The 137451-nt window shown below is 51.8% G+C and overlaps 6 protein-coding genes across 10 annotated transcripts; 3 read left to right on the top strand and 3 right to left on the bottom strand.

The window, feature by feature from the left end:
* Window positions 1-2574: 2574 nt before the first annotated feature.
* ZNF114 (zinc finger protein 114) lies at window positions 2575-12969 on the bottom strand. The gene is made up of 3 exons (XM_036311546.1): window positions 12834-12969; window positions 5672-5798; window positions 2575-3938 (listed from the first exon to the last, which is right to left on the bottom strand). Exons 1-3 carry the CDS (start codon window positions 12873-12875, stop codon window positions 2971-2973), a joined length of 1137 nt encoding a protein of 378 aa, XP_036167439.1. The 5' UTR covers window positions 12876-12969; the 3' UTR covers window positions 2575-2970.
* An 8230-nt stretch (window positions 12970-21199) lies between these two features.
* Window positions 21200-34696, bottom strand: ZSWIM9 (zinc finger SWIM-type containing 9). 3 transcript variants are annotated; one of them, XM_036311552.1, is made up of 4 exons: window positions 34446-34696; window positions 33117-33401; window positions 30776-31088; window positions 21200-24053 (listed from the first exon to the last, which is right to left on the bottom strand). In XM_036311552.1, exons 2-4 carry the CDS (start codon window positions 33389-33391, stop codon window positions 21924-21926), a joined length of 2718 nt encoding a protein of 905 aa, XP_036167445.1. In that variant the 5' UTR covers window positions 33392-33401; window positions 34446-34696; the 3' UTR covers window positions 21200-21923. The 3 variants fall into 3 exon arrangements, with proteins under 3 accessions (XP_036167445.1, XP_036167444.1, XP_036167446.1); XM_036311551.1 differs by having other exon boundaries at window positions 34442-34696; XM_036311553.1 differs by lacking the exon at window positions 34446-34696 and having other exon boundaries at window positions 33117-34150.
* Window positions 34697-34769: 73 nt separating this feature from the next.
* Window positions 34770-70634, top strand: LIG1 (DNA ligase 1). Of its 3 annotated transcripts, none has more exons than XM_036311547.1 (29): window positions 34770-34903; window positions 36163-36235; window positions 37404-37490; window positions 41167-41308; window positions 44533-44662; window positions 46673-46768; window positions 48473-48580; window positions 49643-49762; window positions 49987-50062; window positions 52902-52928; window positions 53070-53150; window positions 53422-53478; window positions 53560-53732; window positions 55847-56013; window positions 56417-56493; window positions 57326-57417; window positions 57637-57736; window positions 58562-58647; window positions 59245-59360; window positions 60232-60327; window positions 60583-60693; window positions 61244-61315; window positions 64277-64421; window positions 64561-64643; window positions 66069-66221; window positions 68077-68130; window positions 68783-68926; window positions 70201-70293; window positions 70419-70634. In XM_036311547.1, exons 2-29 carry the CDS (start codon window positions 36219-36221, stop codon window positions 70506-70508), a joined length of 2793 nt encoding a protein of 930 aa, XP_036167440.1. In that variant the 5' UTR covers window positions 34770-34903; window positions 36163-36218; the 3' UTR covers window positions 70509-70634. The 3 variants fall into 3 exon arrangements, with proteins under 3 accessions (XP_036167440.1, XP_036167443.1, XP_036167442.1); XM_036311549.1 differs by lacking the exon at window positions 34770-34903 and adding an exon at window positions 34904-34989; XM_036311550.1 differs by lacking the exon at window positions 49643-49762 and having other exon boundaries at window positions 34771-34903; window positions 70419-70633.
* Window positions 70635-75730: 5096 nt separating this feature from the next.
* On the top strand, window positions 75731-84915 carry CABP5 (calcium binding protein 5). Its single transcript, XM_036311564.1, has 6 exons — window positions 75731-75793; window positions 77668-77698; window positions 78200-78343; window positions 79812-79921; window positions 81248-81395; window positions 84890-84915. The coding sequence occupies exons 1-6, from the start codon at window positions 75731-75733 to the stop codon at window positions 84913-84915; spliced, it is 522 nt and encodes a 173-aa protein (XP_036167457.1).
* Window positions 84916-91173: 6258 nt separating this feature from the next.
* ELSPBP1 (epididymal sperm binding protein 1) lies at window positions 91174-101531 on the bottom strand. The gene is made up of 5 exons (XM_036311515.1): window positions 101458-101531; window positions 95845-95978; window positions 95270-95416; window positions 92633-92791; window positions 91174-91331 (listed from the first exon to the last, which is right to left on the bottom strand). The coding sequence occupies exons 1-5, from the start codon at window positions 101529-101531 to the stop codon at window positions 91174-91176; spliced, it is 672 nt and encodes a 223-aa protein (XP_036167408.1).
* Window positions 101532-109005: 7474 nt separating this feature from the next.
* Window positions 109006-118805, top strand: LOC118657480 (binder of sperm protein homolog 1-like). Its single transcript, XM_036311526.1, is given in 5 exon segments — window positions 109006-109072; window positions 110274-110294; window positions 116990-117019; window positions 117824-117955; window positions 118642-118805. Coding segments are annotated over 5 exon segments (414 nt in total).
* The last annotated feature ends 18646 nt before the right edge of the window (window positions 118806-137451 follow it).

The raw sequence follows: 137451 nt of genomic DNA on the forward strand, positions 1-137451 counted from the left end.
CCTTTCCCACCGTAATTGGTGACCAGGGATCATCCAGGACAGTGGGAAACTCTATCTGGCCTTGTCCGTGGAGACTCGGAAATGTAGCCAGCGTCTAAAAATACGAACGGAGTGGAATAAAGAAGCATGATGCGGCACGAAACCATGTTGTCAATGTGAAATGACTTCTGGATGTGCCTCAGAAAAGTCTGGAAGCCACTGGTCGAGGGCTCCCAGCTTCGCACACTGATTCCCAGATAACTGACCCTTCACGCGGGACAGTGACTCCCCCTTGGTCCTAAAGCAAACATTTCGGTGCCGGCCGCGCTGTCCTACAGCAATCCGCCGCCAGGTGGCGCCCGCGTCCCGCCGCGAGCGGGTTCTGCTCTGTCTCACTGTCTCTAAGGATGTGCCTTTTCCGGAAAATTCTTTACGAATGGAATCATACAATCCTCGTTTGTGTCAAACACTTCTGTATGCGTCATATGTGGATCGTACAGCCCAGCGATTCCACTTCGACTCCACCCGGAGACCCACTCAATGCCAAGGCAGTCTTAGCAGCAGCGTTTGCAGAATCTACAGTGAGATATGCAGGGTCTCTTACGTGAATTTAACTAAAAAATAACCCACAGGGCAGCGAAGAAGAACAGGTAACACCTGCAGCGCACCTGGGTTCATCTTTCTTTCTCTGAATGAAGCAAGATACAGAACTATCAGCCCAAACAGAAAATATGATATTCGGGGATTTAAGCACAGGTGGTGAATACAAAGATGATCAAGAGGATGAATAATCTAAAATGTGCCGGAACCGGTTTGGCTCAGTGGATAGAGCGTCGGCCTGCGGACTGAGAGGCCCCAGGTTCGATTCCGGTCGAGGGCGTGTGCCTGGGTTGCGGGCACATCCCCAGTAGATGTGCAGGAGGCAGCTGATCGATGTTTCTCTCTCATCGATGTTTCTGACTCTCTATCTCTCTCCCTTCCTCTCTGTAAAAAAATCAATAAAATATATATATAAAAAAAAGAGTTTAAAATGTAAGACAGTGGTTTCCTCTTGGGGGTGAGGGGGCATCACCTGTAAGGACCAGAAAGAACCGCCTGGCATTTCAGGATAAATGTGCGTAGACACAGATGGTGGGGGTGTGGCCATCACCTTACTGACTTTTAACTCTGTGTGGACATTTTCATACGCTTTTGGTTGTCACATTTCCCAATCTTTACATTATTATTATTATTATTATTATTATTATTATTTAAATAAGTGAACTATATAGTGTTTTTCAATGTTTATTGATTGGGGGGGGGGGAGGAAGAGGGGGGGAGAGTGAAACATCCATTTGTTGTTCTGCTGATTCACACATTCATTGGTTGATTCTTGTATGTGCCCTGAGGATCGAACCTAAACCTTGGCGTATTGGGACGATGCTTTAACCAACTGAGCTACCCGGCCAGGGTTCATTTTCCCAATCTTTAAAAAATTGAAAGAACAGCAAAGGAAACCATCAACAAAATGAAAAGACTGGAAAAAACAAAAAAAAACACCCCAACAACACTGAAAGGAAAAAAACAACCCACTGAATGGGAGAACATAGTCACCAATGATAAGGGGTTAATATCCAAAATTTATAAAGAACTTATATATAACAACACCAAAAACAAAAAACAAAACACACAAAATCAATTAAAAATGGGCAAAGAATGTGAACAGGCACTTCTCCAAAGAGGACACACAGATGGCCCATAGACATGAGGAAAGATGTTCAGCGTCACCAGTCATCAGATAAATGGAAATTAAAACCACAATGAGATATCAGAATGGGTGTCATCAATAAATCAACAAACAAGTGCTGGCGAGGACGTGGAGAAAAGGGAGCCCTCATGCACTGCTGGTGGGAACGCAGGCTGGTGCAGCCACTGCGGAAAACGGTGTGGAGTTTCCTCAAAAAATTCAAAATGGAACTGCTTCGTGACCCTGTGAATCCACTTGCGGGAATATACCCCAAGAAACCTGGAACCCTAATTCAAAAGAATGTGTGCACCCCCGTGTCCATTGCAGCGTTATCGGCAAGCGCCAAGATCTGCAAACAGCCCATGTGCCCGTGAGTAGGTGAGTGGATAGAAAAGCTGTGATACATGTACACAGTGCAATACTATGCAGCTGTAAAAAAGAGAAGGAAATCTTACTTTTTAAAAAGTATATTTTTATTGATTTCGGAGAGGAAGGAAGAGGGAGAGATAGAAACATCCATGATGAGTGAGAATCAGCTGCCTCCTGCAAGTCCCCCACTGGGGCTCCAGCCCAAAACCCCGGGCATGTGCCCTTGACTGGAATTGAACCTGGGACCTTTCAGTTCGCAGGCAGAGGCTCTATCCACTGAGCCAAACCGGCTAGGACAGAAATCTTACTTTTTATGACAGTTTGTACGAACGTGGAGATTATTATGTTAAGCGAAATAAGCCAGTCAGAGAAAGACACATACTGTATGATCTCATTTATATGTGGAAGCTAATGAACAAAATAAACTAGCAAGCAAAATAGGGCCAGAGGCATGGATACATGGAACAGACGGACAGATCTCAAGAGGGGATGGAGGGTGGGGGCACTGGAAGAGATTAGCCAAAGAACATCTATGCATATGGGCATAGCCCGTGGATACAGACAACAATGAGGTGAAGGTTGCGGGAGGGGGAGAGGTACCAGGACTGGGTAGAGGGGAGCAAAGGGGAAAAAAAATGGGAGACATCTGTAATAGTGTCAACAATCAAAAACAAACAAAAAAAAAGATGAAGGTTAAAAGCTTTCCACAGATCTTATCTTCACCGGCTTTCTTTCCAGTGTGCAATTCCCCATTTCTGTACGATGCGAGGGCTAACGGAAGACTTTCCCCTGTCCGTTGACTTATGGAGCTCCCTTCCAACATGTCCTCTCCACTCACTCAGGACTTTGAGAAGAGCGAAGCTTCCCCCACCTCCCTTTCCTTCGGAGGGTCTCTCTTAGCTGTGCTTCTTCAGATGGCTCTTAAGTGATGAATTATTCGCGTAGCCTTGCCCACACTCTGCACACTTATAGGGCCTCTCTCCAGTGTGGATCCTCGTATGCATGGTGAGGGTCCAGGACTTGTGGAAGGCTCTCCCACACTCCTTACATTTATGGGGCTTCTCCGCAATGTGTCTGAAGAAGTGTTTCTTGAGGTGCAGCGAATATCGGAAGGTTTTCCCACACTTCTGACATGCATGGGGCTTCTCTCCAGTGTGAACAGTCCTGTGTTTCATAAAGTACGAATGATAAGCGTAGTATTTCCCACAATCTTGACACCTATAGTTTTTCTCTCCGTTCCACGTGCCCCTGTGTGACTCAGCATGTGGAACCTGGGCGAAGCTTTTCCCACTTGGATTATCCTTGTCCTTCGCCTGCGCTGGGTAAGATTGCACCGGCACAGCAGGCGTGGGGTTCCGTTGGGGAATGTTCTCACGCTCACTGGACCCGTAAACTTTCTCTTGAACGTGAGTCTCGCGTGCCCTAAGGACACAGTCTTCCGGGAAGACTTTCCCCAATTCGTAGACGTGTACCCCCCGAAATGTTTTATCAGGCGCACGAAGCGCACGATTCCGATTCTTGCCCCTCGTGACCGATCGCCGCTCTGTTGGCGTTCTCACACTCGGAGATGACCGAATGCGCTGCCGCAATCCTCTGTCGCCCTCGCTGTTTTCAGAGGTTTTGTGGCTACCCCTTAAGACACAACCTGGAACCAGACAGCCGTCTTCCTCTTGGGAAGCCGCCACACACCTCCCCCTCGGCCCCCTCCGCCTGTGTGGCTCCTCTGCTCCGAGGCCGTCCAAGTCTCCTCCTGGAGTGGGATGGTTGCTCGTGAAACACACTCTGTCGGCTTCACCAACTGTGTGTTTAGCAAGAACGTCCTGCCGAGAGGCCGAGTCTTCGGTTTTCTGTCGAATCACCTCATCTGAAATACAGCGCCCAAGAGTTAAGTTCTTGGTTGAGAGTGAAGACGGGCTGGAGAGGATAAAACTGGTAAACGGCCGTCTGGGCTTCTTTCCTTTTTAAATATGCTTTAACGTTATTTTTATTGATTTTAGAGAGAGGAAGAGAGAGGGATAGAGAGACAGAAACATCTGTGAGAGAAACATCGATCGGCTGCCTCCTGCACGCCCACTACTGGGGATTCAGCTCAAAACCCAGACATGTGGCCCTAACCGGTGTGGCTCAGTGGATAGAGCGTCGGCCTGCGAACTGAAGGGTCCCAGGTTCGATTCCGGTCAAGGGCATGTACCTGGGTTGCAGGCACATACCCAGTGGGGGGTGTGCAAGAGGCAGCTGATCGATGCGTCTCTCTCATCGATGTTTCTAACTCTCTATCCCTCTCCCTTCCTCTCTGTAAAAAATCAATGAAATATATTAAAAAAAAAACAAAAACAAAACCCAGACATGTGCCCTGACTGGGAATTGAACCACGACCTACTAGTTCATGGTTTGACAATTCTCAACCACTGAGCCACATCGGCCAGGCTAATATGCTTTTTTTTTAAAAAAAAATTGATTTTACCCTGGCTGGTTCGGTTCACTGGATAGAGCGTCGGCCTGGGGACTGAAGGGTCCCAGGTTTGATTCCGGTCAAGGGCATGTACCTTGGTTGCAGGCACATCCCCAGTGGGGGGTGTGCAGGAGGCAGCAGATCGTTGCTTCTCTCTCATCGATGTTTCTAACTCTCTATCCCTCTCCCTTCCTCTCTGTAAAAAATCAATAAAATATATATATTTTTTAAAAATTGATTTCAACCTACAACCAAGATTACTTTATCCAGCAAAGCTATCATTCAGAATTGAAGGTCAGATAAAGAGCTTCACAGGTAAGGAAAAGCTAAAGGAGTTCATCACCACCAAACCAGTATTATATGAAATGCTGAAAGGCATCCTTTAAGAAGAGGAAGAAGAAGAAAAAGGTAAAGATACAAATTATGAACAACAAACATGCATCTATCAACAAGTGAATCTAAGAATCAAGTGAATAAATAATCTGGTGATCATAATAGAATCAGGGACATAGAAAGGGAATGGACTGACTATTCTTGGGGGGGAAAGGGGTGTGGGAGATGCGGGAAGAGACTGGACAAAAATCGTGCACCTATGGATGAGGACAGTGGGTGGGGAGTGAGGGCGGAGGGTGGGGCGGGAACTGGGAGGAGGGGAGTTATGGGGGGAAAAAAGAGGAACAAATGTAATAATCTGAACAATAAAGATTTAATAATAAAAAAAAAAGACAAAAAATTGATTTCAGCCCCGGCTGGTGTTACTCAGTGGTTAGAGCACTGCCTGTGAACAGAGGAGTTTGCCGGTCAGCGGGCCCCTAGGTTTGCTTTCGGCTGGCTCAGTTTCCCCACTCAGACGATCTCTGAGTGCATTCCTTTTCCGCAAATCAATTCTCACCGGCTTTTGCTGCCATTTATCTCTTGTTTGAATTCATTCCCATGAGAAGACAAGGACTGCGGACGCAGAGCAGGGTCTCCGGCCACAGGCCACCACCCTGGTCACCGCTGACAAGATGTCCAGTTCCACGGGGGAGACCCTAGTCTACCAGCAGCAGCCGTGTCTCTGGACCATAACAAGCTGGGTCCCATGTCAGCTGCCCCCTGAACACAGGAGGGCCCGGCTCCCCTCCGGGCGCAGGACGGGCCCTTACCGACGAAGGCCAGGTTCTGGATGTTCTCCAGCATCACATCTCGGTAGAGGGCCCTCTGCTCCGGGGCCAGCAGGGCCCACTCCTCCTTGGTGAAGTTCAATGCCACATCCTTGAAGGTCACCACGTCCTACAAGTAAACACCCTTAAGCTCACTGCCATGCTCTTACAAGGTGAACTGTGTCCCCTCCCAAAGATACGCTGCAATCCTTGAATGGGAACTGATTTGCAAATAGGCCCTTTGCAGATGCAAAGGAAATAAGATGAGGTCACACAGGGCTGGAATAACGCAGTGGTTGGCAAACCATGGCTCAGGAGCCACATGCAGCTCTTTGGCCCCTTGAGTGTGGCTCTTCCACAAAATACCATGTGCGGGCAACAACATACAAACCTGACTTACCCAAACTTTCCAAGGAGATGCAAGGCCACTGTTCACATTAGTGTTTGTCAGTCATTGTCATGATTTAATTTTATGGATATTTAAGGTAAATTGTGAGGAATTTAATTTTATCAATAAATAATATCGTTATTAAGTATGATATCATGTTTTATTAACATACCTATAGTTTAAGACTTAAAACTTTAAGTAAAGTTTATTAATTTTAGGGAACGTTGTGGAGTGAAAGAAGATATAGTGTCGAGGATTGAGAAAGGTATGTTGAGATTGTTTGGATATATAGAGAGGATGAACGAAAGGAGATGGACGAAACAAGTATACAAGACAAGTGTGGATGGGAGAGTTGGAAGGGGTCGACCTCAGCGAACATACCTCAATCAGACTGAGGACGTTTTTAGCAAAGGCCAGCTTAGGAGCATCCTAGTTAAGTTAATAACAAGGTACCTACCTGTATAGTTTAAGTTTAAAAAATTTGGCTCTCAAAAGAAATTTCAATCGTTGTCCTGTTGATATTTGGGTCTGTTGACTCATGAGTTTGCCAACCACTGGCCTAAGGCAAAGTCCCCCCAAACCTGACAATCTTACTGTTTACTAAACATTACCGTTGATGTGTCTGTTTGCATTCCTAAAAGGCAATTGTGTATTCCAGTAAATAAAAGCAGCTGGGAACGGAGACTCAGAGGAACTTGAGGACTACAGTGAAGCTTTCCCTGGCTTCCCCCCATAATTCCAAGTTAATATTTCTTGTCTTGTGTGTCGATTTGCGCGTCAGCTCTTTCTCCAAGCCTTCGAACCCGAAGCCACGCTGGCCGGGGCCTTTCACCACACAGGAGCAGGTGGGCTCCTGGGAAGAGGAAATCTGGACAGACCCACAGAGGGAAGACGTCACATAACAACGGAAGGGGAGGCTGGAGTGATGTGTCCACCAGCCACGGAACGCAAGGACAGGCTGTTGTACACAGGTTGTCCCAACACATGTACGCACACCTTAGCGGCTGGTAGCGCAATGGAGGTTTCTTTCCTTTCAGCCAGACGACCCACTGAGCCAAGGAAATGCATCCTAAAATGCTACTGGAAGTCTGGAAACGCAGTGGCAGTACACACACTGCCCCTGTAATTATTCAGAGTGTGGGTACACACTTTAGCAGCTGATAACTCACTTGATTGTCACTCCTTTTCAGGTTCAACGGATTTGAAATACTGGGTGAAGCCAGACTAAGTTTTAAACAAGGAGCATGTATCCGCTAGAATTTTTTATGGGGTTACATCAGAGAAAAAGTTGACGGCACAAAATTGGCAGCGGTTGATGAATTGAGGGCGCACAGGTGCCAAACGAAATGATTCTTGATGTTAGTGATTCCATTGCTTCGCGTTATCAGCAGCGCCTGAACCAGAAGGTCACTAGTTTGAAAACAGGCATTGAACAAAAAATTCTTATTTTTTTAAAAAAATATTGTTATTGCCCTAGCTCAGTGGTTCTCAACCTGTGGGTCGCGACCCCTTTGGGGGTCGAACGACCCTTTCACAGGGGTCGCCTAAGACCATCGGAAAACACAGATATAATTACATATTGTTTTTGTGATTAATCACTATGCTTTCATTATGTTCAATTTGTAACCATGAAAATACATCCTGCAGATCAGATATTTACATGACGATTCATAACAGTAGCAACATTACAGTGAAGAAGTCGCAACGAAAATAATTTTATGGTTGGGGGTCACCACCACATGAGGAACTGTATTAAAGGGTCGCGGCATTAGGAAGGTTGAGAACCACTGCCCAAGCTGGTTTGGCTCAATGGATAGAGTGTTGGCCTGCAGACCAAAGGGTCCCAGGTTCAATTCTGGTCAAGGGCACATGCCTGGGTTGCAGGCTCGGTCCAACGTGCAGGAGGCAGCCGATCAATGATTCCCTCTCATCACTGATGTTTTTATCTCTCTCTCTTCCTCTCCCTTCCTCTCTGAAATAAATAAAAAAATATATTTAGGCTGGAGGAGACAGGATAGAAGCAAGACATCCAGGCATAACCTTGTTATGTAGCTTTTAACTGGGAAGCATGTAGTGTTTGCCTCTTCAAACACAAGAAAACAATCTGCCAAGTGGAAAGGCTGAAATAAATACAGTAGGCAGCCCTGGCTGGTGTGGCTCAGTGGGTAGAGCGCCGGCCTGCGGACCAAAGGGTCCCAGGTTCGATTCCAGTCAAGGGCACATGCCCGGGTTGCAGGCTTGGAGATTCTCTCTCATCATTGATGTTTCTCTTTCTTTCCCTCTCTCTTCCTCTCTGAAATCAATAAAAATATCTTTTAAAAAGGAAATCAATAAAATAATTGTGTTTTATAAAGAAAAATGTCCATGTCAACAGCCTCTTATATTCGCTGCAGAGAGCATATAGGGAGCTTATTTTCATGACACGAGGGGCCTTGAAAAGATGGAAGGAACTAGAGGGATGGTTATTCCCGGGTGGCCAGGAGCCGTGAACAGGGTGTAAGCACCATAAGGCAGGACAGAGGAAGGATTTCCAGGTTTGCCCTCATCATCTCCATTTTAAAAATATATATTTTTATTGATTTTCAGAGAAGAAGGAAGAGGGAGAGAGAGAAACATCAATGATGAGAGAGAATCACTGATCGGCTGCCTCCTGCACGCCCCCTACTGGGGATGTGCCTGCAACCCAGGCATGTGCCCTTGACCGGAATCGAACCCAGGACCTTTCAGTCCGCAGGCTGATGCTCTATCCACTGAGCCAAACCGGGCAGGGTTTATTTTATTTTTTAATCCTCACTTGAGGATATTTTTTCATTGATTTTTGTGGAGAGAGTGGAAGGGAGGGGGGGGAGAGAGAGAGAGACATGATGTGAGCCCCTGACCAAACCTGCAACCCAGGCACATGCCCTTGACCAGGAATCAAACCTGCGACCCTTTGGTGCTAGGGCTGACGCTCTAACCACTGAGCTTCGTTTGACTTTTTTGACTTTGAAGTCCTATTTTCTGGCCGTGAAAGAGAAAACCACAGGCCCAGAAAGGTGAGCTAAAATCCTATGATCCCAAACCTAAATTTAATACCTGACGAAGCGCCGTTTTAACCTTCCCCAGAAACCTCATCTGAATGCGGACCAGTAGTTTTATTGCTAGCTTTACCCCGTGGCCTGGTAAGTTTCTATCGCACGAGTACAAAAAAACGTTTCTACATAAATGTTAAAGGCACGCCTTAAAATTACATACCCAGTGCATTTTTGTTGGGGTCCAACCCCAGCAGGTCCAGGGGTTCCCAAAGGTGTGGACGGAGTCGGCGAAGATGGAATGACACGGAGACAGCGTTCAGTTGATCAGCATGGCGAGGCTCTTCCTTTATTCTCCTGTTACATCTGTATTTATACCAGTTGATTTTAATCCTACCCATTCCATTCCAAAGGTTAGGGCGTTTGTTATCTCCATTCCAAGGTTGTTCGTAGTTAAAGTGATTTAACTGCCTGCCTGACACTTAGCTAAGGGGTTTTACGGATTCCCTTCCTTAGTCCTGTTCATCCCTAACTCCAGGGAAAAATCCCTACCTGGGGAAACAACCTTTCTCGGAGAGGTGACCTTGGTTAAAACACATAGCACTAAGAAGGGGAGCAAACATATTAAGAACAGTATGCCATCTACGCCAGGTCCCTTGAAACATATGCTGTGCAGATGTTTCTTCCCTGCAGCGACTGTGCCAAGCTGCAAGGATGGACCGGCTTCGGGCACATTTTGAAGTTATTTGTTACATGTTCTTACAAGCTAAAATCTTCTTGAAAGTATGATACTTTGTAAAACACGGTGTAATATGAAAACACAAGAATTCTCGTGATCCGCCTGCAATGCGGTCAACCGGGGCGGAATTTTTCTGAGCAAGCAAGCACCTGCCTTCTCCAGGGCTCACGTCCAGAGCGGCAAAGTGTAAGATCAAAACAGCTCCCATTCCCTTCCCCCAAAGAGATGGCCCCGCCCCCAAAGAACCTTTCTTTGCTTTTATCAGCAGCTCCCTCGCCCCACCCTGCTTCCTAGAAAGCCTCCCACTTGGTACAGCCGTTGGGGCCCTGCCGGTAGCTGGGTGGGCTGCTGCCCCATTCACAAACCACTTAATTTGCTCTTTATAATCTTTTTTTTTTTAAAAAAAAATATATTTTTAAATATATCTTCATTGATTTCAGAGAGAGGAAGGGAGAGAGAGATAGAAACATCAATGATGAGAGATAATCATTGATTGGCTGCCTCCTGCACGTCCCCCACTGGGGATCGAGTCCGCAACCCAGGCATGTGCCCTTGGCCAAAATCAAACCCGGGACCCTTCAGTCCGCAGGCCGACACTCTACTCACTGAGCCAAACCGGATAGGGCTAAAAATATATTTTTAATCATTTCAGAGAGAAACATCAATGATGAGAGAGAACCCTTGATGGGCTGCCTCCTGCACGCCCCACACTGGGAATCGACACGGAATCGGACTGCAACCTTCTGAGTCATAGATTAATAGGCAACCACTGAGCCACGCCGGCCGGGCTCATTTGCTCTTTAAACGGTTGAATTTTGGGTTTTAGCACAGCTAAAACGGCCCTGTCGTCTCAAAATTCTCTAGGGCCACAAACAACCCGTATTCTTCCAGTCGGAACGGTGCTTCTGTATCTTAAATATACCAATTCCATTTCTCGAGAAATATGCAACCAAATTTTTGGAATCCAAAGATTCAGATATTGATGTTCATACCTGAACACCCAGCCGAGGTTCTTCCGGGGACCGTGTCTCTCGAAGTTGAAAAATAAAAATCTTGGCCCCTAGTCGGTTTGTCTCAGTGGATAGAGCGTTGGCCTGTGGACTGAAGGGTCCCGGGTTCGATTCCAGTCAAGGGCACATGCTCAGGTTTCGGGATTAATCCCCAGTAGGGGGCGTGCAGGAGGCAGCTGATCAATGATTCTCTCTCTTCATTGATGTTTCTCTCTCTCCCTGTTTCTTCCTCTCTGAAACCAATTAACATATATTAAAAAAAGAATAAAAATCTTGGACCAGAAGATTTTTATCATCGGATTCATTGGACGGGGAGGGGGCCCTAGAGAGGGCGGCCACCAATGGCCACTTATTGAGGGGCTTATATTTGCCAGAGCTTCCTCATTTCCTCCTGTGCGTTACCTCCCGATTGGCCTACCCTTTGGGTAGTCTTAGTTTATTTAAGTCTCTCCAGCCACATTGTAACTACGCGCTCCCCCCCGTGCCACCCATCAGCTGGAAATGTCAGGCCTGGGTGACATGGCCTGCAAAGTCAAAAATGGCTCTCTCTCTCTCTCTCTCTCTCTCTCTCTCTCTCATACTATTTTAACTCACGGAGAAACCTTGTGCTCTAAATATCCTATCCTACTGCCCTAGCCCAGTTTCCTCAGTGGATAGATCAGTGGTTCTCAACCTTCCTAATGCCGCGACCCTTTAATACAGCTCCTCATGTTGTGGGGACCCCCAACCATAAAATTATTTTCGTTGCTACTTCATAACTCTAATGTTGCTGCTGTTATGAATCGTCATGTAAATATCTGATACGCAGGATGTCTTTTCATGGCTACAAATTGAACATAAGGAAAGCATAGTGATTCATCACAAAAACAATATGTAATTATCTATGTGTTTTCCGATGGTCTTAGGCGACCCCTGTGAAAGGGCCGTTCGACCACCCCCCAAGGGGCCGCGACCCACAGGTTGAGAACCGCTGGGATAGAGCATCTGCCTGCCCGGTTCTGGGCTCCATCCCCAGCAGGGGGCGTGCAGGAGGCAGCCGATCAGTGGTTCTTTCTCATCATTGATGTTTCTCTCCCTTCCTCGCTGAAATATATATATATATATATATATATGTAAAAATCCTAGCCTACCTAAAACGTGGCTGTGTGCATCATAACAGCAAGAAAAGGACCTCCCACACTTGCCTGGGGCATCCAAGTCACGGGCCTGGAGAAGCCGGGCTTTGAGATAAGGGGCCGGCATTCCACCGTTATCTCGAGTTTGTGGTTTCCAAGGAAACAGCCATCAGGGATGATAAACCCTCCGCCAACTGCTCAGCCGGCTCCTATCTCAGCGGCGGCTTCGTTTAAATCGAGCCTTTTCCCCCCCGCAGTGAAGGACCCCAATTCTCCCTGGATCAGGCAGGTCCTCGTGGGGCGCGGTCTCCCCGCAGTACAGCCGGGGCCCCAGTTTCCTCCCCGGGGATCCCCTGCGCGTTAGCTCGGGGCGGCGGGGAAGGGAGGGAACAGGCATCAGGCGGGGCCGCTGGGGCGAGCCCGCAGAAGGAAGCCACGTCTGGCAGCCGACTCCCCGGCCACCCCCTCCCCTTCACCGGGTCCCTTTGCAAACTCCCTCCGCGGGAGCCTCGGTTCACCCAAAGGAGGCACGTGCCCCTCGGACCAACTCACACCCCGAGGCCCTTTCTCTGGAAAGTCGCCGGCTGCCCTCTCTGCCGGCCCGGATCCCCAGCTCACCCTCCTCACCCCCGACTCCAGCGCCGCGACACGTGTTCGCAGTCCAACCGCACAGCTCGGCGGCCGCCGCCCTCGGCGTGTCCCCAGGGTCAAGGGCGTTTTGCCAGGCGGTTGCACCCCCGCCCCGCCCCCCGGGGGAGGGGAACTCAGGCGCAGCACGTGGGCCGCTCCCCGCCGCCCTCTGGTCCCCCGCGAAGGCTCGGCTTTTGCAGACCCAGCTCCCGGCTGCCCGGCCCGCCCCGCCATGCCCAGGGCTGGAGGCGCCGCGCGGCGGGCACACTCACCATCCCCGCAGCACCGGCTTCTGGCGCCGCGCGCGAGCTCATTCAGGCGCCTGAGGGTTGCGGAGCGGGAACAAGAGCCCGTTTGGAACCGAACGAACCAGAAGAATCAAATAAACCCATGCAAACACCCCTCCCCCGCCCCGGGACGGGGGAGGGATCTGGGCGGGCACTGCCTACCTGCTTCCCACCCCCTTCCTCCAGGTGCACGGGTTGCAGCCGCGGGCCGGATCAGGCCCGTTTGAAATGAATAAAACTATTGAAAAAAAAAGACCGTACCCTTTTATGTAATGATGTTTACTTTGAATTTATATTGGTTCACACAAACACTCCATCCATGCTTTTGTTCCGGCCCTCCAGTCCAGTTTAAGAACCCATTGTGGCCCTCGAGTCGAAAAGTTTGCCCACCCCTGATTGGGGGTGAAGGGGAGGAGGAGAAGCCTCGCGGGAAGGGGACCCCCGGGAACCGCACCCCTGTCCGCCCTCCCTCGGGACCGGACCTCTCGGAGCGCAGGGCCTGACCCCGCCCCCAGCAGATTTGCATCTCCCAGGCCCTGGGTGCTCCCAGGCACCAGCATTCCTGCGTCCTCCCGGCCTTCCAGCCGCGGACCCGCACTGCCTCCTGGCCCAGAAGCACTCGGTCCAACCCAACTTCCCGTCTTTGTAGCCTAAATGCACGGCGGGCATAGCTGCTTCTCCCCGGGTTTTATTTGATAAGAACCCAGCCAAGCCGCTTAGCAACTGAGCTGCTCAGACTTCATCAGGGACAAGGGATGAAGCAGCTGACTTGGCTTTGATAGAAAAGCCATCTTATTCTTTTATTTTTCTAAACAGATTTTTATTGATTTCAGAGAGGAAGGGAGAGGGAGAGAGAGAGAAACATCAATGGTGAGAGAGAATCACTGATCAGCTGCCTCCTGCACGCCCCCTACTGGGGATTGAGCCGGAAACCCAGGCATGTGCCCGTGACCAGAATCGAACCTGGGACCCTTCAGTCCAGAGGCCGAAGCTCTAGCCTCTGAGCCAAACCAGCCAGGGCAAGCAATCTTATTCTTTTTTTTTTTTCTTTTTCTTTTTTTTTTTTTTTATCTTATTCTTTTTAAAAAAATATATATTTTATTGATTTTCCACAGAGAGGAAGGGAGAGAGATAGAGAGTTAGAAACATTGATGAGAGAGAAACATCGATCAGCTGCCTCCTGCACAACTCCCACTGGGGATGTGCCCGCAACCCAGGTACATGCCCTTGACCAGAATCGAACCTGGGACCTTTCAGTCCGCAGGCCGATGCTCTATCCACTGAGCCAAACTGGTTTCGGCAAGCAATCTTATTCTTAAAGACTTGATTTTTGTCATAAACAAGTGGATTTGAATCATATCAAACCAATATACATTTTTGAATGAAATGTCTCTTCATTTCTACTAATGCAATTCTACCTTAAAGCTTATGTGGTCTAATATTAATATATATCTTGTTAATAAACAAAATTCAGCCCTAGCCGGTTTGGCTCAGTGGATAGAGCATTGGCCTGCAGACTGAAGGGTCCCCAGTTCGATTCTGGCCAAGGGCACATGCCTGGGATGAGGGCTTGATCCCCAGGGTGGGGGCGTGCCGAAGGCAGTCGATCCATGATTCTCTCTCAACACTGATGTTTCTATCTCCCTCTCCCTTCCTCTCTGAAATCAGTAAAAATATATTTTAATAAACACATTTCATTAACTACCAAGAATTAAAAATAAGAATATCCTGACAAAACTTAGAGTCTAAAATAGTCATCGTTCCGTAGCTAAGCACGTTACAGGCAGGGGCAGTTTCAGTTCTCCATTTGGTCAGCCTCAGCCACAGGAGTGTAGCAGATGCCGGCCCAGACAAGGCCTGCAACATCCTGTCCCCAGGCATCAGCAAGGAAACCACAGAGAGAAGAAAGCGCCAGACACCGACACACAGGAAAGAGAATATCAAAACCACGGGAGAGCTGAAACGGGAAACTGCTCGTCACCACTATTCCTTCGTTCCCCTCTTCCCACGATCCCCTTACAAACGCCCTTGGCCCATCCTGAGATGTTGAGATGGCTGCTGAGGCGGGAGCCTGCCATCCTCTCAGGTTTTCGGCACCTGAATAAACCTCTTTCCTTCCATCTGCACCTGTGTGGTGTGTTTGGTGTCATGGCAGCAGGCAAAAGAACTGGAGGCTTGCTTAGGCTGGTTTCAGTTCTACTCCCTACCCTCACACATGCATAGCCTCTCCCCTTACCAACACCGTGCATCAAAATGCTATATTTGGTTTTTAAAAATATATATATATATTATTGATTTATTACAGAGAGGAAGGGAGAGGGATAGAGAGTTAGAAACATCAATGAGAGAGAAACATGGATCAGCTGCCTCCTGCACACCCCCTACTGGGGATATGCCCGAAACCAAGGTACATGCCCCTGACCGGAATCGAACCTGGGACCCTTCAGTCTGCAGGCCAACGCTCTATCCACTGAGCCAAACCGGTCAGGGCTTTAGTAATTATTTTGATGATGACAGATTCCATGTGTTACCTCAGATGATCCGCAAACTTGTGAGATGACTATTATTGTTCCCATTTTACAGATGAGGAGACTGGGGCACTGCACTTTAATAATCCTACAGATAACAGTGAATTCTATAGAACATCCCAAGTCCTCCTCAACCACCTCCCCATCCATTTGCTAATGTCCTCCTTGCCTCCTTGTGCCCCAATTCCTCCTTTATCACCCCAAATTCCTGGTTATCAAATCCTCTCCTTTGTCCCCTCACCTCCCATATGTCTCTTTCTCTTAACCCCCTAAAATATCACTGCTCCTTTATTCTGAATAGCCTCCATTCATTTAATCAGCATCATTCATGGAGCGTTTGTTTCCTCTGTGCCAGGCACAGTTCTGGGCACTGCAATTTCCATGGTGAACGGAACAACGCCGCCCCCTAGTGGAGACGATGGACAATGAAAAGGCACACGATCAATGAACAAGATTAATTATAGATCGGGAGACGTTTCTAAAAGAAATACTACAGCCCTGGCTGGCTTGGCTTAGTGGACAGAGTGTCGGCCTGCGGACTGAGGGGGTCTCAGGTTCGAGGTCCCAGGTTCGATTCTGGCCAAGGGCACATGCCTGGGTTGCGGGCTCGATCCCCAGTTGGGGGTGTGCAGGAGGCAGCCGATCAATGGTTCTCTCTCATCATTGATGTTTCTATCTCTCTCTCCTTCTCCCTTCCTCTCTGAAATCAATAAAGAAATATTAAAAAATAAATAAATAAAAGAAATACTACAAAGGGCTGGGATAGCTGCTGGGGTGAGAAGGGGGAGGTGGTTACTTTAGCTAGGGCTGTCCAAGGCAATGAATCCTCTCCTGGGAGGTAACATTTTTTTTTTTTTTAAATCCTGGCCCGAAAAAATAAATAAATAAATAAAATCCTGGCCCGAGGTTCTTTTTCCTCTCTGAAATCAATAAAAATATATTTTAAAAATATGGTGCGCACATAAAGCACAGATAGTAAAGTAGCTCATTGTATCATCTGTCCTAGTATTTTTCTTTTGTTTATATATTTTATTGATTTTTTTTACAGAGAGGAAGGGAGAGGGATAGAGTCAGAAACATCGATGAGAGAGAAACATCGATCAGCTGCCTCCCGCACACCCCCCACTGGGGACATGCCCGCAACCAAGGTACATGCCCCTGACTGGAATCGAACCCGGGACCCTTCAGTCCGCAGGCCGACGCTCTATCCACTGAGCCAAACCGGTCAGGGCTGTTCTACTATTTTTTATCAAAATATTTTTGCCGGGGTCCAACCCCAGCGGGTCCAGGGGTCCCCAAAGGTGTGGACGGAGTCGGCGAAGAAGGAAGGACACGGAGACAGCGTTCAGTTGATCAGCAGCCTAGCCAGGATCTCTAGCCAGGATCTCCAGCCAAGTTCTGGTCTGGATCTCCAGCGAAGTTCTGCTTAGGATCTCCAGCCAGGTTCTGTCCAGGTTCTCCAGCCAGGTTCTAGTCAGGTTCTCTTGCCAATTTCTGTAGTCAGGTTCAGTCCAGGATCTTTTGCCATGTTCTCTCGCTAGGTTCTGTCTCTAGGTTCTGAGGCCAGTTTCTGTCCAGTATCTTTTGCCATGTTCTCTCCAAGCGAAGTTCTTCTGTCTCTAGAGAACGTTCTGTGTAGGTTCTGTGCCTAGGTTCTGTCTCTCTTGGTTCCGTATTCTAAGTTCTGTGTCTTGCTGTCTTATTACATCTGTATTTATACCAGTTGATTCAATCCTATCAATCTCTATTCCAAAGGTTAGGGCGTTTCTTATCTCCATTCCAGGGAGTAAAGATTATGTAGCTTAAGCATGATTGTTCGTAGTTAAAGTGATTAATTACCCACCTGGCACTAGTTAAGAGGTTTTATTCCCTCCCTAACTTCAGGGGAAAATCCCTACCTGGGGAAACAACCTTTCTCAGAGACCTTGGTTAAAACACATAGTGCCAAGAAGGTGAGCAAACATATTAAGAACAGTATGCCATATATGCCAGGTCCCTTGAAACAGCAAGCATGGACCGGCTCCCGGCATATTTTTACTGATTTCAGAGAGGAAGGGAGAGGGAGAGAGAGATCGAAACATCCATGATGAGAGAGAATCATTGACTGGCTGCCTCCTGCACGCCCCACACTGGGGATGGAGCCCGCGATCCGGGCATGTGCCCTTGACCAGAATCGAACCTGGGACCCTTCAGTCTGCAGGCTTGAGCTCTACCCATTGAGCCAAACCAGATAGGGCTGTCCTACTGTTGTATAAGGTCGGCAATTTTCAGAATGAAGTTTTTCACAACAAAAACACTTAGCATAGCCTTGAGCACACAGTGAGCGCTGATGCTAGCGTTGGCTTCAGCACTCCTCTTTTTCTTCAGTATCCCCAGCCCCTCTTCCTACCGCCCAGTTACCCTCCAATGCCCCATGACCCCTATAGTAACCCACTCTCCCCAAACACCCCCATTCCCCCAAATTCTTGTTCCCAGGTTAAAACACAGGATGCCTGACTGCGTTTGCATTTCAGATAAACAACAAATAACTAAAATACTGCGTGCTGTGAAATTCGAATTTAACCGGTTGCTTTCCCCCGACATCTGGCAATCCTAGCGACAATGGTGACTTTGCTCACTCAGGTATCCCCAGGGCTTGCCAGGTGGTGTTCAGTTGATCTTCTAAAATAGTACCAGAACCCTAGCTGGTGTGGCCCAGTGGATAGAGCATCAGCCCTCAGACTGATGGGTCCTGGGCTCAATTTTGGTCAAGGGCAGGGATCTCTGTTGCAGGGGTTGATCTCCGGACCCAGGTCAGGAACGTGCAGGAGGCAATGGATCGATGTCTCTCTCACATCAATGTTTCTCTCTCCCCCCCCCTCTCTTTCTCTCTCTCTCCTCTTTCTCTCTCTCTCCTGTTCCCCTCCCTTCCTCTCTCTCTTAAAAAAAAAAGATGGAAAATATTCTTGGGTGAGGATTAAACATTTTTTTAAAAAAATAATAAAATAGTACCAGAATTCATTTACATTATCCACCAATTCCTTGTAAAACCCCCAACGTCTCCATGTCACTCTAGTTCCTCTTCCTAGAACACTCTCCTTTTCCTAGAAGCTCCTCCTAACTTCTCTAACTCCTCTGTAGTCACACCCGCCTGCTCACCCCTGCATTTCCGGAGTCTAGCTGTGTCTGGCCCGTAATAGGAGCTCTACAGATCATTTCTGAAGACAAACGAGTTTAACAGTCTATTTTCCCCACTGCATTTCCATTGCCCCCAAATCATCCGTATCTATTAGCATGCTGATTTTTCCAATGACCACCTAAAGCCCCCTATTACATACGAATTCACTAAAACACTCCCCCTCCTTCAAAACCCCAGTTCCCCTAGAATCACCCCGGCTCCCCTTATCTCGAGCCGATGCCCCCATCACACTCTCTAAGGCGCTTATTTTCCCATTATTCTGATGCCTCTCCTGTTATCACTAATCCCAGCGGTTCTCAACCTTCCTAACGCCGCGACCCTTTAATACAGTTCCCCATGTGGTGGTGACCCCCAACCATAAAATCATTTTCGTTGCTACTTCATAACTGTAATGTTGCTACTGTTATGAATCATAATGTAAATATCTGATATGCAGGATGTATTTGCTTTGTGACAAATTGTACGTAATGAAAGCATAGTGAGTAATCACAAAAACAATATGTAATTATATATGTGTTTTCCGATGGTCTTAGGCGACCCCTGTGAAAGGGTTGTTCGACCCCCAAAGGGGTCGCGACCCACAGGTTGAGAACCGCTGACTAATTCCTTTGCTCCCGCCTCCTTTGGCTCTAAGGTTACCATGGCAACGTCCACCTTTGGCTTCCTCTCCATCCTCCTGCATTAATCCTCTTTGGTTCCGAGCCCGGCCCGTCACCATGGAGACCGGAGCGGTCCCCTCTGCTCCCCTCATGCGGCCCTTGAACCAGACCCCTCCCACCGGTTGAGTCGAGGGGCCCTGCAATGCTCGGCGAGCAAAGGATTCACGTTCCTCTGTCCCGGTCCCCATCCTTAGCGCCCCCACAAGTACTCAAGAGCCAGGGGACCGCTGATTGTACTGCGCAGGCGCACAGCCTGGAAGGTGCTGGCGGCGCTTAGCCTGCTGGGAGTTGTAGTTTTCAGGTACAGGTCGCCAATGGGAGAACCGGCTGGGGTTTATTGAAACGGAATCTCCTGGCAGGCTCCGTTGTCACCATAGCAATATGAAGCACGATGAAGCGCTAGCTCTACTAGCCAGCCTGCCATTTATAGTCTTCCATCTTTCTAACCCAGTGCTTACTTGAGGAGATGCTGGAAAACAACATAGAGCTTATATTTTGGTGGGGGCAGATTGACTATTAAAAATGGGGAACACAGATCATTGGAAAACAGGGTATGTTAATAGGTAATTGAGAGCCTTTTGGGGAAGCGGAAGGCTAGAACACTGGTACACACACTCATTCATCTATCCTCAGACGCGTACTATTATTATCCCCAAACTGTAAGGAAGACAGAATAAGCAACCACATGTCACATAGCAAGTAAGTACCAGAGCTGGGATTTGACTGAGATAGTTTGGCTTTAGCCTCTGGATGCTTACGCACTGCTAAACTGGTCAATAGCGACGTGGTATAATCTCAGGAAGTGCTAAGGTTGTAAAGAATAATGTTGAGACTGGCCCATGTGGCTCGGTGGTTGAGTGTTGATCCATGAATCAGAAGCTCACAGTTCTATTCCCGGTCAGGGCACATGCCTGGGTTGTGGGCTTGATCCCCAGTGGTGAGCATGCAGGAGGCAGCCGATCAATAATTCTCTCTCATCACTGATGTTTCTCTCTCTCTCCCTCTCTGAAATTAATAAAAATGTATCTATAATAATAGAAGTGTAATATGCTGATTAGATAGGACGTCCTTTTGGATGACCTTCCGGACGAAGCTGAGGCTTCGAGGGAAGCCAGGGTCCTGGGTGCCAGCAGCCGGAGGAAGGCCTACTCTTGCACGAATTTCGTGCATTGGGCCTCTAGTATGTATGTGTGTATGTATGTATACACACACACACACACACACACACACACACACATCTACACTAATAAAAGACAAAGATGCTAATTGACCATACCTTTGCTAGGCCCATCAGCCAATCAGAAGAGTATGCAAATTAACCCAACAAAGATGGCAGTTAAATTTGCATACTGCAGGTGGGGTGGGCAGTGCGAGACGCCGTCCACGGGGCCTGGGCCCCAGATTGGGACAGGGGAGGTGGGGCAGGCAGCGCCAGACGCTGCCCGTGGGATCTGGGCCTCTGATCTGTGACCCAGGGAGACTTCTAGAAGGCACAGGCCAGGCTGAGGGACCCCAACCCCCCGTCCAAGTGCACAAATTTTTGTGCACTGGGCCTCTAGTGTATAGATATATGTGTGTGTGTGCACACACATATATATGTATATACACATATATATATATATATATATATATATAATGTTGAGAAAGAATGGAGTGGCTTTATTTTTTTAATTTATTTTATTTACTTATTTTTTGGGGGTGACTCGCTCCTTAGATGAACTGTTCAGGGATGGAGGTGACCTTAGGAGGCGACACTGAGGAGAGGCCTGAAGGGATTGAGCTGAGCACGTGGAGCAGGTAGAGGTACAGGAAGCCCAAGCTGCCGTGAGAGGGATTCATTTTGGCCCCCTGGCTCCACCTGTCCCCCACAGGCCCATTGAAAGAATGAAGGAATGCTGGACCACCTCAATTTCCCTCCCGGCCCGGTCTCCGACCCTCCCCCAGAAGTCAAGAACTCAGCGTGGAAACCAAAATAATGCTGTTTTATTCCAATCTTGAAGCACAATAGCCCCGATGGCTCCCCTCCCCCCCTGGAGGCCCCCGGGCCACCCCACAAAGACCCTCTCTGCTCCCTCTTGTTCCGGCTTCTGGGAATGACCAGCCAGAAGGTGAAGGGATCCAAGCCTCCAGTCCTTGGGGGAAGAACTCACACCACCCCGCTCTTGTCTCCTCTCCCACTTTCCCTGTGTTGGGTCTCCCTGTGTTCTCCCCTCGCCGCCACCTTGTCTCCCCTTCCCTTCCCCTCCTCCTGCCTCCCTCTGCTCCTTCCTGTTTCTTCTCCATTTCCGCCTCCTTCCTTGCGCTCTCGCCCCCATTTCTATCTCCTTGTTGTCTTTTCTTCCCTTACCGCTCCTCCATCTGCCCTCTTTCTTCCTTGCTTTGCCCGTCTCCTGCTGCGCTGCGTGGACTTGCCCAGTCTGCTCCTGCCAGGCTGTCCCGGGAGCCTGGCGTCCTCCCCTCCCTCGGTTGTCCTTTCTTCCTTCTGCCCCGGCCTGACCCTGTCTATGCCTGTATTCCCTCAGAATCCACCCTGGCCACCGCCTTCCTCACCTGTGGCTCCAGGACCTTGGAGAGCACTGACCACGTTCCCGCGGACCCAGGAGGTGGCCAGAGGGGCTGGGGTGGCCTCCTTGGCCTCGGCCTTGTTATCTTTGGGATAAAAGAATGCCCTCCGGCCCTCGCAGGGAGGGTGGCGGGCAGGCGCTGAGGGTCAGGACTCTGGCGCTCTCCCCCAGCAGTCCCTGAGCAGGTCCACGTGGAATAAGGCTGCGCCCGTGAGGAGGCGCGCCGCGAAGAGGTGGCGGCAGGGCAGATGCCGGGCAGCGTGGATGGAGCAGCTGCAGCGCGTCAGGGCGCCGTCCAGGAAGAAGTCGGAGGTGCCGTCCTTCAGGGCAAAGCCAGCTCCAGTCACGTGGAAACCCCGGGTCCCGTGCTGCCTGGCAAAGGACAGCTCCTCCGCCACCAGGTCCGCCAGCTCCGGCCCGCAGGCCGCTCGGAACTTGGCCAGCGGCTCCCAGTCCACCTCCTTCTCTCCTGAAGGGCAGCGAGGTCTCTTTGGTTCCCTGGGGCCTTCTCCTTCACTTCCTTCCTGGAGTCTGTCCCCTGGCCATTCAGGATCACCCTCAAACACAGTGCCCGTGGGGGTGCTGCACGCGACTCCATTCCCCAGCCCTAGACACCTCCCTCCTGCGTCCAGACACTCCCTTCCTTGCCCTCCCCGGTTCTGGGGACCCCCACACCGAGCCCCCCCTCCCTCTCCATCCTCCAGGCCTGTCACCCGCGTGTCCCCTAGCTGGACCAGAACCACATCCTCCAAATCCCTTCTCCTTTTGACCCCCGACCTCACTCCTCTCTCTTCTCTAACTTCCGGCCCTCTCCTCTCCTGTCCCCAATGGGGCGCCCTTTGGTCTCTGTTCTCAGGGACCGGCTCTGGGGGCTTCTCCAAATGGACCCCCCTCCAGTGCCTGACCTCCACCCTCCCTCCCTTCTCCGCTTCCACCTGGAGCCCCTTCTGGTCTCTGGGTTTCAGTCCAGAGACCTTTGCATCAGGCGCCTGCGCGCCCCTGCGGCTGCTGCCTCCCTCCAGACCCCTGGCCCTCGCGCAATCCAACTGGCTCCTCCCGTCCGCGGTCTGCAGAAGTCGAATCCGTCGGTCCTCCAACTGCGCCATCCTCCAGGCGTACCCTTCCAAGGTCCTCAGCCCCTGGTCCTCCGCGGGGGCGCCCCTCCAGACATACCCTTCCAGACCCCAGTCCTGCTCACCCTCCAGCTGGGCCCCCCTCCAGCCTCTGTGCTCGCTCTCCAGCTGGGACCTTCTCCAGACGCTCCCCTCGAGTCCCCTCACCTTCTGGTTCTCCAGCTGCACCCCTCTCCAGTACCGGACTTGCACGCCTCGCTCCTTCTCCCTTTCGGACTGAGCCTCGCGCCTGTCTCTGGTCTCCAGTTCCCTGGCCCACTCCTCTAACGGGGCGCCTCTCCAAAGACTCCCTTCAGGGGGGGCCCCTCCCCAGTCTCCGTTCTCCCGGCCCTTGGCCCTCTCATTCTCGACCTGCGCTCCCCTCCACCGCTCGCCCTCCAGCCAAGGCCCCCCGCCGTCGAGCGCCACCTCTCCGGACGCGTCGGCCCACTGCATGGCCACCAGGTCGCGGAGGCACTGCGCCATGCTGCGCGAGGGGCTGAGACGCCGCAGCAGGCGCCGGCGGTGGCTGCGCACCAGGGCGCACGCGTCCAGATCGCGGGCCGCCTCGAAGGCGCGGAAGCGCACCCACATGTCGCGGCGGGACGCCCAGTTGCGCTCGAAATAGTCGACGAAGGCGGCGGGGCCGTGGGCGCGCAGCTCCACCAGCGCTTCGGCGTAGGCGGCCGGCGACGGGGCGCCCACCAGGCGGCACAGGCGGGGCCACAGGCCGGGGTCCTCGCGGCCGGCGCCGCCCAGCTCCTGCGCCTTGCTGAACAGCGTCTCCAGGCCCTGCGCGCGGCAGATCTGCACGCGCGCGCCCGGCAGCAGCTGGCGCACGGCGGGCAGCTGCGCGGTCACCTCGGGCCCCGCCGTCAGGCAGCGCACGCGGCCCTTCACGTCCGGCACGCTCTGCAGCAGCGAGGCCAGCGCGAAGCGCAGCAGGCTCGGCGTGCCCGGGCGCGCCACGCAGCAGGCGGCCTGGCGTGCGCGCCCCGCGCCGTCCACGCACAGCACCGCCAGCAGGTCCAGGGCGCCCTGCAGTCCCGGCAGCCGGTCCACCAGGAGCAGGCGCGGGAAGCGCCGCAGCAGCGCCCGCGTGCGCGACGTCAGGAAGAACACGGTCTCCACCACCGCCTGGTTCTCCATGAACACCAGCTTCACCTGAGGGCCGGGGCGGGGAGGCGGGGAAGGGGGTCAGGGTCGGCCGGGCTTGCCACGCCCAGCTCCCTTACCGCCGCTTCCCCGGCTGGGGGATTGGGAAATCCAATTCTTCGCGTGGGCATGCAGTTCTGATTTTGACCGGCAGGAGGCAGTGCAGGGCAATGGTTAAGAATGTGGGGCCTGCCTAAGCCGGTTTGGCTCAGTGGATAGAGCGTCGGCCTGCGGACTGAAGGGTCCCGGGTTCGATTCTGGTCAAGGGCATGTGCCTGGGTTGCGGGCACATCCCCAGTGGGGGATGTGCAGGAGGCAGCTGATCGATGTATCTCTCTCATCGATGTTTCTGGCTCTCTGTCTCCCTTCCTCTCTGTAAAAAAATCAATAAAATATATTTAAAAAAAAAAGAAAAAAAAGAATGTGGGCCTGGAGGCCAAGCGCCTGGGTTTGCGACCCTGCGCCACCGTCTGACAGCTGCGTGACGTTTGCACACTAGACAGCCCCTCCGAGTTTCCGTTTCCTCCGCGGGAAACAAGCCAGCCATCCCTTCATGCGCCGAGAGGCAGCCTAAGGCAGCGGGTCTCCAGGTGTGGGCCCTGGCCCAGCAGCACCCGCGTCACCTGTCAGGGTCCGGGCAGAAATGCATATTCTCAAGCCCGCCCCTACCTGCTAAGTCAGAAACTCTGGGCGCGGCCTAGCAACCTACCGTGACAAGCCGGGTAGGAGATTCCCACGCTGGCTCAAGCGTGAGAGCCACTGGTCTGGTAAAGCCCATAGACCATGGAGCCAGACTGCCGAGGTTCGAGTCTGGGCCTCACCACTTTCCAACCTTGTCACGGAACCTGTGCCTCAGTTTCCTCCTTAACCTCCTTTCCCCCAGTTTCCCTTTCTGGGAACCGAACATTCATTCCCTCGTGCACGGAGAGGCAGATCCGGGAGCGCCTCTCGAGCCTGCTGCCCCGGCTGAGATGCTGGAGACCTAACCTGTGTGGCTTCCGGCAACTGCCCCGACCTCCATCTCATTTGTGAAATGGTGATGATGAGGGCATCTCTGTGATGCGAAGGCTGAAATCAATGAAAGCATTTAGCGTGCTGCCTGGCACAAATAATATTACTGTTATTCAACAATACCCACTCAAAAAGTAAGTGTTCTCAAAGCATTTGTTTTCACTATAATTATATAGTAACTAGAGGCCCGGTGCACGGATTTGTGCACCAGTGGAGTTCCTTGGTCTGTCCTGCGGGGATTGGGCCGAAATCGGCTCTCTGATATCCCCTGAGGCAGTGGTTCTCAACCTTCTGGTCCTTTAAATACAGTTCCTCATGTTGTGACCCAACCATACATGATTTTTGTTACTACTTCATAACTGTAATGTTGCTACTGTTATGAATTGTAATGTAAATATCTGATATGCAGCATGATTTTAGGCCAGTGGTCGGCAAACATGCGGCTCTTTGGCCCCTTGAGTGTGGCTCTTCCACAAAATACCACAGTGCGATTGAAACTTTGTGGCCCATGCGCAGAAGTCGGTATTTTGTGGAAGAGCCACACTCAAGGGGCCAAAGAGCCGCATGTGGCTCGCGAGCCGCAGTTTGCCAACCACTGTTTTAGGCAATCCCTGTGAAAGGGTCGTTCGACCGCCAAAGGGGTCGCGACCCACAGGTTGAGAACCACTGCCCTGAAGGGTCCTGGATTGCGAGAGGGCGTTTCTCAGGTGATGCACTCTGGAATTGGGCTCCCTCCTCTCTGGTTCCGGGTGTGTTACCCGAGAACCGCAGCTGCCAAGTCACCGCAGCTCGGTAGCTCCTGCATTGAGCATCTGCCGCCTGGTGGTCATTGAATGTCATAGCTACTGGTCAGATTGTCACTCAGGCTTTTATATATAGAGATTATATAGTAAAGACCACGTCCCCGTAATGGTCTTCTCTAACTGTCCCGCTGAGCAAACACTCTGGCTCTCTCACCCCTCCTGGCCATGGCACTGACCCCCCTGAAGCATGTCACCTCTTTATTGGCTGATTTGCTTACTGCCCGTTTGCCCTGCCTAAGATGTGAGCCCCACAAGGATTTGGTGCATTTCAGACACCTGGCCCAGAGCGAGGGCTCAACACATCCTGCCTGTGTGCGCACACCAGTGCGTGGGTGTGCAATGACGTCCAGGGCCCATGTGTCGGGAGTGGAGGTCAGGGTACACAGTGTTTGAATCCTGGCTTTGCCTCTTAGTAGCTCTGAGTCCTTGGGCAAGTGACTTCCCTTGCATTTCAGCCTCAGTTTCCTTGTTTGCAAAATGGAGATAATAAAGCCTGTTGAACAGGGTCCTGGTGCGGATAAAATGAGACCGTCTGTGTCCAAAGCTTGGAAGGCTGGCAGGAATCAAATCCCAGCTATTACTACCGTCTTGCTCGAGCTCTCAGCAGCTTCAGATGGTGGCCCTGCCTCCTTCCTGGAACACAGGTGGCTCTTGGCTTCCGTCACCCTGAAGAGGCCTGGCGTTCCTCCTTCCCCCCAGGTACAGTGGGACCTTGACTTACGAGTGTCCCGACTAACGAGTTTTTTGAGATACCAGCTGTCTCTCGGCCGATTTTTTGCACTGAGTTGATAGAGTAATTTGAGTCAACGAGCTCCTTAACGAGCTCAGTCTCGGAACGAATTAAACTCGCAAGTCCAGGCCCCACTGTATCTCCTCGGCTGGCTCTTCCCCTGCTCCACGTCTAAGTGCCGCAGAGCCCTGGCCCTCTCCTCTCTCCCTGCTCCAGGTTCTGCAAGGGGATCTCACCCAGGCACAGCGGTCATCGCCTCGAAGCTGACAGCTCCAGTTCTGGATCGCCAGGCTCCAGACCTACCTACTCAACGGCCTCTGCACCAACATGGCCGCCAGGACAGCTTGCGTGACCTTCGAGACTAGTGGCCCCAAGCCCTCAAGTTGCCTCTCACTCTTCCAGCCTGCCCCTCCCTGGTCAGCCCCCTGTCCATCGAGGGCTCCACCGTCCACTCCATAGCTCGGGCCCGGACGGTCAGGGCTGATTCTTGGTTTCCCTCTTTCTCCATCCTCTGCGTGCAATCCAACCCTGAGTCTTAGAAGCGACCTTCAGAATGAGTCCAGAATCTGACCGCTTTCCCGAGCCCTATGGCGACCACCATCTCTCACCTGGGTTCTATAGCTGCCCCCTCACTGGGCTGCCTGTCTCCATCCAAATGCCCCTCTGTTCCCCACATGGGTACCTGAGGGGCATTTTCAAAACTCCTATCAGGCCCTAACTGGTTTGGCTCAGTGGATAGAGTGTCGGCCTGCGGACTCAAGGGTCCCAGGTTCGATTCTGGTCAAGGGCATGTACCTCGGTTGTGGGCACATCCCCAGTGGGGGGTGTGCAGGAGGCAGCTGATCGATGTTTCTCTCTCATCGATGTTTCTAACTATCCCTCTCCCTTCCTCTCTGTAAAAAATCAATAAAATATATTAAAACAAAACAAAACAAAACTCCTATCAGATCACCCTTCCCCAGCTTAAAAGCCTTGCTCAGGATCTGGCATCACACTATTTTTTTTTAATCCTCACCTAAGGATATTTTTCCATTGATTTTTAGAGAGCGTGGAAGAGAGAGGGAAAGACAGAGAGAAATATCGATGTGAGAGAAGCACATCGATTGGTTGCCCTGCATGAGCCCCGACCAGGGCTTGCTCGAGCCAGCGAGGGGCCAGCAACCAGGGTACGTGGCCTTGACTGGAATCGAACCTGGGACCCTTGGGTCCACAGGCCGATGCTCTATCCACTGAGCCAAACCGGCTTCAGGGCATCATCACACTAGAGGTGAAATCTAGACACCGATCTCTCCACAGACTCTGCCATGACCTGATCTCCTACAAGACCGTTGAAAAGCACCGCATAGCTCTCAGCTTTTGAGGGAAAAAACAACCTGAATAATAATAATAAAAAAAGCCTAGCAGAATCCAAAGAGAACAAGGCAATTGCTTTCCTAACCCTGAAACCATACATTCAGCATCTTAAATAGTATTGGAAGGCGGTACATTTTATGAAAAAGCCAAGTAAGCTCACCACTGAATTAGTTACACCACCACTATAAGTTTTTCAACCGCCATCCGTCTTTATGCTATTACTTTATGATTTATGACAGCAGAAGTTTCAGTCTGGTGTTGGCTGGTATGATGTGCAAAGAGGCTACATGTAGCCCTGGCCGGTTTGGCTCAGTGGATAGAGCGTCGGCCTGCGGATTGAAGGGTCCTGGGTTCAATTCCGATCAAGGGCACATGCCCGGGTTGAGGTCTCGATCCCCAGTAGGGGGCGTGCAGAAGGCAGCATATCAATGATTCTCTCTCTTCATGGATGTTTCTATCTCTCCTTCTCCTTTCTTCTCTGAAATCAATAAAAATATATTTAAAAAATAAAGAAGTGCCCTAACCGGTGTGGCTCAGCAGACAGAGCGTCGGCCTGCGGACTGAAGGGTCCCAGGTTCGATTCCGGTCAAGGGCATGTGCCTTGGTGGCGGGCACATCCCTCTCATCGATGTTTCTAACCCTCTATCCCTCTCCCTTCCTCTCTGTAAAAAATCAACAAAATACACTTAAAAAAAAAGAAAGAGGCTGCACACAGAGAGAACATTTCTGTGTGACTACAGAGCAGGAGAAAGTGCCCAGGTGCAGACAGGGCTCAGGGAAACGGCCCTCGACAAGCCCGTGGCTGTCACTTGCTTGGCAGGCCGGAGCCTCTCTGCCCTCCTGCACTTAGGCAGGTCATGTGACTTGCCCTGGCCCACAGAGCGCGAACAGAAGCCTTAGCAGCCCCTCCTGACAGATAGGGTAGGTATGTGTGCTGGTCCCCATCTTCCTGTACCGGCGCCACCGCCAGGGTGTTCTTACGGCGCTGTGACACCTCCGGAACCGGGCCACAGCGCTCCCATCCGCCCTGCAGGCTCAGGCCTATATTCCCTCCGTGCATGGAAGAAAAGCACAGCCAGGGGCACAGGCCAGTTTTCCTTCCTTCGTCTCTTCCCTCCTTCCTTCCTGGCTTCCCGTCATGCCCACCCCGCCCTGAGGTTGGGTCAAAGCAGCGGAGATTCCTCGGAGGCCCAGCATTCTCGCTGTCCCTCCAGCACAAGAGCTTGCTCCTGCCTCTGACCCTGTGCCTTGGCCGGTCCCTCTGCCTGGAACTCGCTTCCCTCGTGATAAAACTCAGCACCCGCCCTGGTCGGTGTGGCTCAGTGGGTAGAGCGTCGGCCTGAAGGGTCCTGGGTTCGATTCCGGCCAAGGGCACATGCCTGGGTTGTGGGCTCCACCCCCAGTGGGGGGGCGTGCAGGAGGCAGCCGATCCATGATTCTCTCTCATCATGGATGTTTCTCTCTCTCCCTCTCCCTTCCTCTCTGAAATCAATAAAAATATATTTAAAAAAATAAAATTAAAAACAAAACTCAGCACCCTCCCATCTAATGCCTGATCCGGGCGCTGGGTACAGGGGTGTTTTCACTTCGTGAACACGCGGCACGCTGTGCATTTATCGTTCATGCGTTTCCTGTACGTGTCGTTCACTTTTACAAATGTGGGTGTGGGTGTCGTCTCGGACACACAGGTCAGGGCGCTGGGGGGAATCCATCACAGAAGGGGGGTTCCACGAGAGTGGACACCAGAGGCCACCCCACTCAGCACTTTCCACCCACTATTTTATTTATTTATTTTTAATTAACTTTTTTTTTTTTTAATATATTCCACTGATCCTCCACAGAGAGGAAGGGAGAGGGATAGAGAGCTAGAAACATCAATGAGAGAGAAACATCGATCAGCTGCCTCCTGCACACCCCGCACTGGGGATGTGCCCGCAACCAAGGTACATGCCCCTGACTGGAATCGAACCTGGGACCCTTGAGTCCGCAGGCTGATGCTCTATCCGCTGAGCCAAACCGGTCAGGGCTTTAATTAACTTTTTAAAAAAATATATCTTTATTGATTTCAGAGAGGAAGGGAACGGGAGACAGAAATAGAAACATCAAGGATGAGAGAGAATCATGGATTGGCTGCCTCCCGCAAGTCCCCTCATGGGGATCGAGCCCGCAACCCAGGCCCCGCAACCCAAGCATGTGCCCTTGACCGGAATCGAGCCCAGGACCCTTCAGTCCGCAGGCTGACGCTCTATCCACTGAGCCAGACCAGTCAGGGCCCATCCACTATTTTTAAAATAGTGCCTCCCATCACCTGAATCCTCCTCTTCCTAGCGCCCACCCCTACTGACCTGATGTCATATTTGGATGCGTGTGTCTAGTGTTGGTTTCTCCCCCTGTGACTGGGAGCTGGTGTTAGCAGTCACTTCTGCGAGTGATGGCCAGCAGCCATCCGCGGCCATCTGCATTGCAGGTAGTTATAATGAAATAAAATCTAAATCCCAGTTCCTCGGTCCCACTGGCCACGTTCAAGTGCTCCATAGCTAACCGTAGCCCGGGCTTCCCTGCCGGGCAGAGGCCGTTTCCATCACGGCAGGAAGTTGGACTGGGTGGTGCTGACGCTGCACTAGGGGGCGCCTCTGAGGGCAGGGACCACGCGCATCTTCTCCGCTGCTGCACCCCCAATGCCCCCAGAAGTAGTTATTGAATGAATGGGCAAAGGAAGGAAGGAAGGAAGGAAGGAAGGAATGAATGAATGAATGAGTGAATGAATGAAGGAGTGAATGGATGAGTGGGAGGGGGAGTGAACGCATGAATCCCCCCCACCTGCCTCTCCCCACCTTGGCCTCAGGGTCCTTGTGGAAGAGCCCCTGGAGCACGCGCAGGGCGTCGATGACGCTGTGGTCGCGGTCCTTGCAGTAGGAGAGCAGGCGGTGCACGTCGGCCAGGACCAGAAACTGCTTGGAGATCTTGTTGGTGGTGCGCACCGGCAGGCAGGTGTTGGCCAGCAGGCGGCCGGGGCGGAAGTAGTAGGCGAACTCGATGGGGCAGGCCGGGTGCGAGTGGGTCAGCCGGCACTCCGTCACCACCAGGCGGTCCCGCAGCGGGCTCAGCTTGACGATGATGAAGGCCGGGCAGCCCGCCTCATGGTGCCTGCGGAGAGACACACGGCCGCCGCCCGCACGTCACCCTCTGCCCTCTGCTTCCCTCCCTCTCCTTCTCATCGTTATTTTTAAAAAGTGAGAATGGGCCCTGACCGGTGTGGCTCAGTGGATAGAGCGTCAGCCTGCGGACTGAAAGGTCCCAGGTTCGATTCCAGTCAGGGGCATGTATCTTGGTTGCAGGCACAGCCCCAGTGGGAGGTGTGCAGGAGGCGGCTGATCGATGTTTCTGTCTCATCGATGTTTCTAACTCTCTATCCCTCTCCCTTCCTCTCTGTAAAAAAATCAATGAAATATATATTTTTTTAAAAAAAGTAAGAATGGTTTCAAGCATAGGATACAGTAGAGGGCCTTAGGCATACGCCGGGTGCCCGACTTCGGGCAAGTCACTTCTCCCATTTTCCGAGGGAGGAAACTGAGGCCCAGAAAAGGTGAGTCGCAGGCTCAATGCCATCGCCTAATCAGCAGCAGAGCCATGGTCTGCACCCAAAAGTCTGCGCTCTCCAGGCCTCCTGTAACAGCTATCGTTTACCCAGCCGCCTCGAGTTCCTGCGCATGGTGTCACGGGAACCTCCCAACAGCCCCACGCGGTAGGCACGGTGATAGCCCCATTTCACAGATGAGAAAACTGAGGCCCAGGATGTGAGGTCTGTTGCCCAAGACACCCACCCAGGAAGTGGGAGGAGGCCAAAGATGGGGTGAAGGCTTATTTCTAGAGATGAGTGGGGGTGTATCCCGCCTGGGGCTCCATCTGCATAGAGACCCCATCCTGGGGCACCTAGCTCAAGCAGCCGGAGTCTGTGTTCTAGGGACTCTACTCTTGTCTGTGGCTCCTCAACCAGGGTCTCAAACTCATGCACCTACGGGGCCAGGCAGGCAAAGCAAGGAAGCGGCAGTGCCAAGCATGAGCAGCAGGGAGTGGTGGGGTCTGGGCAAACCTGAGTGCTGATGCCCATCTAACTGGGGTGGCGTCTGCCACGCGGGAACGTGGGCTCCGCCTCTCCCTGTGCTTCACGCGGAGCCAGAAACTAACCTTCTATGGGTAACGTTCCCAGTTTAAAATTGGGGCCAATTGAGATACTCTTTGCCATCTGGGCGTGTTTCTTTCTCTCTCTCTCTCTTTAAAATGTATCTTTATTGATTTCAGGAAGGAAAGAGAGATAGAAATATCAATGATGAGAGAGAATCATTGAGTGGCTGCCTCTTGCACGTCCCCTACTGGGGATCAAGCCCGCAACCCAGGCATGTGCCCTTGACCAGAATCGAACCTGGGACCCTTCAGTCCACAGGCTGACGCTCTAGCCACTGAGCCAAACCAGCTAGGGCCTGGGCGTGTTTCTTAGCTCTCTTGGGTTTCCCCCTTGCCCTGCCGTAGCATGATAGTTGGAGGGAGTTACAAGTGGGTTTGTTCACACAACGTCCATCTTCCTGCTCAGTCTGAAGTTCCAGACGGGCAGGGAATTGATCCGTCTTGCTCAAATAACCACCCCCCCAACCCCCGCCCAGTGAAATATCCCAGCCCCCAGCCCGGGGCCTGGCCCTGTATTTACTGAATGCATGGATTCTTTTCTCTGTCCTGTGGTTTTTTCTGCAGCTCTGTCTCTGATCTCCTTGTATGAGCACAAAACCTGGCTTTCACCTGTTTTTTCTGGCTCTGTCTGGTATCTCTGGCTCCAAGTCTCCACGTTTCCGGAATTTGTTGAGTCTTTTTTTCTTCTTCTGTCTCTTGGGTATCTATCCTAAGGTCTGTAAGTAGAGCCCGTCCCGTCTCTCACTGTGCGTGACTTTGTCCTTCCATCTCCATCTCTCTCTCTCTCTCTCTCTCTCTCTCTCTCTCTCTCTCTCTCTCTCTGTGCAAGCTTCCCTTCTCGACCCTCTCAGCCTCTCTACAAGGTATATTTAGCTGTTTTAGTTGGCATCTCTCGCTCCCAATCTCTGGGTGTGGGGCTCTGTGCTTACCCCTCCCCCTTGCTTCCCTCCCCCTCTAGCACGCAGCAGGGTGGCGGCTGAGCTCACTTACCCCATGGCGGGCCGGCTGGGAGCACGCACATCCTTGCACACTAGCCGCACGTAGCTGTACTTGAGCACGTCGATGAGCGTGTACAGGGGGGGCAGCCTGGCCCAGTGGCAGCGGGTCAGGTGCATGGAGCTCTGGATGAAGAAGAGCGCCAGCCGCTGCTGGCACCAGGCGTCGAAGAAGCGGCTGAACTCAGCCCAGGAGAAGAAGGCCCGTTCCAGCAGCTCCTGCTCCTCCTGCTCCTCCTGCCCCACCACCAGGCCCCGCGGGCGCTCCATCCTGGGGCACCTGAGTCAAACAAAGGTGGGAGGACGTGTGCCTAAGGCTGCAGACCCTCCCCCACCGGAGGCATCCTACTCCCTCCACTTTAGACCTGCCTCTTCCGTGCTGGTGCCTCTATGCAGGTGGGGGGTGGGGGGTGGGGGGAATACAACCCCATTCATCTCTAGAAATAACCTCCACCCCATCCTTGGCCTCCTCCCACCTCCTACACTATCCATCGACGGCTGGAGCCTGTCATCCTGGCCCCTCATGCCAGCTCTGGTTCCCTCCTGCGTAGATGGGACCCCAGGTGTAGTCGGGGTCCCTCGCCCAGAATAGGACTCTTAAGCTCGGTGGCGGACACTTCCTCAAGCAGGTTCCCAACTTCCAGCTAAGACCCCCCTCCCCCCCATGTGCTCCTACATGTGGCAGTGCCCCCATTCGCCTGGAACTCTCCCCTCCCGTGTCTCCGCATGGCTGTAAGCTGTGCCACACCCCTGCAAAGGTGTCCCACCTCCAGATGTGCTCCCACATCCAGATGTGCTCCCACATCCCGCCGCGGACCCCTGCCCCGGGTCATATTCTCATACACCTGCAGCTGCTGGCCCTTCCCCAGGCGCAGCCCCTAGGAGTCGCCTCGCCCAGCGGTGGCCCCTGTTGCCTGGAAATACTTGCACGTCCAGATGTCCTCCCCACAGACAGCAAGTCCTCACTCCTTACGGGCGTGTACCCCACTCCCCGTGGCCAATCTCAGAAGTGTCACTAGTATTCGTCTGTGTCCCCCTCCTGCCCAGTCGCGCTCCCCCCACCCCCACCCCCACCCCCAGCCCCGTCCCGCTGGGGCCGCCTCCTTTCATCTACAGGTATCATCCTCCAGGGGTGCGTGATGGTCCGAGACATGGCCCCTGGTCCCGATGCGCTCCATCACTCCGATGCTCCAGCGTCCAGCTGCGCGACCCCCGCCCCCTGCAGCCCCTCCCCGCTCCGCCCGCCGCCGCCCGCTGTCCCATCCAGTGGTACCTCCTCCCTCCCCCAGATGTGCACCCTTCCCGCCCCTCCCCACTCACCTACCCGCCCCGGAGCGGCGTCCACCTCCCACAATGCCCCGCGCCAAGGCCCTTGCTCCCGGGATGCCCCGCGCGGCCTCCGGCCTCTCTTCCCGCCGTGCCTCGCGCAGCGGCTTTTTCCCAAGTCTCCCCCTTTCCCCGTCGGTCACTCCGGGGACCCGCAGGCACACCCACCGGTCCCGACCGAGGAAAGGCGCGGGCCTTCTCCCAGCGTGCTCTGCGGGAGGGCTCGCCCCTCTTCACCCCTCCCCTAATAGCCTCCCGCCCTGGAGACTACAACTCCCAGCATCCACCGAGCGGCGGCGGCGCGGACGTCGCCCTGGCCCCGCCCCTCAGCCCGGCCCCACCCCCGGCCGCCGAGGTCTGCGCGCGAATTCCGTGGCGCGAATTTGGGAGCGCAGTCGAGTATTCGGGGGTTCCCGGTGTGACGCCCAGTGTTGCGGCGCGCGGGGCCCGCGCGAGGCAAGTGGGGCGCGCTCGCGGGGACTGAGGGGCGCCCGGGGCCCGCGGCTTTGCGGGGACTGCCGGCTCCAGCGGCCGGGAGCGCGGTGAGGAGAGGAGAGCGCCGGCAGCGCGTCCGCCGGAGGGAGGGCCGGGTGGGAGGTAGACGCGCGGCTGGAGCCACTTGGACGAAGAGGGTTTCGTGCGAGGTTTGGAGGGACCGGCCACCTGGATGGGGGCACAGTCAGAAAATGGCTAAGTGGACTGGGGCGCCGAAAATTGGAGGGGCCGGGGGATGCGGGCCACCTGGGGGGCGGGGCCACCTGGGACGGGGCCACCTGGGGGCGGGGCCACCTGGGAGGCGGGGCCAGCAAGGGGGCGGGGGCACCAAGGAGGCGGGGCCACCTGGGAGGCGGGGCCACCTGGGAGGCGGGGCCACCCGGGGCGGGGCCATCTGGGGGAAAAGGAAAAAGTTCCATAGTGAGGGGGGGGGTAAAGGGGGGGCCGGGAAAAGTTGGAGGCGGGGCCAGCTGTCAGGGGCGGGTCAGGGAGAGGTCAGCGGTGAGGCCTTGGTCTAGGCACGGGGAGTGGTCTGGCCTCGGTTACCTGTGAGGGGGCGGGGCCCAGGGGAGGGCTGTGAAGGCTGGACAGGGAGGAGGAGGCCTGGGTCTGGGAAGGGGTGGGGCCGTAAGGAGGTTTGGGGGGATGGGGCCACAGGGAGTGGGGTACATGCCGGTGAGGAATGAGGACTTGCTGTCTGTGGGGAGGACATCTGGGTATGGAAGTATTTCCAGGAAACGGGGCACCGCTGGGCGAGGCGACTCCTAGGGGCTGCACCTGGGGAAGGGCCAGCAGCTGCAGGCGTATGAGAACACGACTGGCACTTCTCACTGGCAGATGATTCTGGTCCGGAAAAAGGGGAGTTTCTTCTCGAGGGGGAAATGCATGTTTCTGATATTGTGGATTTTTTTTCTTTCTGCAAGTGGGAGGTTTATGGCCCTGGCCGGTTAGGCTCAGTGGATAGGGCATCAGCCTGCGGACTGAAGGGTCCCGGGTTTGAGTCCCATTGAGAGCACGTACCTGGTTTGCGGGCTTGATCCCCAGTTGGGGAAGAGGGGGTTGCAGGAGGCAGCTGATCAATGATTCTCTCTCATCTTTGATCCTATCTCTCCCTTTCTTTCTGAAATCAATAAAAACATATTTTTTAAAAGAAGGAGGTTTATGAGTTTTGATATCTGCACAAGCAGTCTTCTCACCAAGTATTTGGATTTCTGTTCCAGAACAGCAGACAGGAGAAGAGGCGGAGGAGCGGGGAAGGGACACTTTTGCCGCCATCATGCAGCGAAGCATCATGTAAGGAAACCTCATCCCCCTTCTCGCCTTAAACTCTCCGAGTCTCTGCTTGTCTCTGCAACTCTGCCTTTTCTTAGAAAAACTCAGGCTGGCATTTTCCAGAAGTTGATCAGTACGGAAAACGGGGAGTGAGTTAACTAACATGTTAGGTGCAGGGTTCGGAAAGCCTAACCGGTGGTGCTCAGGCCGCGGCAGTTTCGCCTTCCACATCTGGCAGTATCTGCAAATGTTTGTGGTTGTCACAGCTGGGTGAGAGGGGTAAAGGCCAGGCTGCTGCTAAACATCCTGATGCAACAGAGAATGGTCTGGCCTGTCACTCAGGCATGCCGAGGTGGGGAAGCCCTGTCCCAAGGCAGGGCTCAGGAAAAGCAGAAAGGGGATCACCTGGCTGTGTCATTGGAACCTGGAGTTAACAGTTGGATCTAGTTGCCAAAGCTTTGCCCCTGGGAATCCGTCTCTCCATGTTTCAGCTCTGCTTGCCCTCAGGTTGCGTCGTGTTGGCAGGCCCTCTTCCTCGGGCTCTGGCACCAGAGAGTTAGCAATCCCAGTGGGAAGAGGCTGCCCCCTCCCAGCTGTTCCAACAGTGTCTAGGCTCCTGTTTCCATTGGCCCAGCTTAGGCCCCATGCTGGTCCCTGATCTGGCCACAGGGATGCAGGGCTCTGATTGGCCGGGCCTTGGGGCCTGTGCCCGCCCCAGTCATGGGTGAAAGGACAGGCCTATATGCAAATCTCAGGTACTGAGAGAATTGGGGGAAGAGGCCTCCCAAGAGAAAAGTGGAGGGCTGTTACCAGACGCTAGACAGACCCAGACCTCACATCCACCACACAGACCTGGGAGAGGGTGGCTCAGACAGACCTCAGGCTGGATTTTTCCCACGTGATGAGGAATCTGGGGCGAATCTGCCCTTCGCTTATACTAAGTGCTTAGTTAATACTTGTTGATTGACAGTGGGGATGTGGCATGTCAGGTGGAGTCAGGGCAGAAAAGTAAGCAGAGGGCTGCCTCCTCACCTGGGCTTCAGTTTCCTTATCAGAAGGGGGTTGTTTGGAATCTCCTGTTACAGGCGAGGCTGGGAACTGGCGTCGGAAGCTGTGGAGGACGTCCTGTATCGGGGGAGTTATTGGTGCTGTTTTCATTCCCGTTCTTCCCCCTCCTGTGCTCCTCCAGGTCGTTTTTCCACCCCACGAAAGAGGGCAAAGCAAAGAAGCCGGAGGAGACACCCAGCAGCGCCAGAGAGGCCGAGCCCCCTCCAAAGCACGTAACGGGCCTGGGCTGTGGTGAATTTGTTCCTTTGTCAGTCAGGACTGTTGGCTGCAAGTGTGAGAAACTCAGCTCAGACTGTCTCAGGATCTCAAAGGGAATTTTTGACTTCAATAACTGGAAGTCCAAAGGGTATGTCCAGCTTCAGGCACAGCTGTATCCAGGCCTCAGAGCTGTCTTCAGGGCTCTGTTTCATGTCTCGAGAGCAGCGGTCGCCAACCTTTCAGCCCTCACGGACCACCGAATTGGAGCAGCGGTTGCCAACCGGTGGTCTGGACCACCGTGAGGTCCGAAAGGTTGGCGACCGCTGCTCTAGGGCAGACTTTTTAAGAGGCGGAGAAGCTGGCCACTGGCCTCATTTTCATGCCAGCTTACCGAATTCAGTGATTTTCAACTTTTTTCATTTCATGGCTCACATAAACTCATTGCTAAAATTATGCAGCACACCAGAAAGGGTATTTTTTGCTGAACTTACAATTTTTTTTTAAAATATATATTTTTTTATTGATTTTTTACAGAGAGGAAGAGAGAGATAGAGAGTTAGAAACATCGATGAGAGAGAAGCATCGATCAGCTGCCTCCTGCACATCTCCTACTGGGGATGTGCCCGCAACCCAGGTACATGCCCTTGACCGGAATCGAACCTGGGACCCTTCAGTCCACAGGCCGACGCTCTATCCACTGAGCCAAACCGGTTTTGGCTGAACTTACAATTTTAATTCATTCACAATTGATGGCTATTGTGCTTTTTTGAGAATTTAAGGGAAAAGAGGTCAGTGCCCCTTGTGCTGCGCCAGCACGGCTAAGGGTGAACCCAAGTGGGGGCGATGAAAGGCTTAGAAAAGACGGACAAGAGAATGAAAGCTGGGTCTTGGCAGGACGCTGTCCTCTCGGGTGGAGAGAGACAGCGCCAGCGCCCACAAGCTGTGTCTTTATTTTATAGCAGATGCCATGAGGCAAAGTAAGGGCGTGATCAAGATGTTTACAACATTTTTGTGGGTTTCAGTCCTACTCATCTACATGCACCTGAACTCTATCAAGCCCACATCACTCAGGCACGTGGGGCCACGTGTTCGGACCATAGGTTCAAGCTTATAGCTATAGCTGTTGGCTATAATTGTGCTGGGAGGGCTCTGCCTTCCAAGCTGGGACTTGCACATGCCCTCTCCTCAGTCCAAGGCTTGAACCTGTCCAAAACCCTGGAGCCGCACCCCACAGCCCCTGACGAGTCAGGTGCTGCATGTTTTAAAAACTCTTGCAGCACATCAGTGTGCCTTTCGTGGCACACTGGTTGATAATTGCTGATCTAAGAAGAGAGCAGTGGTCTCTCCTCCAGCATCTCCTGCACAAGTTCGTGGGGAGGCCCTGCTGGGGTCACATGATTACCCCAGTCGGCTTTCCCAAACATGGACTCAGTCTAGATTTCGTTCATGTCCCCAATTTGGGACCCCGGGCAAGTAATTTACTTCATGTGTCCCAGTTCCTGGCGTGTAACAGGGAATCTTAATCTCTGTTAGGCTTTCTGTGTGGGTTCCATGAATTAACGGATGTACACTGTGTAGAATAGTACCCAGTTCATGTACTTACAGGCTCAGTAAGTAGCGATAATCAAGTAATATTCTTTTTCAACACTTGATTTTCAGATCTGCCCCTGTTGTGTATACATAGCTATATATCTTATACTAGAGGCCCGGTGCATGGATTTGTGCACATTGAAAGGAAATTAATTATAAGAAATATTTTAGAGGCCGGGGAGGGACCGAGGGAGATTGGCCGGCTGGGGAGGGACTGTGGGAGGGCTCTAGGGTGTGTCCGCCCAGTCTCACCCAGTCCTGATCTGCAGACTTCAGCAGCAAGCTAACCTACCGGTCAGAGCGTCTGCCCCAGGGTGGTCAGTGAGCATCATAGTGACTGGTCGAAAAGTCGAACGGTCAGACACAGCATATTAGGCTTTTATTATATAGGATAATAAAAGCCTAATATGCTAAGTGTCTGGTCTGGTCGGCCATTCAACCAATCGAAGTGTAATATGCTAATGATATGCTAAGGCTGCTCAACCGCTCGCTATGATGTGCACTGACCACCAGGGGGCAGAGAGTCGACTGGTCTAGCATGGATACCCTAATGTGGAATTATACAAGGTGATTGTTAATATGTCAACTCAGAGAAGTAGGTAAAGTAAACATTTGAAGTCTTTCTAATCACTTTCCAGAGGAACTACTTTTACAAGTTTGAGGTATATCCTTTCTTCTGTGCCTATAAACATATGTGCACCTACCAGAGTTATTAACACATAATAGGTGCTCAATAAATATTTGTTGAGTGTTTCCCATACTTACATATTGCACATATTGCACAGCAGGACTGTCATGTTGGTCGCTAATCTAGCCCAAGTAGCTGGCACATGCCTGATACCTACCAGATGCTCAGTAATATACACCCTTATTTTTAAATAGCAAAAGCTGGGTTATTATATATGCAAATTGCAGGTACATATTGGCAAACAGATATTTTTTACGCTCATGGACTCATACTATACATATTCATTTTTTCAAGAACTATCTACTGAGTATCTTCTACGTGTCAGGCACTGTCTGGATTCTGGGCTCCTCTCGTGGTGTTGATCACCTGCTTTTTTCCTCCCGAGAATGTCTTTTAAAGCCCTCCCGTGATGCTTTGTATAAACCCACTTTATTCTTTTTGAGGGTCCATACAATGAGTGTGCTATCACTGACCTAACTAGGGAGATGTCTCTATTCCTCATCCAGACCGTGGGCTCTGGGAACGCAGACACCTGTAGGAATCAGCCTTGTTCTCGTGCCGTAAGCGACCTCCCCACTGCTCTGTGTTTGATGGTCTGTGCCCGTGCTCTGCACCAGGCCGGGCGCTCCTCAGAGCCAGTGTGGGGGGGCGCAGTGGGGCTGCATAGGCTGGTAGGCAGCTCTGTGCTAGTAGGTTGCCTGAGACCCAGGTTCCCTCCTTGCCCACCCTCCCAGCCCAGCCATGCCCTCGTGAGCATTATCAAAGCAGGCCCGCCAGTTCAAGTTCCAGGGCTAAGGCAAGGTGAGGGCAAGTTGCTTGTCAGGCATGGCCACTTACATTCTGTTGGTCAGAACTTACCAGGTGACCATGCATAGCAGCAGGGGAGGCTGGGAAGTGTAGTCCCTAGTCGAGTGGCTATGTGCCCAGCTACAACTCAGGGGCTTGTATGACTAAAGGAAAGAGGGTTTTCAAATGGCTGTTGAGGCCAGTCTCTGCCCTCAGTAGGAACTCCACTTGCTCTCAGATTCACCCATAACAGGGTGGGCACATAGGAGGCCTCCAGAGATCCATGATGGGTAGAGGGATAATTCAGAGTATATGCCTAGGCCTGGCCGGGTGGCTCAGTTGGTTAGAGTGTCATCCCAAAACACCAGGGTTGCTGGTTTGATCCCTGGTCAGGGCACATGCCAGAAGCATAATAAGTGGAGCAACAAATTGATGTTTCTCTCTCTTCCCCTGCCTCTCTCTCTAAAATCAATAGTAATTAAAAAAGGGTATATGCTTAGGAGGCCCCTAGATGTTCATTGATGGTTGAAAGGAAAGGAAGGAGGCAGACATGGTGAAGGAGCTGGAGTGTTTGTCCGGCCCACTCTGCCAGCCAGAACACCCCCGTTTCCCCCCCTTCTAGGGTGGCGCTGAAGGAGCGGAACAGAGTGGTGCCTGAGAGCGACTCTCCGGTGAAGAGGTCGGGCAGGAAGACGGCCCGGGTCCTGTGCAGCGAAGGGGAGGAGGAGGAGGACGATGAAGCCATCACGTCCCCCAAAGGCCAGGTAGGTCCCTGTCAGCCTGCCCACTTTTACGGGGAGCAACCCTAATTCCCATTAGCCTTCGGAACCGAGTGCAGCAGCTGCTCAGAGGGGCCCTGGAGACATGCCCCAGGACAGGGAGGGTTTCGTGGTCGTGCCCTGGAGCAGGCAGACAGGCAGGTCTCCACAGTCCTAAGTCCGCCTCAGTCGTGGGACCTGAGGCAGGCCCCCCGACCTTGGTGCGCCTCACCTGTGACATGCAGCTCATGGTGGCGCCTGCCTCTCAGGTTGGCTGTGAAGAGGATGGGCGTCAGCTCACATACGGATCTGAGAATAACGCCTAGAAAATGTCCATTGGTGGTTGAAAGGAAAGGAAGGGCCCAAAGATACGTAGTCTCTCCTGTTATCACAGCTTGTCGTCTGCTCTACACTTTGGCTCATTTCCTTTCCGTTGAAAAGTAATTTAATGCCTGCCCTGGCCGGTGTGCTCAGTGGTTAGAGCGTCTGCCCGAGCACCGAAGGGTCTCGGGTTCAATTCCTGGTCAAGGGCACGTGCCTGGGTTGCAGGTTTGATCCCCTGCCCTGGTCGGGGCATGTGCAGGAGGCAACCAATTGATGTGTCTCTCTCACATCCATGTTTCTCTCTCTTTCTTTTTCCCCCTCCCTCCCTTATGGGGCGCGGCTGCAGTGTTTTGGCTAGGATCAAGCCTTGGACTAATGAAAGGACAGGGTCCTCTCATTGCCACGTGCAAGTCCCAGCTGGAGGGCAGGGCCCTCCCAGCACAATCATAGCCAACGGCTGTGGTTGTGAGCGTGAACCTATGGTCCAAACACGTGGCCCCACGTGCCTTGTGGTAGAGTTCAGGTGCATGTAGTTGAGTGAGGTTGGAACTCACGAGAATGCTGTAAACAACTTGATCACGCCCCTACTTTGCCTCGTGGCATCTGCTATAAAATAAAGACACGGCTTGTGGGCGCTGGCGCTGTCTCCTCATCAGGGAGCAGCGTCCCACCGAGACCCAGCTATTATTCTGTCTGTCTTTCCTTAATCCTTTCACCCCCCCACTCAGTTCACCTTTGGCCGCAACAGTCCCTTCATTCCACTCTCTGAAAATCAATGGAAAAATATCCTTGGATGAGGATTAACAACAACAGAATCACATAAACCTATTATGTCGCAGTTCTGGAGGTTGGGGGCCTGACGCGGGTCTCACGGGGCTGAAGTCAGGGTATCGGCAGGGCTGCGTTTCTGGGATACGAGGAGAGACTCATCTCCCTGCCCTTTCCAGCTTCTAACGGCCGCCTTCTCTCTCTGTGCAAACGTAGCAACGCTGCCCTTCTGTAATCACGTCTCTCTCTCCTGCTCCCTCTTCTACTTTCTGGCTCCTGTGATTGCATTGGGCCCAGCGGATGATCCAGGATCATGTCCATCTCTCAGGGCCGCTGGTTAACAGCCTTACTTGCCCCTGCAGCCTGGATTGCCCTTTGTGGTGCCTCCAAACACTCAGATCCCAGTGATTCGGACAGGGACCTCTTTAGGAGCTCGGACTTGGCCCCGAGGCTGTGAGGCCGCTGAGGAAGGGCTTGAGCAGGAGAGGGAAGAGGTGGCCTGGGCTCCTGGGCTCCCGTGGGGCCTGTGGGGAGGTGTGGAGCTGACATTCAGACCTTTGTGGTGCAGATGCTGGCTGGTGGGTGCTGGGCCTCTGGGTTTGGAGGAGCCGCCTTGGGGCCTGGGGCTCAGACCTTTGAGGAAGGGGCACTGGGCAGAGGCTGCCGGTCTCCGTAGGGCACCAGGCAGCAGGCCCTGCAAGTGTTGGAAGAACTGGAAGTTGGATCCCCGGGCACCTTGTGCTGACATTCCTGACACAGAGCAGGAAAGGGGTGGCAGAGTCCCAGCATCACACGGGGGAGCGGATGGGAGCTGAGGGGCAGTCGCTTAATCCCTGGCACAGGGCCCTGTATGAAGATGAGTTAGTAGTTGAAACCAAGACACAAATAACAGAGGCTTTCATTTTTTTTTATTTTTTATTGATTTTTTACAGAGAGGAAGGGAGAGAGATAGTTAGAAACATCGATGAGAGAGAAACATCCATCAGCTGCCTCCTGCACACCCCCTACTGGGGATGTGCCCGCAACCCAGGTACATGCCCTTGACCGGAATTGAACCTGGGACCTTTCAGTCTGCAGGCCGATGCTCTATCCACTGAGCCAAACCGGTTTCGGCAAGACACAAATAACAGAGGCTTAAGCAAGGTAGGGCTCTCGCTCTCAGCACAAAAGTCCCGGATTGGTGTGGGAGTCTCTGAGTCAGGGGGGCTCTTGTCCAAGGGAATATCCACGTTGGGAAGAGGGCACTCCCCTTTCCACTGATGAATGCTGTTGGGACCGAGGGAAGCATGCGTTAGTTCCCCTTACCTTGCATCGTGTAGAACTGAGGGGCATGGTCACACTAGCCGCAAGGGAGGCTGGGAAGTGTAGTCTTTAGTTGGGCCACCACATGCCTACCTAAAAATCAAAGATTTTGTCTCTTTAGAAAAAAGAGTTGTTATTGGTGTCCAGGAGAATCTGGGACCATGAACTCTACATGGAGGGTGGAGTGAGAGGGGCTGCGGCCTGAGCTGGGGCTGGGACTGTGGCATGGAGAGGAGTGGGGAGAGCGGCTTCAGTGTTGGGACAGGTTCAAGCCTCAGACTAATGAGAGGGCACGGTCCTCTCATGGCCACGTGCAAGTTCCAGCTTGGAGGGCAGAGCCCTCCCAGCACAATTATAGCCAAGAGCTGTGGCTGTGAGCTTGAACCTATGGTCCGAACACGTGGCCCCACGTGCCTGACTGCTGTGGGCTTGAGAGAGTTCAGGTGCATGTAATCGAGTAGGATCGAAACCCACGAGAATGTTGTAAACATCTTGACCACGCCCTTACTTAGCCTCGTGGAAACTGGCTATAAATAAAGACACGGCTTGTAGTCCGTGGTGCTGTCTCTCTCCCCCGAGAGGGCAGCATCTCACCGAGACCCAGCTTTCTTCTCTTGTCTGTCTTATCTAATCCTTCACCGCCCCCTCTCAGGGTCACTAAACCTGGCTAAGCTGGTGCGGCACATGAGGCGCCCAATGTGGGGCTGAGTTGCCATGGCCATGCCCGCCCGCCACAGGGGAGAGACAGAGTCCCTCTGCTTGGGAAATGAGATACTCAGTGCTCTCTCTCCCCCCCCCCCCCCCACTCTGTAATTGCTCTTTCTTTCTTCTTCCAGAAGCCTGCCCCCAGCTCTCCACAAGTCTCCCCTCCCGCTCCTGTCACGTCCCCTGAGAGCAGCCCTTCCCTCTCCGGCCCCTCTCCGGCAGCGACCATCTCCCCGTCAGGGATCCCGAAGCGGCTCACAGGTAAGGACACACGGCCTGCCCTTTCGGTTGCTTGTCCTTGTCCCCACTTGGATTTCAGCGCCAGGCAACCGTCCTCATGACAGCTCTGAGCTTGGCCTTGTGGTTAAGAGCACAGCTCCACCATCCACCGGCTGTGTGACTGGGCAAATGGCCTCATTCACCTGTTTTTGTCCCTCTTTTCAGTGTAGATACTAGAAGATTTAAGATGATTGTGTGGCTCGCATGTATTTTCATTAGATGGTGTGGTATAAGGAATAATAGCGGTGACGCGGGCTGTGGGAGCACAGAACTGAGCCCGCCCGCCCGGAGGAGGTGACCCGGAAGATGGGTTAGGTTCGCTGTGCTGGGAAAGGGCGGTGGGAAGTGTTGCAGCCGAGAGCAGCACGTGCAGAGGCCAAGAGGCAGAACAGCCTGGTGTGTTTGGGGCGTCCTGCGCTTCAGCGTTTCTGGAGAATACAGTGCCGTTTGGAGAGCGGGGAGAGTCTGAGGGCGAGTGGGGAGGGATGAGCTGAGGCGGAGAGTGGGGGCTGGCTCCCGGAGGGCCCTGCACGCGAGGCTAGGGAGCGGGCTTTGCCTGCGGTGCTGGGGAGCCTGGGGGCGCTGCGAGCTGACGGCTGGTCAGGCCTGCGGGAGAGGTGGTCCTAATAACAGAACCGAGCGGCTCGGGTGTGTCAGGGATTCATTTCAGAGGAAGGGACGTCTGAGCTTTGTCCCAAAGGGCTGGGCCACGAGCTCAACAACACGTGCGAAAGCCCAGAGGTGACTGCGGAGAATTTGGGAATGACAGCCGTTCAGAGATGCTGGTAAAGAAAGTGGGTTGTGTGGCGTGGGAGTCAGGGGGTCAGGTGGAGAGAAGTTAGGGAGGATGGGAGGACAGAGTGGACACTAAAAGGCTGTCCCGGCCGAAACCGGTTTGGCTCAGTGGATAGAGCGTCGGCCTGCGGACTGAGAGGTCCCAGCTTCGATTCCGGTCAAGGGCATGTACCTGGGTTGTGGGCACATCCCCAGTGGGAGATGTGCAGGAGGCAGCTGATCGATGATTCTCTCTCATCGATGTTTCTAACTCTCTATCCCTCTCCCTTCCTCTCTGTAAAAAATCAATAAAATATATTTAAAAAAAAAAAAAAAAAAAGGCTGTCCCGGAGTGGGGGGCGGGGAATGTGGGAAGCTTTCGAGCAGGGCGGGGACAGTTCCCGCCACAGCCGCTGAAGGTCCCTCTGGGGTCATGGGAAGAAGCCAGGAAACCAGGGAGAAGGTGAGAATTGATGAGAATCATTACAGCTGCCTTTTCTTCACCATGTGATCTCAGCTTGGCATCTTCTAGAAACAGGCTCTGAAACTCTGTGACAAGGATTCAGTGCAGACCATTTCTTGGGGAGGTGGGAGGTGCAGAGAAGACAGACAGTGATCCAGGGAAGGGGAGTCGGCCCATAACAGATGTGTTCTTGGGTCGCCCCCCCAGGGGTGCTGGAGCTTCATTCGCTGGGGAAGCGCTGGGAATTGGCCTAAATGTGTGCAGAATGATCTGCCGGAAGTGCGGGGAGCTGGGTGCTTATACACCAGCACCGTTAGTCTCTGGGTGAGGGAACTCCCAGGGCCTGGTGATTCCTGGTGCATCGGGCTCCTGAGGTCCTGGGAAATGTGTCCAGGACACACGGAGATGGTCAGCTCCTGGGGATGCAGGCACGGAGCGCACTGGCTGCAGTTGGGACTGGCTGAGCCCGTTGCACCCGTGCTTAATTTTTGGGATTATTTCCGTCCTGCGGATGTGGGAGAGTGAGGCCCAGAGAGATTAAGTAACTGCTCACCGTCATGCAGCCAGGAGGCAGCGGGAGCACCAGGGACAAGGCTCCCACTGGGCAGTAGCTGTGGGCAGGAGGAGAAGGGGGGGACCCGGGGCCTTTTCAGGAGCCCCATCACAAGGGGGTCGGGGTGCGCTTGGTGCCGAGTTCTCCGGGGCGGGGCAGGTTGGCCAGCGAGTCAGCCACACCTCAGCCTTTGCCTTCCCAGCTCGAAAGCAGTTTTCTAAACGGAAGATTCAGGATGTCCTAGAAGAGCACAGCACGGACAAGGGCCCAGAAGCCAAGAGGAAGAAGGTGGAGGAAGGTGAGGCACCGGGCGGAGGGGTGCGCGCACGTGTGTGTCTGTCTGTCTGTCTGACTGCACAGAGGGAAGTCTGGAAGGGCGTGGCCCATCTGGGAGGACAAGGTGTTAGGACCCCACTGATTTGATGCCTGTGTCCATGAATGTAAATACGTCTGCCAACCCACACACCAATATGGGGCTTTATTAGAGCATTTTGGAATATAGTCACTTGGCTGTCTCAGTGTAGCTTCCATACAGTTTCCCACTTTTTATTGTTACTTTTTGGAAATACGTTCCTCTAAATCAGGGGTCCTCAGACGTTTTAAACAGGGGGCCAGTTCACTGTCCCTCAGACCGTTGGAGGGCCGGACTATAGTTTAAAAAAAAACTATGAACAAATTCCTATGCACACTGCACATCTCTTATTTTGAAGTAAAAAAACAAAACAGGAACAAATACAGTATTTGTATTTGCATGTGGCCCGCGGGCCGTAGTTTGAGGACCCCTGGGCTAAATGATCCCCTTTTCCCTTGTAAATTTTACCAGGAAGCAGAGGCTCCCGCGTTTTCCCAGACCCCGCGGTGACTCAGCCATTTTTTCATGGTGCCCGCGGCCGGTCCCAGACCAGTTCTGTGTACTAAGTAGTGGATACCCAAACCACTGTTTATGTTCTAGGAGCTCGGGCACTTGAGGAAAATAACACACATACGTGGAGAGGAAAATTAATATTTCTGTTTTATTCTTAAGTAGTCACAGTGGTTTATCATAGGAAGTCTCCTGGGCGCTGCACCGCTTCTCAGACTGGAATCCAGTTGCAGACTGCCACCCTCATTTCCTGTTTCCTGCCCCGTGCTGATTTCTGTGCAGTGCTTGGTTTTTATCACAGCAGCTAGTGAAAACCAGCTTTGCAAAAAATGTAACAGCAGAAACTGCAAGGAACGTGACCCAATACTGAAAACTAAAGTACCTTGACGTAGCAGTTCATCAGTGTGGGCACAAGTCCCCAGTTTCCGTTGCAAGTGTCAGGTATCCTGCGGTGTCCCTGTGAGTTCCTGCGTCTTGGTGACGAGGGAGCTGCAGTGATAAAGGTCTGATCGATTGATCGATCCTTTGGGGCCTGAGATTAGACCAGCTGCAGCCTTTGCCACTGTCGGTTTGTTTAATAAAAGGTCTTTATTAAGCTCATCTTTCCCGGGGGAGATTGCATTTCCTGTTGGCAATTTTTAGTCAATAATGAATTTTACTATGAATTGTCAGTGTCTGGGGATGTGGGGGTGGGTGGCTTTTTCTACTAAGATAAATTTTTCCCAAGTTTATACAACTTTTATTGTTTCCCTGATATGATTTTTTTCAGTCAGTTTAATTTTTTTAATTATAATCTGTAACAAGTTATCACATACAACTCCTATTCTGTGGTCTCTAATTCTAAAATAATTGTTTATAAGAAAAGGCTGGCCTTGCTCAGCTGCACAGGTGAACACGGGATTGGCTTCCCTTGGGGGTCCCCACCTCCCGTTCCTGTACAGCAGGCATGTCAAACTCAAAGGCTAACACGGGCCAAGTAAACGAGGCATGTAGCCCGTGGGCAGTGAGTTTGACATGCTTACTTTACAGACACACTTGATTGGCTCAAGAAAGAATAAAGGGGCAGAACGTCTTGGGAGGTGAAATGCCCTTGGGGGGTCAAAGTGACTTTTTGCCTTCTCGCTTCCTGTGTGTCCTCAGAAGCAGAGACCCCAACAGAAAACCTCCCACAGCCGGAAGGGGCCAAAGAGAAGAAAGCAGAAGAGGGGGACCTGCCCATGACGCCCCCCGAGCCCCAAAACGCCTGCAGTGAGTTTCAGATCCCCTTCCCCCTGCAGCCCCATCTCTGCTTTTGGGGTCAGATGTCTTGGTCGGACAATTCATTTAAATGAGACGTAGATTCTCAAGTGTGCTGTTTACATGTGGATTTTGGGTTTTATTATTGTTATTCTGCATGCATGTGAGAAAAAAAGAGCCAGTCATCCTGCAACAAAATACATCTCAGGAATCATAGGTACTGAGTAATTAGTTGAGCGATAATTTTTAAGTTGGACAACCAGGCTGAGTGCGGGGTTTAGAGGCCAGCCTGCCCCTCACCAGCCCCGCCATCCGGTGTCCGTGAGCCCCCTGAGTTAGGAACAACCCGTGGGCCGTTTTAGGATGCAGAGTGGTACCTGATTTTCCGCAGCTGCAGAAGTGGGGACATTTTCTCATCGGGCTGTGATGTCTTTTTACCCTTTCCATAGGTCTCCAGTTTGGGGTTAAATGCTAGAATCCCCTGAGTTAGTACCGACAAAAAAGCATCAGGCTCAAAGCTTGCTCTGGGCCAGTGGTTGGCAAACTGCGGCTCGAGAGCCACATGCGGCTCTTTGGCCCCTTGAGTGTGGCTCTTTCACAAAATACCGACTTCTGCGCATGGGCCACGAAGTTTCAATCGCACTGTAAGTGCGCGCCCGCACGTGGTATTTTGTGGAAGAGCCACACTCAAGGGGCCAAAGAGCCGCATGTGGCTCGCGAGCCGCAGTTTGCCAACCACTGGGCTCTGGGCAGAGGAAAAGGGCCGAGTTGGTGAGGTTTTCCATTTAGAGCAGTGGTTCTCAACCTCGGCTGCACATGAGAACCACCTGGGAATCTTTTTAAAATCCTGAATTCCGGGCCTCCTCCTCCGGAAATTCTGTTTGTTACTAATGTGGTGGCCCCACCCCATCACAAAGAAACAGAATTTCCGGAGGGTGAGGCCCAGAAATCAGGATTTTAAAGATTCCCAGGTGACTCTCATGTGCAGCCGAGGTTGAGAACCGCTGGGTTAAACAGTAAAAAGCTTCAGGGTGGAAACAGTTCGCAGCAGCACCGTCCGACCTCTCGCTTTAGAAGCCGAGCCGCCGACAGAAAGCGGCTCAGAGCCGGTGGTGGCGGTGAAGCAGGAACCCCAGGACGAGGAGCCGGCCAGGCCGCCCCCCAGAGCTCCCAAGATGCTCAGCAGTCTCTTCAGTGAGCTGCTCCTCCTGCCTCCCCTCCCCGGGCGGTGCTGGGGCGGTGCTGGGAGGGGGCGGGCCGGCCTTTCCCCAGCGAGAGCGGCAGGCCCCTTGGCCTTCCTGTGTTAGAAAGTCTGATGACTGCGTCTCCTGGCTTGTCGCCGGCTACTGAGCGTCGGGGACGGGTGTGGGATGGGGCTGTCAGGAGAAGGACCCACAATTTCCTGGCTTCCTTCCCAGCCCCCCGGAAGCCGGCAGTCAAACAGGAAGTGAAAGAAGAGGGGCCTGGCACCCCAAGAAAGGAGGCGTCCAAGGGGTGAGTCAGCGTCTGTTGAGTAGAGAGGACAGTGGATTGAAAAGATCCACTGTCCTCTACTGGGGATGTGCCCGCAACCAAGGTACATGCCCTTGACCGGAATCGAACCCGGGACCCTTCAGTCCGCAGGCCGACGCTCTATCCACTGAGCCAAACTAGTCAGGGCAGCGAGCTCCTTTTCTTGAACGTGTGCTGTGTCAGGTCCAGCTACAGGCTCTCTTCCTCTGCGGCAGTCCTGCGGCGGAGGCAGGTAGTTTAGCCTTTTCACAGGCATTGGAACCAAACCGCTTTGATTTTACTCTAAGCCTCCAAAAAGGAGATGGATAATCACAGAAAATTTTCAGCTTTAATTATACTAATACTAATAAAAAAATGTTTGGGGGATTCTTAACGTCAGTGTTGCACCCCAGTGGAGACCTAACTGAGATTAAGTGGCATCGTTTCAGCGTGTGACTGCACTGCAGCCAGCTCCTTTTCTTTCTTTTTTTTTAAAATATATTTTATTGATTTTTTACAGAGAAAGGGAGAAGGATAAAGAGAAACATCGATATGAGAGAGAAACATCGATCAGCTGCCTCCTGCACGCCCCCTACTGGGGATGTGCCTGCAACCAAGGTACATGCCCTTGACCGGAATCGAACCCGGGACCCTTCAGTCCGCAGGCCGACGCTGTATCCACTGAGCCAAACCGGTCAGGGCAGCGAGCTCCTTTTCTTGAACGTGTGCTGTGTCAGGTCCAGCTACAGGCTCTCTTCCTCTTCCTCTACGGAGGAGGCGGGTAGTTTAGCCTTTTCACAGGCGTTGGAACCCTGAGCCCAGAGAGGTTAGGTCGGCTTCCCGAGTCCCACAGGGAGGTGGGGGTAGGCCAGGCCTGGGACTCATGTCCCCGATTCCTAAGCCTGGGCTCTCCCTTCACCACTGCCCCGCCATGCCTCCTGGGCGTGCGTCTGTGCTTGTGCATGTGTACAGACGTTTCTCTACCATAGACGACGTCTTATGTCTCCCTCCTTATTTCCTGTGATACTGCGACCCTTTTCTTACCTCACTCCCAGCCTGATCACTTGTCTGTGCCTGATGGCTGCCTGTAGGTGGCAGGCCGACCTGCGGGACCTCCAGTTCTCACCTTTGAAGTGGGACGTATCGATGACAGGAAGTTAACATCCACTGTTATCCTGTCCCAGGCGCTAGGCCGTGGGCCTCTGTGCTCCTCTCGGCACCGGGGTGTGTCGATGCTGTCGGTACCCTTTTCGCAGCGAGGGGAGTGAGCGTGGAGGCAGGGCAGCGTCGTGGAGAGCTGAGAGCCCGCTCCACCCTTGCCAGCTGTGTGGCCTCGGGGGTGACGGCCTCTGTGCCCGTCTCCTCCTGAGGGCGGAAGCATGTAGACTAGGCTTCGGCTCCGGCCAAGCTCAGCAGGTTTATAGCGGCTGCTGTTACTACCGTTATTACTATTACTTGATTTTAGGGCCTTGCTTAGGCCGCAAACGGGGAGTGTGGCAGAGTTGGGATTTGAAGCAGGCAGTCTGGCTGTAGTTTCCTACCCAGCATGCTCTGCTGCCTCTTATTGAGGTAACAATAGAAACAGCCAGGACGGCTACACTTATTCGACACGGGGTCTGTACAGTTCACCGTGCACAGCCCTGCACCTGCTCCATCCACAGTCCTGTCTGCAGGAGAATCAGCGGAAGAGCTGAAAAATCTGGAGTCTTCCATGTGCCCTTCGGTCCCCAGTTTTGGAATAGATACAGGCCTGAGGCTGGGAGTCAGGGTTACATTTATTTATTTAAAATATCCTCGCCGGAGGATATTTTTTTCCATTGACTTTTTAGAAAGAATGGAAGGGGGTTGTGGGGGGGGGGGAGGGAAGAGAGAGAGAGAAACATCAAGGAGAGGGAGACATTGATTGGTTGCCTCCTGCATGTGCCCGGACTGGGGTCGGAGAGCAAACCTGCAGCACAGGTACCTGCCCTTAACCGGGAATCGAACCTGCGACCCTTCGGTTTGCAGGCAGATGCTCTAACCATTTAGAAACACCGGCCAGAGCATCAGTGTTGTGTTTCAAATAATCCCCACAAAATGCACCTCGCGAGAATCCTTACCCTATTTCTTCCTTAACCCTTATGACAACATGTCACTGTAGGATTTCGGTGGCTTCATTGTATAGATGGAGACACTGGTTTGGGGACGGAAGCTACTTCTCCAGGTGACACCGCTGGTTGGTGACGCAGCAGGGATTTGAACCAGATGGTCTGGCTGCAGTCGGGCTGTGCTGGCTCTGACAGGGTCAGCGTGAGGCTGTGATGTAGGGGTCAGCAGTCTGGAGCCCTGCTACTAGCTGTGTGACCGGGGGGAACTGCTTCACCACTCTGGGCCCCAGTTTCCTGGTCTGGAAATTGTAGAAGAGCCCGTACCTGCAGGACTGATTGCTAACAGCTGTGTGCTCTTAGCACAGTGCCTGGCACTTCGTGGCGCCCTGTGACCTCACCCTCGTGCTGCCCACCCAGAGTGAGCGAGGGAGGGCTGGTGAGAGGCCCAGAGGGATCGTAGGTCTCGTAGTGTGGACTCCAAAAACCATGCTCCACTATAACCACGCGGACCCCTTTTCTGTTCCTCAAACGTGTTGAGCGTGTCTCTACCTCAGGGCCTTTGCACTCGCTGTTCCCCCTGCCTGGGATGCTCGTTTCCCTGATAAACACTCTGCTCAGCTGTATCTGCTCAGGCCTTCCCCCACCCCCTCTGAAGTAGCATCTGTCACCCCGCTTTCTCCCGGTACTTGGTTTTATTTTGTTTTCTGAAATATTTTTTATTATCTAAAGCTACTTGTTTATGTTTTCTCCCCCAGACTCTCGCACTCGGATGTGAGCTCCAGGTTAGCAAACTTTCTTTTCATTTACTTCTGGGCCTAGAACGGTGCCTGGCCTTGGTAGGTGCTCGGGAAACGTTAGTCGGAGGAGCGGGCTTCCCTTCAACCCAGCGTCTACCTCATCTACTCTCCCTTTTGCCTCCGCAGCCCCCTGGACCCATCCAGCTACAACCCTGCCAAGAAAAACTACCACCCCGTCCAGGACGCGTGCTGGACGCGGGGCCAGAAGTGAGGCTTCGCCCTGCCCGCCCTGGCCGCCCTGCCGTACTCCAGTCCCTGTCGCTGCGGCGGCCTCTCAGGAGACCAGTCACAGGACACTGTCCAGGGTCTCCTGTGTTTTGGGGACACAGCAGCATTGAAGGGGACAGAGAGAACCCCGGGGAGCAGGCGGGATCAGGGGTGGGCATGCTTTTGGGTATCGCAAGGCCGTCCTCGGGGAGGCAGGCGGGTGGAGGGCAGCGCGGGTTTACATGCTCTTGTGTCTCCCGTCCCTCCCCAGGGTCCCTTACCTGGCTGTGGCCCGGACGTTTGAGAAGATCGAGGAGGTTTCTGCTCGGTAAGGAATCCAGCCGGCCGGCCGGGCGGGGCGGGTGCCTCCGGCTCTGCCCCTGGCCTGGCAGCCCCTCTCCTCCTCCAGGCTCCGGATGGTGGAGACGCTGAGCAACTTGCTTCGCTCCGTGGTGGCCCTGTCGCCCCCAGACCTCCTCCCCATCCTCTACCTCAGCCTCAACTGCCTCGGGCCCCCCCAGCAGGGCCTGGAGCTCGGCGTCGGGGATGGTGTCCTTCTGAAGGCGGTGGCCCAGGCCACAGGTGAGGAGGGGCTGCGGTGGACGTTCCGCGGGAGGGTCTGAGATGGTGGAGAGGCGGGAGGGTCTGAGATGGTGGAGAGGGCTCAGGAGGCAGCGAGTGAAGAGGACCTGGGACAGATGGCAGGGTGTGAGGGCGGTGCAGGTGAGGGAGACCTGGGCCCGCAGTGCGATGGGCCTGGGCCTGGGGCAGAGAGGAGCGGGCCTGGGGCAGAGAGGAGCGGCCGGGGAAGATGCCGCAGGCAGAGCACAGGATTTGGGGGCGGGCCTGGGGGTTGGGCTTAGGCTGGTAGTGGAGCTCCTAAAGGACCGAGCAGTAGAGCCCGGAGGGGCCCAGAGGTGAGGGAAGAGAGGGGTGCAGAGCCGGCGGCTTGCAGGGGCCGCGCCCGTGTTTATGGAGAGGCTGGCGGCGCGTGGGGCGGACCTGCCTGCCAGGGCGTCCAGGGCTTGGTGTTTGTTGTGAGGGACTTGGGAGCCACAGAAGGATTGTGAGCTGGCAAGGGGCGGGGGCCCGGGCAGTTCTGAGCCCGTGTGGAGCACGGACAGGAAGCTGGAGTCCGGGGAGCAGGCTGGGCGAAGGTCCAGGGGGAGGGGGAGGAGGAGCGGGGGCCAGGCCTGCAGGAGCAGAGGCGAGGGTGGCGTGGAGAGAGACAGGACGGGAGGGACCTGCGGGCTCGGGGGTCAGGGATCTTGCTTGACTGGGAGGATGGCGGAACCACCACCAGGACAGGGCACTGGTGAGGCGGACACGTTCAGGGAAGTGCGTCGTTTCACGTGGGCCTGTGTCTGGGCCGCCGACACGTGGGGAGCCACGTCCTCGGCACATTCACACCCACTCGCGAGCGCCTCCTCGTGGCCGGGACGCCTGCCCAGCCGCAGGCTTGTGAGAGTCGGGCAGCACTTTGGAAACGCTGCCACCGTCGGCAGGTCGTGTCTCCACATCACCCGCAACAGGAGGGTCACACTGGTCGCGCCTTCCGTGCGGTTCCACGTACAGGCACGAGCCCGACCACTCCGCCTGTCTGCTCACGCCTTGCAGCGCCGGGGCCGGGCAGCCTAAGACAGAGTGCCTGTTTCCTTCTGAGCTGCTTTCCCTCCATTCCTGTGTGTGTTAGAGTCAGGATTGTATCGAAACGATGTGTTGATAGGGCGTCAGCTCTGCGTTTCTTTTCAGCGTAGAAAAGAGACACAAAGTACCGTAGCAGTGAGGCGCCAAGGATGGGGCACAGAGGGCAGTGGGCGCAGCCTGTGGCCCCGCTGGGCAGCGACCCCAGCCTTGCAGCTGCCTGCTCCCAGCCTCTGCTGTGAGGAAAGGGGCGGTTGTCTCTGATGGGGTGAGAATGTGGTCACAGCTGTGGCAACTCACGGTGCCACTTCCCAGCCCCCGGCTCTTACATCCAGGGGTGCCCGTGGGCCCAGTCTGGGCAGTGAGTGAGGCCAAGACACATCTGTGTGTTTAAATTGGTGACTTCAGAAAGTTCAGCGTGGCCCTGGCCGCGAAGCTCCGTTGGTTAGAGTGTCATCCCGATACACCCAGGCTGCGGTTCGATCCCCGGTCAGGACACGTACGGGAATCGACCAATGAACGCGTAACTAAGTGGAGCAACACATCAATGTCTCTCTCTCTCTCTCTCTCTCTCTCTCTCTCTCTCTCTCTCTCTCTCTCTTCCTGTTTCTTCCTCTCTCTAAAATTAGTAAATAAAAATTTAAAAAAGGCTAACAAAAGAAAAAGCAAAGGCCTTTTGGACACTGGGAAGTGTTCACGGTCAGCTAGGGGGCAGGCAAAGGGTCCTTCGGCCTCCTCTGTCTACACTCGCCCCTGGTAACCTCATCCTACCCCGTGGCTTTGACTCCCACGTGCACACTGACGCCACCACTCCAGCCTCTCCCCTGGTGTGGACGGGTCCGTCCCGCTGCTCCCCGCACTCCACGTGAACGTGCAGTAGGCCTCTCACCGATGCAGTGGAGACGGGTGTGGGATGAGCCCCTTCAGGAAGTGGGCGGGCTCTGGGAATGGGGGGGTTGGGGGCTCGCCACGGGCACATGTAGCTGGAGAAAATGCCAGAGAGTCGCCGTGCAGCCACGGGCCTCACCCTGCTCCTCACGCTCTGCCCCCAGGTCGGCAGCTCGAGTTGGTGCGGGCTGAGGCCGCCGAGACGGGCGACGTGGGGCTGGTGGCCGAGAACAGCCGCAGCACCCAGAGGCTCATGCTGCCCCCGCCCGCCCTCACCGCCTCTGGGGTCCTCGCCAAATTCCGAGACATCGCCCGGCTCACTGGCAGCGCTGTGAGTGGGGGAGCGGCCCTGCCCCCGGGGACCCAGGGCCAGGCCTGTGGCAGGGGGGTGGGGGCGGCTGGTCAGACTTTCCGGGGCTGGATCGCATCAGCTCTGTGAGGGATGCAGAGCTTCCTTCTCCTCCCCGCTCAAGGCTGCGGGAACCTCCTCCTGGGATCCTGGCACCTGACCTAGTGCCAGCTGTGTGACAGGACTCGGTCATTTGCTGACCAAAGCTAGGGAGGCAAGGAGAGCAGGCCCTTTACTGAGCATGCGGCTGGGGGAGCAGGGAAGGGGTGCAGCGAGGGGGCAGGCGCTCCAAGGGCGGCATCTCTCCAGGCAGCTGGATGGCCGGGAGGAGGTGGGGTCCTCTCCCTGCCCCCTGGGCCTGACTGCTCTGCCCCCACCTCTTCAGTCCACAACCAGGAAGATGGACATCATTAAAGGCCTCTTTGTGGCCTGCCGCCACTCAGAAGCCCGATTCATCACCAGGTGAGTGTGTGGGCTGTGAGGCGGGGGGAGGAGGAGGCGGGAGGATGGGCAGCTGGAGCCCTGCGGTGCCTGGAGCTCTGAGATGGGAGCAGCATGCGCTGGGGAGGAGCCAGCCCTTGGGAGTGGGGACACAGGTCCCCTCGGGCCAGCTCCTCCTGGGTGGTCCTGCCCGGGGAAGAATCGGGCTTGTGGGTGGAGAGTGCCACGATCGATTAGTGATGTCTGCCTTGGCCTGAGCCCGGCAGTGAGCCTGGGGGCCAGGTGGTTGCCATGGCAGGGAAACGCCATTGACAGCCTGGAGGTTTCTGGTGCCCTGACCTGGGCCACATGCGCCATCCCATCAGTGCCTCCTGCAGCTCTCGAGGCAGGCGCTTTCCTCACCCAGACTACAGAGGGGAGGCGGGGCACGGGGGGGTAAGCCTCGCCCTCCAGGTCCCTGGCTCGGGTGAAGGCCTGTGCCCGCGACAGGTCCTTGCCCATCACACACTTGTCACCACTGCAGCAGGCTGCTGTGTTCTGGTTCCAGGCTGGCTTTGCCCCTCCCCCTCCCCAGAAAGCCTCACCCCTTTCTCAGATGAGATGAGAGGCCACGACACCTGGAGGCACGTGGTTCTGCCCCAGGAGGTGCCAGGGGTGCTTGTTCTGGCCTCGGTTTCCTCACCTGTTAAGTGGGGCTGTGGTGTTTGGGCCCCCTCTGGCTCTGAAGCTGGTTTTGGTGTGAGGAGAAGGTCTCCAAAGGGTGGAGGTGGGGGAGCCTGGAGGAGAGGAAGGTGTGGGGGGCAGGATTGGACAGGTGTGCGCAAGCCCACGGCCCTCACCTGCTCTCTCCCAGAGCCCTGAGTGGACGGCTGCGCCTCGGGCTGGCAGAGCAGTCGGTGCTGGCCGCCCTCGCCCAGGCCGTGAGCCTCACGCCTCCAGGCCAAGGTGAGCCCCCATGGGGTCCAGTGCCCACCCCTTGAGTTAACCCAGGCGCTCCTCTTCCTCTGAAGCCCACACACCCCTCCCCGGTGGCTCTGCCTCCTGCTGCCACTCCAGACCTTCCCTGTTCCGTTCCTTGTCTGCAGCACCCCACCCACTGTGGACCCTGGGGGGGCTGCGGGGGTTGGGCCATCCCAAAGCCTCTTCTGTTGGCTCTTGTCTTAGAATTCCCCCCGGCCGTGGTGGATGCTGGGAAGGGCAAGACAGCAGAGGCCAGAAAGACGTGGCTGGAGGAGCAAGGCATGATCCTGAAGCAGACGTTCTGGTGAGACCCGGGGGCCGCTGGGGACCGAGGCACAGCGAGGGGTCAGATACGTGCGGCCTGACAGGCTCCAGGGAGGGCCGTGTGGGGGGACCGGGCCTGCAGCCTCCACAGCGAGACGGTGGCAGCCCAGAGAGTGTCAGCGGCAGGAGGGTCGATGAGCAATTCCACACATGCCCACGGGGCACCTGCTCTGGGCCGGGACCACAGGGTGCTGGGCACCGGGCAGTGAGCAGCCCTGCAGAGCCCCCAGGCCTGGGCAGGGGTCTCAGGTCTGCCTGCGCATGGGGATTGCAGACGTGCTCTCATTCTCCCCCGCTCACCCACCAGTAAATCGGCACCTCTGGGAGGTGGAGCCTGGCCTGGAAGAAATACTGTGTTTTGTTTTGCTTTTAACGTCCTTGAGTGCTTCTAGTGTAGTCAAGATGACAGATGGCTGAAGGCAGCTCAGACTGAGGGACATAGGGTCAGAGGGATGTGTAGGGACACAGGGAGGACGGGGGCAGATAGCAGAGGCAGGGTGACGAGGAGTCAGGGAGAGGGGAGCCGAGCAGGGGACAGAGGAGGGAGAGGTGGGGGCTGCCCAGGGACCAGGGGACAGAGGAGTCTGGGAGAGGTGAGGGCCGACCAGGGGCCAGGAGACAGGAGGAGTCAGGGAGAGGGGAGCCGACCAGGGGACAGAGGAGGGAGAGGTGGGGGCCAACCAGGGGACAGGGGACAGGGGACAGGCAGGCAGAGGTGAATCTTACAGCCTGAGAGCAGAGCTTCCAGGCTGCCAGACTTTCGAGCTCTGCAAGGACACCTCCCACCTTGTTCTCCCCCCCCCAGCCAGGTGCCTGACCTGGACCGGATCGTCCCGGTGCTGCTGGAGCACGGCCTGGAAGGGCTCCCGGAGCACTGCAAGCTGAGCCCAGGTACAAGCCACCCGGGCCTCGGAGGCTGACCACAGCCTCACCCTGTGCACCGCTGGCTCGGGTGGGCGCTGGGGCTGCCCCTCCTTCAGGCTCCCCTCCCTCCTCCGGGCCTTGGCTTCTGCCTCCGGGGGCTGGGAGGGCCACTCCTCTAAGAGCCCGCACAATCTTCTTTGTCCCCGGGGAGGAGTGTTCCCGGGGGCCCAGACCCATTCCTTCCCCTGGAGCCCCGCTCTGTGCTGGGTCGGGAGGAGGCTGCTGTCGCCAGGATTCCCCAGGGGCAGTGGTCAGGCCGGACAGAATCTCACACACGAGTCCAGAGGAAGGCAGCGGCCAGGGAGGGCTGCCAGCTATGCTCTGGGATCCCCAGGGACCCAGGTTTCTTCTCCTGCCACCCTGTCACCCCAAGGTTGTCACCCTAATGCACGTGGTCACAGATGGCTGACGTCTCTGTTCTAGATACGGAAAGAGAGAGGGCACAGCCAGGGTCCTGTGGGTGTGACCCAGACCCTGCACGCACCGCTTGTGTGCATTCAGCAGTCGCACAGTTGGTGGCCCCTCTGCCCCTCTGCCCTAACGCTCCCTCTCCTCCCCTCCCAGGGGTCCCCCTGAAACCAATGTTGGCCCACCCCACCCGGGGCGTCAGCGAGGTCCTGAAGCGCTTCGATGAGGCAGCTTTCACCTGCGAGTACAAATACGACGGGCAGAGGGCACAGGTATGGGGGGCGGGCACATCCCTTCAGCAGAACGGACAGGGCCGGAGAGCAGGGCGTGGGGGCAGTCAGACCCAGCCCAGACCCGGCCCGTCTGCCCTGCACGCCTCTCGGGGCTCAGTGCCCTCCTCTGTGCAACGGGTGCAATAACCACCCCCTCACTGGCTGATTTGAAAATCGATTTTATTTGGTAAAATCAAAATTCCTGACCCACAGCAGTGGGCGCTCAGGAAGGGTCCGCTGTGCTCGGGCCCTGCTGGTGGGTGTCTTCCTGTCACAGACGCCGCGTAGCCGTAGAGAGACAGGGTGAGTCCTGTGACCCAGGCCTGGGGGCGGCCTGTCGGGCCTAAGGGTGCTCAGGTGGCTTTTCTGTTCATCGCCTGCGGCTGGCTGGGCCCCAGGTCACAGGTGGATCTTCAGAACACAGAGAAAAAATAAAATGACTTACGGCAGTGACAGTGACTTGAAATATACATACATGTTGTAAGTCATATATGTGTTACACCCCGCATAATTATTTCTCGCGATAACAAACGTATAAAATGGCATCGATGTAGCTCTGCTTGAGCACTGTGACCAGGCTGTATTACAGTAAATACAGTAACAGTAAAACCCAGGACAGTAGTCACAGCATAACATCCAGACAAATCACACAGAAAGACCCTTGTGCGGACGGAGGGGGGTGGGCCTGGGATGATGAGAGGACGGGGGTGGGAGATGCTGTTCGAAAGGAGACGATTTGCTCAGGTCTCTGCACCAGTCCTCCTTCAGAGCTTCTGGGACCTTCCACAGTAAAGTGGGGTCAGAAGAGAGAGGAGGGGCTGCCTGGGCTGGACTGGGTTCTGACGTCCTCTCCCCTCCCCCACTGCCAAAGATCCATTTTCTGGAAGGCGGGGAGGTGAAGATCTTCAGCAGGAATCAGGAGGACAATACCGGAAAGTACCCGGACATCATCAGCCGCATCCCCAAGGTGGGTGTCTGCCACCCCCTTCTCTCTCTCCCCTGCGGCGGGGGCTGCGGTGACTGCTGCAAGGAACCGGGGTGGGTCCAGGCCAGCTCGGTGCAGCCGGGATATGGGTCTGTGTGCACGTGTCTCTGAGTTCTGTTTCAAGTGGTCAGTGGACCTTGAGAGCTACAGCAGGAAAAGGACATTTGTTTCCCCGCGTCTGCCTTTTGGCCTCGGCTCCACCTCTCACCAGCCCTGGGTTCCCCCTTCTACTTTCAGATTAAACTCCCGTCAGTCACATCTTTCATCCTGGACACAGAAGCTGTGGCTTGGGACCGGGAGAAGAAGCAGATACAGCCGTTCCAAGTGCTCACCACCCGCAAACGCAAGGTAGCCTCAGCCCCTTCACTGCCTGCCGTGGCCGCGCCCTCCCTCTTCTTCCTCCCAGTCCTGCCCACTCCCCAGAGGGTCAGAGTGTTCCCCAGGACGCAGGTCTCAGCCAGTGCAGTATGGCTGCCACAGCTCCAGCCATTGCATCCTCATCCCAGCAGGCCAAGTAGAAAGCAGGAAGAGCTATTTTCCTACATCTCTGTGTTTTATTATGAAAGAAGGTCTGTTCCAGGAGCCCCCACAGCCTACACCCCAGCAAACTTCTTTATTCTCATTGGCCAGCATTGTGTCATGTCACCACCATTAGCTGCCAGGGAGGCTGAGAGAGCAAATACCTGACAAAGGGGAAGAGGTTGGGATCAGCTGAGAGCCATCACCGTCCGGTGTCTGGGGCTGGCAGCATTGCCACCCTCGCAGCTGTGTGGCCCGTTAGGTGGGAGCAGGGGAGAGTGGTAGGTGACAACAGTGTCTGCCTCAGGCAGGATGGGAGGGGACCCAGTCAGGCCCGACTCACCTTTCCCCACCCCTGCTCTCTTCTGCCCCAACCCAGGAGGTGGATGCAGCGGAGATCCAGGTGCAGGTGTGTTTGTACGCCTTCGATCTCATCTACCTCAATGGAGAGGTGAGTCCCGGCTTCGCTTCCCGGGGCAACCGAGGGGTGAGCTTGGGAGCCAGGAGCCTGAGTTTCACTTCTCTGTCATGTCACTGAGATGGGAGGCCACTCCTGGGCAGTCGTGCTCCGTGGTCCAAGGAGTTGCGTGGGTCCCCGGGACCCTTCAGGGCTCTGGGAGGCCCTCCCTACCCAACTGCACATCTGTGAGGCGGGCTTTTCCCATGTGGTGTGGCTGCCTGAAGCAGATGTGAGGATCCAGACCGTGTTAAGACAATGTTTTTGAGATCATCACTTTTATTATATATTTATTTATTATTTTTTGTAGTGCGGTCACTTTCTCTCTTTTTTTAAATTTTGTTTTATTGTATTATTATTTTTTAAATTTATTTTTATTGATTTCAGAGAGGAAAGGAGACGAGGAGAGAGACAGAAACATCAATGAATCGAACTGTGACTTCCTGGTTCATAGGTTGACACTCAGCCACTATGCCACGCTGGCCAGGCATCATCATCATTATTATTTAAATGTTTTTTTTGTTTTTGTTTGTTTGTTAATATATATTTTTATTGATTTTTAGAGAGGAAGGGAGAGGGATAGAGAGATAGAAACAATGATGAAAGAGAATCATTGATTGGCTGCCTCCTGCACGCCCCCTACTGGGGATCGAGCCCACAACCCAGGCATGTGCCTTTGGCCGGAATCAAACCTGGGACTCTTCAGTCCACAGGCCGGTGCTCTATCCACTGAGCCAAACTGGCTGGGGCTGTTTTTTTTTTTTTTTTTTTTTTTGAGAGGGGAAGGGAGAGGGATAGATAGAAACATCAATCAGGTGCCTCCTGCACACCCCCTACTGGGGATCCAGCCTGCAACCTTGGCACGTGCCCTGACTGGAAAATTGAACCTGTGACCTTTTGGTTGTTCATGGGTCGACACGCAACCACTGAGCCACACCAGCTCTCCCCTCCTAGCTGTGTTGCTGCAGATGACTGGCTCAGCCTCTCTGTGCCTCAGTTTCCTTACCCGTAATTGAAGAGCTAACAGTAGCACCTGCTCTGTTACAGGCAGGTTAAGTGGTTAAGTGGGACATGGGCGTGGATCACCAGGGCTGGCACATGGAAGCTTTGATACAATTAGCTGCCGTCACCGTCTTCCTCCCGATAATCCTTGACGATCTGGTAGCTGAAGAGTGACAACTTTCCCTGCCCACTTCCTAGCGAGGTGGAGCGTCTTCGGGCTCGTGGGCCACGGCATTTGTTCTGTGACTTGCTTGTCTGTGGGTTCTTATTCGTGTCTTTCTCCAGGAGGCCAGTTCGTGGCCCTGATGCTGAAATGCACCCAGTGCCTAAACCACCCTCCTTATGATGCAAATGGAAACAGCGTTTAACCTCAGAAAGGAACTGTAGGAAGACCCGTGGGATTCTGACTGTTTCCCAGGGCCCTTGGGGGGAAATCTCAAGTATTAGACGCTCTGCGGTTTTCCCTTCAGGTTTTGATTGTCCCTGCTCTGCGGGGTCCTTTGTGTCATGAGCATTACAAATATTTCTTCTTCTTTGGTGTTTGCCTTTTAACTTGATTGATGGTCTTTTTTGCTGCATAGAACTTGTTTTTAACTATCATTTTGTCTTTAGTCAAGCATAACATTTCCCCCCCTTAATGCATTCTCATCCCTGAGATTAAAGAAGGAAACAAGTCATCCTTTTCCTAGGATTCTAAAAGCTTTCACTTAGCTTTTCTTCTGGTATCTTCCCAGTTTTGTGTTCTAGTGGGATTGGCACGTGTGTGCGTGTCAGGCAGGATCTGAGTAAATCTGTGTGCAGCCCTTTAAGAGGAACACCTGGGACTCCTGTAGCCCCCATGTCACTCAGCCACATCCCTGCTGGTTTTTATAGCAAAAGTTACGGGGACTTTTCTTCCCAGCACTGGAACTCTGGGCTGGGGGCCTGGTGTGGGGCTGGGACCCCTCGCTCCCCAGGGAAAGCTTCACAGCCAAGATATCCCTCCCAATTTTAAACCGCCATGTGGATATGGCACCAGCTGGTTGCTTGATTTTGCCCCGCCTACCAGTCTTGATGTGCTTCTTCTTTAATTCCTTAGTCGTAGGACTTCCAGCCAGATTTCAGGTGGTTCTGAATGATGGTGGTTCTGTATTTTAGTTGTAAATTTCGATGTAGTTGTGGGAGGTGGTGAGTACTACGTTTACCTATGCTGCTATTTTCCCTACTTCTTTAAAAAATGTTCTTTATTAATTTGAGGGCGGGGGGTGGGGGGGAGGAGAGAGGAAATAACCCACATTGATTTGCTGCTCCACTTATGCATTCACTGGCTGGTTCTTGTATGTGCCCTGACTGGGGATCGAACCCAAAACCTTGGTGCATTGGGACAATACTCTAACCAGCTGAGCTACGTGGCTCCAGAAATTCCAAAGTTAAAAAGTGGTCACACTGTGTGTCTATTAGTTCCCAGCACAGTGCCTACCAGGGCGGGCAGTCAGTTGCACATTCAGCTTCTTTCTGTCCTAAGGGGCCGAGTTGAGGTGCTGTGACAAAGATGGGAGTATCCCGCAGAGCTGAGAATATAGTAGAATTTGGTTCTTTATGGGAAGAGGTTGCTGGCTGTGCATTAACAGAGAAAATACCCTCTCGGGAGCATGTCTGTTACAGCATAATGATCGTTGGCTTCTTTCTGCCTTGATTCAACTGGTGTTTAAAAAGGAACCATCGTCTTAGTTACAAGAGACCGTGGCTCCAGCAGGGCCGTGGCTCCTGTCTTATGCCCCTGGGGCCCCCGGGATCTGAATGGTTTCTAGCCCCCGGGCCCTGGCCAGCCTGTACTTAGACTCTCAGGACCTAATGTCGGCTGGTTCTCCCCTCTCCAGGCTCTCCTTAGCTCCCTGTGACTTGTGCTCCCTGTTTTGGGGACTTTTCTCTCTCTTTCCACAATGGCGTCCCTCCCTCTCGCCCGCCCCTCAGTCCCTGGTCCGTGAGCCCCTTTCCCGACGCCGGCAGCTGCTCCGGGAGAACTTCGTGGAGACGGAGGGCGAGTTTGTCTTCGCCACCTCCCTGGACACCAAGGACATGGACCAGATCGCGGAGTTCTTGGAGCAGTCGGTGAAAGGTGAGGGCCCCGCTCCCCTCCCCTCTGTGGTCGGGAGCCGGCCTGTGGTCCCGGCCCACCCTGGACGGTTCGCCCCGAATCCTGCCTGCTCCGGCCGCTGTGAGCCCTGGCTTCACAGGGCGGCGCTGTGTCTCCTCAGACTCCTGCGAGGGGCTGATGGTGAAAACCCTGGACGTCGACGCCACCTACGAGATCGCCAAGAGATCGCACAACTGGCTCAAGGTGACTGTCCCCCCAGCCTTCCCGCTGAGCCCTGTCGCCCCAGCCTTCCCGCTGAGCCCTGTCCCCCCAGCCTTCCCGCTGAGCCCTGTCCCCCCAGCCTTCCCGCTGAGCCCTGGACCCCCCCCCAGCCTTCCCGCTGAGCCCTGGACCCCCCCAGCCTTCCCGCTGAGCCCTGGACCCGGAGATCTTTCCCGACCGGGACGTTGACTTCAAGTCCTACACTTCACCCTGTCTGAGCTCAGGAGCCTTTTCCTGAACCCTCTGCCTCGCGCTGCAGCCTCAGGTCTCCCCCCTGCAAGTCCTTGTTAATGAAATCGCCCGCTCAGTGCCCCGAGGCCGCAGTGGGAAAGCCCGATGAGGTTTCTCTTCTCCCTCCCCGAGCCTGCCTTCCATGTCGGGCCGTCCACGTCACGTCGGGCAAGGCGGTCAGCAGGGCACAGGGAGGCAGAGTCCAGTAGTGATGTCCGCTGAGAATGGACATGGAGCGGGCATCTGAGTGAAGAAAGAAGTCAGCTCAGGGGCAGCGAGGGCAATTGGAAAAGCCTCTCCAGAGGCCACATTTGGGTCAAGACACAGACGAAAGGACAGGTCGGCCGCGTGAGGATCAGAGCAGCCATCCAGGCAGGGTGCGCGGCAAGTGCAAAGGCCCTGGGGTCGGAACAAGCTCGGTGTGTAAGGCAGCGAGGCAGTGGCTGTGGGGTCAGGGTGGAGAGCAGGCCCCGATCACAGCGCATGGGGGCCGTGGAAAATAACACTGGGGCTTCCTCTGGGTTTCGGAGGCCAGCAGAGGTTCTGGGCAGAAGGCACGTGACCTGCTTGTCGTTTTTCACAGGTGCTCTGGCTGGTCCGTGGGTGGTGATGGGTGTGGGTGCTGGGCAGGAACAGGAGCACAGCGGGAGGCTGTTGGGTAGGAATGACGGAGGCTGGATGGAGAGGACATGAGGGGCAGGAGGACTGGAGCAGGGCAGGGCTTGGAGTTGAGCTGGCCAGGCCTGCACCTTTATGAGTCGTCTGTGGTCTGTCTGCCCCCACAGACTGTAAGCAGCTCTGAGGGCAGGAACCTTTCCTGTCTCAGGACACAGCCCCTATGCGTCCCCGAGGCCGAGCTCCTGCCCGGCTCACAGTTGGCGCTAACTAGTGTTTCCGGAACGAACGGGGGATAAGTGTTCTCTGTGTGACGGAGTGAGTGGAACCTGTCTCCGTCTGAGGGAAAGGGATCCAGCATGACCCCAGGTCTCCCCCCCGCGCCCCCCCAGCCCCCGTCGCACCTGCTCCTCCCGTGGCATCGCCTCTTTCAGCCTAGATGCCCGTTCCGTGTCCATTCTCAGGCCACACTCGGTCTTCTTTACGGAAACTCCTCTCCAGCCTCTCCCAACCCACCACTTCCGCGATTCCCCCCTCACCGCCCGCCCTCCCTCCCCCCAGCTGAAGAAGGACTACCTGCAAGGCGTGGGGGACACCCTGGATCTCGTGGTGATCGGCGCCTACCTGGGCCGGGGGAAGCGGGCCGGCCGCTACGGGGGCTTCCTGCTGGCCGCCTACGACGAGGAGAGCGAGGAGCTGCAGGCCATCTGCAAGGTGCGGGCTGGGCTGGGCTGGGCAGGCGCCGGGGTGGGCTCCACGGCCGGGGGCCGGGTCGGCGGCTCTCACCTCTGTTTCCCCTCGTTCTTATTTACTTTTTCTGGAGAACTTGCTTCATGTAGAAAAACGGGCGAGTATAGGAAGATGCGAGGGAGCCGTGTGGGTTAGGAACGGAGTCAGACAGTGAGGCCTAAGGGGGAGAGGGGTTTCTTTTTCTCTCGTGTAATGGAAGGCCTGGAAGGGGCAGGCCGCTCGCCGGTGGCATGAGGGACACGGGGACACGGGCTGCTGCTCTCCCCGCAGTGGGCTTGCCACGCGCTTCAGCCTCTGCTTCACAGCGTGGCTGCAGGACGGACATGGGCCTCCGGAGTCCGCCTCAGCCAGTGAGCAACTTCTGGGAAGGTGCGTTGGTCAGAGCTCTGCTCCTGGCCCAGCCCCTCTGCAAGGGATCCTGGGAAACGTCGTTTCTTTTTCCTTCGTTTAAAGCTGCACACATTTGGCACAGAGAGAGAGTACGCTGTCACCTACAATCCCAGTACCTGGAGGGAACACTCTATCTTTACAAAATTGTGATCCTTCTCCACGAGTAGTTCTCTTTACTGCTTTTTGCCCTAGAATAGCGGTTCTCAACCTGTGGGTCGCAACCCCTTTGGGGGTCAACCGATCCTTTCACAGGGGTCGCCTAAGACCATCGGAAAACACATATATAATTACATATTGTTTTTGTGATTAATCACTAGGCCTTAATTATGTTCAATCTGTAACAATGACATCGGGGTCACCACCACATGAGGGACTGTATGAAAGGGTCGCGGCATTAGGAGGGTTGAGAACCACTGCCTAGAAGTACTGTGTTTCAGTGCTATCCCTGCCTGAGTCCTAGAGATGGAAAACGTGGGGTTTCTCCAGGCCGTTCAGCACTTCATGCGTGTGTGATGGGACTGCGGCCCTGATCGTTTAGCCGCAGCCGGGCCCCGGTTTCCCGAACCAGCGCCTGCGGTGGGGGGTGGGGGTAGCTGTTGCATTGCCACCTGTTCTCCTAAGTCAGCACTGTGCGCGCGTTAACTCTTAGTCTGTGACAGAAGAGACTTTACAATCCACAAGTATCTGTGGCCGCCAATCTGTCACCATTTTACATAATTTATTAGAATAGTTTTCTGCAAGAGCTGCTGCTGGGACAAAAGTGAGAAAAATTTTATTTTTATTAAAAAAATGTTAAATATATTTTTATTGATTTCAGAGAGGAAGGAAGAAGGAGCGAGAGATAGAAACATCAGTGATGAGAGAATCATTGATCGGCTGCTTCCTGCATGTCCCCTACTGGGGATTGAGCTTACAACCCGGGCATGTGCCCTGACCAGAATCAAACCATGACCACCTGGTTCATAGGTCAATGCTCAACCACTGAGCCACACTGTCCAGGCAAAAGTGAGAAGATTTGAAGGCTCTCAGTTCAAAGGGCTTTCTGTTGACATTTTAGATCAGTGGTTTGAAGTTGTCCATCTTGCTATTTTGCCCGCATCAAGGGGTATTTTTTAGCCTTGACTGTCTGGGTGGGTGAAGAAAAACTCTTGGCAGTGTTCCCATTGGACATGACACCAGTTACGGGGCAGGTGGGATGTCGGGCCCAAGGGAGTGACTTCCGGGCAAGGGAGACAGAGCAGAAGGAGCAGGGACCCTGAGATTTGTCTCCACCCCGGGTCTGGGAGGGGATGGCTGGATGCTCAGCACCCGGTGGTTTCTGTGGGTGCTGGTTAGGCTGGAGCGGGCTGGGGGGGCTGGTGTGCGGATTCGGGGCCTCAGTGGAGCAGGGAGGCAGTGCTGGCCGCTGACCTGCCCCGTCCTTCCGCAGCTGGGAACCGGCTTCAGCGACGAGGAGCTGGAGGAGTATCACCAGACCCTGCAGGTGAGCGGGCGGGCCTGCGCCTCTGCGGCGGGCTCTTGGCTCTGGTGAGCTCGGGCTCTGGGTGCCACAAGCAGGGGGCAGTGCAGCCGGCTTTGGGGTGCAAGTCCCAGCCGTGCCGGCCACTAGCCAGTGCTGCCCGCCAGTCAGGGGCCCCATCTCCCCAAGCTCAGGGCCTCGGCCGCAGCCGGGGGCAGTCTCGGGGGAGGGCGCTCTTGTGGGGTTCCCCAAGCCGATCCTTAGGGTGCTGGCTGAGCTGCTAAGTGGGGGTGTTTGTGGTCAGGGTCACAGGTGTTTTGGGTGTGACTGTCTTTTGTGCTGGTGTCTGTGATTCGATTCCTGTCCATTCTTTGGTGTTCTCTCTCTCTCTCTCTCTCTCTCTCTCTCTCTCTCTCTCTCGGTCTCTGTCCCCACCTCTCGGGGTCTCTGCCCCTCTCTCTACCTCTGTCAGTCTTAATTTCTCATTTCAGCTCCCAGAGTCTCTGTCTTGCGTTTATTCCTTCTCCCATTTCTCCCCACCCCACTCCTGGCCCTGTACCTTAAGGAGTGTCTGTGTCTCCATCTTCCCCCATTTACCTCACTTCCCAACCCCCCAACCCTCCATCTTATTCTGAGACCCGAGACCCTCTCTTCCACCTCCTGCTGCTCCCTGCAGGCCCGGGTGCTGCCCACCCCCCGCTCCTACGTCCGGGCAGACGGCGCCGTGGCCCCGGACCACTGGCTGGAGCCCAGCACCGTGTGGGAGGTCAGGTGCGCGGACCTCTCCCTCTCGCCCATCTACCCCGCTGCCCGCGGCCTGGTGAGTGACTGCGCCTGGGGGAGACGCTCCAAAGAATTCCAGACGGGAGGGAGGGGGCCCTGCGGACGGCTCCCCTTCCTGGGGGGTGACTTGGAAACCGTGAGCTTGCATTTTATTTGGGAGTCAGATAACAGGGTCAAAAGTCTCTTTTTTTTTTTTTTTAAGAGAAATGCCCCAGGAGTAGAAAGAAAACAGTGAAATTGCTGTTTCACACTCGGCTCTTATGTAATTTTTGAAAACACAGCTCTTTTAAGTAAAAGCTGATGACACATCCTGTTACATTTCTTTAACTGTGTGAATTCCCACACCACCTTGTTGTCCAGTCCCTTCTCTCACTGGTGGTTCAGCCCTCGCCACGCGCTGGGGGGCCGGGGCCGCGGAGGCGCTGGGCCTATCGCAGGCTCTGAGCTTCCTCCTCCTGCAGGAGAAGGGGTCTCGCGTTTACGTGTGCCTCCTTTGAGGTTTCTTCGGATCTGTCCGTCTCGCCGCCGCTTTCCTGGTTAGAAGCGGGCTCCGTTCAGAGGCGGAGCCTGTGTTTGGGATCGCATTTCTTCTCACTCATGAGGTCAGGGTCCCTGGGAGCAGCCTGGGCAGCGGGCGCTGTGCCAGCAGCAGGGCACCTGTGTGCACGTATTTAGTCCTCTGGACACTGAGCAGCCCAGCCTGCAGGTGGGGAAGCAGAGCCGGGAGCTGAGGGACTGGCCCCGGGTCTCACGGCTCCTGGGCATTGGGAGCTGGGATTTGACCCCACAGTCTGGTTCCAGAATCCACACCCTGACTCCGCTGCTCCCCGTCCTGGCCCTGATAATGCCAACTGCCTAAAACACAGCTGTCACAGCTGGCGTTTCTTTCTTTTTTTTTTTTTTTAAATATATGTTGATTTCAGAAAAGAAGGTAAAGGGAGAGAGAGAGAGAAACATCAGTGATGAGAGAGAATCACTGATCGGCTGCCTCCTGCGCGCCCCCCAGTGGGGATTGAGCCCACAGCCCGGGCACGTGCCCCCGACCGGAATCGAACCCGGGACGCTTAGTCTGCAGGCTGATGCTCTGTCCACCAGCCAGGGCACCGCTAGCGTTTCTTAAGCGCTGCCACGCGCCAGGACGGTCCCAAGGGCTTATCACCTTATTGAACCCTGACAACAGCCCATTGCTAGCCGCACTCTATGGGCCAGGAAACTGAGGTGCAGGAGCGAGGAGGAGACTTGGGTAGGGAATGGTTAGCGAGGACCGAGGCTGGGCCACAGGAAGGCCCCCATCATCGCCCTGCCCCCCAGGTGGACAGTGAGAAGGGGATCTCCCTTCGCTTCCCGCGGTTTGTTCGCGTCCGTGAAGACAAGACGCCGGAGCAGGCCACCACCAGTGCCCAGGTGAGGCCTCGAGGGGGTGTGCTTGCCTGGCCCGACCAGCTTCTGGGAGAAGTGGGCGCCGACCTGCAGGGGCGAGGGGTGAGGGGCAGCCCTGGCTCTGACCCCCGCCTGCCCTGCCTCCTCAGGTGGCCTGGCTGTACAAGAGGCAGAGTCAGATTCAGAACCAGGAGGACACAGACCAAGACTCCGACCCGGACCTGGAGTGTTTCTACTAGGCCCTGGCCTCCGGGACAGGCGGGGCCCGCACCTCTGGCGTTAATGCAGATCCGGTGTGCAGTGTGTGAGGGTGTGGTTTAAAGTGGGATTTAGTCGTTTTTAAAAAAATAAATATCAACCCCCTGCTCCGTGTCCAGGTCTTGCCGGGCTCTGGGGGTGCTCTGACAGCTCCACGTGGAGGGCGCGTGCCTGTGTGCCAGGGGCTGTCTGAAGCAGCACCTTCCGGCAGAACTTGGCAGCGACAGAAACATCTTCCACCCGCCGTGCAGTGTGACAGCCACCGGCCAGCCAGCAAGCACTTGAAATGTGGCTGGTGCAATTGGGGACATATGTTTATTTTTACTTATTTATTAAAATACTAGAGGCCCAGTGCACAAAATTTGTGCACTGGAGTGGGGGGTGGGGGTGGGGGTCCCTCAGCCGGGCCTGCACCGTCTTGCAGTCCAAGAGCCGTTGGGGGATGTCCAACATCCTTAGTGCTGCCATGGCGGCAGGAGAGGCTCCCGTCACCGCTGCTGTGCTCACCAGCCATGAGCCCGGCTTCTGGCTGAGCTGTGCTCCCCCTGTGGGAGTGCACTGACCATGGGGACAGCTCCTGTGTTGAGCGTCTGACCCTGGTGGTCAGTGGGTGTAATAGTGACCGGTTGTTCTACCATTCGGTCTATTTGCCATATTAGCCTTTTATTATATAGGATGTTTTTATTGATTTTTAGAAGAAGGGAGAGGGATAGAATCATCAATGAGAGAAGCATCAATAGGCTGCCTTCTGCATGTCCCCTACTGGGGATTGAGCCTGAAATCGAGGCATGTGCCCTGACCAGGAATCGAACTGGTGATCCCTTGGTTCCTGGGTCAGTGCTCAACCACTGAGCCACACTGGCTGGGCGCTATTTCTTTTTAATTAAATTTCACTTAAGTAGCCTCATGTGGTTAGTGGCTATTGCATTGGACAATGGCAGTCTCAACGTTATAAACTCATTTAACCTCCCAGCCACCTAACCAGGGGCCACTGTCCCAGAGGAGGACGGAGACGCACAGAGGAGGGAAGGGGCTCGCCCAGGGCCATAGCCGGGAGAGCTGGCTCCAGGGTCTGACTCCAGTTTGGCTCTGGGCCCACACCTTTCAGGGACGAGCCCCCTCCTGTGGGAGACAGGAAGTGTAGTGACGTGTGAGACCTAGCTCTGCCTCGCACCCCTGGGGCCAGGCCTGGCCTCAGCCCTCACACAGCATCCTGGACCTGACCGGGGCGGGGGGACGGGGGGGGGACGGCAGTGGCTGTATGCGTCTCACTCACCCTAATAGCCCCAGCCCCCAGCACCACGCCTGGCCTCAGTCTGATGGAAAAGGAGCCAGCCCTTCCCTTCCCGCCTCACCTGGGCACACGATGGTGGGGTCCTGAGGGACGAGTCCCTTAACCAGCGAACCCAGGGCAGCTGCTGTCGCCAGCTTCTTGTCCTGGGGGAGGCGATGACCCTCCGATAAAACGGCGTTTGTTTCTCAGCTAAGAGTTCCTAACAAGCTGTATCTTAGGGACTAGTATGCACCCATATTCATCAAGTTCAATAAAATGTTTAAGGCAAATAGTATTTGTCTGATAGGGTGTTAAACACTGTATGTCTGGGGACCCCGGTGTCCGTCTTGCTCTGAGTGGAGCCCAGTGGTTCCTTTAGGTGTACAACTGGGTCTCCCCACACCCCGCAGGGCCTCTGGGAGCACGTCCCCGAGCAGCCATGGCCGCCATGTCCTTCTGCCAGGGCTGGGCAGGGCCATCCTCACTCACCGAAGACCCTCATGACACCCTTCTAGGTAGGTACTTTTTTTTTTTAATATATTTTATTGATTTTCTACAGAGAGGAAGGGAGAAGGATAGAGAGGTAGAAACATCAATGAGAGAGAAACATCGATCAGCTGCCTCCTGCACACCCCCTACTGGGGCTGTGCCCGCAACCAAGGTACATGCCCTTGACTGGAATCGAACCCTGGACCCTTCAGTCCACAGGCTGACGCTCTATTCATTGAGCCAAACCGGTTAGGGCTAGGTCGGTACTTTTATTATCCCATTTAACAGACGAGGACACTGAGGCACAGGGGTAGAAGGTACTTTCCCTCGGTCCACTGCCCAGGAAACGGGACCAGGATCTGGTCCAGGCCGCCTGCAGGAGCCCCTGCGTGCATGGCCACTAACTGTCTCCTGAGATCCTCGTGTGCCCCTGCCAGGAGGTGGCGCCTTCTGCCCAGGCACATGCCCAGGCACGGAGGTGGCAGGTCTGGGCGGGAAGAGATCGTGCTGAGGGCTGGAGTATGACACCGAAGGGGTGAGCCTGGCGTCTGAGGGAGCGGAGACCATCGTCCCCCTGGTGACACCACGTTCCTTACAGAAACTGGTGAAACCCGTCAAGGGGAGAGGCTGCTGGGAGCTGGGCTCTGGGATCGTGGGCCTCAGGGAGGTTTGCAGGAGCAATAACTCATAATCGCATGTGAGTTAAAGTGCGAATCTCTATTCGACACGTTAATGGTGATGTCCGTTTTAATCCTTCGATTAAGATAGGGTCTGCCAGGTTTCTGGGGAGAGCGGCTTCAGTGTTGGGACAGGTTCAAGCCTCGAGCTAATGAGAGGGCACGGTCCTCTCATGGCCACGTGCAAGTCCCAGCTTGGAGGGCAGGGCCCTCCCAGCACAATTAGAGCCAACAGCTGTGGCTGTGAGCTTGAACCTATGGTCCGAACACGTGGCCCCACGTGCCTGAGTGCTGTGGGCTTGAGAGAGTTCAGGTGCATGTAATCGAGTAGGATCGAAACCCACGAGAATGTTGTAAACATCTTGACCACGCCCTTACTTTGCCTCGTGGAAACTGGCTATAAATAAAGACACGGCTTGTAGTCCGAGGCGCTGTCTCTCTCCATCCGAGAGGGCAGCATCCCACCGAGACCCAGCTTTCTTCTCTCGTCTTTTTTTAAAAAAAATATCTTTTATTGATTTTTTAGAGAGAGGAAGGGAAAGGGAGAGGGATAGAGTGTTTGATACATCGATCAGCTGCCTCCTGCACATCCCCCACTGGGGATGTGCCTGCAACCAAGGTCCATGCCCTTGATCAGAGTCGAACCTGGGACCCTTCAGTCCGCAGGCTGACGCTCTATCCGCTGAGCCAAACTGGTCAGGGCTCTTTTCTAATCCTCCACCGCCCCCACTCAGGGTCACCGAACCTGGCTGAGCTGGTGCGGCACAGTTTCCTCTATAAAGCAGCTCTCCTTCGACATTAGTAGTTTGTCAGGAGGTATTTGAGCTGGGTAAATATTGTCAAACTTTCCACCGATCTTTTATAAAAAATCTGTGTGGCCCAGCCAGTGTGGCTCAGTGGTTGAGCATCAACCTATGAACTAGGAGATCACGGTTGGATTCCCGGTCAGGGCACAGGCCCGGGTTGCAGACTTGCGCCCCAGCGAGGGGCATGCAGGAGGCAGCCGATGGATGATTCTCTCTCATCATGGATGTTTCTCTCTCTCTCTCTCTCTCTCAAATAAATAAAAATGTATTTAAAAAAAAATCTGTGTGGACTCCCAGTTTCCTGCGTTATCTGATATAATTAGTTACTGTTTATTTTGATTTTCAATTTGCCCTGATGTGGCCGTGGCACTTCCTCAAGCCGACCTGCGTTCTGACCTGTCCCCGTACCTGCGCACCCTGCGTTATGGCAGGACGGGATGTCCCAGGCCCATCTTACACGTGTCCTGCCCCGGGCTCGGAACCGGCCATTTCTCCCAGGAGCTGGCTTCCTTTTCGCGGAGAGTGGTATTTACAAGTCAAGAGCTGGATGCGAGAGGTGCTCACTAACATCGGGTGTCGCTGCTCCCCCTCTGAGAGAGAGGATTCACAGTCAAGTTCCCTGCACACCCCTGCCCCCAGCTCCAGGCCAGCACCACGGGGGGTCCTCCTCCCCCCGTTTCTGTATTAACTCCCTTTCCGGCTGTGAGAAGCCGGACCTCCGTTACCCTTCACGTGATCCACATGTGTGACCAGTCTCCCGTCTCCATTGCCACCCCACCCCTGTGGGGACCCCTTTCTCATGCTGATCTGGCTTCAGCAGCCGACACCATGCCACCCCCACGAGTGGACGACCTCGGGACACCCCCCCAGGCTAGGCGATGACACCTGCATAGGTTCCCTCCTCCGCTAACCCTCACGCTCCAGCTCCCACACCGGCTGCTCGCCTGCGGCCCATCCTCACCTTCCCGGGCCCAGACCCTCAGGCCGGGCTGCCTCTGTGGGGACACCTCCCTCGCTCCAGACCCTGTTTGAACTCTGGCTCCCCACAGCGATGGTCCCCCCTTCTCTCCTGACCCTCATCGCCTCCTTGGGCTCTGATCACGTGACATCTCTCCTTGACCCCTGTGCCAGCCAGATGCCCGCCTTGGTCCGTTTCCCCCACCCCCCGCCCCTCCGCCAATTCCCAAATTATTCAGAAAGAAAGGAAGGGAGGAGGTGAGCACGGGAAGAGCAAATACCAACCTCTGAACCGCTGCGCACACCTCCTTCCTGAAGGCGGCCGCCTAATTCTTGCATCCTGCCCGTCGGTGCACGTTCCGGACGTACACAGAAGCTCCTCGGGGCCTGACGAAAGGTGCCCGTTGGACTCAAGCAGGCCTGGCCCTGCCGCTCACCGATTGCATAAGCCTAAAGCAAGTGGCTTCGTGACAGCCTCAGTCTCCTCATCTGTAAAATGGGAAGGTGTTACCGGCCTCAGGAGTCGTTCCGAGGATTAAGTGACATCAGGAACGCAAAGCCCTTTGCACAGGGCTGGGCACGTAGCAAGCTATGCAAGGTCATCGCTGTGTGACGTCCTCTCCGTCTTCGCAGGCCCAGAGGCCAGCAGGGGCCAGGCTTCGAGTGACGCCACACTAGTTGAGACACCTAATGAACGGCTGCCCTCCCCTCGAATCCCCACTTTTTAAACTCTAATTCCATTCTGGGGATAAAAGGTCAGGGCCTGAGGCCAGCTGCCCCTCCGCCTCACTCAGGCCAGATGGGGAGGCCGGGACGCTCTGATCCCTACCCGGCCGGAGGAGATTTCCGCCCCAGCTGCCACAGCTCTGTGCCCCCAAAGCCAGGAGAGGCGAAGGAGTGACAGAGAAGAGAAGGAGGCTGAGCCACCAGGGGGACCGGGAGGAGGGGAGCCGTCTTGAGATTGGTGCCTGGTGAGCTCTGCCTGCCCGCCCGGCCCCTCCATGCAGTTCCCCACGGGCCCCGCCTGCATCTTCCTGCGGAAAAGCATCGCTGAGAAGCAGCGGGTGAGGCGGGGACAGTGGGAAGGAGGGCGGGCGGGGCAGCACGGGCGGGCGCAGTGGGTCTGGGAGCAGGTGGGGGGAGTGTGAACTGAGGAGAGGAAGCTCCAGGAGCACGCTGGGGACATGCGGGCCTGTGGAATGGGTGAGGGTGGAGGGGGGCAGGTGCAGGGGGCGAAGAAAATGAAAGGGGACTGGGGTGATGTCAGTATCGGGGCCACCATTTTTTCCTGTGGACGCCCTCAGTGGTGATGATGATGAGGGTAGCTGCCACTCACTAAGTCACTGCTATGTGCCCAGCCCTGTGCAAAGGGCTTTGCGTCCCTGATGTCATTGAGTCCTCAGAACGACTGAGGTCGGTAATACTTTCATTCCCATTTTACAGGTGAGGAAACTGAGGCTGAGTCATGAAGTCACTTGCTTTAAGCTTATGCAATCACTAAGTGGCAGGGCCAGGTCTGTTTGTTCCAGTGGGCACCTTTTGCTAGGCTCTAGATCTATATATATAAAAGCCTAAGTGACTGGATGACCGGTTGACCGGTTGACCGGTTGACCGGTTGACCGGTCGACCGGTTGCTATGACATGCACTGACCGCCAGGGAGCAGACGCTCAGCATAGGAGCTTCCCCCTGGTGGCCAGTGCACTCCCACAGCAGGAGTGCCACTCAGCTGACCTAAGGGGAGCCAGACACCGGGCTCACGGCTGGCAAGCACAGCTGTGGCACGAGCCTCTCCTGCCTCCACGGCAGCGCTACCGAGAGGAGGTGGCAGGCACAGTGGGGCCGGGCTCGGGCTCTTCCCTGGTCACCTGCCACTTCGTGGACTACTACATCCCTCGGGGGATGTCGGACTGCCGGTTTCGGCCCGATCCCATAGGTCTGGCCCCGAAACCGGCAGTCCGACATCCCCAGAGGGAATGTGAGAGGGTGCAGGCCAGGCCGAGGGACCCCACCGGTGCATGAATGTGTTAGCAAGTCTAATAGTAATAACAGAGAGAGGGAGGGGACACGGGGGAGGGGATGACAAGAAAGAAGCTACGGGCAAGGCTCCAAGGATAAGGGGAAGCAGGGGTGAAAGAGGCCCAAGTTGGGTGGGTGGTTTCCCAGGTGGCGGCCTCGTAGCCAAGCCTGGCCCTTCAGGGATGCCCAGGATGGTGGCCGCAGAAATGATGGGGAATTCTTAAAGGTTTTAGGGATTGGTCCTGCTGGCACGGATCATCCCTCCTGGCCGCCACTGGACACAGGTCCCACACAAAGGGATTCTAACTCTTGGGAGAAAGGATGATGGGCTGTCGTGGAAAGAATTCCGACCTGGGAGCCAGGAGCCCTGAATCCACATCTCAGCGCTCGCGGCAGCCGGAGCTGTGTGACCTGGGCAGGCTTCCTTACCTCTCTGTGCCTTGGCTCCCTCGTCAATAAGATGGGCATGGTCTTTGGGTCGACCTCACAGAGCGGTGCTGGGGTTCGAATGAAGTGATTGTGGGAGCTGCCCGGCGTGGTCAGCCATCAGAACACATTAGCTGTGATTGTAAGACTCACCTTCTCCATCTGGAGGAGGAGGGGGCTGGATTCGGTGGCCTCTGAGATCCTGGTCGGTCGGTACAATGGGATGGCTGTCTCTTTGGGAAAGGCAGAGGGAGAGAGATCAAGATTCATGGATGGGAGAGAGGCAATGAGAAGGGTGAGGAAGAGGGCGGTAGCTGTGGAACGGGAGTCAGGAGACAGGAGAAGGAAGATGAGAGGGTGCAGGGAGCAGGGACTGGAGGAGAGACAGGGAAGGGTGAAGAATAGCTTGGGAGACGGTGGGCACATGTTTGGAGAATTGAATGTTGGATCCCTGACCCTCCCTCCAAATTCCATCTCTCTTGCATTCCTCTCCAGGAAAGACCACTCGGACAAGATGAGATCGAAGGTAACAACACTCTCTCCCCCAAATGCCCCCTCATCACCATCCACCCACTTGCCTGCTCGCTGTCCCTTTGTGCTGTTCAGTGTAAGTCCCCTCACGTGAAAATTTCACATTGTTCTCTTTCCATTCGGTGGTGATTTTGTGGAACCCTTTCTCATGGCAGTGTAGGTACCTCCCGAAGTATGTAGAAGGCACACCCATCCCCAGGTGTCTCAGAGACCCAGGGGTGACACCTGAGTTTTAGAATAAATAGAAAATTATTGGGTTTTCTTTTGATGGTTTTGAACTTTCCCATAACTTCACCCAGGAATTCAGTGCCACCGTTTGGCGGCCTCCTGCTAACACATTTCATACATCACTCCTTTTTGAAATACTGGCTTTTAAAACCGTGTTCTCCTTTGAGGAGTCTCTAGTGACTGGGCCTCATTGATGGTTTCAAGGGACACCACTCTTCCCCATTGACGGTTTCGAGTTTTTCCAAAGGTCTTCCCTCTTAACTTTCAGAGCTCCGGGAGGCATTTCTTGAGTTCGACAAGGACCGAGATGGGTTCATCTCTTGTAAGGACCTGGGAAATCTCATGAGGACAATGGGTTACATGCCCACGGAGATGGAACTGACTGAACTGGGCCAGCAAATCCGCATGAACTGTGAGGCTGGGGAACGGGGGTGGGGTGGGGATTACCGGGGCGAGGGGAGCTCTGAGGGTGTAATTGGTAAGGAGAGGCTGAGAGTAGTTGGAGTTAGGGAGGAGGGTAAGAGGGACTGTTCTTAGGGAGGCAGAGTTGAAGTGGTTAAAATGTGACTCTTAGAATAGATTTGGGTTCAAGTCCCAGTCTTTTATTTACTAATGTGGTCATTTTGAAAAGTGGAGTTAAGCCCTCGGACTCTCAAGTCTGAGTTTCCCCATCTGTCGAGTGAAGATTGTATCACTCCTTACTTCATGAGACTGTGGGTAGGAAGGGATAAAGATGCTAACGCAGGCCAAAACCGGTTTGGCTCAGTGGATAGAGCGTCGGCCTGCGGACTGAAGGGTCCCAGGTTCGACTCCGGTCAGGGGCATGTACCTGGGTTGCGGGCATATCCCCAGTCGGAGATGTGCAGGAGGCAGCTGATTGATGTTTCTCTCTCATCGATGTTTCTAACTCTCTATCTCTCTCCCTTCCTCTCTGTGAAAAATCAATGAAATGTATTTAAAGAAAAAAAAAAAAAAAAAAAGATGCTAACGCAGGTAAAGGCTTAGCCTCCAGCAAATGCTTATTAAATCTCGGTTATTACTGTCACCACTAGATTCATTAGTGGAGCACAAGATTGGAACTGCCTTAAAAAATATATATGTATATATATAATATATAATACATATATATATAATATATAACATATATATATATATATATATATATATATATATATATATATATAATTTCAGAGAGGAAGGGTGAGGGAGAGAGAGAGATAGAAACATCAGTGATGAGAGAGAATCATTGACCAGCCGCCTCCCGCACACCCCACCCTGGGGATCGAGCCAGCAACCTGGGCATGTGCCCTGACCGGGAATTGAACCGTGACCTCCTGGTTCATAGGTCGATGCTCAACCACTGAGCCATGCCGGGTCAGGCAAGGTTGGAACGGCTTTTGATGCTGGAAACGAAATTGGACTTGGAGCTAGTGCCGATGAATAGCGCTAGGAAAGGGATGTTTATTTATTTATTTTTTCAGATAGCAACTAGAGCGGATCTGGGGACGGATGCTGGGTTTGCCTCTGGGCATGTTACTGAGTCAATGAGGTTGAATCTAAGGACAGGGAAGTAGACACGTCTGGAAGAGACTTTGCTCATTCAATTCACACTCATCCTACAGATGGGGGAGCAGAGATGTGCAGCAATGAAGAGACTTATTCCAGGCTAGACGGACAGTTAGTTCCTCCCCCCACACCACACCCCTCCACCCCCGTTCAGATCAGAGAGACCCCAGGGCTTGAGCTGGCCGAGAGAGAAAGGTCCGAAGGCAGAGAGACTAGAGAAGGCCTACGTCTCGGACAGACCCGCAGGGCAAAGCGAGGTAAGGTATTGGGGGACTGGGCGTGCGGACCTCACCGGGCTGCCTCTCCTTCCCCAGTGGGCGGCCGCGTGGACTTTGACGACTTTGTGGAGCTGATGACGCCCAAGTTGCTGGCAGAGACGGCGGGGGTGATCGGCGTCCAGGAGCTGAGAGATGCCTTCAAGGAAGTGAGTTGAGGTTTCACCATGCGGGGGTGGCCCGAGGACACCCAGGGGCCAGTGACTTGTCATGAGCCATGGACAGAGCCCACCCAAACCAACTGTTTCTCTAGCTGTGGTGGGTTTATAGGGAAGGGAAAGAACATAGTCGAAGACCTGGCCATGCACAAAGTCCTCTAGCTATTTTATCTAATGTAACCCTCACAGATCAGGGCAGGAGTTAGTAGTCATTTATCTCTCTCTGTCTCTTTTTAAAAATTGTTTAAAGTATTGCATATGTCTCCCTTTTCCCCGACTGACACCCCCTCCACCACTCCCACCCCCCCAGAACAAGCCCCCACCGCCCCAGTGTCCATGTCCATTGGTTATGCTAATATGCATGCAAGTCCTTTCGTTGACCCTTGGACAACACAGGTTTAAACTGCGTGGGTCCACTTTTATGGGGTGCCCTCCCCAATATATACACACACTTTGAATAATTATAAAGGCAGTGGTTATTAAAATACATTTCATTTCTAAACCGAGCTGTCAGCTGCTAAAGTGTATATATACATTTTTGGGGCGACACCCTGTCTGTGGCTTTTTTTCAATACATATATTGGAAAATTTTTCGGAGATTTGTGATGATTTAAAACAACTGACAGATGAATCTTATGATTTTTTAAAAACATTTATTTTTTAAATATATTTTTATTGATTTCAGAGAGGAAGGGAGAGGGAGAGATAGAAACATCAATGATGAGAGAGAATCATCGATCGGCTGCCTCCTGCACGCCCCCTACTGGGGATCATGCCCGCAACCCGGGCATGTGCCCTTGTCTGGAATTGGCAGTTCACAGGCCAATGCTCTATCCACTGAGCCAAACCGACCAGGAGGTGATTTTTTTATACCGCTTTCTTTAGCCTATTGTGCACATGTAACATAGGTGTTGGCGGATGGGTTTCTGTATCAGTGAAGCTTGCGGTCAGCAGGGGGCTATAGTCATTGAGTTTGGGGGGAATCAAAGGTCACAGGCAGGCCCTGACCGGTTTGGCTCAGTGGATGGGGCGTCGGCCTGCGGACTGAAGGGTCCCAGGTTCGATTCCAGACAAGGGCACATGCCCGGGTTTCGGGCACATCCCCAGTAGGGGGTGTGCAGGAGCAGCTGATCGATGTTTCTCTCTCATCGATGTTTCTAACTCTCTATCCCTCTCCCTTTCTCTCTGTAAAAATTCAATAAAAAATATTAAAAAAAAAAGTTACAGGCAGGCTTTTGACTGGGCAGGGGGTCAGCGCCTCTCGGCCCCCAGTCATTCAAAGGGTCACCTGCACCGGCCCCTCCTGCTCCTTTTCAGTTTGACAGCAACGGGGACGGGGCCATCACCCTGGGGGAGCTGCAGCAGGCCATGCGGAGGCTGCTGGGGGAGGAGCTCAGCGCGCGGGAGCTCGCTGAGGTGGTCCGGGAAGCCGATGTGAATGGAGATGGCACCGTGGACTTTGAAGGTGACGCTGCCAACCCCCATGCCCTGTGTGATGCCCCAAGTGGGCTGCTCCTTCCCGCTCCTCCCCCAGCCCAGGTTGGGGGTGGGCAGGGTTGGGGAGGGTTTTTGCTCCAGCCCTTTCTGCCCACGTCATTTCAAAGACCTTGGTATTGCCCCAGCTGGTTTGGCTCAGTGGTTGGAGCGTGGGCCTACACACCAAGGGGCCCCAGGTTTGATGGTTTGACTCCTGGTCAAGGGCACATACCTCAGTTACAGCTTCCATTCCTGACCCCGGACAGGGCGTGAATGGGAGGCAACCAGTTGATGTGTCTCTCTCACATCGATGTTTCTCTCTCTCCTTTCTCCCTTCCTTCCACTCTCTCTAAGAAATCAGTGGAAAAAATATCCTCGGGTGAGGATTCAAAAATTAAATAAACGACAAAGACCTCAGTGCCTCTCCCCTCCCCTCGCTTCTGCCCCTGGTTGCTCCCAGGGACACCGTGTCCAGGAGCCCAGGCTCGGGCAGGACTCACGGCCACCGCCCCCTCGCGTCCGTGTTCACTGGGCGCCTTTGTCCCATCAGAGGGAGAGTGGACTGGCCAGCAGCTGAGACTCCGGGGTCAGGTTCACGGGGTTTAAGTTCAGTCTCTTACTAACTCTGTGGCCTTAGCCTCATCGCTCATTCACTTCAAGTGTCAGTGTTCACATCTGCAAAATGGGCGTGATGACACTTTCCTCCCAAAGCTTTGGAGGAAATGAAAAGGAGCCATATCCTGCCCTGGGGGGTGTAGCTCAGGGATGAGAGCGCCGGCCCCCACACCAGAGGGTCTCAGGTTCAAATTCCGGTCAAGGGCAGGTTTGATCCTGACCCTCGTTAGGGGGGGGTGTGGGAGGCAACCAATCGATGTGTCTCTCATGTAGATGTTTCTCTCTCTCTTTCCCCCTCTTCCCTCCCTTCCAATTTCTCTCGCTAAAAAAAAAAAAAAAAAAAAAAGGCAATGGAAAAAAGATCCTTGAGTGAGAATTAACAAAAATTAAAATAACATAAAAGGAAGCATGCACCAATTGCTCCTTTTAAAAAAAATTCCCACTCAAGGAAATGTCATTTTTATTTTTAAAAAAATTTATTTTATTATTATTATTATTATTTTTTTACGGAGAGGAAGGGAGAGGGAGAGTTAGAAACATCGATGAGAGAGAAACATCGATCAGCTGCCTCCTGCACACTCCCCACTGGGGATGTGCCCACAACCAAGGTACATGCCCTTGACCGGAATCGAACCTGGGACCTTTCAGTCTGCAGGCCGACGCTCTATCCACTGAACCAAACCGGTTAAGGCAGAAATGTCATTTTTAAATTGATTTGAGAGAGAGAGAGAGAGATCATTGATGTGAGAGGGAATCATGGATTGGCTGCCTTCCGTTCACGCCCTGACTGGGATTGAACCCAAAATGTTGGGAATCAAACCAGCAACCTTTTGCCTTTTGCTGTTGGAGCTGATGCTCCCACCAGTGGAGCCGCCGGCCAGGGCTCCCGGCCGACTCTCAGTTACGCTCCAGGAAGGTGTCCCGCCTCGCTTGCCGGGCTCAGCGACCCCACGACCTCCGTGCGTGCCTCTGCAGGAGGGCTGGTCCGTGACACCCGACGGCTTACATTAGCTTCCTTCTGAGGCCACGGAGCCAGGCTTCCATCGCTGCTCCCCCAGTTCCCCGCCCGAGTAACGAGATTCTGTACATGAAAAAGTTGGAGTCCTGGGCAGATGGGAGCGAAGCTCATTTGTGTGGGAGACAAATAGGGCCGTCAAGTTCTGCTGATGACACCTTCTGATGGAAAAAACCTCAGCATCTAACTGCTGCCCGAAGGCCAAAGTCCAGCACCCTTCGTCTGGTGGTCAAGGGCACCCAGGACCCAACCCCTTCCATTCAGCCATGTCTTCCACCACCGCCTCTGAGCTTTCACGTCCGGGTGCACCCCGGGCACCTGCTCTGCTCCCCCCAACTCTGTTCCTTTCTCCTAGGGTTCCTTCCACTGTCAGTGCCTTCCAGGCCTTGCCCCTCCCTCAGGACATCACGCCGACGCAACCTGTGCTAGACGTGCCCCTTTGGCCTCAGCTGGGTGTATGCACCCCTCCAGCCTCAGCTGGGGGTCAGTCCCAGCTGGGGAGCCTTACAGACCTTTCTTCTCGTCTCCAAAGGAAGTTATTGCTGCAGGCCTTGCTGTGTTGACTTGTGTTTGCCCCCTCAGCTGTGAAATCCTGGGGGCAGCGAGGGGTCTTCCCTGAACCATCTCTGCCCTGTAATTCCCGATACTTAGTATTTGCTGCACGGCTGCGACTTCTCAGGTGTGGCCGGGTGCCTGCTGGTCTGGGAAGCCCCAAGTGACCAGTGGGCATCACTGAAGATGTGGAGGAGGCAGGAGATAGACCTTTGAGGAGACAGCCTCGGGCCCACCACAGGCAAGGGCAGGACAGGCTGACCTCCAGACCTGGGTGGGACTGGTGAGCTCATCGCCGTTGGGTGGCATGCAGCAAAGTCAGGTCAACTGTGCCCATGTCAGGGCTCGCCACTTGCCGCCCACATGACCTCAAGCTCCCCATTGGCCAACCTCGCTGGCCTTGGTTTGCTTATCTGTGAAGTGGTACTTACCCCTCTGGGGCTGGTAGAAGAGATGAAAGAAGATACTTGTAATTACTATTTAACACGTACGGTGACTTATCCTATATAATAAAAGCATAATATGCAAATTGTCCCCTCGACTGGGAGTTTGACCATGAGTTCAACCAGGGGGATGGGGTCGGTGGGCCAACTTCCTGTAGCCCCTCCCCCCGGCTGGCCCGGCCCCGATTGGCCGCAACTGGGGCAGGCTGGCCAGACCACACCTCTAGTAAGCATTATATTATTCAACCACCGTAAAAACCATATAAGTAACATGTCTTTTTAAAAAAAAATAATATATTTTTATTGATTTCAGAGAGGAAGGGAGAGGGAGAGATAGAAGCATCAATGATGAGAGAAAATCATTGATCGGCTGCCTCCTGCATGCCCCCCACTGGGGATTGAGGCTGCAACCTGGGCATGTGCTGGGACCGGAATTGAACCCTGACCTCCTGGGTTCATAGGTCAACGCTTAACCACTGGGCCACTCTAGCAGGTGGTAACTTCTCATTTTTTAAAAAAAATATATCTTTATTGATTTCAGAGAGGAAGAGAGAGGGAGAGAGACAGAAACATCAATGATGAGAGAGAATCGCTGATCGGCTGCCTCCCGCACGCCCCCTATGAGGGATCAAGCCCACAACCCAGGCAGGTGCCCGTGACCGGAATTGAACCCGAGACTCCTCAGTTGCAGGCCGACGTTCTATCCACTGAGCCAAACAGGCCAGGGCCTCATTTCTGTCGATGAAGAAATCAAGGCTAGAGGGGTCAAGACGTTTCCCAAGGACCACGTGGCTTCTGACTCGGAGGAAGGGCTTGGCAAGGTGATGTTACTGTTCTTACCAGGACTTCTGTTCGCAGAGTTTGTGAAGATGATGTCTCGCTGAGGAGCTTCTGGGAACGCCAGCCGCTCCCCACCTGGTGACGGGGATCAAGCATGAGGATGAGGACCGAATGCTCTCGGGGAGGGCGGGAGGCGGACTGGGAACTGGAATGAGGTTGGTGGGGAAGTGAGCGCCTTGCCCTGGTTGGGGGTGGGGGTGGGGGTGGGTGACATCTCTAGGATTAAGGAGGCAGAATCTATGAATGGAATGGGAACGGGACTGGGGTCCAGTTGCCGCTCCAAAAATTCCAGCGTCGAATGCCATCTTTTGAGGCCACGTCATCCCACCTCCCTGCCACCTGCCCGCCTCTCCCCCAGCCTCCTCTTGCGTGGAGTGGTCTGTTCGCCTCACCAAGCTCAGCACGTAGTTCGACCTTCCCCTTCCTCCTCCCTCTGCCTCCCAGCCCTCCCTCCGTCCCCGGGGCAAGAGGAGGGCTGCCCATCGCAGGCCAGACGCGGGGCACCCGGTAAAACTGGGCTGGGAGATGGTTCGTTCAAGGTGCGCCCACGTGAGTGTACCCTCTCCCTCCTGTCCTTGATTTTGGGGGGGGGGGGGGCGCGTTCCCCTCTGGCTTCCGGCTTCCTTGTCCTGGTGTAAGAGACTCCGGCCACTGCATTAAACCACAGATCAGATTATCAAGGTTTAGGCTAAGCCGATCCCCAGGGAACTAATCCCCCGCGAAATGTCATCCTGCAAAGAGAGAGAGGGCACCGCAGCCTCCAAACCCGTGGCCGCGCCTGGTTCCCGGAGCAGCCCTGGCTGGGAGCCCCGCCCCGCCCTCTGCCGGGGCTGCGTGGGGAGATCCCTCCTGGGAGCCGGGCAGTGGGCTCCAGGCACCACCCCCGACCCCCGGACACAGGTCCAGGCTGCGGAACCGGAACCGGAGGCGTAGTCCTCCTCGCCTCTCCCCGCGCACAGGGCAGGACGCGGCGGTAACGCAGAGCCCCTCCCGGTGCAGAGCGCGGTTCACGCCTCCTCCCCGTCTCGCTCACGTCTGAAGTCCAGCAGGAAGATGTGCAGAATGGCTCACCCGGCCCAATAGCCTTGTTGCATAGAATTAAACATTTTAAAAAGTGGATCAGCCCTGCCGACGTGGCTCAGTGATTGAGCGCCGACCTAGGAACCAGGAGGTTACGGTTTGATTCCTGGTCAAGGGCTCATGCCCAGGTTTCCGGCCCCATCCCCAGTGGGGGGCGTGCAGGAGGCAGCCGATCAATGGTTCTCTCTCATCATTGATGTTTCTCACTCTCTCTCTCCCTTCCTCTCTGAAATCAATAAACATATTTCAAAAACACACACTAAAAGTCTGTGGGTTTTTATTTTTTATTTTTAAAGTGGAATCAGAATAATGTATGTCCTAACCCAGTGGTTCTCAACCTTCTGGCCCTTTACATACAGTTCCTCATGTTGTGGCCCAACCATAACATTATTTTCGTTGCTTCTTCATCACTGTCATGTTGCTACTGTGATGAATCGTCATGTAAGTATCTGATCTGCAGGATGGTCTCAGGCGACCCCTGTGAAAGGGTCGTTCGACCGCCAAAGGGGCCGCGACCCACAGGTTGAGAATTACTGAGGCCTGTCATTGTCCTTCTTCACCATCCTGAGACCATTTCATTTGAAGCTTCCCACCCTTCACTCCCTTTCCCCTCCCTCTACCCTCCTGCTACCCTTCATTTGCTCAGCAGCGATGCATGACGTGCTTGTCATGTGCAAGGCTCGCCTCCAAGCCCACACCCCAGGCCCAGGAGCTTGCATTGTAACGGGAGGAGACAGCCACGGAGCAAATGTAACTGTACTGAGAACGTTGGAAGGTGGTAAGAGATATTGGGGGGGGGGGGGGGCGGGTGAATGGAACAGAAAAGGGGCTTGAGGGGCTCTGGGAATGCAGAGGAGTCCTCATCCCACAGGGGCCCCGGGGGCATGACTGTGAGCATCTGGGACACGGTGCAGGTTGCGTGCAAAGGCCCCGAGGCAGGAATGTGCCTGGAGTGTCGGAGGAATGGCCGGGAGGCCAGGTGGCTGGAGAGGGTGGGCGGTGGTGTGGGAGGCAGCTAGACAGACATGAGCAGAGCAGGGACGATGGGCCAGGTACAGAAGGTCAAGGGTGAAAAGCCCTAAGGGCCCAACAACAGACAACTGTGTGTGGGGGGGCTTGTCCCAGGGTGATCTGTGCTTCCGTAGTACATCGCTGGCCGTGCGGTTTGGACCCCCTGACCTTTTCCTCCCTGGAGACAACATCCAGGCCTCCGTGTATCTCAGCTCCAGGCCCAGAAAAGCAGCAAAACCAGACAAGGGATTCCAGGGCCATGGCTCCTCTCAGGACCAACTTCCTGGAATAATGACCCCTGTCCTGGTACCGGCCAAACAGTGGGGGCTCCAATCCTGAAAGGACACATCTGGAAAGCAGCTGGATAATCTATTGAGATCTTCCCCTGGGGCCTCCCCCCAAATCTCCACCCTTAACCCCTTAGGATGGAGGACCCACTCACTGGGTGGGTGAGTCCCACCCTCCCAGGAGCCCACTCACTCACCCTCCCAGGAGCACACCCACGTCTTTCCCTTCTCCCTCTGGCTCCCCCAGGCGTGTTCCCATTCCCTTCCTCGCTCCCCAGCTCTGAGGGCCCTTTGGCCGCCGTAACTTGTTTTCTGAGCCCATTGCTTCACCACTCATTTCTTCCACCTCTGTGATTTTCTAAATAAACTAGGGGCCCAGCTTGAGAAATCGCGTGCCCCGCCCAACCATGCCCGCCTTGCCACACCCACCTTGCCGCCCCACCCGCCCACGGGCCACCGGCCTTGCTGTGATCGGAGCCTGTGGGCCGCAAGGGAGGGACCAAGAGGTACTCCATGCACCTCCTGGTGACGGGTTGATTGGTTGTTCCGGCGTTATGGCGTTACGGTGTTACGGTGTTACGGCCACAGGCCTTTTATAATATAGATGTCCTCTTATGGTTTGAGTCTTGGCTCTGAATTCTTTCTCAGCCAGAACTCAAATTCCAATTGCTGAACCCAAATCCAGTCTGACCCACCAGTCTAACACCGGGTGCTGTTCCCACCCCGCCAACAGCAAGGGGTCAGCGCGGATCAGGGGTTCCATCACGTGAGTCTGTTCTTCGAGGCCATTTTAAGGATCTTGGAGGGTTCAGAGAAGAGGAGTGACATGATCCAGACCTGCCTTTCAAAGCTGACTTCTGCTTCCTGTTCCAGCTCCATCCCGTTCCATCTCTACACCCACCCACCCACTCACCCACCCACCACCCATTCCCTCCCTCATCCAGTCGGTATCTTATTTGCTGAGTCCCTACTGTGTGCCTGGCACTGTCAGGTGAGGGAAGTAGAGCAGTGATAAGGGACTTGACCTCCAGGAGCTTATATTTTATTGTATTTTATCCTGCCTCATGATGAGTGAGGCAGAGAAACGGATTTAAAACTTTTTTTATTGTATGAAGCTAATAACATTTCATTCATAAGTTATTGATCTTATTTATGAATGAGTTCAGTGAATCCTATGAATCTGACCTCCCCACCTGTGTCTCCCGTGTGGCTAGTGGCTCCTGTGTTGGCCAGCGCATGCCCCCACTATAAACCTGGGTTATTCTAGGTCCTGGAGACAGCCCAGCGGCAAGGCCTTTGCTTTCTTGGAGCTTACAGTCCAGGGTGAGGGGAGAGGAAAAGAATCATTACTTAAGAGAAGTTCAGATCAGGAAGGTGCTTTGAGGAAGATAAAGTGGGGTGGTGAGATAGCAAGAGAATGGGGGGAGGAGGCAGGGTGGTTGAATCGCTGGAGTAAAGGAGGAGGGAGGGCGGGGAGGGGAAGAAGGGGTAGAGGGATGGAGAGAGGAAGAGGAGCAGGAGGAAGAGGAGTAAAAGAAGAGGGGAAGGGGAGGGAAAGAGGAGGAAGACGAGGAGGGGGAGAGGAAGGGGAGGAGGGGGAGGGGGAGGGGAGGAGGGGGAAGGGGGCCCTGGCCAGGGTGGCTCAGTTGGTTGAGCGCCATCCTGTGCATTGAAGCGCCATCCTGTGCCTCAAAGCACCTTCCTGATCTGAACTTCTCTTAAGTAATTATTCTTTTCCTCTCCCCTCATGTCACCTGTCAGGTCAGGGCACGTGCCCAGGATCTCAATTCCCTCAGCAAGGGTGATTGCGGGAGGCAACTGATGGATATTTCTCTCTCACACTGATGTTTCTCTCTCTCCCCCCTCCCCCTGTCTCTCAAAGAAAATCAATAAACACATATTTTTAAAAAAAGAGGGAGAGGGAGAGGCAGAAAAGAAGGAGGGGAGAGGGGAGGGGAAGGACAAGAGGTTGCATCTGGGAAACAGAGTCTGTAATCGATTGTTGATGTCTGCCACGGTCACGGGGAAGGAGTCACTCAGGCAGTTGTGCAATGAATTGTCTACCCTTCGTTTACTTACTCGTTTATTTATTAATGATTTCATAAGTACCTACGCGAGCTCCACCCAGATCTGTGATTTTCCCAGAAAGAAGCATGAGGCTGTACTCACTGCCAAGGCTCCCCGGGCTGACAGTCTCATCTCCCCACCGCACCTGCGTCTCAGCAACGCAGCCACCACACACTCGCGGCCCTCACCACGTCTCTCCTTCTAGGAAGCAGGAGGGGCAGCCCGGGTTCATTTTCGGGCTCCTTTATTGGTGCTTAGGCCGCAATTCCCCTCTGTTTTTCACAAGTGACCGAGGGGATGAAGCAAGAGAGTGGGCAGGGCATTTCTAAAGGTGATCAACGAAGCTTGAAAGATGACGCGAAAAGGCGAATCTGGTCCCACACTTCGTCTTCCTCGGAAGACGTCTCTCCGCCCCCTTGAAAAGAAAGCCCAGAGCCAGCGTTTAGGTAACAGATATGCGTGGACTCACACTGCGATCAATATAAAGGGCATTGATTTTCAAGCATTTGGACACCCCCGCCCCTCCCCTGGCTCCTGGGAGCCAGCCAGTCAAAGACCCATGAGCGCCTCAGCTCTGTCGTTGGAGGTGTGGTGGGAAGGGACCTGCAAGAAGCTCGTTCTGGCCCTAACCGGTGTGGCTCAGTGCATAGAGCATCGGCCTGTGGACTGAAGGGTCCCGGGTTCGATCCCGGTCAAGGGCATGTGCCTGGGTTGCGGGCACATCCCCAGTGGGGGGTGTGCAGGAGGCAGCTGATCGGTGTTTCTCTCTCATCGATGTTTCTAACTCCCTCTCCCTCTCCCTTCCTCGCTGTAAAAAATCATTAAAATATATTTTAAGAAAAAGGATTCTCAGTCTTAGACACAGACGGGGACCACGGTGGGGGCGCCACACCCATTCTTGCCGCTCCTCCGTTCAGGGGAGAGAGGGTTTTCACTGCCAGGCCACAGGGAGGAGGAGCCACGGATGGTGGCATCACCCGTAAGCCACGCGCATGAGGGAGAAAAGGAGAAATATTGGCAGCGCTTTCCATCCTGGAGGGAAGGGGCGGTGGGGTTTGGCCCACACAGCTCAGGAAAGGGCTTCTCGTGACGCTTAAATCCCAGCATGCCAGTGGTTAGGCCGGTGGATCCATGCGGGGGATCCGGGGAGAATTTCTCCGGCTTTAGAAGGCTGAAGCCAGAAGGAACTCAGGAGAACAAAAGGAAGGATAGGGTTGGTCCCGCAGAGAGAGTTGACTTAAGCGCTGAGGTGGGGAGGGGCCCGGAGGACAGGGAAGAGAAGCGAAGGGCGCCTTTTCCTTGGTTCGCCCCTCCGCGATGGGGCAACGGACCGACCACACTGTGCCAGGGCTGCTGGGGACCGGAAGGCAGTCTGATCCTGTCCAGTTGGAGAAATCCCACCTCCCTCCTCCCGACTCGTTCACACTCAAAGCTCCCAGGCCCACACTTGGAATTCCGGGTCTGCGAAGCTGCGCCCACCTCCTCCCCCTGCTCTCCTGCTTGCCATGGGCACCCCGATTTCTCCCCGCCTTCCCATTTGGGAAGTTGCCCCCCCTCCTCTCCCCCACTCCGCCCCCACACACTCCATCTCATCCCTGGGAAAGGCTGCTCGCCTGGATGGGAACCCGGGCAAATCACACACTGGGAGGAACACATCCTACCTTCCCATCAACAGTGCCCCCCCCCCCCCAACACACACACACACACACACACATACACACACACACACACACACACACACACCCGGGGTGCTCCCTGACCCCGCGTTCACATCAGCCACGCCCCCAGTTGGGCCCCTGCGCCTGCCTTCGCCAGAGCGAGGCACCCGGGCGGGCGCGCGGCCGTCTCACCTGGGCCTCAGCAGTACACCCAGGTGCGGTCCTGGTCGTAGGCGTAGGAGGTTGCGCACCATCGGAGGTTCTCCTTGGACCCTTTCCGGGTGCAGTTGAAATAATTCTTGTTTTTGTAGATGAAGGGGAAGTGGCAGGGGGAGCCGGGCAACAAGGAGGTGATCCCTTGGGAGAAGAAGGAGACCGGAGAGGGGTTATCCGCGCGCCTTTACGCACCCGCGGAAGCTTTGGCACAGGGTGTGGGCGCGGCCCCGGCTCCCGTGGGAGGGGGTGAAACGCTGGCCTAAACCTAAATGCCAGAGGAGTTCTCTTCCTCGGGAAACGAGATGAGTTTAGGACTTGGGGAAGGTGGGGGTGGTGCTGGGGGAGGGCAAGAGGAAGCACCAGGGGTCGGAGGTGGCGGGAGAGGGACAGAGTTTTGTCACTGGGAGAACCAGGGCCTGGAGCGAGGCTCGCAGAGGACAAGCGACAGTGGGTCCTCTCTATTCACAGACCCCCCGATGGGAGAACTCGCCTACTCGCTGACATTTCTTTGGGGCCCCTAAGCCAATGCTGGCGGTGGGTCTGCAGTCCTGGGTGGACACACCCAGCGGTGAAAAAGGAGCCGCCCAGGCCCGCGTCCCCAGCCCAAGGCCAGCTGGCCACGCTCCACCGTCTCTCTCGCTCTCCTGCTGCAGACAGGGCCCTCCCGAGGCACACCCTGACTTTCCCCTTTTGCCTTTCTGTGCTTCTGGTTGGCGATGTCGCCGTTTTCAATGGTGACACGTGAACTCATTTTTTTGGTTGATTTTTCTTTGTTAAATGGCATTTAAATATATAAAATAAATATAAAAAATGTAAATCTTTGTTTTACTATGGTTGCAAATATCAAAAAATTTCTATATGTGACACGGAACCAGAGTTAAGTTAGGGTTTTTCAAAATGCTGACACGCCGAGCTCAAAAGGTTCACCATCACTGATATAGGATTTAAAAAAAACACCTTAAATATTGCCCTGGCCAGTGTTGCTCAATGAGTAGAGTTTTGCCCCATGCACTGAAGGGTCTCAGGTTCAATTCCTGGTGAAGGGCACTTACATGGGTTGCAGGTGCAATATTTGGCCCTGGCCGGGGCACATGTGGGAGGCAACCTATTGCTGTGTCTCTCACATCAATGTTTCTCTCTCTCTCTCCACTCTCCCTCTCTTCCACTCGCTCTAAAAAAAAAAAAAAAATCAATGGAAAAAATATCCTTGGGTGAGGATTAACAAAACAAAACAAGACAAATAAACAACAAAAAAAACCAATTAAACATCGTATTTATGCTACTTATTCATCAAACCAATGAGAACAGGACTCTGCCTCATTCGTCACCGTATCCCCAGAGCCCCGCACAGTGTCTGGCTCACAGTCGGGCTGGAGTAGCATTTGCTGAGTAAATAAATGAAGGGGTGCCCCACGCCCACCCGATCCCCACCCCCAGATTACTGATGTCGGCACAGAAACTCCACAGTCCATCCTGGTCCATGTTCTCTGTGGTTGGACACCAGAGCTTGTTGTCTTCGTTCTCAATGCATTCAGAGATCACGGTGTTTCTGTAGATGGAGGGGAAGATGCAGGACTTGCTGAGGGAGTTCCCCCCGAACTCTGAAAATGACCGTACAAAGGTTACGGGTCAAGAGGACGAAAAGGGCTTCCATCCATTCATCACACACCAACGATGGGCCTTGCTTTGTCTCACTCCCAAGCAACATCTCGTGATGTTATTATTTCCGCTTCACAGATAAGTGAGAACCCAAAACCATTGACACCCACACAGTTTGCTGTCTGCATTAACTGGGCTTTCTTGTTCCATGGCCTCATCAACAGGACTCTACTATTCTAAGAACTTCTTGCCTGGGAAGATCAAAGTTGCAAATATTGTAACGTTCGATAATATTCTGAAAAACCATTTAAATAAACATCAGACCTTTCAACTTTCCAATAAATTATGTCAAAAGGACTATTTACTCTTCAACTGTAATTGAAAAATAAATTTTAAAAAGTTTAAAAGATTATTTACTCTTTAAGATACTTTGAATCCTTCTCAGAAATGTCGCCTTGTCGTGACCACCCATTCTAAACTGTATTATTACCCACACCCAATCCTCATCACACCCCCACATTGAAAGACCCCCAAAACCTAACTAACATCCTGATTTTGCTCCCCGCCCTCCAAGATGCTATTAAGACATTGCCAAGGTGGTGTTCTCCCTTACATTATGCAATAAACTCAGCATCGCCTAATTAAAAGGCTGCTTTGGTGGGTTCTATGGGGAATCAGAATTACACCAAGAGGCCTGGCCTGGGTTTAGAGGCAGAGGGAAAGAGAGAGGAGGAGAAGGAGAGGTAGATCTAGACGGAGAGGGAGAGGGAGAGGGAAAGGAAGAGGGATTAAGTGATTAAGAGAACAATTTCTGAAGCTTGGACTTCCTGGGATCAAATCACAGCGTTGCCATTTAACAACCGAACATCTTTGAGCCTCAGTTTCCCCATCTGTAAAATGGGGCTACTATGCCCTGACGGGTTTGGCTCAGTGGATAGAGCGTCGGCCTGCAGACTCAAAGGTCCCAGGTTCAATTCCAGTCAAGGGCATGTACTTTGGTTGCTGGCACATCCCCAGTAGGGGGTGTGCAGGAGGCAACTGATCGATGTTTCTCTCTCTATCCCTCTCCCTTCCTCTCTGTAAAAAATCAATACAATATGTTTAAAAAATGGGGCTACTGGTCATATATATATATTTTAACCTCATAGGGGTTGTTGTGGCATATAAATGAGTTCTTGCATGTGAAGTTCTTAGAACAATGCCAGGCGCACGGCAAATGCTTACTATTGCTCTTCAAATGCTGAAAGGTTCGCTATATTATGACCATTATTATTATTTGTATTATCTAATGTGCCCAAGATCACACAGCTAGTAAATGGTAACAGCAGGAGTCTCACTCAGGTCTGACTTCAAAGCCCATTTTTCAGATGATAGGCAAGGTGGAAAACTCCTATTTCTGAGGCATGTGGTATGTTTAAAACACAGTGACAGATCTTTCATAAAAATGAACTCTAGTCTTTAAAAAAAACCCCTTGAAGTCAGCCCTAGTGTCCTCATTTTGCAGGTAACAAACTGACTAAGAGATTTGATAACTTTCCCAATGTAGTGGAGGAAGCCAGAGCTAAAGAGTACCTTTTCTTCCAGGGCCTATTCTCGGGCATCTGTTTGGTGATTTAAGCAAATTCTAACCTCTGTAACCCACCACACCATTCTTTTGACATTGTTCTGTAAATGCTCGCTCTGACTAATATGTAGTTGTAGGTAATCAGCGTGTTGGTATAAGAATTTCAGGACCTAACTTTAAAAGATAACAGACTCTGACCTTCCGTCATCCCAGTGCTGGGAAATTTGTTGACCTTCAACCGTAAAACCAGGATGACATAAAACTAGGATGACAGAAACCCAGAAGGGTTTCACTCGATCAGTTTCAAGGACCGAACGAGGATAGACTGTGCTGGTGAGAACTTAGTCCCCTCCACAGAGAACTCTCCACCCCGCCCCTGGATCTCTTTGTTCTGTTTCCCCTCTCTCTCTTGTAAAAACCTCTGTCTGCAATGAGAGGTTGGGATGGTCCTTGGGAGGAGAGTCCGCCATCTTCTCAGGTTGCTGGCTTTTGAATAAACCACTTTCCTTCTCACCAGCGCCTGTCTGACGAGTCCTTGTGCTTGTCACCGTGTACTCTCTGAGAAGACCCTTGGTGTCTGGCCAGCATGGCTCAGTGGTTGAGCATCGACCTATGCACCAGGAGGTCAGGGTTCGATTCCCGGTCAGGGCACATGCCTGGGTTGCGGGCTCGATCCCCAGTGTGGGGCATGCAGGAGGCAGCCAATCAATGATTCTCTCTCATCATTGATGTTTATATCTCTCTCCATCTCCCTTCTTCTCTGAAATAAATAAAAAATATATATATTAAAAAAAAAGAAGACCCTTGGCTCCTAGAATAGTGCTCAGCTCTCCACCTTGCCACCATCCCGTCCTGAGGACCATTGACTTCCACTCTCCTCTCCACTGCGCACCCCATCCTGGCTCCAGTGCCTCACCATTGATTTCACAGTATTTCCACTGCTTCATCTCATCATAATTGGAGGTGACTGAGCACCACAGCTTTCCAAAGAAGCTGCCTTCCGTGATGCAGTTGCTGTAGGACTTTCCCCGATAGATGAAGGGGAAGATACATCGTGGGTAATCTGTATGGGAAGCATGCAGGAGGCAACCAATCGATGTGAGAAAGACACATCAATGTTTCTCTCTCTCCCCCACCCCCTCCCCAATCCCTCCCCTCCACACTCTAGAAACCAATAGAAAAAATATCCTTGGGTGAGGCTTAGCAAAAAGAACATAAACAGAATCTTTCTTTTTTTTTTCTTATTAATTTAGAAAATTAAGAAAGAGACAAAGAATACAATGGTCGACTGGTTACAGTCCCTCCATCCAGAGACCACTCTTTGGCGAACATTATTATCCATCATTAACATTATGTTTAGTTTCCCAGAGCATTTTCCATGCACAAATGTAAATTATAACCTGTCTGCAAACAATACATACACGCACACTGTCTCTTCTGTAGCCCATGATTTACAGAAACCTGCTGATGGGACAGTGTGGCTCCACTCACCTTCCACCATGCATGGCTTCCAGTGTCTGTCATATACCGCTCTGGTTGCACACCAAGGTGAAAGGCTACCTTTTTTGGTGCAAGAGAAGTAAACAGAGCCCTTGTAGATGAAGGGAAAGACACATGGAGCCTTGCTATCTGAAGAACAGAAGACAAAACAGGAGGGGATGTCTTGATTCTTGGAAAAGTTAAACCATATGCACATGTAAACAACTAGTTATATATATATATATATATATATATATATATATATATATATATATATATATATATTTATTTATTCTCCTACTGGCGTGGCTCAGTGGTTGAGTGTTGACCTATGAACCAGGAGATCACAGTTCAGTTCCTGATCAAGGGTATATACCTGGGTTGCTGGCTCACTCCTTGCACCCCTTGTGGGGCGCATGTGAGAGGAAACCAGTCAATCTATGTGTCTCTCATCTCTCTCTCTCTTTCCCTTCCACTATCTCTGAAAGCAATGGAAAAAATATCCTTAGGCGAGGATTAACACACACACACACAAATGATGACTCATAGAATCTGGGCAGAAATGGTGTTCATTTGCTGGCTCAAAAAAAAAAAAACCCCCCCACAAAAATAACATCCCAAGCAAGCCTTCAAGCTCCCATCTTCCTCTGTCTGGCAGCTGACAGAAGAAAGGCGATGATGGCCCTCCCCAGCGGACGTTAGACAATGTTTGCAGCCATTTTCGGTGGTTACAACTGGGAAGGGGGGACTGGTAGTGGTGCTGCTGAAACCTCTGGGTAGAGACCAGGGATGTTGCTAAATATCTCGCCAGGCACAGGGCAGCCCTCCAGAGCAAAGAGTCATCCGCCCAAATGTCAGTAGGGCCAAGGCTGAGAAACTTTGATAAAGAGGCTCTGGTAGAGAACGCTGACTCCCTTCCCCCCAATCCCTCCCAGGATGGTGGGGCCACACAGCAGAAGGACCCAGTGTCTCTGAATCAGATGGGTTCGACTTGAACCCCTACTTGGTTCAGCCACTGACATTCGGGACTTGTTTGTTATAACAGTTGGTCGGTTCCTCACACAGGCGGACAAGACACAAGCCCCTATCTTCAACCTAGTAGCCCCCTCATGTTAGGGATCAGACCCTCACCCTGGATAACCTGGCAATGACCATGAGAGGGATAAGGAATGTTTTGGGACAGAACGGAAAAGGTAGACCTCCATCTTTGAGCCTCCCCAATGGGTGGGTACAACTAAGGTTCCTTAGCAATATGGCATTTCCTACCTCTGGGTCTCAGAACTGTTTGGTCTTGGGTTTTTTTTGCCAAGTTTAAAGAGTTAAGATTTAGGAAGTATTTAGCAGGGTGCCTGGAGCGTGGCAGCTGCTCAACAAATGTCAGCTATCATCATCATCATCACTGTCATTGTCATGGTCATCAGTGACTTTCCTCAATGGTGGGCAGTACTGGGTCAATGGGGTGCTGGTGGTGAGGGGGAGGCAGGCAGGTGCCCCCTGTACACAGCATTAAGGCTATCCTTGGGAGCTGTAAGAATCAGCACATAACAGACCCTATTAGCCATCTGCAAAGTAGTCTGGCAGATGGTCTAATCTTCTTAACTGGGTTAAAATCCTCCATAATCCAGGCCCTGCTGACCTCTCTGTTCTCGCGCCCTGATGATCATCGCCTTGACCTTACTCCACACTCTTGTTTGCCTTTGGGGGCTTTGCTCATGAACTTCATCCTGCCCTGAGTGGCTTTCTTCTCTTCCTAGCTTTACCCCCTGCTCCTCCCCCATGAAGACTTGGTCCAGTCTAGATTAATACTCTTCTTTACTCTTATAGTACTCTGAGCCGATCTCTGAAAACGTACTCACCAATTTTTAAAAGAATATAATGATTTGCTTTTGTATTTATCACTCCTATTCACTGTGAGCTCTCTGAATATAAGGCCTGGCCTTTTTTTTTTTTTTTTTAAATATTTTTATTGATTTCAGAGAGGAAAGGAGAGGGAGAGAGAGATAGAAACATCAATGATGAGAGAGAATCATTGATTGGCTGCCTCCTGCACACCTCCTACTGGAGATTGAGCTTGAAACCCCTGGCATGTGCCCTTGACCAGAATCAAACCCGGGATCCTTCAGTCCACAGGCCAATGTTCTATATCCACCGAGCCAAACTGACTAGGGCAAGGCCTGGTTTTTATTTATTGCTGTGTGTCTGGCTCGTAGTATTGTGACCGGCACTTAGAAATCACTCAACAAGTATGTACGGAACAAATGAGTTTATGAATAGGTGTGGAGGGGGTTTTGGGGGTACCGAGTTTCAGTACTGGAATGTGGGTGTGGGTTCAGGAAGGTATGGCTGACCAGAATGAGACCCATAAGTGGAAAGGCTGACATTTAATCAAGCACATTGTTCCCTGTGTGAATAAATTGGGTTCTTAACCTTTTGGGGAGTTGTCTGTTGTTTCGAGAAACCAGACCTTCTCTCTAGGAAAAGGTTCGTATGCCCTTCTGGTAGAGACTGCAGTGTGTTCACCAAAACCAGCTTCATTTTCCTCCCAAATGCACTGCTGAACTACACTGCCCAGACTCCCTTGCAGCTAAGTATCATGTGAGTTCTGACTGGTGGAAATAGGAAGAAGTGATGGATGTTACTTTCTGGCCTGGCCAAACATAGGCTTTTCTCCAAAGTCTTCCAGACTCTCTTGGTCTTTGTCTATCAGCAAAGAATCCACAGAGCATTCTGAAGTCCTTGGGGATGGTGGAACCCCAAGATAAAAGAAGCTGGATCCCTGCCAACTAGATGCACCCTCACTGGATTTCATAGGAGCAAGAAATAAAATGCTCTTGGGTGAAGCTTCTGATACTTTGGAGTTTGTTACAATAGCTTTTCTCACTACCTTGATAAATGCATACTTTTAAAATACAAATCCAGGGTCTCATGGACACGAGTGCTTGCCTAGTGGCCCCAAGTCAGGAATCTCTGGAGTATAGAATGTGATCATTGAAAAAGAACTTCATGGACCTGGCTGGCGTGGCTCAGGGGTTGGGCTTTGAGCTATGATCTAGGAGGTCATGGTTTGATTCCTGGCCAGGGCACATGCTGGCTCAATTCCCAGTAGGGGACATGCAGGAGGCAGCCAGTCAACGATTCTCTCTCATCATTGATGTTTCTCTCTCTCTCCCTCTCCCTTCTTCTCTGAAATCAATAAAAATACATTTTTTTTAAAAAGAAAAGGACTTCATGGAATTAAAGTGCATAAATATGAGTGTTTTTTGAGTTTTAGCCAAGGGACAAGGATGTGCCAGGCAGAAAAGGATTCTAATTGTAGAGAATGTTTCACCATAACTTGCATGATTAAATAGATAATCAAGGTCTCACTATGCTGACCATACAATCTTTGGGTGGTTAATTAATTAAAATTTTTTTTTGGGGGGTGGCTAATTTCAATTCCTAGATACATTAAGAATGTGGCTAATTTCAATTTCTAGATACATTAAGAGTGTAGCCCTGGCTGGGTGGCTCAGTTGGTTGGAACATTAATCCGTGCACCAAAAGGTTGCAGGTTTGAGTCTCAGCCAGGGCACATACCTATGCTGCAGGTATGGTCTCCAGTTCAGGCACGTATAGGAGGCAACTGATCAATGTTTCTCTCTCTCTTCCTTCCTCTCTCTTTAAAATCAATAAAAAGCATATCCTCAGGTGAGGAAATAACATTATACTAAGCCAGTGGTTCTCAACCTTCTGGCCCTTTAAATACAGTTCCTCATGTTGTGACCCAACCATAAAATTATTTTCGTTGCTACTTCATAACTGTAATGTTGCTACTGTGATGAATCGTAACGTAAATATCTGATCTGCAGGATGGTCTTAGGCGACCCCCGTGAAAGGGTCGTTCGACCGCCGAAGGGGTCGCGACTCACAGGTTGAGAACCGCTGTTGGAGAAAGATAAATATCACATGATCTCACTCATATGTGGGATATAATGATCAACATAATTTGATGAGCAAGAATAGATCGGTCTAGAGACAAATGGTAGGGATGGGGGGCGTTTAGAGAGCAACCAAAGGACTTGTACGCATGCATATTAGCATAACCAATGGACACAGACACTGGGGCGGTGGGGGCTTGCCCAGGATGGGAATAGCTGGGGCGGGGGGGGGGGGGGCGGTCAATTGCGGAAAGAGGAGACATATGCAGAACTTTAGACAATAAAAAAAAGAGCATAGACCCCCACATACTAGAATGGCTACTATGGAAAAAAAGGCAGAGAATAACAAGTGCTGGCAAGGATGTGGAGAAATCGAAACACTAGTGCCCTGTCGGTGAGAATGTAAAATGGTACGGCTGCTGTGGAAAACAGTATGACAGTTTCTCAAAGAAAATTTAAAAAATATAATTGTTGTATGACCCAGCAGTTCCACTTCCGGGCACACGCCCAAAAAACAGACAGCAGGACCTCAAAGAGATGTTTGTTCACCCGGGTCCATGGCAGTATTACTTGCCAAAGCCAAAGGGCGGAAGTCACCCAAGTGTCCATCGATGGGCGGATGGAGAAACCAAATGTGGTGTCTATGCAGACAGTGGGATATTATTCGTCTTTGAAAGGAAAACAAATGCTGACACATGCTATGACATGGATGAGCCTGGAGGGCATTATGCTGAGTGAGGTAAGCCAGTCACAAAAGGACGAATGTTGCATGAGTCCCTTTATGTGAGGCACCTGGAGCAGCTGAACTCATAGAGGCAGAGAGTCCAGCGGTGGTTGTCAGAGTCTGGGGGGTGGGGGCGTGGAATAGAAGTTATTTAATGAGGACAAAATGAGAAGAGTCCTGAATACTGGTTCCCAGCAATGTACTTAACATCACTCAGCTGTGCACTTCAAAGTGAATAAGACGGTAAGCTTTATGTTCTGTGTATTTTACTACAATTTAAAAAAATAGTCTAAAGGGAATGTTTAAGTTCTGTAATTAAGTTAAAAATAATGTAATGGGAGTCTGATGGTTCAGACAATTGAAATTATAGAGCCCCCTCCTTCTAAAAACTTTAACTTATTTTAGAGAGGGAGGAGGGGAAGGCGAGAGAGAGAGAGAGAGAGAGAGAGAGAGAGAGAGAGAGAGAATGAGAATGAATAAATGTGAGAGAGATACATCAACTGGTTGCCTTCCCCTATACACCCCAACTGGGATTGAACCTGCAACCTAGGTATGCACCTGACTGGGAATCAAACCCATGACCTTCTGGTGCAGGGAACGATGCTCCAACCAACTGAGCCACACCAGCCAGGGCTAGAACCCCCCCCCCCCCCCCAAATGAACATCGTATTTGCATTCCCCCCACCATAGACTGAGCATCTTGGAAGATGCTCGTGTCTATTCTGTTTAGTTTTCTTTTTCTTTCTTTCTTTCTATTTAGTTTTCAAAATGGCCCCATGAAGTAAAGGCCACTGCTCCTCTTCAACAAGCTGAAAAGTGACCTCAGAGAGGTTGCCTTGCTTGGTCAAGGTCACAGAGCGCAGACGGGTCCAAGCCCCAGGTCTGCCTGAGGTTTCTACCAAGCCTTCTTGGATTCAGGAGTCGTTACTGCGGCCCGTTCATCCTTTCCAGTTTCCAAATCCTCCCCGTCATGTCCCAGGACACTCACCTCCATTTGTCTCATAGGAGTAGAGGAGGAAGGTCGTCCATCCCAACAGGTAAGTGGACCATCGGTTCATCTTGGCCAGCCTCTTCTTGCTGGACTGACGGAAGAAAAAATAATTGTGCACCCATGGGTCCCTTTCCTCTTCCACCAACACCCAAGTTTGATGTCATGCCTGCCATCCCATCTACCGTGATGACTCACTGAGATCCTAGAACAGAACAGGTAATACTCACTGAGTCCACACACAGGGCTCTAAATGGGTTAAACTCCTGATAATAGCCCAAGGCCCTGGATTCTATTATTACCCCCATTGCATAGATGGGGAAACTGAGGCACAGAAATCACAAGCAGCCTTGCTGAAGACCACGCACACTGTAAGTGGTGGGGCTGGTAACTGAACCCTGACAATCTAATTCTGGACACTGAGCTCTTGGCCACTGTTTGATGCTGCCTCTAGGCTTGGCGTGGGACCTACTGTGTGCTAAGCACATTATGAATGTCAGACCAATGTTATCATTGTTCAGAACAGACACATCCAGCCATAAACTAACTCAGCCATGGGCAAACTACGGCCCGCGGGCCGGATCCGGCCCGTTTGAAATGAATAAAACTAAAAAAAAAAAGACTGTACCCTTTTATGTAATGATGTTTATTTTGAATTTATATTAGTTCACACAAACACTCCATCCATGCTTTTGTTCTGGCCCTCCGGTCCAGTTTAAGAACCCATTGTGGCCCTCGAGTCAAAAAGTTTGCCCACCCCTGAACTAATCTCTAAAATTCTGTGGCAGAATCATCTTTTTTTTTTTTTTTTTAAAAAAAAACAATATTTTATTGATTTTTCACAGAGAGGAAGAAAAAGGGATAGAGAGCCAGAAACATCGATGAGAGACAAACATCGACCATCTGTACCTGCACAACCCCACTGGAAATGTGCCCACAACCAAGGTACATGCCCCTGACCGGAATCGAACCCGGGACCCCCCAGTCCACAGGCCGACGCTCTATCCACTGAGCCAAACCGGTCAGGGCCAGAATCGCCTTTTCAACTGCCTCCTGGACATGTCCCTCTGGATCAAGCACCTCAAAGTCCAACATCTGGCATTTGATGGATAGCTCCAAATATCTTATCCTCCCCCTTTACTTCATTTATTTTTTAAAAATATATTTTTATTGCTTTCAGGCAGGAAGGGAGAGGGAGATGCTCCAACCAACTGAGCCACACCAGAGAGATAGAAACATCAATGATGAGAGAGAATCATTGACCGGCTGCCTCCTGCACGAACCACACTGGGGATCGAGCTTGCAACCCGGGCATGTGCCCTGACTGGGAATCAAACCTGGTTCAAAGGTCAAAACTCAACCACTGAGCCACACTGGTTGGCACCCCACCCCCAGGACTTAATTTCGTTGCACTATGTTTGCTATTAAGTGTTTGTGTCTCCTCAAAAGTCTTATGTTGACATCCTAACCCCCAAGATGATGGTAGTAGGAAGTAGAGCCTTTGGGAGATGATTAGGTTATGAGGGTGGGGCCCTCCTGCATGGGATTAGTGCCCTTAGAAAAGAGACTGGAGAGCTCCCTCGTCGATTGTGAGGATGGTAAGGAGACAGTGACTTCTCGCCAGACAAATCTTCGGGGCCATGATCTTGGACCTCCCAGCCTCAGAACCAGGAGAAATAAATGTTTGCTGTTTATAAGCCATCTGGTCTACCATATTTCTGCTATAGCAGCCGGAAAAGGCCAAGACAATGCTTTCCCTAATCTCTCAAGCTATCACCCCAAAAGTAAGGCTCTCCTCTCCTTCTCCCCTCCCTGTGCCCTATCAGTCACCAAATCCAACTGCTTCTACTTTCTGAGCAGTTCTGGCATCCATTCCTCCCTCCCTGCCTCTGCTGCTACTGACCAACGCCAGGCCTTTACCATCTCTCCCTAAGCTGTTGTCACGTTCCCCGCCTGATCCTCTGGCTCCAGTCTCTGCCCTGTCCGCTCCTGGAAGCAGAGAAATAGGAGGTAGATGTGGGGGGAGCTGGGGTGTGTGGAGGCGGCGGGGGGCTCATCTGGGCAGAGATTGGCATGGGAAAGAGCTAGTTGTGTTCAAGGAACAAGTCGAACTGCTGTGTCTGGGGCCGGGAGCAGAGAGGCTAGAGAGGTGCCGGGTGAGGTGGATGGGGCCGCACCCTGCAGAGCCTTCTTTATATTCTCAACCACGGGAAGCTGGAAACCACGGGAGGGATACAGTGGGGGGAGGCGGCATCTTTCATTCAAATCTCCCCATCAGGTTTACAACAGAATCCACAGTCCACACCATGGCCCTCATGTTCCCTTCCCGGGATCTGCCCCAGCTACGCTAACCTTTCCACTGTTCCCTGCACCAGCTGAGCTGGCTGAGCCTCAGGGCCTTTGCACCTGCGCTTCTCTCCTCCCTGCAATGCATCCCTCCCCTCCGCCCCCGACCATCCGTGCCATCTGCATGGCTCCCTTCTTTGAGCTGTAAAGGATTTTGTGCAAACGCGAGGAGTTGATATGGACTGACGTTCTGGGACGGTAATGAGTCCGCTTGGATCACGATGTGGATATTAACAGGAAATATTCTGCAGGCAGTTCAAGACAGTGGCTGAAGCGTAAAGGGAGCCTTAATAGCCCCACACCCACGTCCGGAACATTCCCCTTAGGGCTGAGGATGTTCAAACGCTCCGAGGACCCTCTGTCCCAGGCCGTGGGGCCGTCGGGGCTGGCATCCGGCCACTGGCACCCGTTTGCCGGGTGCTCAGAGAAAGGGGTGCTTGCGGCTCTGGAGTCAAAGCACAGTCAGACCGGGGTGCGTCTCCCGATCATCAAATGTGGGAGCATAGAGCCCACCTCAAGGCCTTATTCTAAGCCAGCGGTTCTCAACCTTCCTAATGCCGCGGCCCTTTAATGCAGTTCCTCAGGTTGTGGTGACCCCCGATTTCATTGTTACAAATTGAACATAATTAAAGCATAGTGATTCATCACAAAAACAATATATGATTATATATGTATTTTCCGATGGTCTTAGGCGACCCCTGTGAAAGAGTTGTTTGACCCACAGGTTGAGAACCGCTGTTCAGTGCAGTCGATGCTGAAAAGTCCTGTGCAGACGGCAGAGGGCGTGTAAGGGGGACGTTCAGGGCTGCTGATGGACAGGAGAGAGGCACGGTGTGCCCCTTGCTCACGCCCTTGGCCTCCCAGTTTCATGCTTCCATGCCTGCCTCACCAACAATTTCAGAGCTGCGCCTCAGTGGGCTCATTAACATCAGCCTCGGGGCGGCCCTTGAAGGCCCCCTCAGCTCTCTGACCTCCGGTGTCCAATGTCCTCATCGGTTACGTGGACATAACAATCCGACTATGGAAGCCACTCTGCGGGGGGCAGGCGCCCGTGGGCGTAAGGTCACTGGAGAGAGTGTGTCTCCGAAATACTGAGTCCTGCCCGGCTGGCGTGGCTCAGGGGTTGAGCGTCGACCTATGAACCAGGAGGTCACGGTTTGATTCCCAGTCAGGGCACATGCCTGGGTTGCAGGCTCGATCCCCAGTGTGGGGCGTGTGGGAGGCAGCCCATCAATGATTCTCTCCCATCCTTGAAGCTTCTAGATCTCTCTCCCGCCCCCTTCCTCTCTGAATCAATAATAAAAATATATTTTAGCCCTAACCGGTTTGGCTCAGTGGGTAGAGCGTCGGCCTGGGGACTGAAGGGTCCCAGGTTCAATTCAGGTCAAGGGCATGTACCTTAGCTGCGGGCACATCCCCAATAGGGGGTGTACAGGAGGCAGCTGATTCTCTCTCATTGATGTTTCTAACTCTTTATCCCTTCCTCTCTGTAAAAAATCAATAAAATATATTTAGAAAATGTATTTTTTAAAAATGACAACAGCCAACACAACAGCAGCGGATCAGGGTAAATGAGTCAGAATACCTATTTATTTGGTCAGGTCAGCAAAAAAAATAATATTTTTTTTGGTGTGCCGCAGAATTTTAGTAACAGTTTCTGTGCCGTGAGATAAGAAAGGCTGCTGCCTCAGAGGGTGGGTCTAAAGACTCAGAACCACGAAGATGCTCACAGGCAACGTGTCCAGTCTCGTTCCCTTTTCTTCCATCTCTTTCCCCAAACTTAGGACGCAGGCAGACTCCCTTAGCAGCGAAAGGACCCAGTCTGCCCCCTGGCCGCCTTCCCACCTTCTCGGTGCTTCCTTCCCAGAGCTCGGAAGGCCACTGTCCCCCATGACGGCCGCCAGCCTTGGGGCTCTCCGGGCCCTAAGACCTGAGCTCTAGCTGCCATTTGCGTAAAACAGGTGTAAGACACGCATTGGAGTGTGAAAAAAGAAGGGAAACATCTCCATCATTTTTTGTCTCGATTGCATGTTGAAACGGTCCGATGTGGGATACCATGATTCACCAACACATGCCATTGAAATAAATGGCACCTGCCCAGCCGGGTGTGGCTCAGCGGTTGAGCGGCGACCCAGGAACCAAGGGGTCGCTGGTGCCATTCCCGGTCAAGGGCATAGGCCCTGGTTATGGCCTTGGTCCCCAGTGGGGGGCTTGCAGGAGGCAGCTGATCAGTGATTCTCTCTCATCATGGATGTTTCTCTCTCTCTCCTTCTTCCTTCCTCTCTGAAATCAATAAAAATATATTTAAAAAGAAAGATAACAATGTATCATTAGTTTTAAAAAATAAAATAAATAAATGCCCCCTGTTCCGATGACTTTCTAAAAAGGAGGTGGCTCCTAGAAACCGCCCCGTGAGCCAGGTGGCTCCCGTGACATTTCCCCAGTGGACAGGCTGCCCCAGACCCCCCTTCCTTGCTGTGGGGGCGCAGGCCTGGCTTCTCACCCACCCCCAGGTTTCTCATTGAGTTGTACCTGTGAGAGCGTCCTTCTTGGCCCGCGTTCGGGTCCTGCTCCCACGGCCTCTGGGCTGTCTGGGGGCTGGCCCTCCCGCGCGGCCCCAGCCTATCTGTAGGATGAGCTATAGCCCCGGGGGGACGTTTTGAGTGACTGGTCACAAGGGGGCCCTTCTGGACGGGGTGGCCCCGAGGTGAACGAGGCCCCGACCTGCGCGCATCCATATTCATCAGCCCATAAAGTTCAATCATGGGTGCATTAATGCGCTTTACGGGGGCTGGAGCCTCGGGCAAGAATAGTAATGAGCAGAGGGGAAAGGGCTCCTCCATCGACAGTCACGAGGACGAGGATGGGGAGCAGCTGAATAATGAGAGACAAGTGCCCCAGGAACCAGGACCGGCCCTCAGACACACGGCGTCTGCTTTCGCCTGGTGTTGGAACTCTTCCGCCATCGGAAAGCTCCTTAGCCGCCCACAGGCCCTCCCTTTGGCATCAGAGGGTGGGTGCGTGGAGTCTTACCCAGGGGCACCGTGGGTCCCAAGCAGGGCTCCTCGGTTTGCAGATGGGGGAACTGAGGCACAGATGTGTTGAGGACTTGCCAAAAGCCATACAACCAATGGGTGGGGATGGTGGGTCTGAAGCAGTGTAGTTGGGGGTCTCATTTTATTTTTATTTACTATTTTTTTAAAATATATTTTTTATTGATTTTAGAGAGGAAGGGAGAGGGAGGGACAGATAGAAACATCAATGATGAGAGAGGATCATGGATGGGCTGCCCCCTGCAAACTCCACACCAGGCATGCCCCCTGAATGGGAATCGAACTGTGACCTCCTGGTTCACAGGTCAAAGCTCAACTACTGAGCCACACCGGCTGGGCAATGTCTCTCTTACATGTTTCTTCCCCCCACTCACCCCCAGATTAACCCTCCCACCCTTCGTCACTCCCCGATTTCAGAAAGAGGAAGGGAGAGGGAGAGAGAGATGGAAGCATTAATGATGAAAATCATTGATCGGCTGCCTCCTGCATGCCCCCTACTGGAGAATCGAGTCCAAAACCTGGGCATGTGCCTGATCAGGAATCCAACTCTGACCTCCTGGTTGATGCTCAACCACTGAGCCACCCTGGCCGTGACCTGGACTTTTGGTCAGACAGTCCAATTGCCTCTCTCAGTATCTGTCCTGGAATCCCCAAATGCTTGGACCAATATTCTTTGAGATCATCGAGGCTGTTTTCATTTTTAATATGCAAAACCTCAGCAGTGCTAAAAGGTCATGTTTTAAATTCATTTCATTATGTTAACATTCACCTTTATTTTATATATATATATTTAATATATTTTTATTGATTTCAGAGAGGAAGGGAGAGGGAGAGAGAGATAGAAACATCCATGATGAGAGAGAATCATTGATCAGCTGCCTCCTGCACACCCCCCAATGGGGATCAAGCCTGCAACCCAGGCATGTGCCCTTGACCGGAGTCAAACTCGCAGGCCGGTGCTCCATCCACTGAGCCAAACCAGCCAGAGCAACATTCACCTTTAAATATGAGTCTGCATTGTAGACCCACCAGCAAGGGCATCTCATATACTTTAGATGTAGAAATGATGTCAGTAGCCTTGGCCAGTGTGGCTCAGTGGTTCGGGCATCATCCCGTCCATCAGAAGGTCGCTGCCGCCGGTTCGACTCCCGGTTGGTACATGGGCCCTAGTTGTGGGTTCCATCCCCAGTTGGGCTCCGTATGGGAGGCAACCAATCGATGTTTCTCTCTCCTTCTCCCTCTCTTCCTCTCTCTCTAAACTCAATAAAAAGCTTTTTTTTTTTTTTTTTTTAAAGAATACAAGGCAGTGTGTTTCAGAATTTGCAATTAGTCTCAGAGTTGGGAAATGTCGGTGACTGTACATCTTGCGTTACTCACTCCTGAGAACTGCAAGGCCCCGCGGCCCTTTAGGCGAGTCGCCAAGCGTGGCCGGGGCACAGGGTTCTTGCACGGAGGCTCCGTGGGACAAACACGAAGAAGCAGCAAACCCGCTGCTCCTGCAGCCTCCGTGAGCCTCCCCGAGCCTCGCCAGGGACTTCCGCCCTGGCCCGCGGACACCCGGCTCGCAGACACCCACTGGGTCTAGGGCACAGATTTGCCTGTGGCTGCTGTGATTCTTGAAGACCGTTGTCCTGGCAACAACCTGAAATTCTTCATCAGGAATTTCAAATCCTCGTCTATATTCATTTATTTTCTTTGTATTGAATGTATTGCGGTGACACTCTTGTCTATATTTAGTGCCAATTAAGTATTTTTTTCCTTCTGTGTTTCTTCCTATGCAGAGTAGGCTGTCTGGCTTTGGGGCAGAGAGAGGGAGGGAGGAAAGGTGAAAAAGGAGAAGAAAGAGGAGGAAGAAGGAGGGAGGAGGGGGGGGGGAGAAGAGGTGGGGGGGGAGAAGGGGAGAGAGCAGAGACAGACAGAGGGCCGGAGGGAGAGAGAGGATGAGGAGGAGATGGAGCAGGAGGAGGAGGAGGAGGAGGAGAAGGAAGGAGATGAGAAGTAGGAAGGGGACGAGAGAAGGAGGAGCTGCTACAATGGAGCCAGGGAGACGGGGAGGAGGAGGAAGGGGGGAGGAAGGGGAGGCCTGGCTGTGGTTATAAACCTTGAGGGTGAACTGGGCGCCCCAGTCCGGGCCAGAGGAGGAGCATGGGACGGCGTGCGGGGCTCCTGCTGGCGTGGGCCTGGGGGCTCCTCAGCACCGTCAGCGCCGAAGGTGAGGAGTTTGGGACGGTGTGTGGGGCTGGGCACAGGTGCCTGGGCCACCGAGTCCGGGCCCCGGGAGGGCGAGGCTCACCCTTAGGTCTTGGGCTCTGAGAAGGAGAAAGACGCTCTCTACTTTGTCCAGTTAGCACACATGGTCCACTGCTGGGCTTGAAAACAAAAGAAAAGAAAAGGAAAGGAAAGAAAAGAGAAGAAAAGAAAAGAAAAGAAAAGAAAAGAAAAGAAAACATAAAAAGGGACTCCAGTAATACACACGAAAGACAGGGAATGTCAGCTGGAAAATTCTACTGACATAAGCGGTGCCTCCCTCCATCCCAGTCTGTGTTAAATGCCTCCTGTAGGGGTTTGCAAGGAAACGAAGGTTTGGGACGCCTGTCTCATTCCTTTACCAACCATGTCACCTTCAACAACGATAAGGTGACAACAGAGGAAGAGATTTCGTGGCGGATGCATTTCCCAGGAATGTGGTGAGGGTTACCCAGAGCTGCCAAAGCCGTTATTTTTTATGGGATGGCCAGGGACCAGGATCTTGCATGAGCGACTTTATTATATTTTTAAATATATTTTTATTGATTTCAGAGAGGAAGGGACAGGGAGAGAGAGAGAAACATCAATGATGAGAGAGAATCACTGATGGGCTGCCTCCTGCATGCCCCCTACTGGGGATTGAGCCGGAAACCAGCATGTGCCCTTGACTGGAATCGAACCTGGGACCCTTTCGTCCGCTCTATCCACTGAACCAAACTGGCTAGGGCGCATGCACGACTGTAAATATTTCCAGGCCATCTTCGCAGAAAAAGAAATCAAACACGGGGGTTGATAAAGGTCTAAAAACCCCCCAAAACAACCAGAAAAAACGAAAAGATGTTCTTCAGCGAGCTGTGATCACTGCTTGCTTATCAGTTGGAAGTTTTATTTCACGCCAATTGAAAAAGAGCAGTTTTTGACCTAGACAATCATCTCTTTATGGGATCTCACTTCTGTATGTGCATTTAAAACACCCATGGAAGGGAAAGAACTGGCGAAGATGGCCCTAAATCGCTTCCATGTGAGTGTCTGGCCTCCTGAAACATCATGTCATGTTTTCCCGCATATTTTCTCCGTGTGAAGAGTCTTAGTGCCCTGGCCGGTGGCTCAGCTGCAGGAGGCATCGTCCCACCCACCGAGAGGTTGCAGGTTCCACTCCGGGTCAGGGTACACACCTAGGACTCCGTGTATACGGGAGGCAACTGATCTCTCTCTCTCTCTTTCTCTCTCTCTCAATTTATCTTTATTGTTGAAAGAATTACGATGTCCCCTTTTCCCTCATTCACTCCCTCCCCACCACCCCGCCCTCCCCTCACAGCCTTCACCACACTATTGTCTGTGACCGCGGCTTATGCATACACGCATACGAGTCCTTTGGTTTATCTCTTCCCACCCACCCACCCTCCCTCCCTCACCCCTGCCTTCCCTCTGAGATTCTGAATTCTATTCTTTGCTTCTATGTCTCTGGACCTGTTTTGTTCATCCGTTTATTTTGTTCATTGGATTCCACAGAGCAGTGAGATCAGGTGATACAGCAGCCAGACCCACTCAGCAACATCACGGAGCTCAGTTGCGTCTTCGGGATGTTAGCTCTCCGGTCTGTGCGACGGCGGAGAGAATGCTTGTCTCCCAACGTTCTGATGCGTTCGGCGTGGCGCCCGGGCCTGGGAAGATGCTCAGTGCCTTTGCCTCCCCTCCGTACCCCAGTGGTCTCATCTCCATTTCTCTTTCCTCGAGGAAGGGATTTCCATTTAGGCAGCGACCGCTCCAAAGGCATGAATCCCTAAGAGGAGAATTCAGGAGGGAGTGAGAAGGGTGACAGACATGGGAGAAATATGTTGTATTCCATATCAGAAACACCACCAAGCCCTCCCCGAAGTCTAGCCTGAATCTCGCTGATGACAGACAGTGGTGATGAAGAAATGGCGACGGTGATGAAGATGGTGATGCTGCTGCTGACAGTTCAATGGTTATGACATTGGTGGTAGCAATAGCAGGTCTCTGTTGCTAAGTGCTTTCTTTGTTCCCGACGATATTCTACGGAGTCTATATGCATAAAACATCTGTTCCTCACAATAACCCACCAGGCAGGTGACAGCACGGCCCTAGTTTTGTAGCAGAGAATCCGAGGCACAGGGGGGCTGAGTCATTTTCCTAAAGCCACTCAGCTTGCGGGTGACAACTGGGATTTGCACTAAAGATTCTGAGAAAGCCTATTTCCTTTCTTTTTCTTTATTTTTATAATGCTCACCTGAGGATATGTTTTCATTGATTTTAAAGAGAGAAAAGTGACAGGGAGAGAGAGAGAAACATCAATTGGTTACCGTCCAATGTGTCCCACCGGGGGATGGAACCCACAACCTGGGCATGTGCCCTGACCTGGAGTCACACCATGACCTCCTGGTTCATAGGTCGACGCTCAACCACTGAGCCACGCCAGCTGGACAGAGAGCATATTTCTTTCTTTTTCTTTTCTTTTTAAAAAATTTACATTTTTTCTTTCTTTATTGTTTAAAGTATTACAAATAGTAGTACATATGTCTCCTTTTTTCCCCCAATTGACATTCCCCAACCCCCGGCACATGCCCTCACCTCCCTCCCAGTGTCTTGCATCCACTGGTTATGCTTATAGGCATGCACACAAGTACTTCGGCTGATATCTTACCACCCCCCGCCCCACTCAACCCTCCCCTTCTTTAGCCACATCTCCGCACTGTCCATGTGTATTTGTGTCCTCCTACTGGCATCTTTCACCTGTAAGGGACTCTCTCCCTCTTGCTGCCGCATTTCCTGCTCCTAGAGAAAGAAGTTTCATCTTTTGTACAGGTTGCCTGTTTAACACCTACAGGCATTGAGATGCAGCCTGCGTCCTGGTCTTAGAGAAGCAGTTGAAGTTCTGCAAACAATGGCCAATGCCTTAGTACTTTCTGTGAGATTTCCTGTAACTTCAATATTTGCCAGACATGAAAGGCCCCTAAGCTTGAATTCTGCAGCAATTTTTAGTGGCTATAAGTGCTCTATGGTTTGTGAAAATGTATGGCCAACCTGAGTGAGTTATCGGATAGGGGAGGAAATAATAACGATTTCTGTAAGAAGGGAACCCCTTATCCTTGCAACAAAATTGTCCCCATCTGCTAAGTGCTTTCTATGCTCCGTTGTGCCGCAGAGCCCTGAGGCACCTGTTCATCCACAGTATTGAAAATTTATTTTATTTTTTTGAGAGAGGAAGGGAGAGGGAGAGAGAGAAACAGGGATGTGAGAGAGAAACATCGATCAGCTGCCTCCTGCTGGTCCCCTGCTGGGGATCGAGTCCACAACCCGGGCATGTGCCCTGACCGGGAATCGGACGGGTGGCCTCTGGGTGCACAGGACGATGCCCAATCAACTGAGGCAAATATGTGTTCATCTCATCCTCACACCGAACCGATTGAGTTGAATGCAAAGGTTCTTTTTTAGCAGATGCTAAAACTAATTTGATCTCATTGTATAAGCCAAGGATACTTCCATAAAACGTTCTTCAACTTGTACCTTTCAGAGAGGACCAAAAAGAAATAAGAACAGAAAAGAAGGGTGAAATGATAGAACACATTTTTCCTCCTATGATGTGGTTTATTCTGTAGGAAAGTGTGGGAAAAGTTAATGGCTGTTGCCTGCTGAATTTTTTGTTTTAAAAATAATTTTAATTTTTCCTGTTCAATAACAATATTTGGAAACTATAGTTAAGGCAAAGGGGAAAATTAGGAATCTAATTTCTAATCACGCTATTAAAAATGAGCACTATTGAAATTTGGATGCATCGCCTTTAAAATATTATGATTACTAGGATATAATTTGGTAAAATTTATTTTATTTCCAAGGCTAAATCTAGTGAAATAAATATTTGTTTAAAATTGTGTCTTTCAGATTATGGTGTGGCAACTACAGGTGAGTGGCTCAAAACTCTTTTATTACAGTTTCTTTATTTATTTTGCAATAAAATGTGAAGTTGTTGAACATTATATTTTTTTCCTGTACGAAATCATATTTTTCATGAAAAACTGCTACTTTATGTCCTTGAACTTAAAAAAAGTACATTTTACGTTAAAAATCATTAAGGAAAAGGAAGAGAGCAATCAATTTTACTGTTAATATTTAAACATGATCAAATATTTCATTAAAAAATGAGCACTATTGAAATTTGGATGCATCACCTTTAAAATATTATGAGTACTCAGATATAATTTGGTAAAATTTATTTTATTTCCAAGGCTAAATCTAGTGAAATAAATATTTCTTTAAAATTGTGTCTTTCAGTTGATGATATGCCAATTGCTGGTGAGTAGCTCAAAACTTTTATTACAGTTTCTTTTTTTAATTTATTTTTTTCATATTTATTGTTCAGATTATTACATTTGTTCCTCTTTTTCCCCCCCATTGCTCCCCTCCACCCAGTTCCCACCCCACCCTCTGCCCTTATCCCCCCCCACTGTCCTCATCCATAGGTGTACGATTTTTGTCCAGTCTCTTCCCACACCCCCACACCCCTTTTCCTCCCCCAATAATTGTCAGTCCACTCCCTTTCTATGCCCCTGATTCTATTATATTCACCAGTTTACTCTGTTCATCAGATTTTTTATTCCCTTGATTTTCAGATTCACTTCTTGATAGATATGTATTTGTTGTTCATAATTTGTATCTTTACCTTTTTCTTCTTCCTCTTCTTAAAGAATACCTTTCAGCATTTCATATAATACTGGTTTGGTGGTGATGAACTCCTTTAGCTTTTTCTTATCCGTGAAGCTCTTTATCTGACCTTCAGTTCTGAATGATAGCTTTGCTGGGTAAAGTAATCTTGGTTGTAGGTTCTTGCTATTCATCACTTTGAATATTTCTTGCCACTCCCTTCTGGCCTGCAAAGTTTCTGTTGAGAAATCAGCTGGTATTCCCTTGTAGGTAATTGACTGTCTTTCTCTTGCTACTTTTAAGATTCTCTTTGTCTTTTGCTCTTGGCATTTTAATTATGATGTGTCTTGGTGTGGTCCTCTTTGGATTCCTTTTGTTTGGGGTTCTCTGCGCTTCCTGGACTTGTAAGTCTATTATTTCACCAGGTAGGGGACGTTTTCTGTCATGATTTCTTCAAATAAGTTTTCAATATCTTGCTCTCTCTCTTCTTCTGGCACCCCTATAATTCGGATGTTGGTATGCTTGAAGTTGTCCCAGAGGCTCCTTACACTATCTTGATCTTTTTGGATTCTTTTTTCTTTTTGCTTTTCTGGTTGGGTGTTTTTTGCTTCTTCGTATTTCAAATCTTTGACTTGATTCTTGGGATCCTCTTGTCTGCTGTTGGATCTCTGTATATTATTCTTTATTTCAGTTGGTGTATGCTTAATTTTTAGTTGGTCCTTTTTCATATCCTTGAGGGTCTCACTAAATTTATCAGCGGTTTCTAGAAAATTCTTGAAAAACCTTATAATTGTGGTTTTGAACTCTATATCCAGCAGTTTGCTTTCCTCCATTTCTGTCATTTGTGATCTGTTTCTTTGTTTCCGCATTTTGTCTGCTTCCCTGTGTTGATAGAGTGGCTTTGTGTGCTAGGTGTCCTATAGGGCCCAGTGGCTCAGCCTCCCCAATTACCTGAGGTAGACAATCTTGGTGCACCCCTTTGTGGGCTGTGTGCACAGTCTTTTGTAGTTAAGCCTTGGTTGTTGTTGGTATCAATTGACCTCCAGGCCAATTGTCTGTGAGAATCAGCTGTGTGTACAGTCGGAGAACTTCTGTGCTGAAGACTCCCTTATGAGGCAAGACTTGCTTCAGTGGAGCTTTGATGCTCACTGAGTCTGACCCTGAGTATGTCCCTTATGGATCTGAGGAGCTGTAATCTGGATGGTCCCAATCTGACCACTGGGTACACGGGCTCTTGGATCTAAGGAGGTGCTAATTTAGCCTCTGCCTGAGGCTACTCAGCAGGAGGTACACAGAGATCTGCAGATTCCTCTTCCTTATTTGGGGTTTGGAGGTGCCCAGATGAGGCCCAGCTGTGAAGCAATGCAAGCTTCTGTGGGGCCTTGGACCTTCTTTTGGATGTTCTGGGTCTCTCTGACCCAGCTGCAGTTTGTTAGGTAATTTTAGATCTCAAATGGCCAACCCATTCATATGCAAAAGCCTCTGTTAGCAGCTTGGGTGGGGCGGGGCTCAGGGAATCAACAGGTCAGAGCAAACAGCTATGGCTGATCCTCAGCCCAACCCTAAGGGGCCCGGGGTCTCAGTGAATCATCTCAGTGTCCTGCGGTTATTGCTGCAAGCACCTGAGAGAAAGCCGCCCTTGAGTTCTGCCTGCTGCCAGACAGTCCAGTTTCTCCCATATGAGTCTGGGTCCCCAAGAGACTCTCCTGGAACTGGAGTTCAGAGCAGTCTGGAGGTTGAGACTCCCTCCTGATTGGAAAAGACACCAGCATCCTCCGTTGCCAGCCCTTTCCTCAGGCGCCCGCCTCTGTACCTCTGCACTTTACTTCCGCACCTCCCCTGAGTCTCAGTGTGCTTTTCTCTTTCCTTCTAGTTGTAGAATTTCCACTCAGCCAGCCTTCCTGTGGTTCTGGATGATGTCTGTTTTGTCTTTTCGTTGTATTTTTGAAGTGGTTGTGCGAGGCAGCCATTTCAGGTGTTTACCTATGCCACCATCTTGGTTTCTCAACCTACAGTTTCTTTTTATATTTCGCAATAAAATGTGAAGTTGTTGAACATTATATATTTTTTTCCTGTAAGAAATCATATTTTTCATGAAAAACTGCTACTTTATGTCCTTGAACATAAGAAAGTACATTCTATGTTAAAAATCATTAAGGAAAAGGAAAAGAACAATCAATTTTACTGTTAATATTTTCACACGATCAAATATTTCATTATATACAACCTAATAATGTGACTTTCATTTTGCAGAACTAGTTTTATAGAACATAACGAAATAGGAGATGCCTTACGTCACCTACAGATGAAGTCCAAAATTTTCCATTCCTATGCTATATCTCCTGTTTGCCTGTACGACATTATAAAGCCATATTTTACTTTAAAATTCCCGTAGTGATGAACATTTTTGAATTGATTTCTATTTGTTGTGCTATTATTCGCCATGCTAAAATGAACATTCTTTTTTTTTTTTTTAAATATATTTTATTGATTTTTTACAGAGAGGAAGGGAGAGAGATAGAGAGTTAGAAACATCGATGAGAGAGAAACATCGATCAGCTGCCTCCTGAACATCCCCCACTGGGGATATGCCCGCAACCCAGGTACATGCCCTTGACCGGAATCGAACCCAGGACCCTTCAGTCCGCAGGCCAACGCTCTATCCACTGAGCCAAACCGGTTTCGGCTAAAATGAACATTCTGAACCTGAATGTCATTCCAAGCAAAACCAGGGAAGTACAGAGGTCAGGGGTGTCTACTTTGACCAGTGCTCCTTAACATTATCGGGGGAGGGGGTGTTCTAACATAGGTGATACTGCAAAAAGGAAATAGCCTGTAAGCCTACAGAAAATTATGGGCAGCATTATTTTATGATGGTAAACTTAAAAGTGCCTAGGAACACTGGGAAAGATGACGAGTTTTAACAGAAGACGCTGGCTATGTGGCTGGATATAAGACAAACATACACAGTCAATCGTTTTTCTCCTTGCTGGTAAGAACTTACTACACGTTGATGAAAAAGGAAGCACTCTACTTTACATCAATGGTGAAAACCGCCGTGGAGTGAAATCGGCAAGCAATGTGCAGGACTTAGGGGAAGTCAGTGATAACACCATCCTGAAGAACATGAAGCGATTCTAAAACACAGACTCTCACGCCGTGTTCTTGGTTGGAAGACATAAGAGCGAAATAAACATCAGCTTCACATTTTATTTTTCAGAAACGATGCCATACTTTCCAGAAATGAAAGGTAGGTTGACCATAAAACGTTTACTATGGCCCTGGCTGCTGTGGGTCAGTGGTTAGAGTGCTGGCCTGCCCACTGAAGGGTCGCTGGTTCCAGATGTTTCTTCTTCTCTCCCCCCTTTTCACTCTCTCTAAATATATATATTTATTATATATTTATTATATAGGTGAGCCTGGCTTCTGGCTGAGTGGTGCTCCCCCTGTGGGAGCACACTGACCACCAGGGGGCAGCTCCTGTGTTGAGCATCTGTCCCCTGGTGGTCAGTGCAAGTCATAGCGACTGGCCGACCGGTCGTTCCGGTCATTCTGGTCATTCGGTCGTAACGGTTGCTTAGGCTTTTATATATACAGAGAGAGATGGGTAGATTCAGACATCCATATGGACCTGGAAAAAGTGTGGAAAGATACAAGCCTACATTCTGTGTGTCTGTGTGCATGTGTGTGTGCACATGGGTGTGTGTGAAGACGGAAGAGGGTGAAGAAAAGAGGCAGAAGGGAAATCGTTTAATAGATAAATGGCCACATGTATGTTTCTAAGCTTAGGGTCGGTTTCTGGAACTGGGGCCGGATGCTAAGCAAAATGTCAAGGCCGTTCATGCGATGGGAATAGTGGGACAGGGGAGTGTGTCTAAAGCTAACCCTTTGTGGGGAGTGAGGCCCAGCAGCCCTGCTTCTGGGGGTGGATAAGCTCCAGCAGAACGCAGGCGGGGGGCTCCGGGCAGGGCAGAACCACCCTTCTGAGGAGAGGGGCATGGCAGCACCTCAACCCGCCGCCCAGAGATGGAGGCAGTGTGTTCGTTTTCTCTAGATGGCAAGTGTTTCTTTCCGTTCCGCTATAAGGACAACCTGTACTACGACTGTATCAAGTTCAAGGCCAAGCACAAGTGGTGCTCCGTGACGGAGAACTTTGAAGGCTACTGGAAGTACTGCTCTGAGACAGGTGAGTGCCTGCCTCTGACGACCTCAGGGGGCATCTTCAGCCCAGCGCTGAGCGTCTCTGAGATCCTCATACGGTTCTGCACATGGGACACACAGTCCTAGCAGCCACTTGGCTCAGTGGTGGGAGCGCTGACCTGAGGACTGAAGGGTTGCGGGTTCGACTCCAGTGAAAGGCGTGTACTTGCGTTGTAGGTTCGATGCCCAGCCCTGATTGGGGACACCTGGGGGAGGCAACCAACTGATGTGTTGCTCTCACATTGATGTTCCTTTCTCTCTCTCTCTCTCTCTCTCTCTCTCTCTCTCTCTCTTTCCCTTTCCCTGCCACTTTTTCTAAAAACCATTGGGAAAATATCCTTGGGTGAGGATTAGCAAAACAAAAGAAAACAAATGGAATGCACAGGCCATTACATTGTGAAAAATAGGTTGTGTGCAGGTCTCTGATGGTACGGAAACCACGGGCCACCAAAGACAGACGAGTGCTTCAAGCGCATTCAGATACATCTGTGGGCAGCAGAACCCCCACCCGCCACCAATGCTGCTGCCATATGCGCTGGGTGGAATAGAGCAAGAGTGGAAAAGTCCGCGTGCTCTCGTGCTCGTGTGCGTGGGCGTGCGTGTGTGTTAGGATGAAGAGGAGGCACTGGATAGGAAGGTTTCTTATTCCCATGGCTTCTTTCTTCTCCGCAGACTTCGCAAAATGCGTGTTTCCCTTCTGGTTCAGACGCACCATCTACTGGGGATGTACCGACGACTCGGAAGCATTTGGGAAACGATGGTGCTCACTGACCCGGAATTTCAACAAAGAGAAGGTCTGGAAGTATTGCGATGACATGTACTTGCCTCAACACTGAAGGGGTGCACGGACCCTCAGGGGAGCGAACCTACAGCGTTTGCTGGGGAGGGGAGGGGAGGTAGGACGCTCCCTGAGATGCGATTTGAAGGGGATCCGGCTGGTGGAAATGAGAAGAAGTGATGGATGTTACTTCCTGGCCTGGCCAAACATAGGTTTTCCTCCAAAGTCTTCCAGACTCTCTTGATCTTTGTCTATCAGCAAAGAATCCACAGAGCATTCTGAAGTCCTTGGGGATGGTGGTCCCCAAGACAAAAGAAGCCGGATCCCTGCCAACTCGATGCACCCTCATTGGATTTCATAGGAGCAAGAAATAAAATGTTCTTGGGTGAAGCTTCTGATACTTTGGAGTTTGTTACAATAGCTGTTCTTACTACCCTGATAAATGCATACTTTTAAAATACAAATCCAGGGTCTCATGGACTCGAGTGCTTGCCTAGTGGCTCCAAGTTAGGAATCTCTGGAATATAGAATGTGATCATTGAAAAAGAACTTCATGGGCCCGGCTGGCGTGGCTCAGCGGTTGAGCTTCGAGCTATGATCTAGGAGGTCATGGTTTGATTCCTGGTCAGGGCACATGCCGGCTCAATCCCCAGTAGGGGACATGCAGGAGGCAGCTGGTCAATGATTCTCTCTCATCATTGATGTTTCTCTCTCTCTCCCTCTCCCTTCTTCTCTGAAATCAATAAAAATACATTTTTTTAAAAAAGAAAAGGGACTTCATAAAATTAAAGTGCATGAATATGAGTGTTTTTTGAGTTTTAGCCAAGGGACAAGGACGTGCCAGGCAGAAAAGGATTCTAACTGTTGAGAATGTTTCGCCATAACTTGCATGATTATATAGATAATCAAGGTCTCACTATGCTGACCATACAATCTTTGGGTGGTTAATTAATTAAAAATTTGGGGGGGGTGTGGCTAATTTAGATTCCTAGATACATTAAGAGTGTAGCTGCCCTGGCTGGCTTGCTCAGTTGGTTGGAACCTCAATCCGTGCACCAAAAGGTTGCAGGTTTGATTCCCAGCCAGGGCACACACCTAGGTGTCGTTTTGGTCCTGAGTTCAGGCACGTATAGGAGGCAACCAATCAATGTTTCTCTCTCTTTTCCTTCCTTCTCTTCAAAATCAATAAAAAGCATATAAAAAGCATAAGTTGAGGAATCACATTATACTAAGTGAAATAAGCCAGTCGGAGAAAGATAAATATCACATGATCTCACTCATATGTGGGATATAATCATCAACATAATTTGATGAACAAGAATGGATCAGTCTAGGGACAAATGGTAGGGATGGGAGGGGGCGTGGTTAGAGAGCAACCAAAGGACGTGTATGCATGCATATTAGCTTAACCAATGGATACAGACACTGGGGCGGTGGGGGCTTGCCCGGGGTGGGAATGGCTGGGGAAAGGGGGGGCTCAATTGGGGAAAAAAGAGACATATGTAAAACTTTAGACAATAAAAAAAGCATAGCCCCCCACATACTAGAACGGCTACTATGGAAAAAGAGGCAGAGAATAACAAGTGCTGGCAAGGATGTGGAGAAATCAAAACACTAGTGCCCCGTCGGTGAGAATGTAAAATGGTACAGTTGCTGTGGAAAACAGTATGACAGTTTCTCAAAGAAAATTAAAAAATATATATAATTATTGTATGACCCAGCAGTTCCACTTCCGGGCACACGCCCCAAAAAACTGACAGCAGGACCTCAAAGAGATGTTTGTTCACCCGGGTCCATGGCAGTATTACTTGCCAAAGCCAAAGGGTGGAAGCCACCCAAGTGTCCATCGATGGGTGGATGGAGAAACCAAATGTGGTGTCTATGCAGACAGTGGGATATTATTCGTCTTTGAAAGGAAAACAAATGCTGACACATGCTATGACATGGATGAGCCTGGAGGAAATTATGCTGAGTGAGGTAAGCCAGTCACAAAAGGACGAATGTTGCATGAGTCCCTTTATGTGAGGCACCTGGAGCAGCTGAACTCATAGAGGCAGAGAGTCCAGAGGTGGTTGTCAGAGTCTGCGGGGGGTGGGGGGGGGGGTGGGGGCGTGGAATAGAAGTTATTTAATGAGGACAAAATGAGAAGAGTCCTGAATATTGGTTCCCAGCAATGTACTTAACATTACTCAGCTGTGCACTTCAAATCGATTAAGACGGTAAACTTTATGTTCTGTGTATTTTATTACAATTTTTTTTAGCAGTTAAATTTATTTTTATTTTTATTTTTTTATTGCTTAAAGTATTACAAAGGGTATTACATATGTCTCCTTTTTTCCCCCACCCTTGACAGTCCCCTGGCCTCCCCTACCCCCCAATGCCTTATGTCCATTGGTTATGCTTATATGCATGCATATAAGTCCTTCGTTGATCTCTTACCTGCCCCCCCCTTCTGCCCCCCTCCCCTCCCCAGCCTTCCCGCTGCAGTTTAACAGTCTGTTTGAGGCAGCTCTGCCTCTGTATCTATTTTTGTTCATATGTTTATAATGGTCTTTATTATCCATGAATGAGTGAGATCATGTGGTATTTTTCCTTCATTGACTGGCTGATTTCACTTAGCGTAATGCTCTCCAGTTCCATCCATGCCGTTGCAAATGGTAAGAGTTCCTTCTTTTTTACAGCAGCATAGTATTCCATCATGTAGATGTACCACAGTTTTCTAATCCATTCATCTACTGATGGGCACTTAGGCTGTTTCCAGATCTTAGCTATGGTGAATTGTACTGCTATGAACATAGGGGTGCATATATCCTTTCTGATTGGTGTTTCTGGTTTCTTGGGATATATTCCTAGAAGTGGGATCACAGGGTCAAATGGGAGTTCCATTTTTAGTTTTTTGAGGAAACTCCATACTGTCTTCCATAGTGGCTGCACCAGTCTGCATTCCCACCATCAGTGCACGAGTGTTCCTTTTTCTCCACATCCTCTCCAGCACTTGTCGTTTGTGGATTTGTTGATGATAGCCAGTCTGACAGGTGTGAGATGGTACCTCATTGTTGTTTTGATTTGCATCTCTCGGATGATTAGAGACTGAGCATGTTTTCATATGTCTCTTGGCTTTCTGAAAGTCCTCTTTTGAAAGGTGTCTATTTAGGTCCTTTGCCCATTTTTTGATTGGATTGTTTATCTTCCTTTTGTTAAGTTGTATGAGTTCCCTATAAATTTTGGAGATTAGGCCCTTATCAGATATGATATTGGCAAATACGTTTTCCCATGCAGTGGACTTTCTTGTTGTTTTGTTGATGGTTTCTTTTGCTGTGCAGAAGCTTTTCATTTTGATGTAGTCCCATTTGTTCATTTTCTCTTTAATTTCAAGTGCCCTAGGAGGTGTATCAGTGAAGAAATTGCTTCGGCATATGTCTGAGATTTTCTTGCCTTTGGATTCTTCTAGAATTTTTATGGTTTCTCGTCGTACATTGCCGGAAGCCAGTTCATCCTTGCTGCTTGACACAGTCGCTGCAGGAAAGAAACATCTGCACAGCATATGTTTCAAGGGACCTGGCGTATATAGAATACTGTTCTTAATATGTTTGCTCCCCTTAGCGCTGTGTGTTTTAACCAAGGTCACCTCTCCGAGAAAGGTTGTTTCCCCAGGTAGGAATTTTTCCCTGAAGTCAGGGAGGGGATGCCTCTCCTAGAAAGGTTGTTTCCCCAGGTAGGAATGTTTCCCTGAAGTCAGGGAGGGGATGAAACTCCTTAACTAAGTGCCAGGGGGGTAGTTAATCACTACAAACAATCATGCTTAAGCTACATAATCTTTACTCCCTGGAATGGAGATAAGAAACGCCCTAACCTTTGTAATAGAAATTGACAGGATTAAAATCAACTGGTATAAATACGGATGTAACAAGACAATAAACAGCAGAACCTCTCTGGAGATCCAGACCAGAACTTGGCTGGAGATCCTGGCTGGAGATCCTGGCTAGGCTGCTGATCAACTGAACACTGTCTCCATGTCCTTCCTTCTTCGCCGACTCCATCCACACCTTTGGGGACCCCTGGACCTGCTGGGGCAGGACCCCGGCAGTACATTTAAGTCCTTTATCCATTTTGAGTTTATTTTTGTGTATGGTGTAAGTTGGTGGTCTAGTTTCATTTTCTTGCATGTATCTGTCCAATTTTCCCAACAGCATTTATTGAAGAGACTATCTTGACTCCATTGTATGTTCTTGCCTCCTTTGTCAAATATTAATTGAGCATATTGGTTCGGGCCGATTTCTGGGCTCTCTATTCTATTCCATTGATCTATATGTCTGTTCTTGTGCCAGTACCAGGCAGTTTTGAGAACAGTGGCTTTGTAATACATCTTGATATCTGGTATTGAGATCCCACTTACTTTGTTCTTTTTTCAGGATTGCTGCAGCTATTCGGGGTCTTTTTTTATTCCAGATGAATTTTTGGAGAGTTCGTTCTAGATCTATGAAATATGCTGTTGGTATTTTAATGGGAAGTGTGTTGAATTTATAGATTGCTTTGGGTAGTATGGACATTTTAATGATATTGATTCTACCAGTCCATGAACACGGTATGTTCTTCCATCTGTCTATGTCTTCCTCTATCTCTTTTTTCAACGTCCTGTAGTTTTCTGAGTAGAGGTCTTTTACCTCTTTAGTTAAGTTTATTCCTAGGTAGCTTAATTTTTTTGGTGCGATGGTAAATGGGATTGTTTTTTTAGTCTCTCTTTCTGAAAGTTCACTATTGGTGTATAAAAATGCCTTAGATTTCTTGGGGTTAATTTTGTATCCTGCTACATTGCTAAATTCATGTATTAAGTCTAGTAGTTTTTTGATGGAGTCTTTAGGGTTTTGTGTGTATAATATCATGTCGTCTGCAAATAAGGACAGTTTTACTTCCTCTTTTCCAATTTGGATGCCTTTTATTTCTTCTTCTTGTCTAATTGCAATGGCTAATACTTCCAGTACTATGTTGAACAGAAGTGGTGAGAGTGGGCATCCCTGTCTTGTTCCTGTTCTTAGGGGAAATGGTTTTAGTTTTTGTCCATTGAGTATGATGTTGGCTGTGGGCCTGTCATATATGGCTTTTATTATGTTGAGGTATGATCCTTCTACTCCCACCTTGCTGAGAGCTTTTATCAAAAATGGGTGTTGGATTTTGTCAAATGCTTTTTCTGCATCAATTGATATGACTATGTGGTTTTTTTCTTTCAATTTGTTTATGTGATGTATCACGTTTATTGATTTTCGGATATTGTACCATCCTTGCATCCCCGGGATAAATCCTACTTGGTCATGGTGTATGATCTTTCTGATGTACTGCTGGATCCGATTTGCTAAGATTTTGTTGAGGATTTTGGCATCTATGTTCATGAGGGATATTGGCCTGTAATTCTCTTTCATTGTGTTGTCTTTACCTGGTTTTGGTATTAGGGTGATGCTGACTTCATAGAATGAACTTGGAAGTGTTCCTTCCTCTTGAATTTTTTGTAGTAGTCTGAGGAGGATAGGTTTTAGTTCTTCCTTGAATGTTTGGTAAAACTCCCCTGTGAAGCCATTTGGTCCTGGGCTTTTGTTTGCTGGAAGCTTTTTGATGGCTGCTTCAATTTCTTCCATAGTTATTGGCCTATTGAGACTTTTAGATTCTTCCTGATTGAGTTTTGGAATGTTGTATTTTTCTAGGAATTTGTCCATTTCCTCCAGGCTGTCTAGTTTGTTGGAGTAGAGTTGTCCATAGTATTTTTTAGCAACCATTTGTATTTCTGTGGGGTCTGTTGTTATTTCGCCTCTATCATTTCTGATTTTGTTTATTTCGGTCCTCTCTCTTTGCTTCTTGATGAGCGTGGCTAGAGGTTTGTCAATCTTGTTTATCCTTTCAAAGAACCAGCTCTTGGTTTCATTGATTTCCTGTATTGTTTTTTTGTTCTCTATGTCATTTATTTCTGCTCTAATCTTTATTATCTCCTTCCTTCTGCTCACTCTGGGGTTTTCTTGTTGCTCTCTTTCTAATTCCTTGAGATGTAGAGTTAGATGATTTACTACCATTTTTTCTTGTTTTTTTGAGATAGGCTTGTAGAGCTATAAACTTCCCTCTCAGGACTGCTTTCATTGTGTCCCGTAGGTTTTGGATTGTTGTGTTTTCATTGTCATTAGTTTCCAGGATGTTTTTAATTTCTTCTTTGATCTCATTGGTAACCCAATCAATATTTAATAACATGCTATTCAGCTTCCAAGTGTTTGAGTATTTTGGGTTGTTTTTATTGTAGTTTATTTCTAATGTTATGCCATCGTGGTCTGAGAAGATGCTTGGTATGATTTCAATCTTCTTGAATTTGGGGAGACTTTGTTTGTGACCCAATATGTGGTCTATTTTTGAAGATGTCCCATGAGCACTTGAGAAGAACGTATATTTTGTGGCTTTGGGGTGAAGTGTTCTGAAGATGTCAATTAAGTCCATCTGATCTAGTGAGTCATTTAGGATTGCTGTTTCTTTGCTGATTGTTTGTCTAGAGGATTTATCCAGTGATGTCAGTGGTGTATTAAAGTCCCCTACTATGATTGTATTGTTGTCAATCTCTCCTTTGATATCTTTCAGGAGTTTTTTAAAATGTATTTGGGTGCTCCTGCGTTGGGTGCATATATGTTTACCAGGGTTATATCTTCTTGTTGTATTGATCCCTTTAGTATTATGAAGTGGCCTTCCTTATCTCTTGTTATGGCCTTCACTTTGAGGTCTATTTTGTCCGATATAAGTATTGCTACCCCAGCTTTCTTTTCATTTCCATTTGCCTGAAAGATATTTTTCCATCCCTTCACTTTCAGTCTGTGTGAGTCCCTTCTTCTGAGGTGGGTCTCTTGTAGACAGCAAATGTATGGGTCATATTTTTTATCCATTCAGCCACTCGATGTTTTTTGGTTGGAGCATTTAGTCCATTTACGTTTAAAGTTATTATTGAAAGGTATTTGTTTGTAGCCATTTCTTTTTTTTGTGTGGCTGTTTTCTTTCTGAGCTTTTTATTTCTTCTTTTTACACCAGTCCCTTTAGCATTTCTTACATTGCTGGCTTGGTGGTGATAAACTCCCTTAGCCTTTTTTTGTCTGTGAAGCTTCTTATTTCCCCTTCAATTTTGAATGATAGCCTTGCTGGATAGAGTATTCTTGGATTCAGTCCTTTGTTTTGCATCACTTTGTAAATTTCCATCCATTCTTTTCTGGCCTGATGTGTTTCTGTTGAGAAATCATTTGATAATCTAATGGGAGATCCCTTGTATGTAACTTTCCGTCTCTCTTTTGCAGCCTGTAAGATTCTCTCTTTGTCCTGAACATTTGCCATGGTAATTATGATGTGTCTTGGTGTGGTTCTTTTCGGGTTCACCTTGTTTGGGACTCTCTGTGCTTGTGTGACTTATTTCTTCCCCACCTCAGGGAAGTTTTCTGATATTATTTCTTCAAATAGGTTTTCTAATCCTTGTTCCTCTTTCTGTTGTTCTGGCACCCCTATTATTCATATGTTGTTTTGTTTCATGTTGTCCCAAACCTCCCTTAGGCTCTCCTCCTGTCTTTTATTTTTTTTCTCCAGTTGCAGTTCAGTTTGGGTGTGTTTTGCTTCCTTGTCTTCTAATTCACTAATTCGGTCCTCCGCTTCTCCTAGTCTACTGTTGATACTTTCAATGCTGTTTTTTATTGCAGCTATATCGCTCTTCATTTCTTCTTGGGTCTTACATAAGTTATTTATTTTTTTTATCTGTTTCTTCTTGCTTCTTGCATAAGTTGTTGATTTTTTCCTCCATTGGTTTATGCACTCTAGGACCCTTATTCTGAATTCTTTTTCTGTCATGTTGCATGCCTCTGTATCACTTAGCTGCTTTTCTGACAAATCCTCCTTTTCTTTCCTTTGAGGGTTTCTTTGTCTACCCATGTTTGATCTCACCAACATATCTAGATGTTGAGTCGTTCAGTGGCTGCTCCCTGGGTGGCAGTGGCTCCTCAGGCTGTGGTTGCTCCTTGGGCGGTTGTGGTAGCAGCTGCTCCTCAGTTGGCAGCAGCTCCTCTGGTGGGTGCTGTTCACAGCTGTGGTGGCTCTTCTGGCTGGTGAGGGGATGCTTCACATACAGCTGCTGTTCCTCAGACAGAGGGTGTGGTGATCAGGAGGCTGCTGTTGCTTGGATCTGCTGCATTGATTTAAAGGCACAAAATACAACACAACAAGGCACAACATAGCAGGCACTGAACACAATTGTATTCACGATATTAACCCCAAATAAAGGTGACCACCTGAGTTAAGAGAATTGAGGGATAAGGAAGAAAGAAGAGAAAAAGAGAAAAAAGAAAAAAGAAAAAAAAGAGTGCAAAAATGAAATTGGGGAAAAGGAAGGGAAAAACAACAACAACAAAAGAGTGAAAAGAGAGAATGAAGTAGAAGAGGGGAAGAGACTATTTATATGAGGAGGAAATCTCTGATAGTACCACCACTAATCCCAACAAATTCCAGCAAGAGATCCCTGGAGATGATTGCAAACTACAAACAACCAATAATATCAAGTGAGGCAAGGGAAAACAGAAGCACAAAAATAACCGGGCAGGGGGAGATGGGGGGACCAGCAGAAAAATAAAAAGCAAAAGCAAAACAACCTCACAACCAATCCTAAAAAAAAACACACAAAAAACCAATATACTCAACAATCAAGCAAACAACAACAAAAACAATAGAAAGATAAAAGAAAAAAAAAATTTGGATAGTGAAGAAAGATAAGGGAGAGGTGTATAAGGATTTAGAGTAGTGGATTGGAAATAGGATATATAAGTAGGGTGAAATTTTGACTGGGGGTAAAAAGAAGGAATAGGAAAAATCTAAAGCAGGAATAGGGTAAGAGAAACAGGACAACAAAAGGGGAAAAGTGAGGAAGAGGGTTTTAGCATAAAGGTAAAATTGAGGTAGAGAAAAATGATGCTAAGGGAACGATGAAAATAGAATGTAGAACACTAATCCCAAAATAAAATAAAGAGAAAATAAAATGGCACTTTAAAAAATGGTAAAATGGCAGCAGTAATAATACTGGTTAAAAATAAAAATGTAGTAATTAAAAGGGTAAAATCAGGTGATGGAAAAAGAAAAAATTGGTTTCTTAATTAAAAGGTGAAAAAAGAATAAAAAAATAAATAAAATTTTGCAGTAGTGAAGGTCCTTCGGTTCTTCTACTCTTCAGTCTGGCTCGCCTTAGTCCTCCCAGGTATTCAGGAGAATGTTGAATTTCCCTGCGATACACTGTTCCTCCATGTTGTAAACCACAGTCCTGATTTTAAAGCAGGCCGTTTTTGTGTCCCAGACTGCCTTAATTTGTGTTTACCTAAGAGTCAGTTTGTGGTTCAGCCTCTGGGTGGCAGTGTTTCTGGATTGGCCTCCGAGGCTATATGGCTTCTCTATCCAGTAGCAAGGGTTTATTTTCTCTATTGCACTTAAAACTGGTTTGGGGAAGTCCACTGCCCAGAGCTGGTTCTTTAATCGTTACCCTACTCTGTGTTGTTGCTGGGACTGAAAGTCCCTCTATAGGCCAGACCCTGTTAACTCCCAGGGACTAATCAGATCATTTTAATCCTTCATCTCGTTTAGGGAGGAATCTAGGTGTGGCTGTGCTCCTTGCCTGGGGGCTGGAGGGAGGAATCCTAACCTCCGGAGAGAATGGCTGCCCTAGTCCTGGGCTCAGGGGTGACTCAGCACTCAATTTGCTGCCACCTCTCCTGGCTCCCCTTCTCTCCTCAGCCTCTCCCCAGATTCCACTCGTCCGCACCTTCTCCCTCTCTTCAGCACAGGTGAGTGTCTGTATCTGAAATGTCCTATGAACAGGGTTCAGTGAAAACAAACAAACAAACAAACGCCGACCGAGGAAACGGGGAAGGCTGAGTCTCTGTAAGCTCCTCTCTTACCGGCACTGCATGGTCTGGTCAGCACTTCAGGCTGCCCCTTTTAGGCTCAGTCCTCTGTGATCGCAGAACCCAGATCTCAAATCCCCCAGTGCCAACAGTCCCACGGATCTCCTTTCCCCAGTCAGTGGCTGTGCCTGTCCCAAGAGACGCGGCTGTCTGCCACGCGGTCTCCCTCTGCCCCTCTGGGCTCAGAGGTCTGGCAAACTTTCCTGCCCAGATTCCTGTTTTTTTACCTTTCCAGGGGAGCTCTGCCCTTCCCGGCTGTAAACTGTCTCACCAGCTGAGTAATTTCGCCAATTTGGGGTGGGTGTTATTAGTTTCAGCTGCTTACTCCATTTGCTCCGTGACAAGACCTGGGATGCGTCTGCCTATACTGCCGCCATCTTGAATCTCTCTTTATTCAGGAATAACATTCTTAACATTAAAATAAACTATGATACCTTAGCTGGTTTGGCTCAGTGGATAGAGCGTCAGCCTGCAGACTGAAGGGTCCTGGGTTTGATTTCGGTCAAGGGCACATGCCGGGGTTATGGGCTTGATCCCCATTTGGAGGCCAGCTGATCAATGATTCTTTCTCATCATTGATGTTTCTATCTATCTCTCCCTCTCCTTTCCCCTCTGAAATCAATAAAAAATTTTTAAAAAATCAATTATGCTGATGGTTTTTTGGGGGGGCAGACGTGAGAATCAAACTCAGATGAATAGGACTTGAAGGTTCACAGTATTTGCCATCAAACTAAACAGCCTCTCCCCCTCCCCCCCAATACATATATATTTTTTCATGCAGTGTCCCACACACGCAAGAAACACGAGAACATGCAGGCATGCTAAAAACATGCCATTGGGCCCCACGCAAGGCAATCCTTGCCTTTTGCAAAGTGCCAGAGAGATTCACTGGGCAATTTTAGTGTTGCCGTCAGCAAGGCCCAAACTGGCTCTCACATCTTCAGAACCAGAAATGCTAGTTTCTCACACAAACCTAAGTCCTTTTTTCTGAGTGTCATGGGAACGGTTCCTGTGACTGGCCCTGACAAAGACTTAGAAAGTCATCCCACCTCCTGTCTGCCGCCCAGCGCCAGCAGTGACTTTCCGATGATGACAAAGCGAGTCGCAGTCCGCAGACTGACGACAATAACAGTGACCACCGTTAAGACTGCTCATCTTGCCGAAACCGGTTTGGCTCAGTGGATAGAGCGTCGGCCTGCGGACTGAAGGGTCCCAGGTTCGATTCCGGTCAAGGGCATGTACCTCGGTTGTGGGCACATCCCCAGTAGGAGGTGTGCAGGAGGCAGCTGGTCGATGTTTCTCTCTCATCGATGTTTCTAACTCTCTATCTCTCTCCCTTCCTCTCTGTAAAAAATCAATAAAATATATTAAAATAAAAAAAAGACTGCTCATCTTGCCTGGCTGGTGTGGCTCAGTGGTTGAGCATCGACCTATGAACCAGGAGGTCACAGTTCCATTCCCGGTCAGGGCACATGCCTGGGTTGCGAGCTCGATCCCCAGGAGCGGGTTTGCAGGAGGCAGCCCATCAATGATTCTCTCTCATCACTGATGTTTCTACCTCTCTCTCCCTCTCCCTTCCTCTCTGAAATCAATAAAAATATATTTTTAAAAAAAGACTGCTTATTTTGCACCACGTTTTGCCCCGGCTGCTTCACCACATCGTCTCATAAACCCTCACACCAGGCCTACGAGGGAGGCCTATCATGGGCCAATGTCCCATCCAGCGGCTACTGACCATGGCTGTCTGTCAGCCCCCTCTTTATTTTCCTGAGATAAGCAATGAACACGAGGAAGTCCTCGCCTTCAGAGTCTGCAGTCTAGTCGGGGAGGAAGAGCATAAGCAAGCACACACACACACATTCATAGACAGGGACGTGGGACACAGGTGTGAATGTGGAGAATTACGTCAGGGACAGACGACTGCAGTGTCAAATCCTAAGTCAGGGTCTGGGGCAGGGAGGGGTTGTGGGAGCGCCTGCTTTACAGAGAGCAGCTGAGGAGGATCTCTGAGCAGGTGGCATTGAGTCCCAGAGACCTGAAACAAGCGCGGAGGGGGTCCTGCCTGAGGTGTCCTGGGATAGCGTTTCTGGCAGACAGACACACGGATGTGGATGCCCTGAGAAGGCATTGTATTTGGGGGGAGGAGGGGCGCTTGGGTTGAGTGAGGGATGGGGAACGTCAGAGGTCAAGTCAAGTAGGGGCTTTGGCGCTTTCCCTAAGAGTCGTGGAAGGCTGTCTGGGGTTCTCACCACAGCAGCAACACAATCTCGCTCCAGCTACGTGTGGAGAGAATGAATGAAGGGAGGCAAAGGCCAAGAGTGCTGGGGGGTGGCTCGGGGAGAAGGCTGGTTAGGCAGGTGTCCTGGTACGTGGGAGAAGGGTGGTGGTTGCATTAGAGAGGTAGCATTAGCAAAAAAGGGAAGCAGCTGGATCCAGGACATAGTTCCATGGTGAAGTGGGTAGGATTGGCTGGTGCACTGGATACAGGGTAGGAGGGAGGAACCAAGAGTGACTTTGGTGTGACCCATGCATCTGGCTGAATGGTACTGAGAAGAGATGGCGGGATGAGCAGGTTTGGTGGGAAGATAAAGGGTATTTTCAAAAATCCTCACCCAAAAATATGTTTTCATTAATTTTTAGGGAGAGAGAGAGAGAGAGAGAGAGAGATCGATGAAAGATACATGCCCCGACTGGGGATCAAACCCTAGGTCTGTGCCCTGACCAGGAATGGAACCTGTGACCTTTTGGTGCACGGGACAACGTTCCAACCAACTGCGCCACCCCCGGCCAGGGCAATGAAGCGTATGTTGATGACTCCAGGTTTATAGATGAGAAAAGCAAGCTCGAATGAGGTTAAGCCAGCTGCCCAGAGTCTCACGGTGAGAAAGAGGTGGGCATTCAATTCAAACCCGGGCATTCCTGACTCTTAAAATGCTCGTCCACTTTCTCGTCACCGCCTCTCTGTGTGCCAGTGAATTGCCACGTCTCTAGCTCTCTCTCTCTTGAAACCCTCAACTCCGTGAGCGATAGATTAAAATTAAGGACTAGTTGTCTAGATGTGCATACGGTTTAACTTTTCCAAGAATCGAGACATCTTTGCTTTTTATATGTTGACTCTCAATTCATGCCGGTGATCTCAGATCTTCCCAACACGCAAACAAGACGGAGAACAACACTCTCATTCAGCAGAGACGAGTCAGGGTGTTATGGGTAGAACTGTGTCACCTCACCCAGTTCATATATTGACACCATAACCCCCCAAAGAGACAACAGAGATAACTCCCTCTCTCTCCTCATGAGCACAGAGGACACTACAAGAAGGTGGTCATCTACAAGCCAGGAAGAGAGCCTGCACCAGACGTATTCTGGCACTTTGATCATGAACTTTTAGCCTCCAGAACTGTGAAATATTAATGCCTATTGTTTAAGCTTCACAGCCTGTAACATTCTGTTATGACAGCCCTAACAGATGAATACATAGGATTTCAGGGAGATTTATGTATCTTATCTACAAGTATTCAGTTTAAAAAAAATTTTTTTAATTGATGTTAGTGAGGAAGGGAGAGGGAGAGAGAGATAGAAACATCAATGATGAGAGAGAATCATTGATTGGCTGCCTCCTGCACATTCCCCAATGGGGATCGAGCCCGCAACCCAGGTGTTTGCCCTTGATGGGAATCGAACCTGGGACCTTTCAGTTTGCAGGCCGACGCTCTATCCACTGAGCCAAACTGGCTAGGGCAGTACTTAGCTTTTGAAAGCAACAAAAAACCAGTGAAGCTTGAATGCTTGGTGTTCATCTTGTGCTGTGCATCTATGAAGCATAGATATCAAACTACCTCCCATAAAAAAAATAGTGGGCAAGTTATTGAGCTAATGTTCCCAACGAATCAGCAGGAAATCTAGGATTTTAAAGTTAGTCTATTGGATATCAATGCTCATGTATTTCCCACTGGTTTCAGAGCTGGCATTGCCAGCTGACATTCTGAATCCATACCCAGCGCTATCTATCTTTCTTTTCTTTAGTTTATTTTTCTATCAGCATTTATCCCCCCCGGTACCTTCTTCCACCTCCACCCCACCTCTCCCCTCTCCTCTGTCTTTTCATTTTTTGCAGAAGATAAAACTGAGCCCCACATAGTCCCCGTTCTGCTTGTAATCATTGGTCATTTCTCTCCAGTTGCCTGTGATGAGTGCTGTTCTCAGGGAAGCTCTGGAGTCCAAGCCCACCTTGGCTTATGACTTCGGGAGATTTTTCTTCCATCCTCACCCAGCCCTCCCAACACCATTGGCTGGACACCAACTTCGGTTCTGAGAAATATTTGATCACAGTTGGTTGCATGCCTGGAGATGTCATGACTGTTCAGTTAAGCAAAGAAGGAATAATGGGTTCTTGCTAACGTTCACGGCGGCCCTTCAGTGGGTAGGGTGTGCTGGGCTCGGAGTGTCCTGGCCATGCCTCTGGGGTGTGGGGTGGGTGAATCTCTAGAACGTGCCTCAGCAACTTGGCACGCATTCAGCGCCACCCCCGTAAACCATGAATACTTGGGAATACAACTTGCCATCCTCTTTGGGAGACATTACAAGTAGAATTAAGAACATTTTGTAAAATGCACCAAAGAGAAAGACAGAGAGAAATCAAAGATGCCCTATCTTCCCTAATAAATAACGACAGCTTATCAGATTAAGAAATATGGGAAAACTGGTCTCACATTCCCACTGAATGTGTTTGTATGTGTCCTGGTAATGCTAGCTGTGGATTGGAGACTGTGGCAGGATGGAAAATAATTAAGTGGAATTAACTTGAAAGGAAGAAAGAAAGGGAAGAAAGTGTATTTTCTGAGCTCTCCAATCAATGCATGTAGCCCAAACATTTTGAGACATGTGGCTGCAGGCTTAGAAAACAAAAGTCACTTTTGCAGAGTCACTCAGCTGGCAGGTGTCAGAAACGAGGTCAGGTCTGTCTTGGGGACCAGGCAAGAGTGGGCCTTGAACCTGTGACTGTGAAGGGACCGGCTTCCGCTGAAGGCTCTTGGCCTGTGGGACCCCCGTGACAACGGGGCGAGAAAGTGCAAGAAGGCTTGACATCAGGCCGCCGCTTCTGTTCTGACAGGCGATGGAGGCTTTCTGAGCCTCAGTTTCCCCAGATTTCAAACAAGGAATTCGATGCCCACGTCGTGGAGTCGTAGGCGGACTTCTCCCAGCGCTTGCAGGGGACACAGGGATGCCAACCCATGTTGCCTACTCGTGATTGATTGACAGGTGGCCTCATGACCTGCGAAGAGGCCAGACGCTGTGTCACTATCCATCATTTCAGCAAAACAGCAAAAAGCCACAGCTCGCGTGTCAGACAGGAGAAGCTCGGTGTCTCCAGGGCCTGTGCCTTTATCAGGGTTTCTCCACGTCTCTCCTCTCTGTTTGGAAAAGGCAAGTAGGTGTAGAAGCAGTACCTGTCCCTGTATGTTTACAAATGTGCATAACAAACGGATGTCAGCACAGACGGATGTCAGCACAGACGGATGCCAAAGGGTGAGTCAGTCCCTTCCCTTCTCATGACGCTTGGTCTCTAGGGCGGTCTGTTCCTCATCTTGGGTTGCCCTGGGGGGGGGGGGCGGGGGTGGAGGGGATGGTGGGAGGGGGGGGGGTCTAGAACACCTGCCTCTTTATTGGTTCTCACTCTCCCAACCTCTTCTCTCTCATAAAGTGCTCTTTCCTCTTCTGCGCTCTCAGATCCCTCTGTCCTTCCCACATACTGGCAGACCACAGCCATGATGCTTGGCCGTTCTGACCTTACTTATCCAGGAGGCTACACTGGCTTTGCCTTTCTCACTGGACTTTCTTTCTTTCCTTCCCTCCCTCTCTCCCTCCCTCCCTTTCATTTTTAAAATCCTCACCCCAAGATATGTTTCCATTGCTTTTTAGAGAGAGAGAGAGAGAGAGAGAGAGAGAGAGAGAGAGAGAGAAAAATTGATGGGTTGCCTCCCGTACCCACCCACCCGGGGCTCATACCCGCAACCTGGGTATGTGTCCTGACGAGGAACTGAACCCACAACCTTTTGGTGACGGGAAGATGCTCAACCCACTGAGCCACCAGCCAGGGTGGACTTGACTTTCATTTTAAAAAAATAAGGAAGGGAGTAAATGAGATGAGGTGGATATGAAAGTATTAAGCCAGAGCGATAGTGCTCAGACTTTAGCAACCACTGGGCTCACCTGGAGGGCATGTTACAACCCAGGCCCTGGGTCCCTTCCCCAGAGCTTCAGAGTCTGGAGTGGGGCCTGAGGATTTGCATTGCCAGCCAGCTTGCCGGTGAGGGGGATGGAGCCGGTCTGGGGCCACGCTTCTGAGAGGGATGCTCCTGATCTTCGCGTGCGCCCTGAGGTTCAGGGAAGGGCACAGGGTGCTCTGGAGTAAGTCTCTGTGCCCCGGAGCAGCTCGAGTAGGAGGGGCGGGCACTGGGGAGTATAAAGTCAACCTGTGCCGGGGCAGGCCACCTGCAGGTCGATGGAGGTGATGAGAAAGCTGGCAGGCTGGGTGTCCCTGGTGCTCTGTATGTGTGGGCTGCAAGCAGGTGAGATGGCATGGGCAGGGGAGGAGGGGAGCAGGAGGAAGGGGAGACCTAGGAGGCGGTGGTTTGGGGTGAGACGGGCAGGAAACAACAACTACCCATTGTCCCTGATATCTTTTATTTTATTTATTTATTCTTGTTGTGGTCAATCCTTACCCGAGGATATATTTATATTAATTTTTAGAGAGAGAGGGAGAAACAACGATGTGAAAGAGAAACATTGATCGATTGCCTCTCGCACAAGCTCCAACCCGGGATGGAACCCGAACCCTAGGTATGTGCCCTGACCCAGAATGGAACCTGAAACCCTTCGGGTGCATGGTTCCACTCTCCAACCACCTGAGCCACCCGGCAGGGGCGCCCGACGTCATTTAAATGCAGCACAGTGCTTGGTGCAGAGCGGAGGATTTGGAGAGCCTCGAGTTCAAATCCCTGCTCTTCCTCTTGCTGGTTGGGTGCTCACAGGCAAGTCACTCGGCCTCTCCTGACGCCTCAGTCTTCCCATCCAGAGAATGGCAAGCGCTGTTAAGAAAGAGGGAACTCCTAAACCCCGCCTCCAACGTGGACGAACCCAGGGACGTTGTGGCAAGTGAAACCAGCCAGTTACAGAGGGACACAGACTGCCTGCCTGACTCCACTTCTCCGAAGGATCTAACATAGTCCAACCCACAGGCAGAGAGAGTAGAACAGTGATAGCCCGGGGCCGGGAGAAGGCCGATGGGGAGTTAGTCGTTCCGGGAGTAGAGCGTTTCAGTCACCCAAGAGGAGTAAGTCCCACAGACCTGCTGTGCAGGTCGCGATGCCTGGAGTCAGCGAGGCCATCCTGGGCACGTCAACATTCCCTAAGAAGGCAGCGCTCTTGTCAAGAGTTCTTGCCACGATTCAAAAAAGGAGAGAAAGAGGAAGCTTATGAGGGATTGCTAAGATCTTTGGTTAAGGGAACAAGGTTCAAAATAAACCGTCCGAAGGCTAGGCTATCCTTTGTGGAGAAAAGGCGTGAAAGGCTGTTAATACTTGCCCTTGAGCCCTGGCTGGGCAGCTCCGTTGTTGAGAGCATCGCCCCAATATGCCAAAGTTGTGGGTTCAATCCCGGGTCAGGGCACCTACAAGAAGCAACCGATGAAGGTGTAATGAGTGGGAACAGCTGATGATGTTGCTCTCTCCTCCTTCTTCTCTCTCTCTCTCAAATCAATTTAAAAAAATACTTGCCTTGAATATTCATAAGGTGACTCTGCAGGTCACAGGAATGACAACACCGTTATCTGTGGAGAGGGGGACAGGGTAGTGAAGCAGGACGGCGTCAGAAGCTGTTCTAGGCTTTGGGCTCTGGTTGGGAGGTTTCGGGGGGATTAAGGAAGACGGGTCCACTCAACAGTGGATATTGTCAGAAAGGGGTAGCTCACGGGGTCTCTACAGAGAAGGGCGAGGAGGAGGAGAAAGGTGCCCTTGGCAAAGAAGTGCCATCACTCATGCGTTCGGTCATTTGGGACACGGTGACCTTATCTTTGACTGCCTTCAGGCGAAGTTCTGAAGTAGACTTTCCTTATCTTGTTTCCTCGAGATCTCCGAGGGCTCTCATCTGAGGTGGTGATCCTGTGAGGTTGTTCAGTCCGCAGCAGAATGACAGCGTGGCGTTTTCTGGGGCGGGGGGGGGGGGGCGGGGGGGGGGAACTTTTGTGTCCTCTGTCTCAGAGCACATTGGACACACTAAGTCCTCAGTCAGTATTGGGGATGGTGCTGCTTCGTGGTCATTAACTGGAGGAGGAGGCAGGAGAAGGAGGAGGGGGAGAGGGAGGAGGGGGAGGGAAGGAAGAAAGGGAGACGGAGGAGGGGGGAGGGAAGGAGGAGAGGGAGAGGGAGGAGGGGGATGGGAGGAGGAGAGGGAGAGGGAGGAGGGGGAGGGAAAGAGCAGTGGGAGAGGAAGGAGGGGGAGGGAGGAGAGGGAGGGAGGGAGGAGAGGGAGAGGGAGTGGGGAGGGGAGGAGGAGAGGGGGAGGATCAGGTGGTAAAGATGGCCAAGCTTGGCCTAGGTGTGCTGTGATAACAAGGTAACGGGCAAGGACTGAGGAAGACGTGTGAGGCTGTGGCTGTGCTCAGCACTATCAGTGAATGAAAAGGCAAAGGACCGTTTCTGGGGGCACCAGGGTCAGAACTCGCTTCTTTAGTAAAATTTGCATTATTTATTTATTTAT

Source organism: Myotis myotis, unplaced genomic scaffold (genome assembly GCF_014108235.1).
Source record: "Myotis myotis isolate mMyoMyo1 unplaced genomic scaffold, mMyoMyo1.p scaffold_m19_p_56, whole genome shotgun sequence".
NCBI classification, from domain to species: domain Eukaryota; kingdom Metazoa; phylum Chordata; class Mammalia; order Chiroptera; family Vespertilionidae; genus Myotis; species Myotis myotis.

Bases quoted from the DNA above. Each gene is read 5' to 3' on its own strand.
- ELSPBP1 (XM_036311515.1), bottom strand. From the start codon at position 101,531: ATGAACCGATGGTCCACTTACCTGTTGGGATGGACGACCTTCCTCCTC. The intron at 95,417-95,844 runs GTGAGTGGAGCC...CTTCCCATACAG, and splicing joins GAAGCCATGCATGGTGGAAG to ATTACCCACGATGTATCTTC. The intron at 91,332-92,632 runs GTAATCTGGGGG...TCTTCTCCCAAG, and splicing joins GAGTTTCTGTGCCGACATCA to GGATCACCTCCTTGTTGCCC.
- ZSWIM9 (XM_036311552.1), bottom strand. From the start codon at position 33,391: ATGGAGCGCCCGCGGGGCCTGGTGGTGGGGCAGGAGGAGCAGGAGGAG. The intron at 31,089-33,116 runs GTAAGTGAGCTC...GTCTCTCCGCAG, and splicing joins CCCAGCCGGCCCGCCATGGG to GCACCATGAGGCGGGCTGCC. The intron at 24,054-30,775 runs GTGGGGAGAGGC...CCCGGCCCTCAG, and splicing joins ACAAGGACCCTGAGGCCAAG to GTGAAGCTGGTGTTCATGGA.
- ZNF114 (XM_036311546.1), bottom strand. From the start codon at position 12,875: ATGAGCTCGCGCGCGGCGCCAGAAGCCGGTGCTGCGGGGATG. The intron at 5,799-12,833 runs GTGAGTGTGCCC...GTTTACTTGTAG, and splicing joins AAGCCGGTGCTGCGGGGATG to GACGTGGTGACCTTCAAGGA. The intron at 3,939-5,671 runs GTAAGGGCCCGT...GCTGTATTTCAG, and splicing joins CCAGAACCTGGCCTTCGTCG to ATGAGGTGATTCGACAGAAA.
- CABP5 (XM_036311564.1), top strand. From the start codon at position 75,731: ATGCAGTTCCCCACGGGCCCCGCCTGCATCTTCCTGCGGAAAAGCATC. The intron at 75,794-77,667 runs GTGAGGCGGGGA...ATTCCTCTCCAG, and splicing joins GCATCGCTGAGAAGCAGCGG to GAAAGACCACTCGGACAAGA. The intron at 81,396-84,889 runs GTGACGCTGCCA...TTCTGTTCGCAG, and splicing joins TGGCACCGTGGACTTTGAAG to AGTTTGTGAAGATGATGTCT.
- LIG1 (XM_036311547.1), top strand. The intron at 50,063-52,901 runs GTGAGTCAGCGT...TTTCTCCCCCAG, and splicing joins AGAAAGGAGGCGTCCAAGGG to ACTCTCGCACTCGGATGTGA. The intron at 60,694-61,243 runs GTAGCCTCAGCC...GCCCCAACCCAG, and splicing joins TCACCACCCGCAAACGCAAG to GAGGTGGATGCAGCGGAGAT.